Source organism: Rhipicephalus microplus, chromosome 4, assembly GCF_043290135.1.
Source record: "Rhipicephalus microplus isolate Deutch F79 chromosome 4, USDA_Rmic, whole genome shotgun sequence".
Classification (NCBI taxonomy): Eukaryota; Metazoa; Arthropoda; class Arachnida; order Ixodida; family Ixodidae; genus Rhipicephalus; species Rhipicephalus microplus.
In genome coordinates this window covers 117,651,409-117,795,587 of record NC_134703.1, presented here as the reverse complement: position 1 = coordinate 117,795,587, position 144,179 = coordinate 117,651,409, and positions in this window count along the sequence as shown.

Sequence of the window (144,179 nt, the reverse complement as noted above, 5' to 3'; positions counted from 1 at the left end):
GACTCTAAGCTGCTTCGCGTCTAAAGCAACACCATTTCCCATTGAATGGAATCACGAGTAGCGTGCGAAGCAACGCATGGGTTGACGTCTGCTCATCACGCACACCTTGCCCGATGTTAACGTGTCCTTGCAAGTGGAGCACACCATGAATTCAGAGTTGTTTGTGTTGCTCTTACTCGTCCCGAACTCTTTCTGGAGCAAGGCACGCGGGTTCATCGACAAGCCACGCGGCAACATATGCGCTGATCGTGCGTCTGCAGGATCTCATTTCGCAACGTCATCACGTGATGGCTGAGAGAGTGTAAGGGGAAAGGCTATGGCGTTTTACCGGATACCTTACACAAGCACGAACGCGCTAGTGCGTCGGCGCGTTCTGGCAGCGCCTGAGCCAGTTGTTAGGCATGTGCTGTGAGGGTGGCTATGCAAGTCAGATTGAGCTCGACAATAAAGTCTTCACATCTGAAAACTTAAAAACACAATGAAGTGTACCAGTCGAGAAGTCGTGGGATACCACACGCGATGAGTAAACCATGCAAACCATCCGTCGACAGCGACCGGAAACTATCTACGCAACTTGTTTCATTAAGAAAAGTGTCTTCGTTGTTTGACGAACTTTTTGGTTAAAGATACCAATATAAAAAAGTAGAGGCACTGCAAAGTCAAGCGATAAAAGAAGTTTTGTACCTGTATTACACGAGAACCATTCATTGCTTGAATGTAATAATAGTTTACAGCGCGTATAAAATATCTGGTGCTATATGCTGGATATTTATACGAAAACTACAATTTTGATTCCATTTAGTGCAAGCTTCCTGAAATTAAACCTCCTTTTTATGCTGGTCACAAAAAAGCATTTTCTGCAATTTATATAATTACGCTTTACTAAATTTTCTGTGCAACGTACGTTCTAGAAAATGGTGTGATTTTTTGAAAATTTGTAGTAATACGCTGCATGAAACTTTATGCTATAAAACAACCATTTTTGGAGAGGTAACGGACGCGTCATAGTGGCATTTTTCTATTCGTCTTACTGTCATGGCCATCTCGAACGGCTTCACTGCCTACATAGTTTTACTTCCAGATGAGAACACTGAATGATCGGTAGAAAAAATCTTTCAAAGTTGGAGTGGCGTGATGTAAAACTTTTACAAAAAATCAAAAGAGAGAACGAGAGTCATGAACATTTGCAAACCATTTTTTCCGCACGCCCCTGCCTGCCCTTTATCATAATAGAAAACAAAATTAAGTGTGCGGGTCAAGACGTATGGCCCTCCTCCCACCTTTTAAATTCAGCAGTGATAGCAGAAGAATGCTTGAAAATGGGCATTGTGATGCAATAAACGTGCACAGCATTCTATGAAACGTTCCCTTATTAAACTGGCCAATTAAAAACTACAAAGAACTTGCTTCAGCACAATAGTTTGGTTAATTGAGAATTGACGACGCACACTGTCCTACAAGTACTTGTTATCGCAATGTAATAAACAAAGTATTGCTGTAAACAGCAGTGCAGGAATGCACGAGTAATCGCAGTACAGCTCTAAAGCTTGTGCGGAAAGCCACTTTGCCCATGCTTTAAAGCATATGATGCGAAAACTTTCTGCTTCGGGCATGACGCGACATACTAGTGTGTGATGAGTGGCGGTACTGTCACATGCTGTATACATTAGGAACTGCGAACGTAAGCACAGTGATAGTCGCATGCAGCAATCAGAACATCCGAATGACGTGTTGGTGCTCGTCAGCCGCTATATAAGTACTATAATCGATGTTGGTGTACTGCTAATCTTCTTCAAGCACCTCAATTTCCTCAGTGTGGGCAACATGGTGCACAAAAATGTGTCGGCACCACCGTTCCTATGATCGTCGACATGCCACCCACGTACGCTCCGTTATCCACACTAGAAGTGCGCTTAACCTCCCAATGGTGGGAGTGTGAGAAGTTGGCCGCTAGATGGCACCGGAGTTTGCATAAAATCTTTATAGTGCGCGTGTGTTCAAAGATTGATACGCACCTGCAAGCAATACACTTCGAAGTCAGTGAGTGAATGATTGGTGCGGTTGTAGTGTGCTGGAGAATACAAATCAGTCGGAAGTCTGCTGCCCTGCCTCTATTCTGCCATGCCATTTAACCTTGTTACGTTACCCAAAGCTCGGCTTCTCAACCAACTTCGATACCATGACCACTCTTAAGAAACTCTCATGAAATTATGGAAACCACACGCCTAAGTCACCCCTAAGTCTTAGAAGTACATCATACCTTAACCATCACTTCCTACAGAATGCCCAGGAAGCTGAAGCCTTTCATGGCTATTTGTGAAGCTAGGTGCCCTTGCAGTGTCAAGTTGTAGTTCGATTTAAAACATTGAGAGCCGGAAAGCGTCAAAATGGCTTACAATAGTTGTCTGGTTAGACTGAGGTAGGTAAGTTACATCTCATAATGAAGACGGCATGAGTTGCTTTTTCGGTTCGTCAGCGGTAGTCAATATTATTACAATCCTCAGCACACCGACTCTGTAGGAAAAAGTAGCGCGCTCACATAAAATCAACTGGTGCTACATTGATCTTTGACGCTCCAATTCACATGAACTAATGCTTATAAAGTTATTTTTCCAAACCACGTAATGACTGAATTTGCAGCCTGGAGAGATTTCCTCTTCGGACATTTTTGTCTAATTGGCGGAGAATTATCAATGTGGTGTTTAGTTTTTAAATGCGTTATAATTTTTGGGCTGGTGTACATGCATTTGTGGTCTCCCTAAGCGTATAGATACCTGTTTTTTCGACACAAATTGATGCGTCATTTTTTTCTGTTAAAAATCAGTTGTTTCTTTTGCCCCTCCTGCTTCGACCAAAATATTCGTCCACAGTATGTCTAAATGAATAAAATCAATAATTTAATGTGACAACAATGTTATATTCATGCTGAAGAGCGTTTGCCTTATATTTGAAAAAAAAATCTCCCTTAAACATGCGAAATACTTCAGTTAGTTCTTCCGCCCTACACAATCTCTTCATACTGCTTCAACTGTTGATATCGCTGCATGAGGAAATGTACACCTCACCGGGCCAACCTCCCCATTTGTTCGCCCTCACTTTCGTCTCTGGAGACTGCTCCGACCAGCTCAATGTTGCAGGAGCAGCATCGACTGATAGAGCGGGCACTACGTGTACTGGAGCATGCCATTAGAAGCCTGCATTATTTTTCAAAGGCTGCCTTTGAGCAAATCGAAGGTTTTTCTCCCTTTCTACCACTCTTTAACGCAAAGCAGGCGTGATGAAGATAGGTCCCCACGAGTTTTGTAATTCATGAACGTCAAAACTGTTATCTTTTATACTTTTTGAAAGTGGCTTGAATAAATATTGTTGCGCGTGACCATACACAATAAAAATACTTTATAATGTGCTGAAGAGAGTCATATGTACATGCGAAGAAGCGGGAGCTAACGCTTATAATGGCAGTGACATTGACGATTACACTCATTGCCGCGTTGCGCTGGAGAGAAACCTGGGGAGGCCAAAGCAGGCAGTGATGAACCGTTGTTTCCTTCTTGAACACGCGAATCGCTACTAATGGTCAGTCAGAAACAGAACGGTTAGATTAAACAAAAAGACTCGCATGCCACTTTTAGTCAACGTGCACGCTGCGAATTTTATTTTTGAACAACGCACCGGGAGAATCGCCCACCAGCACCGTCTTGGAGGTCAAGATCCAGTGCCTACATATAAGGGTTGGCCATTGAACGATTGTGCAGCGCGAAAAGTTGGTTTTTTCAGTCAAAAACATCGCCACCAGACACTGGATGGCCATGCCGGTTGCATGGTCAGCAGGGTTGCCATGCCGCCCACCAGATTGAGCTCAAGCTTAACCTGCTTCGCACCTAAAGAACACGAGTTCCCGTGCACTGCATACGCGGGAAACAGAAATTATAGCCTAATAAAATTAACAACGTGCTAAAATTAACAACAGAAGCAGCAGCTACGCCCTAAAAGTGTGGAGATTGAGTAAGTAGAGAAGTTGGTTGTGCTCTTTCCCTGATATTCTTCATTCTCAATGTCAGTTCTCTTTTCCTCCGTTTACTCTACTATACATCATAGGAATATGCCAAACTACAGCAGACAAAATTATTACGCCACAAAAACACATGAAGAACAAGGATAGGCTATGTTCACCTCATGGTTCAAATTCTTTCCCACCTCTTTACCTTCCCTTTTTAACCCCTTGCTATAATATGATACACATGGCTATGCTTTCTCTTCGTTATTTGTTTTTACCTGCTTGGCACTCACTATTTCATCAAGTTTCTTTTTTCTATCTTTACTCTATCTTTCTCTTTGTCTATTTATCTTTCTTGCTCTCCGTGCACTCGTTTTCTAGCTCAGAATAGCTATTGGATTCCACCCCGAACAGATTGGCGCACTTGTTCTGGGAGTGAAAGAGGCAACAAAGAAGTGGAGGTGACGAAGACAAAGAGACAATTTTCGGAATAACGAAAATACGAAAAGCTCATTACAGGACGTGCACCCAAAGACAGTGAAATGAAGTCAGGACACCACAAATGCATAGTAACAACTGAATAAAAGCCCAAGAGGTCCACTGTAAAATGTTCAGTGCCTTTCAGCTGCAATGTAAACTCGTATATTGGCTATACCAAATCTCATGCAGCCTGAATACAAACAAAAACAGGAACATTGGTACGGGAAGCAAGCGCAATAAATATGATTTCTTATATACAAGAGTAGCCAGGACTAACTTTCAGGAGCGATGTCCTCAAAGCTTGAGACAAAACGTTGGGCGTCCGCAAAAACCCTGCCGCGTCATTGCTTAGAAGACAGAGAAGAGGCTTGGCACACTCGAGCACTGCCAAATCAACAAGCCCAAACAGCTACCCTACAAAATCAAGCATCAACCACGAAAGTTTGTCCATAAGTCAACTTACTTTTCTCTCTCTGTAAAACTACACGGATAGTGTAAATGTTCTTTTTTTTCGGTTTATCAACTTTATTTACTTATTCATCTTCCAGTAAAATCTACTCTGATAAACACAAAGTGTAGATATTTCAGAAACAAAAGAATTGCGTAATAATCTCTTCCATCTAATAAGATGTCTCAGATATGAAAAGTCTAAAAATAACAGTGCGCTAAATACACCTACTGCAAACAAGCCTGCGCTTCACCGCTTTCCAGTAGCAAAAAACAGCACTCCACACCTTGGCAAGAGTACACGTAGGGCGCCACCAAGCGTCGCAACATTGCGAAGGTTCCTCCCGCTCGACTGCGATAACATTTTCACGCTCGGAAGTCGCTTTGTGCTTAAGGTTTAACAAACGTGAGCAAAATTAAAAACGAAAGCAGATCTTCTTCTGCGATTTTTGTACTCTTATTCTAATTATTACTGAGGGCCGCATGCTCCCAACACACTCAGGCTTAACTAGCAAATACTAAAGGGTGAAAACGATTAATGCTTTCTGGACGTTTACCATCTACTCGTCTCGTAAAAGAGCCCTGCAACAGTTTTTGAACACAGTCATAAAATGCTGCCGATCGCTAGTCGAGCCTCCCTTGAACACCAACATAGTGCAGTACGCAGCACGGTATTTACAATAATTTCTTGAAGTCAGATAAAAATCGATTCTCTTCTGGCGGCTGACGACGTTACAAGTTCCAAATCACAACATTTTAGGCCTGGTATCAGTCATTCGGTGATTTAAGCATGGCGCGTTTGGCCGTTACGGGAGCTGCGGAGCCACATTGGAAGGCCGCAACTTGTTCTAGTGTGCCCACGCGATCACTCTGAAAAGTCGTGCAATATAAGCAATGCACAGCTACTTCATTCAAGTCACGTCATGTTGTGCTTTGTAGCGAACAGGAAATTTATGAAACGATGCTTACACAGTCAAAATAATTTGTATCATGAAATTATTATGCGCATAACGTGCACTTTATGTTCCCTCGGTCATGAACAAATATACAGTCAAAATATCTTAATGCCTCCGATGCCAAGCTATTTTCAGTGAGAGGAGAAATGACATGGACATGTCATATCTTGGCTTCAGAGGCCAGCCATAATTAGAGAGATGGCTGCAAAGCTACACGTCAAACATTTTTGTATGAGTAAAACAGCCATGAAAACACCTATTGGGTGGAAGCAATCAGCTAGGCTTAATGAAGAGACGTTGTAACTTGCAAAAGTCAATAGCAATATTATGTTCATCTATGAAAGACTGTAATATCACAAACATCTGCATGGCAAAGCGCAGTTTAATTTATACCGGTGATACGATTAGTATTGCAAGTGGGGAATCCGAGAGTACTTTTGCACTCCTATGATGTTCCTAATATGAAATTGAAATCACGGTAATTTTAGCTTTACTAGAAACATTAGATGCAAATACACGTATTCTTCTCATGCAATTTCAATGCGAAGCCGTATATTACAAAGAACTTCTTCATTATGTCGCGCGTGAACATCAATCCAGAGGGAATGCAAAAAATGCATCGATAAAACAAAATAACTTTTCGTAGGACTGCGTGACAACCAGTTCATCTCTGCTCCAAAGGCAAGTGCGTTAGTCGATGCGCTGCATACCTACATTTACAAAATCTAAATTTGCCTAAACCATGACAACACATTGCTGCTGCGACGAAAAAGAGGCGTCAAAAAGAGTACAATAAATGGAGATTTCACGGACTTTCGTGGCGATGCAATATAAAGCCATGAAGTAAAAGACTTACAGTCAACATACAGAATAATAGGAGCGACAAAATTCTATGCTTTTTCAAAACCATGGGCTCTTTTTGGTGGCCCACTATGAGCCTTTCAAGGGGGGACCCTCCAGAAGCTTATCGACGCTACTTCTAAGACGTCATTCTGATGATGCCCAAAAATAGTCTTCTATGAAATGCTGCAACCTAAAAAAAATATTTTGAGTGTCAACAGCTTATAGTGAAGGAATGATGACAACAAGAGGGAACAGTAAGCATCATCGCAGAGTATGGCACCACGAGATCGGCGCTCGAGCTCCTCCATCTTCCTCGTCCTGTCGCTATCTCCAATCTCCCACCTGCCCGTTTGGTTCGCCCAATAAACCTCGTTACATTTGGTGGATCGTGCTGGGTAACCACATCGCCTACAAGCTGGAACTCCGATCTCGCACCCTGCCATCGACCATGCAAGTTGACGCTGCCCAACAGACAACCCCTCTCGCGGCTCCTACTTGCCCCGGCCCGGTTCACCAGCGAGACCCCCCGATCTTTGCCGGCACCGAAGACCAGGACGTCGAGGACTGGCTGTCTTCATACGAGAAAGTCAGTGGACCCAACAGGTGGGATGACGCTGCTAAGTTAGGCACTGTCAATTTTTATCTCACCGACGTGGCCAAGCTGTGGTATACGAACCACGAAACCGAGTTCGCGAATTGGTCCGCCTTCAAGGAGGCAATACGTGCCGTTTTTGGTCGTCCTGCCTTACGGAAGCTACGCGCCGAACAACGTCTGCGCACACGGGCACAGGAGCCAGGTGAAACTTTCACATCATATATAGAAGATGTGATCGATCTCTGCCGGCGCGTCGATGCTTCCATGAGCGAGAGTGCGAAGGTACAGCACATTATGAAGGGCGTCGACGATGACGTTTTCCAGATGCTTCTCGCGAAGTCTCCAAGCACTGTGGCAGAAGTAGTGACTTTGTGTCAAAACTATGATGAATTGCGGAGGCAACGAGCTCAGACGCGACGCTCATTCCAGACAGTCCAACCAGTGACCGCACTGGACGCTATGTCTGACCAGACAAACCTTCTCGCACAAATAAAAGACTTCGTGCGAGAGGAAGTGGCTCGGCAGCTTTCTCTGCTACCTTTTGCTCAACGCCAGGAGCTCTCGCACCAACAGCCACTGCGACACCCACCACCATTGGCTCCCATGCTCCGACATGTGGTCCAGGAGCAGATTTCCGAGGCTATGCCGGTGCCCTTGCAGCAACCCCCCGTCACCGCGCCTCTTACTTACGCTGAGGCACTAAAGCGGCAGCAGCGACACCACCCCCCGTCGTTCCAGGGACTGCCGTATACCTCAGCCCCGACTCAGCCGTCCACCGCCTGGGTTCCTCCCATTGCCACCACAGCCTCGACTCACCCGTCTGCCGCATGGACTGGTCCCCTCGTCGCCAATACTTGGAGAACGCGCGATAACCGGCCCATCTGTTTTGCGTGCGGCGGCCCTGGCCATATCGCCCGTTACTGCCGTCGTCGCGTGCCGGGATACACAGACGGCCGTACACAGAACAGCTTCATGGACCTTTCCCCATCCCGTCTGGAAAATTCTGACCCTCAGTCAAGCTCGTCTTCACGGGAATGTCCGCGTACTATGTCTGGTCGCTCACCTTCACCCCGTCGTCGCTCCCTGTCACCCATGCGTCGTCGGCCAGCTCCTGAACACGAGGGAAACTAACCGCCGCAGTTCAGGAGGCAAGAACTGCGCTGTCGAAATGCTCAAGTCCTCGGACATTGCCGTCGAATATTGTCGAAGTTTTTGTAGAAGGTACTCGAGCATATGCTCTAGTGGATACTGGTGCTGCCGTTTCCGTGATAGACGCTAAACTTTGCCGCAAGCTCCGAAAAGTGACGACGCCTCTTAATATGATGTCCTTGCAAACAGCGAATGGGGACCCGGTTCAGCCTGTAGCCGCCTGTACTGTCCGACTGATGATCGCGAAGGACCACTACACTGTTGAGTTTATTGTCCTGTCGTCGTGCTCACACGACATCATACTTGGATGGGATTTTTTATCGCGTAACCATGCCGTTATAGATTGTGCAAGGTCGGAGCTTGAACTTTTCCCGTTTTACGACCAACCAACCAGCCGCATTCAGCCCGCCGTACACAAGCTCGTCGTCAAAGAAGGCACTGAAATTCCTCCGACAGCAGCTGTGTTGCTCCCCGTGTTCTGTGACGGCATTAGGAACGAAGCTGCATTCTTTGAGCCATCAAGCCTCTTCCTTAGTCGAAGATCACTTCTTCTGCCTTATTCAACCCTCTCTATTTCTGAAGGAAACAGTGCTCTTTGCCTCATCAATCCCCTTCCGTATCCCGTTGAACTGTTTCAAGGTGAATCTCTTGGACACGTGCATGCCATTGATAAAGAACAAATTTTTATTATGCCGCCAGATTGTTCCGGTGACTACGACGCCATCAGTGCCCTCAACCCTTCCAATATACCACCTTGCGATCTTTTCGATTCATCGATTGCCGACGGACTATCGCCATCTGAACGCTCTGAGCTCCTTCAGCTGCTCTACCAGTTCCGTGAATCCTTTGACGTTGCTCAACCTACCCTTGGCCGAACTCCCAGTTTTTCCCACCGCATCGACACAGGTTCCAACGCGCCAGTACGACAGCGACCATACCGTGTGTCCGCCACGGAACGTCAGGTTATCACCGAACACGTTGACGATATGCTCAAGCGCGACGTTATCCGACCTTCCCAAAGTCCATGGGCATCACCTGTCGTTCTTGTTAAGAAGAAGGATGGTACAATTCGCTTCTGCGTTGATTACAGGCGCTTAAATAAGATCACTCGCAAAGACGTATACCCTTTGCCCAGGATTGATGACGCCCTTGATTGCTTACAAGGTGCCGAGTTTTTTTCGTCGTTAGATTTGCGTTCGGGGTATTGGCAGGTGCCCTTGGCAGATGGTGACCGTCCAAAAACAGCATTCGTGACACCGGACGGGCTATATGAGTTCAATGTCATGCCCTTCGGCCTCTGCAATGCGCCGGCCACATTCGAGCGCATGATGGACTCGGTTCTGCGGGGTTTGAAATGGAACATATGCCTCTGCTACCTCGACGATATCGTCGTCTTTGCACCCGATTTCGCAACACACCTTGTACGCCTCAAACATGTCCTCACGTGTCTGAAGAATGCGCATCTCCAACTGAACCTCAAGAAATGCCACTTCGCTGCTCGGACGCTCACCATTCTCGGTCATGTCGTATCAAAGGATGGTGTTCTTCCCGACCCGGCTAAACTACGCGCTGTTGCTGAATTCCCCAAACCAACGACTGTAAAACAGTTACGCAGCTTCGTAGGATTGTGCTCCTACTTTCGTCGGTTTTTGCGCAACTTTGCCTCCATAATTGCCCCTTTGACCCAACTTTTAAGCAGTGCCAAGGACATCTCATCATGGTCTTCCGAATGTGATCACGCATTTAACACTCTTCGCCGTCTCCTGACATCTCCGCCTATATTGCGCCACTATGATCCCACGGCAGCAACTGAAATCCATACAGACGCCAGCGGTGTCGGTCTCGGTGCAGTTCTCGCTCAACGCAAGGCTGGATCCCCTGAGTATGTCGTCGCCTACGCCAGCAGAACGCTCAACAAGGCTGAGGTAAACTACAGTGTTACCGAAAAAGAGTGCTTAGCCATACTTTGGGCAATTGTGAAATTTCGCCCATACTTATATGGCCGCACCTTTGCTGTAGTTACAGACCATCATGCCTTATGTTGGTTGTCGTCGCTGAAGGATCCATCAGGTCGCCTTGCTCGTTGGGCTCTGCGACTTCAAGAGTATGACATCCGCGTCGTGTACCGTTCCGGCCGCCAACATGCCGATGCTGATGCGCTCTCGCGATCACCACTGTCGACTGAGGCTGCCTCTATATCTTCTATGGAACACGCGCTGTCCGCTCTTGACATCGACACAATGACCTCTGCACAGCGCGACGATCCATGGATAACTTCGCTTCTGGACGTCTTATCTGGGGTACCGACACTTCCCATCACTCGAGCATTGCGACGCCAGGCTTCGCACTTCACCATTCGAGGTGGCCTTTTGTACCGGCGCAATTACTCACCAGACGGCAGGAAGTGGCTACTCGTTATTCCCCGAAAGCTGCGCTCTACAATCTGTGCATCATTTCACTCCGACCCGCAATGCGCTCACGCCGGTGTCTTCAAGACCTACGAGCGTTTAAGGAAGCGGTACTACTGGCGTGGGATGTTTACTTTTGTTCGACAGTTTATTCGCGGCTGCCACGAGTGTCAGCGACGAAAACAGCCACCGAATGCAGGGGCAGCTCCACTACAGCCGCTTGCGTGCCCTGACCGCCCATTCGATCGCGTCGGAATCGACCTTTATGGACCACTGCCATTGACCACAGCAGGTAACCGGTGGGCCATCGTTGCTGTAGATCACCTGACACGGTACGCCGAAACCGCTGCTCTTCCTACGGCGACCGCTCAGGACGTCGCATCGTTCATCCTCCATCGGTTTGTGTTGCGTCACGGCCCTCCTCGCGAGCTCCTCAGTGATCGGGGCCGTGTATTTCTATCCGACGTAATCCAAGCACTTCTCCGTCAGTGCCATATTGTACACCGGATGAGTACTGCTTACCACCCCCAGACGAATGGCCTGACTGAGCGGTTTAATCGGACCCTGGGTGACATGCTCGCGACGCATGTGGCATCTGACCAAACGAACTGGGACCTGGTTCTTCCGTTTGCGACCTACGCGTACAACACCGCTACCCAAGTCACCACCGGCTTTTCTCCATTCTACCTTCTATACGGACGTCAACCATCGCACACAATTGACACTTTGCTGCCATACGCACCAGATGTATCTGAGTGCACGACCGTGTCTGAAGCCGCCCGTCACGCCGAAGAATGCCGCCAACTAGCGAAGCAGTTTACTACGGCTGACCAGCAACGCCAGAAAAAGGCCCGCGATGACGACCACCCTCCTGCCGCCAAGTTCGCCCCTGGAACCCTTGTATGGCTGCATGTACCACCCTGTGCGCCTGGTTTGTCTACCAAGCTACTTTCAAATTACCATGGCCCATACCGCGTGGTAGAGCGCACATCGCCCGTCAATTACGCCATTGAACCGCTTACGCCACCCGGTGACCACCGTCGGCGTGGACACGATATTGTTCACGTGGACCGCTTGAAGCCGTACTTCGACCCGCTCGTTCCTACTTGTTAGATCGCCAGGATGGCTCGATCTTTCTCGACGGGGGCAGTTATAGTGAAGGAATGATGACAACAAGAGGGAACAGTAAGCATCATCGCAGAGTATGGCACCACGAGATCGGCGCTCGAGCTCCTCCATCTTCCTCGTCCTGTCGCTATCTCCAATCTCCCACCTGCCCGTTTGGTTCGCCCAATAAACCTCGTTACACAGCAAATATATTTATATATATTTATAGACTACCAAAAGCTTTCGACTGCGTAAAGATAAAAACTGCTCCAGATGGTTACAGCCTTCACGAAGTGTTTGAAGAATGTAAAAAGGTAGAGTTAACACCTAGAAAATCCCCAAAACTAGTCTGCTTCCCCAAAGAAAAAAGGCATCAGAGAAGGATATATGCCATACGTGTCCAACACTGTTCAGCGCAGTTCTTGAAGAAGCATTTAAACGATTAGATAAAGAAGGAAAATCAATGAAGCTAATCGTAGGTTTCTAATTAGCATAATATTTTCGGATGCTTTAGCACACATCAGCAGTGGCGTTCACAATAGTAAAACATACTAATGATCTAAATCTTGAAAATGTAAAATTAAGAGTCATAAAATTGCGTTGAATACAAAAAATATTACGCAATATCTTCGCAAAAAAAAAAGAATCTGCTTTTCGCAACCAACCATTGAAGTGGCATACCTGCGTCAACTACAAACGGGGAGCTCTCTCATGACGGCTTTGCTGCCCGGGCGGACGATCAGACCACGAGCTTCGCGACGCTCAAGAACACCGGTAGACCAGCTCAGCACCTATCTGTTTCCCGGGCTCAGTGTACCACGTCACCGCAGGGCTGCCTTCAGGCCCCGAGAAAGACCACAAGCACGGCCGTGTGCCCACGCAGGTGGTTATCCACGCATAACGGCAGGTCCACTTAGGATGGGGACGAGTGCCGCAATAGACCGCTGGCCGCCACGATTGCACATCAGTCAGCTGTTCTTGGCGTGCTGCTTCGACGCGACTAGCTGCTGGAACCGTCGAAATCTTCCTCGCGCTTGGTCCACGAGCGGCGTTGCCACGCACCAAATGATGATGAAGATGATGCCTCAACCACGGCTCATACCTACTCAAGGATGTTTAGCAGCACTTGCTTCTTTCTGCCACAAAATGCAGCGTGAGTCAAAAAAGGTCCCCCACCCATCACAGAGAGGAACAACTGCATCACTTGGTGATGACATCTCACCTAACTCGTGTTGGTGCTGGTGACGCTGGACCCCAAAAACAACTATCCATTCTCGCATTTATGAGGCGCCTTCGTCTTATTTCTTAACTGAAGCGAGATTGATGGTAATAATTGTTGCGTTGAATGTGGGAAGTAGCTGTAGAAAATGTACGAACCATTTACATCGAAACCCTGCGTCTCCATAGCTATAGCGGACGCCTAACTAAAGTCCTTATTGGTGACGTGTCATCTCAAGTCGGAGTCGGAACTTGCTGTTGCCACATCGCTGGAGTTTGGTGATTGCCCCTTAACACTGTCAGTAATTCTCAACGCAAACCGCGCTTCCGGTGTTCGAGAGGCTCAAGGTTTATATATAAAGACTTGAAAAACTGCTATGATATGACATGAATGCATGGCGAGCATACGTGACAGATTGTAACGTAGAAATAATGACATGCATGTCATGTAAGTCATGACTACACGCCATGCTCATAGTGTGCTCACGGTCGTTTTGCAAGCTTTACAGATACAAAAGTTTGTGTTGCTTTACGTGAATAGATGACGAAGGCGTATGGCTGGTGCAAGCATGATAATCATGATATGCGTGTCATGTAAGAACACGACAACATACCACACTCATGATGCCCTCGCGGCTTTTGTGCTAGCTTCATGTATGCCAAATTTGCTACTACGTGGCGTGAATAGACCAACGTAAATGACACGTTCAAATACGACAATCATCAATTGCGTGTCATGTCAAACATGACTACATGCTACGCTCATAGCACACTCGCGGCCGTTTCGGTAGCTGCACATACACCAAATTTTGTATTACGTAACGTGAATAGACGACAAACCTAAATTACACGTCCAAACGTGATAATCATGATACGCATATCATGTAAACATTACAGCATGCTATGCTGATTGCACGCTCGCGTCCGTTTCGCTAGCTCCACATATACCAAATTTTGGTACAGCGCGACGTTAATAGACAATGGAGGTGAATTACTTGTCGGAATATCATATTCATGGTAGCCGTGTCATGTAAAACTTGACTAAATGTACCACCGCTCCTGGGTTGAAGGCCAGCAGAGCGCGCGCAAGGCATAGTCCGCGCCACTCGTTTCCTTTTTTCCTTATTTGTTTAGGCACTAAGCCGTTTCGGTTGATGGCTGACAGAAATAGGTGTCTTTTAGGGGCGAAGCTCCTTAGGGCGTGGGCTGTGCGTCCCCTGTATGTAGCCACCTCTAGTTTAGTTCTTGCAGTGTTCACTAGAAGGCGGTACCGTCCTCTGTATGTAGCCACCTCTAGTTTAGTTCTTGCAGTGTTCACTAGATGGCGGTACCGTCTCCTGTATGTAGCCACCTCTCGTTTAGTTCTTGTAGTGTTTACTAGATGGTGGTACTTGTAGCTGATGATGAAAAGATGCAAGATGTTATAAACTAGAAAGCGGTACTTGTAGTTGATGAAAGACGCGAGATCTTATAAAATAGGAATGATGTCACATATGGCGCGGGTCATTGGTTGAAGGCAATCGTTCGATTTAGTGCGGCGGCGTACGCTAGGGGGAGCGATGTAATAAAATCGAGTGGGCAAAATGTACAGAGGATTCATGGTTTACCAGGTTTACCTCCGGAGCTTCGCCCACTCATCATCATTCACTTCGTGGATATGGCGGCACTTTTTTTAGAATAAAAAGGCACCTTATACCATTGTAAGGCAGCTACTACCATTGTTTTTCACTGTAAGCTGCAGGGCAAGATCTCCCACACGTCACATCGCGGCTGCGCCACAGAGGAGAAGGCCCTGGTACTTCAGAGCGGTGGCGGCATCTAGTTTTGTATAGACAAACTAGCTGTGGAAAACAATATGTATGCTAACGACATATGAAACTGTGCCCTCGTCGTCACTACCTCGTAGAAGAAAGTGCGTGCTGCGTCCATTTCTCATATGCAATGCCGGGTTTTGAAAAAGAAGAGGCAATTACGCAACATTCACTGAGTGACCCACGATTAAAAGTGATTCTAAAACTGGTACCACTGTTTAAAGCTTTTCTTTAATAGTAAGTAATTTACGGTTGCATAAAGTAGCCCCTATTGCCGTGGTAAGAAGGAGAGCACACAACCATAGTTTTAATGAAATCGTTAAGTATTGAAAAAGCGCTGGAGTTCGCCGAAAGAACAGTGCATATCAAAAAATCACTGAAAATTCACCGGAGACGACCATGAGAGCCTTCAGATGTGGTTGGCCTTATGCATAGATAGATAGATAGATAGATAGATAGATAGATAGATAGATAGATAGATAGATAGATAGATAGATAGATAGATAGATAGATAGATAGATAGATAGATATCCCCTAGCCTTTGGTAGCGTATAATTAATGTAAAATTAGCATTGCTTGCACTGAACATCATCAAGCTATTGTGAAGCCCTGGTATTTGCTTGTCGCTACGTTTTGCATTTTTTTTACTAACAGCATTTCTGTTATTTTTTTCTTTTTTATCCTTTCATTTCTATAGATGTCGGCTTCTTTCGATCTCATTTCTGCCTTTCTATCTTTCTTCGTTTTTAATCCTTGCTCAGCTTCGCTCTTACCAGCTTCCTCTTTCTTTTAACACCTTCTCTTTATAGAGCACTTCTTTCATACTACGTATCTCATTATCAATCTATGCTATGCTTTTATGTCTTGCCTTCTAGTTTCCAGCCTCCTGACCATTTAAATATCTTTTTCTTCATCTCACTGTTTCCCCCGAGTTTGCTACATTGTTCTATATAGGAATATGCTGTGCTCCACCAGTGTGCTTACAAACCCCAGTAGTTATGACGCTCGCGTATACAGAAGAGTTTCCAGGCTTCACTTGTTCATCGTGAAGAATACTTTTTGACAAAAATTGTTTTTGGAGCGAAGCTCCTTCGGCTCGTGTGATTTCCATGGCCTCCGTCGTCGTTGGTTTCCGCCAAACCGATACACAGATGTTGCAGTTACATTCACTGTACATAGAGAGTTAACACTTTAACATAAGGTTCAAAAATAGCCCATTTTCTGCCCTTCCATCTGAACGTTCCAGAATCTCTTCGTTCATTCGTCCATGCGGGTGTCAGCCCGTCCTTTAAATTAGACAGCGATTTCAAAGTTTAACATTGTGAACTTTAAAAGCATTCTTCTTTCTACAATCATCATTCATTTCGTGGATCGGCAGACTTTCTCTGAATTCTTATGTGTTGTGTTTTTTTTTTTCTCTTTAGTTCTCTCAATGTTCTGCTTCACTCAACTATCCCAGTTATTCAGGGCTACGCCACAGAAATCTGCGCACGTGTCCATGAAGCAAAGACTAAGGCTAAAATGAAGAAGTGGACGTAAAGGGTGCGTGATGGTACGTGATTATGGCCACTTTGGTTTCCGGAAGAGCTAGAACGGCATTCCTGGTAAAAAATGCCGAGCATGAACACAATCTAACCACGTTTCCAGTGAATGCTGCTTAGACGACCTATGCTCAGCTTACGGGTACGTTATGTGAAGAAACACTACCAACTCAAACGACAATGTCTTTCCGCATTGTGCACCATAACGGAGACATGATGTTGATTCATCCTGCGTTTATCGGTGGCATGTGCATGTCCTTAGCCGCGCCGGGCCATGTTGTTTCTGCTGGCAAACATAAATATGAGCGGAGTGTGAACAGCTTGGCGGTTTATGCTATCCGTCTCTGCCATCTCCTCACTGGTGCCTATGCTTAACAGGGCATGCTACGCACTATTTTTGTTCACTTCAACTCTCGCTTAGGTCAATGAATTCATGCGTTCCTTTGTCTGCCACTCCATAGGGCGAGAACATACAGACGAGAAGCAAGAAACAGAAAGATTTTCTTAGTGAAACATTCCGTTCACATTGAATTGGAACCCACGGATCCACCATCTGAACGCGAAAACCGTAACCAATCGGCTTTCGAGGCAGGAATTGAATGACTAATGTTCGGCAAGTGTTTCGATGATGCTTTTTGGCCGTTGTTGCGACGACACACAATGCCCGCAAAACAACAACCCTGATTATTATTATCATGGGCTACAAAAATGCGATGCAAACTCATCGGGGGAAAAACTTATCACCATCTCGGGGGCAAGGTGCAAACTGTTTTTTTATGACACAGCAGTACGATTAGGGCCCTCAAAATTTGAAGGACTATTAGTTAGTTGAAGGTGTTTTTAAACGTACAGTTGCCAAGTCAAAAGAAGATTACGACAGGCGGAAGTTGGATCATCTTTCTAAATCAAAAAATAAAAAGGCGTTATTTAGATTCATACGTAAAAAAATGTTTCCGCAGTCAATAAATGCAGACGCTATCATTTTGTCGCCTGAACAAATGAAAGCTTCATTAAAAGTAATTGTAAGGGATTGGAGCAACTTTTTTCCAGCCAACTATCGCTACCTCCTTCACATGCGCTTAGGGACGAGGACTTCACCGAAGTTTCCCGCTATGAATTGTCGCAGGTGTTTGCTTACTTGCCACCAATGGCTCCGGGCCCTGACGGAGTTACGTCGTTCATGTTGAAAATGATGCATAAAGAATGTCAAGAGTCCCTATTGGATATGATATAATTAACTATTCTTTAAGAATGGCATGGCTCCCATTGGAGTGGAAAATAGGAAAGGTAATATTAATACTGAAAGTTCCAGGTAAAGGATACGTTTTGGATAACATTAGGCCCATTGCGGTAACTTCAAACTTTGTAAAAGTAGTTGAGAGAATCCTAAGCGTTCGAATAACAGATTTCATCAATGACAGAGAAATTCTGAATCTATCCCGAATCGGCTTCAGATCCGGATGCTCCATACGGCAAGCCCATATAGACCTTGAAAGTCGCATAAAATTAGCTAAGCGTGAAGGAAAATTTGCTGCGCTCGTCACTCTCGATATAGCAAAAGCGTACGACAGCGTTGAGCATAGAGTTTTAGTCAACGAGCGGCACAACCTTAACTTCCCAAACTATATGCAGTCATGAATAGCAGAATTTTAACGCAATAGAACGTTTTACTGTTACAAAAGCGGCATCTCGTCTTCTAAATATGAGCAAACAAGAAGTGTCCCGCAAGGGGCCGTCCTCTCCCTGGTGTTGTTCAATATCTTGATGAGCTCTGTAGCACGGCACCAGGATGTCTACACTTGAGTGTATATGGACGACATCGCAATTTTTTTAGCAGCAGAGGACATTCATAAGCTATTTAAAATGTTACAGTTATAGCTATCTGTCATAGAAATATGTGTTGATAGCTTACGTCTGTGTTCTAATGTCAAGATGTGTTGTTTAACATTTCCACTCAAAGACCCTTTTCACATTTCGCTCTCCTATCATCTGGATCCCATCCCTTAAGTAGTGAATGTGGAATATCCGGCGGTGATCTATGACCAATCAATCTCTTGGAACAGACACATTCAGTACATTGCAGCAAAGGGAGGTCGTGTGGCGGGAATATTAAGCAAAATCAGTAATAGTCGGTTGGGTATGCGGAGAAATACTCTTATCTCAGTGTATTGTATGTATATTCGCCCGGTGCTTGAGTTTGGATGCGTGTTATACGCGCGGTCACCTGCCTACAAGATACATCTTCTGGTAGTGATAGAGAGACAAGCCTTGAGACTATGCTTAGGTCTCCCTAAGTTTGTTGCAATCCACATCTTGCATCTGGAAGCCAGGCTTCCCTCACTTGCTACTCATTTTAAATTGCTAGCTGCACAGACATCTCTCAGGCTGTGTGAATCGCCGGTAAGGCGCTTAGAAACAGTTTTTATTGACCGTCCTGACTTGTTTTTTGGACAATGCTGGTAGAGATATTGTATACCCTAAATTCTGGTTATACAGCGCTTTCTAGATGATTTAGACGTTCAAATTGTTGCTGCTATTTTAATAAGTACCATTAACAATGCTATTAAATTACAGTTTGTTGATATATTTACTAAAATTTCAAAATTGATGCCGCTCAGTACTTTAGAAGCTATAATAAGAGGTTACCTGGCACATATGTCCATACAAACAGTCATAGCAACCGATGCGTCACAAAGGGAAGAAAAATCTGGAATTGGTATTTTTTATCCTGCTCTAGACTGGTCATTTTCACTTCGCCTTCCAGATTTTGTGCCCATATTTGAAGCAGAATACTTTGTGATAATTCTAGCTCTTCATCAAATAACGGCTTCATTAAGGTCCGCAGTAATTTTAACGGATTCATTATCAGCATGTGCCTCCCTTAATGCAGATGAGAAGGCGCATGCTAAGAGTGCTTTCAAACCATTAGTTCCCTCGCATCTCAATCTGATCAAATTGGTCTGGGTTCCAGGACTTAAGGTCATTTATATGAATGAAGTGGCAGATGCGCTGGCAAAGTCATGTTTAAACGGGCCTGTTATTGAGGCATTACCAGCATCGAAATTCTTGAAAGGCGCTAGATTAAGAAGAAATCTGCTGTTAGAGGAATTTTCTACATCTTCACTAACAGCCACACCAGAATTCAAGCACTTGTTATACCAGTGGAATAGTAAAATATGTCAAACGCGAGGAATGGAAGTTGCGATCACTAGAGTACGCTGTCAAATTCTAGAGCTCAATTAATATGGTCTCCCCTTATTGTCTTGTTTGTGAGGTAGATGAGCAAAATAACATTACCTTATTTATTGTAATGGTTTCCCTGCCTTATGTAAAAAGGCTTTAGATGCCGTTTGCCGCCTTATCGGAATAGAATTAAATGCTCAAAACGTGCTTTCTTTCGGGGCTTTGTCTTTTTGCCACAGCGACGGTAAGATTGTTGACGCATTGCAGGTGTTCGTCAAAAGTTCAAAGAGGATTAGGTGTTGAAATCATTCTTCACTAGATTTTGAATTTTCCAAATTGGCAATAAATCAAATACGCCGATTCATTGCATTACAATACAGATCATATACAATTCAACCATCAAATTCGTCTTGTTGCATCTTTCCTTTATTTCTCGTAAATAGATTAATTTTAAACTGTTACAAAAGAAGAAATTCTTGAAAACTATCCGGTTCTTGACCAATCTCCCAGCGTGGGTATGCGCCACATCATCAAGGATCTTGACTTGACTTGCCAGATTCCTGGACTCTCACATTCATTATCTCTTGTAAGTAAAGGCAGCTCACCGTAACAAGATTATTGGAAGGTGCGCGCTACAGCGGAGCGATCCCAGACAAACGATCACGGAAGCGCTACCTTAAAAGCTACGCGAAACCGCCGACTGGCCCGTCTACCACCACACTCTATGAATCCGATTGCTGACGGCAACACCATGCACTCTTCGTTTGGCACTATGTGGCTCCGACACATGGTACGACGAAGCTTTTCGGGGGGGGGGGGGGGGGGGTTGGAGAACATGTCGCGACGTATGGCTGAAACACTTCAACCGCTTGAGCAAATACAATCGTTGGGATGCAGACTCCCGGTTTCCCAACTTCGGATTGTTTTTTTTTCAAGGGACGGCGTTAGTGTAATTTGAAAACCATGAAAAAACAATAAGGACCTTGGAAGCCTTTGAGGAAGAAATAGCGAGCTGCTTCGGGGCCCATTGATGAAGAGCAAAGCACGCTGAATAAACTTAGATGCAGCGTGCTCAATTCCCCAATGAAACATGCAGAACTTATATTGAAGAGATTCTGAAATCGTGCAAGTCTGTAGACCCACGCATGAAAGAAGATGACAAGGTTGGGCATCTCCTCAAAGGGGTCGCTGAGGATTGGCAAGGACACCTTGGCGTCTGCAGCGGACGTAATCCGACACTGCCGCGCGTTTGACACACTGAAGGCTAGGCGCATCACTCCCAAATTTGGTGTACTTGCCAACTTCACCACCGTTGCAATTGTCCACGTCCCTCCAACGTCATCCTGTGATCTTGCCTAATGATCAGGCGAATTGTACGCGAAGAACTTGGACGACATGATGCTGTCAACCCGCCGAGGGCACAAGCTAGTGGCGCCTCCCCGCCATGCGACGCAATGTGTGCTGCCATAGATGTCATGCTGTATTACGTGCACAATCAAGAATACGAGAGCCTCCAATCGACAAACTACATCATTGCCGCGGTTCCCAAAACGCCTCCCGCCGACCACCTACAATGGTGTCTTCGTGGGACGATCATGGGTACATGGCGCCTCGTGGAAGGTTTGGCGACGTGCGTGAGGCCCATGTGTGCTATAACTGCGGTTTCCGTGCACATGTGGCTCGATTCTGTGGTCACAGCCGTCGCCCCCTGAAGTACTACTACGAGGGACCATGAGCTGCTTCTCGACAAAAGTGCTGGCGCGGTGGTATGCGCTCGTTGCGGGACGCGTACGTTTGGAAAGGCTTCCTGCAAACCACCTACAGTGACACACGTGGGACGCAGTTTCCACCTGAATTTCCGCAATGACTCGCCTTCCTCCGTGTGAAGCTTGACGCCCCCTGCAGCATGCCACTTCCGTTCACCATCTCCTGGTCGACGCGTCCCCTCCTAACCTCCGGAAAACTACGTGGTGCGGCCAATAGAAGTGAGGTCGCTGAGCATTTCAGGAGCGAAGCTCCTAAAACGGCACCCGTTTGTCCCTCGTAGTAGTCGTAGTAGTGTGTAACTAGTCTTACGTTTTGACCTGCAAGGTGGTGCCGGTGGGAAATTTCTCCTGTGCGTTGTTGAACAATGAAAAATTTGCAGCATGCGCGTCAACTAAAAGCCGAATTATCCTGTCTCTCATTCCCTATTCGCAGCCAATGGCTTGTACATTGAGCACTATCTGACAAGAAAGGGTTGCTACGTTATACACGCTGGGCGTAACCTCTTGGTATTAGAAAGGTTTAGCGAGTGTTGGGCTGCAGTGCCACAAGTACAGTGAACTAGTATTTACCATGAACTGGAGGTTAGGTTATTAAAGTTGGGAAGTAGACACGAAGCGCAAGCCATAAGAAAGTGTGCGTGTGCTACCTCTCGCGTAGTCCTTGGAACGGCCGCTGTAAGGCGGTGCTTCTATATGGGGAATATTGCCGCGAACGTAATAACAGACAGCGACGAAACGACGTCTTGCTTGCCCTCAGACCAGGACGCAAAAGCCCTCTTCTCTCTTCACTTCCAAGGGATTCCACCTACTGTTGATGGCTCATACCCATTACCTTTGACATTACTCCCTCTCCTCGAAAAGCATCGGCTCGATGCTGGTAATAAGCGTTGAGAAAAAAAAATTAGAAAGAAAAGATGCTACCATGGACCCCAACAACTCCGTCGTGAGGGAAAAAATGGGCTGGCGTCATAGAAGTACTGAATAAAGAAAGGAGTAAGTACACAAGACAATAAAAAAAACCAAAGTGACAAAAAAATAGTTATTGCATGTTAAGTTAGTTCACGTTCGATGAATGACGCGAGAAATATGGCTTGAGTCTTGACACGTGCACCACATCACTTTGTGGAAACCGACGGGAACGTCTTGAGGCGCCCTCACGGACAACTTCATACGTAATGTCACTGAGTCGGCGCAGAACTTTGTAAGGGCAGAAGTAGCGCCGAAGCAACTTCTCAGAGTGACCACGCTGTCGGATGGGAGTCCACACCCAAACTTCATCGCCTGATTGGAAGGTAACCTCTCGGTGTGTAAGGTTGTAGCGGTGTGCGCCGGCAGTTCGGCGAGCCTGAATACGGCATCGGCGAGTTGACGGGCCTCCTCGGCGCGTTGAGCGAACAATTCAGCGTCCGTGTTGAACATGCTCAAGTTGTTGGAAAGGAGCATTGCGTCGAGCATTGTAGTGACCTCTCGACCATGAACTAAGTGAAATGGGGTGAAACCTGTACTCTCTTGGACTGCTGTATTGTAAGCAAAAGTTGCGTAAGGGAGTATATCATCCCAGTTCTTGTGATCCACGGCCACATACATTGACAGCATATCTGCAATGGTCTTGTTCAACCGTTCAGTGAGTCCATTTGTTTGGGGGTGATAACCCGTGGTTTTTCGATGTCCTGTACCACTTAGTCTCAGCACTTCTGGAAGCATCTCTGCGGTGAAAGCTGTACCACGATCAGCAATTATCACAGCTAAGCGCTCCGTGACGAAGTACGATGCTGGTGACAAAAACTGTGCGATTTCGGCTGCGGTAGCTTTGGGCAGGGCCTTTGTTTCGCTGTAACGCGTTACATAATCGGTGGCAACTGCAATCCACCGGTTTCCAAACGAAGAGGTGGGAAATGAGCCGAGCAAGTCAATGCCAATTCGATGGAATGGTGTCTTCGGCCTGGCGATAGGCTGTAATAGTCCTGCTGGTCGGACAGGTGGAGTCTTACGGCGTTGGCAGTCGCGGCATGTGCGGACGTACTGCTTGACATTCTTCGCGAGGCGGGGCCAGTAGTATGAGCGGCGAATTCTTTCCAATGTGCGCGTGTAGCCAAGATGTCCGGATGATGGTTCGTCGTGACAAGCATGTAAAATATCGTCCCGAAGCGAGGTCGGCGCAACCAGTAGGTAAGTAGCCTGGGTATGGTCGAAATTTTTCTTATAGAGGACTTCATCCCTGATGCAGAACGAGGCCAGCGAACGTGCGAAGTTTCGAGGAAGCCTGCGTTTTCGGCCTTTGAGGTAGTCAATTAGCGGGCTTAGCTCTATGTCGTCGCGTTGTTGTTGACCCAAGTCGGTTGCTGACACAGAGGAAAGGAATGTATCGTCCTCTTCAACGTCCGTGTTCGTACTTCCAATTGGTGCATGTGAAAGACAGTCAGCATCAGTGTGTTTGCGTCCTGACTTGTGAATGACTGTAACGTCAAATTCTTGCAGCCGAAGGCTCCAGCGTGCTAGACGACCGGAAGAGTCTTTCAGGTTGGCGAGCCAGCATAAAGAATGGTGGTCGCAAACTACCCTGAATGGTTGACCGTATAAATAAGGGCGAAACATTGTTATAGCCCAAACAACGGCTAAGCATTCGTTTTCTGTTGCAGAGTAGTTTTTCCCTGCAGATGATAGTGTTCGACTTGCATAGGCACTCACGCGCTCTACGCTATTTTGCCATTGAACCAGTACAGCTCCAAGTCCGACGTTGCTGGCATCCGTGTGTAGCTCTGTGGCAGCGTTATCGCCAAAGTGACCGAGTACAGGTGGGGTTTGGAGATGGTTTCGTAGCGTGTCAAAGGCGTGATGCTGATCATGACCCTAAATAAACGGTACGCCGTCTTTCGTAAGTTCATTTAGCGGTTCAGTGATTTTAGCAAAGCCTTTGACGAAGCGTCTGTAATATGCGCAGAGTCCCAGAAATCGGCGGAGGTCGCGCTTGTTCGTTGTGACAGGAAATGCGGCAACAGCTTTCGTTTTCTCAGGGTCTGGGTGTATATCGGCGTGGCTGACGACGTGACCAAGAAATTTCAGTTCCTCGAATGCAAAGTGGCATTTCTCAGGTTTGAGAGAAAGTCCAGCTGTTCGAGTCGCCTGAAGAACTGCCTGAAAGCGCTGAATGTGCTGCTCAAACGTGTCCGAGAAGACGACCACATCATCAAGGTAGACAAGACACGACTGCCATTTTAGTCCAGAAAGAACCGTGTCCCTCATTCTTTGAAAAGTAGCTGGTGCCGAGCATAAGCCGAAGGGAAGGACCTTGAACTCGCAGAGTCCGTCAGGAGTAATGAAGGCGGTCTTCTCGCAGTCATGCTCCTCAACAGATATTTGCCAATAGCCGCTGCGTAGATCCGTGGAAGAAAAGTAACGAGCATTGCGAATGCGGTCCAGTGAGTCGTCTATTCGTGGTAAAGGATACACGTCGTTCTTCTTGAATTTATTCAACTTTCGGTAGTCGACGCAAAATCGCAGAGTACCATCTTTTTTCTTTACTAACACAACAGGGGACATCCAGGGACTGGTCGATGGCTGGATGACATCGTCCTTGAGCATCTGCTGGACCTGTTGGCGTATAACGTCTTGTTCTTTTTGCGAGACTCTGTAGGCATGCTGTCGAATGGGTCTCTCGGTAGGCTCGGTGATAATACGATGCTTGGCAAGCAATGTTTAGTTAACTTTCCAAGCCGTAGCGAAGCAGTCCCGAAATGAGCCGAGTAGCTTCAAAAGATGTCCCCGTTGTGCAGATGGTAGACCCTGGTTTACGTCGAGACTGCTTGCAAATGTCATGGCGGAATCGTCGCACGACGAAATAGGAGATAATGTTGAGGGACCAGGGACGTCAGCAATATCCTCAAGGTAAGCGATCGCAGTGTGTTTGGTAAGATGGCGATACTCCTCGCTGAAATTCGTGACTAATAGGCAAGCCTGCTTTATTCTGGGCTGAACAATACCTCGGGCAACGCAGATTTGTTGTGCAAAAAGTAGGGACAAATTTCCTTCTGCAATTACAGCATCGGGGACGTCTTGGTCACATTCAACGTTGATAAAAAGGCTGCTGCGGGGAGGCAGAGTAACAGATTCGGAGGATACACATAGGGCAGCCTTCGATGAGCGCGCGTTTTCCGGTTCAGGATGAAGTGGGTCCTCGAATGACACCTGCAAGTCTCGTAGGTCAATAATTGCACCGTATTCGCGAAGAAAGTCCAACCCCAGAATGAGTGGACGGGAGCACACAGGTAATACGAGGAAAGACCCTGTGAACGTCGAAGCACGGACTCGAACACGGGCTGTGCACATTCCAGTTGGCGTGACGAGGTGGCCCCCTGCCGTGCGCAACGGCGGTCCTTGCGAAGGCGTAGTTACCTTCCTCAATTGGGATGCTAGGGTGCTGCTCATAACCGAATAATCGGCGCCGGTGTCGACAAGGGCAGTGACGACTTGATTATCGACGTGTACGGTTATGTCGGCAGAAACAGTCTTATGACTTTTGGGAACGACTGGAAAGTCAGAACGGTCTTCGTCGGGTCTTTGCGTCGAAGGAGGCTCTTTGACAGTTCGTTGGGACGTGGCTTCACGCCCAGGAGCCGCGGCTCTAGTTTCCCCTGTGGGGACTCGGTGACCGGCCTCTGAAAGGAGCATAAGATGACGAGGGAATGCTAGGTGACGCGGGGTGGCGAGGTGATCGTGATCATGATTGGGGGCATTGACCAAGGCGAGGAGCTTGCTGGCCCGTAAGGTACGCTTCGATGTCGCGGGGACGCTCACCGTAACGCGGGCACCGAACGTCAGGGTGAAAGCCACGGAGACCAAGTTGGCGGTACTGGCAGTTACGGTAGACGTGACCCGCTTCGCCACAGTTGTTGCAGAGTGGACGAATATCGGACGTACGTCACACGCTGGCCGTTGTGGCGTTCTGCTGCGATCCAGACGGATGATAAGTTGCTGCACTTGGAAACCTTGAGGCGGGTGGCGGAGTCGAAGAGGTGCCCTGGAATCCATGGCTAGCCTGATCCATTCTCCCTATGGTGGGATCAGGGCCATGTGGTGCAGGAGATCGCAGAGCCACTGCATAAGTCAGCAGGCCTTGTTGGCGCGAGTGGGGTGACCACCTGTCGGATCTCATTTTGGATTAAGTCCGCGAGAGCACTTACGGGTGGTTGGGGTCCCGCTACTCGGAGTTGGTGCAGCTCGTCCAGCACGACGCTTCTTATGAACTCAGCGAGGGCGTGCCTCTCGCTGTCAGCCCCGATAAAGCATGCAGCAGGGGTCACGTCGTGGCGTTCATACTGTGGCGACCTATACTGGAGAGTACGCTCCATTGTGGTTGCCTCATTTATGAACTCTGCCACAGTCGTCGGTGGATTGCGCACGAGTCCGGCGAAGAGCTGCTCTTTTACCCCACGCAATAAATGCCGCACCTTCTTTTCCTCGGACATTGCAGGGTCAGCACGCTTGAAGAGTGTAGCATGTCCTCGACAAACATCGAAAATCTCTCGTCGGGTCGTTGGTTCCGAGACGAGATAGCCTGCTCCGCTCTCATTTTCCTTTCAGTGCTGCGGTACGCATCACGAAACTGTCGGCTGAACTCATGCCACGTCGCAAAGGAACCCTCGTGATTCCCATACCACGTTTTGGCAGAGTCTTCTAACGCAAAGTAAACTCTCCGCAGCTTGCGAGCTTCATCCCATTCGTTGATGTTGGCAACTCGATTGAAGTGGTCAAGTCAGTCGTCAACATCTTCATAAATGTCTCCATGAAATAAGCGTGGTGTTTGCGGCGCATGAAAAACATGCGGGAGAAAAGAATACCCGTCGTTGGTTTGACTCGCCTGGTTGTTAGTTGAAGTTGCCATCTCGTCTTGAAAGAGGGGACCGTACTCGGGAGATAGTCCTCGCAGGCGGCGACTGCTTCTTGCCGTGGGAGCTGTAGCTGCCTCCAAGTAGCTCGGTGTGTCGGCTGAAAATCTGCAGCCGAGGCGCATTTACCCAGCACCTCCACCAGTGCCGCGAACGTAATAACAGACAGCGACAAAACGACATCTTGCTTGCCCTCAGACCAGGACGCAAAAGCCCTCTTCTTTCTTCACTTCCAAGGTATTCCACCTACAGTTGATGGCTCATGCCCATTACCTGTGACAATATACTATGAGAAGATGTGAGATGGTGGTACTTAGAGTGTTGAATAGATGGACGAACAGACACACAGACAGATGCATGGACGCATGCACGGATGGCTGCATGGATGAATGGATGCATGGATGAATGGATGCATGGATGGACGCAGGGGCAGATGCATGGACGAAAGCAGGGACGGACGCACAGATGGACGTGCGGACACCCGAACAGACGCACGCACAGACGGACGGGTGGACGCACGGACGGTCACACAGACAGACGCATGGATGGACGGAAGCTAGGACGAATGGACGGACGGATGCTTCGCCCCACTCTCCATCATTCACCCCGTGGATATGCTGCAATTTTTTTCACTACATCCACCTTTGCCTTCCACCCGTTTTTGTGACGCAAAATAAGGTCCCTGTGCTTATTGATGGGGTTCCTACGATGGTTTTGATAGATATTGGAGCAGCTGTTTCAGTAATGAGTCTTAACTTATAATTGCAGCTAGGACATAAAGTGATGTTTCGCTGCGACAGTTGTGCATCATTTCGTGCAGTGAGCGGGGAGACGATGTGCCCGATCGGTGTGTGTGTTGTTAGTGTCACTTTGGGCGACAAGGTGTTCGCGCCTGAATTCACTGTCCTGACCAGCTTCACCCACGACATCATCTTGGGAATCAATTTTCTACGCAAGTGCGGTGCCACTGTAGATTGCGGTGCTGGCGAAATTATGCTATCAGCACTAATTGACAATCCCAAGCGTTGTCAAGGATTTATCACCATCATTGAGGATGTTGTCTTGCCGCCCAACTCCACGAAGAACGTTCGCGTTGACGCCTCTTCCTCGGACGCCGGCAAGTTTGATGTTCTTATGGAGCCCATTTCTCTCCATTGCGCCAAAAAAGTGTCCTTGTTTTACATTGTATTCTGTCCATCAGTGATAGGCGATCGGGCTTATGGATGTTGAACTATTCAAATGAACCTGTCATGCTACCCTGTGGATTGCGACTCGCCCTCTTCGAAACAATGCGAACAGTTTTATTGCATATTTAAACAACGAGCGAGTAGACCCTATTGGTGCAATGCACTATACAGAAGCCACCTTTCTCAGTACAGTAAACAAGTCGCTATCATGAGAACAACCTCAAGCTTTGGTCAAAGTCCTTGCGAAGCATGCTACTACATTTCCCTTTGCGCAGTATGAAGAGCAAATAAGTGTACCCGAGTCACGTACTCGCCACAGGATTGACAAAGGATCCGCTCACCCTATCCGGCAGAAACCATACCGTGTATCATGTGTGGAGCGCAAGTTCATTGCTGAATAGGCGAAGAGATGTTACAGAAAAGGGTCGTCCAAGAGTCGTGTAGCCCTTGGGCTGCCCCTGTGATTCTTGTCCGAAAGATGGATAGTACATGGCGATTCTGCGTGGACTACAGTCGGCTACACTCTGTTACTGAAAAAAGATGTCTACCCGCTTCCTAGGATTGATGTCGTCATCGATTGTTTATATTCGGGATCGTAATTTTCCTCCGTAGATTTGAGATCTGGTTATTGACAAATCTCCATGCACCCAAATCACAAAGCGAAAACGGCCTTCATAACCCCAGATGGTCGATTTGGATTCAATGTAATGCCTTTTGGCCCTGCGACGCTCCAGCAACGTTTGAGTGCTTCATAGACTCTATATTACGTGGGCTAAAGTGGCAAGTTTGTCCTTGCTACCTGGATGGCATTTTAATGTTTGGCCGTACATTCGATGAGCACAACCATCGTCTAGACATTGTTTTCGCCTGCCTTGAGAGAGCTAAGCTCACCCTAAACACTAAGAAGGGTCACTTTGGCACATGTGAGACTCTCAATCTTGGTCGCCTGGTGGACAAACATGGCGTTCGACCCGACCCCCAGAAAGTCGCTGCCGTCAGCAGCTTCAAGCAACCTCAGTCTGTACGAGAGTTGCGAAGCTTTTTGGGCCTATGCTCTGCGGCCGCCGCTTCAGGCCCAAGTTCGCCGACCTCGCGTGCCCTTTGACGTCCCTACTCAACAAAAACGCACCTTTTCCGTGGTCAGAAGTATGCGAGTCGTCTTTTTCACAAATCAAGTTTGTTCTTACGTCAAGGCCCGTGCTTCACCACTATGAACGATCTGCTCTCACAGAAGTTCATACCGATGCCGGTGGTGTAGGTATCGACGCCGTCTTGGTCCAACTCCATGAAGCGGATGAACACGTCATTGCCTATGCCAGTCGCTGTTTGGGCAAACCGGAGCGAAAGTATACTGTCAAAGAGCAGGAATGTCTCGCGGTCATATTCGCCGTACACAAGTTTTGCCCTTATATCTATGGACGCCGATTCTCGATTATCACGCACCACCATTCTTCATGGTCGCTCACTGGACTACGGAACCCATCTCGTCGTCTTGCTCGTTGGGCGTTACGATTGCAAGAACACGACTATGAAGTCTGTTACAAGAGCGGTCATCGTCATTCCAACGCCGATTGCCTTTCAGGGCTTCCCCTTCCGAGAACCAAGTGTGATGCTGGCAACTTTGATGAATATTTGGCAGAAGTGGATGCTCCGTTTCCTGAACTAACAACTTTTCGAGCAGAGCAACGCAGTGACAACAATCTCGCTGTTTTCTTTATTTCCGGAACGAACGGTCAGCGTGGTTTTGTCGTAAAGGATGATTTTCTTTATAAAAGAATTATTCCGGCGTACGCCCTCGTGTACTTCTAGTTTTGCCTACAAGTTTGCGACAACACGTACTTAGAGCGACCCAACATCTGGCCCAACATCTGGCGACCCAACATCTGGCCATAAGGGTTTTTCTAGGACATTTTATCGCACGCAAAAACGCTTCTTCTGACTGAAGATGCGTAAAAGTGTGACTGCTTACGTTGCGAGCTGTGAGCAATGTCAACGTTACAAGCGTCCTACAACTGCGCCAGCCGGACTACTTCATCCCATAGCAACCCGGGTTCACCATTTGACGTCGTCGGAGTTGACCTGCTCGACCGTTTTCCGCAATCAATGAACGGCAACCGATGAATTATTATGGGTGTTGACCACATCACACGCTAGGCCAAAACTGCGGCGATTCCTGCGGCAACCACCACTCAAGTTTCACAGTTCATGCTTTGGCACGTTATAATAAGCCATGAATATTCCCGAGTCATCATCAGTGATTGTGGGCGGCAATTTGTTGCCGAAGTAGTTGAAGACCTCCTTCGTCTTGCTTCATGCCATTTTCGTCACACTACTCCGTATCACGCGGAGGCTAATAATGATTTGACGTAACGCTCTCGTCAACATGACTCCCATGTGTGTTGGCTCCGGACACAGAACATAAGACGCTGTCTTGCATTTATAACTTTCGCCTACAACACTGCACAGAACAAATTAAGGAGAAACAGTCCATTTTATCTGCTCCACGTACACTAACGCCACACAGCTCTTGACACAGTTCTTCCTTTTTGCGAGACTGATGAACCTACCCTCGCCGAAACCATTTGCGCGCAGAAGAGGCCCGGCGCATCGCCTGTCTTCAAACTTTCATATCCCAGAAACGCTCTAAGAACCGTTACGACAAAAGGCACGGGCACGTATTGTTTGAGAATGGGGATTTGGTGTGGCTTTGGACGCCGCTTCGCAATCGCGGCCTCTGCCAAAAGTTTCTGGCCAACTACACTGGTACGTTTGTTGTCCTGGAACGTCTCAGCGATGCCACGTACGTGATATCTCGGATGTTGTCCACAGGCCGCTGCTTAAGCAAGGCCAACATTGTTCATATTGCCCGTTTGAAACGCTATCATCATCGCAACGAAGCCGGTGGGCATCGTCTGCAAGGGGGGAATTGCTACAATACTAGGGTACGTGTGGTAAAAGAGGAGAATGAGGTTGGCACGAGTGGTGGTCTGCCAGATCCCTGGACTCTCGCAGTCATCATCTCTTGTAAATAAAGGCATCTCACCATAACGATATCACTGAATTTTTATCCATATCCCCAAATACATTAAAAATCAGTTATTTGACCTATCACAGGTCATGATCATGATGTGTGATATAAGGAGTCGTGAGGCATCCACCGGATCTCTTAGGATGGCATCTAATCAGGATGCCATCGAATCAAGTGTTTTAGATTTAACGATACCAAACGTTCCCTTGTATACGATACATAAACGTGCACGCAGCACTGGTAAAACCAGTGTGCTTTAGTATGCACCAGCGATCTCCAGTGAGAATTCCAGCGTTTCCAGCGCATCCCAGTGACCACCAGCATTACAGTGGTCAAGCCAGCGCCATTACCAGTATGACCCAGCTATTTCACAGTTCGTCGAATGAAGGTCCAGTGAATACCAGCCTGTACCAGTCATTTCAGCGTGTACCATGACGAAAAAACGTACTGGCATCACGCTGGGAACGCCGTTTTTTTAGGGGCGAAGCTCCTTATAGCAGCACCCGTTCATCCCTCGTAGTCGTTGTAGTATGTAACAAGTATAACATTTTGACCTCCAAGGTGGTGCCAGTGAGAGATTTTTCAGTGCATTGCTGAACAATAAAAATAGTGCTCAAAGTACATGCCAATGGCTGCTAATGGGGAATGAGAGAAAGGAGCATTCGGCTTTTAGTTAACGTGCACTCTGCGATCCCCATTAGAAGCCATTGGCGTGTACATTGAGCCCTATCTGACAAGAAAAAGTTGCTACGTCATACTCGCTGGCTGTAACGTTCTTAGTTTTAGAAAAGTTTAGCGAGCGTTGAGCCGCAGTGCCATGAATACAATGAACCAGTATATACCTTGAATGAACACGAGGTGGTTAAAGGTGGGAAGTAGATGCGAAGCACAAGCCGTAAGAAAGTAAAAGCCGAATTCTCCTGTCTCTCATTTCCCATTAGCAGCCATTGGCATGTACATTGATCCCTATCTGACAGGAAAAGGTTTCTACGTTATACTCGCTGGGCGTAACCTTCTTGGTTTTTGAAAGGTTTAGCGAGCGTTGAGCCACAGTGCCATGAATACAATGAAATAGTATATACCATGAACTCGAGGTGTTTAAAGGTGGGAAGTAGAGCCGAAGCGCAAGCCATAAGAAAGTGTGCGTGTGCCACCTCTCGTTCAGACCTTGGAATGTCCGCTGCATGGCGGTATTTCTCTATGGGGAATATATGATGAAAAGATGCGAGAAGGTGATACTTGGAGTGTTGAATAGAAGGACGAACGGACACACAGACAGCTACATGGATGGACGCATGAACGGACGCAGGGGCGGATGCATAGATGAACGCAGGGACGAACGCACGAACAGACGCACGCACGGACGGGTGAATGGATGCATAGATGGTCACACAGACGGAAGGAAGCAAGAACGAATGGACGGACGAATGCTTCTCCGCACGCTCCATCATTCTCTCCGTAGATATGCTGCCAATTTTTTGCAATAGAGATACGCCTTCTTCAAAGGCGAAAACACAGATGCTGTTATCCTCAGTAACCGAGGCTGCACACAGTTCATTCAAAGAAAGTGTTGGTTACTGGCCACAAAATAGGATGTATCCAAACGCAAATTCAGGGCGTAAAAGTTACTATATATATGTTTAGAGAGGCCCTCAATGAACTAGCTTTGCCACTTTTTCTGTAAGTACATTTGGCGCAAGTTTCCATACAGATGACCTCAGCTACGAGTTTGACGAGATCCTCAGCAGCAGCTCCGAATCTTATCAGTAACTAAAATTATATTGATAATAAGTTCGTCGTACCGAATGTGCAAGTGGCAATATGGACGTGGCGTTGCCATGTTGACCCATGATGCTCCCGTAAGTTGGGGTATAATGACGCTTGATTTCAGTGACTACACACCAGTAGTAATGTTCTATTTCAGTACAAGACCACAAACAAGTCACAATCTATCCTCATCGACTGTTACTTTTTTGTTTTGGTGTGTTAGACGCTGAAACGCCCCATAGTTTACCACATTTCGCATTAACACTTTTGATTTTAAATTTCTTCGATGGAACTTTATTCTACGCACAGCGTGCCCTGCTGTGGAATCGGTATTTAAATTCCACACGCTGAAAGCTTAGTGTTCAAGTACGCGGCAAGCGCCGCTGTAATACGTGAACTGTCAAAGTGCAATCATGTGTCATAAAAAACTGATTTGACATAGGTACTGCTTCGATTCCTTGTTTTCTATTGATTGATTTGTGGGGTTTAACGTCCCAAAACCACCATATGATTATGAGAGACGCCGTAGTGAAGGGCTCCGGAAATTTCGACCACCTGGGGTTCTTTAACGTGCGCCCAAATCTGAGCACACGGGCCTACGACATTTCTGCCTCCATCGAAAATACAGCCGCCGCAGCCGGGGTTTGAACCCGTGACCTGCGGGTCAGCAGCCGAGTACCTTAGCCACTAGACCACCACGGTGGGGCTTCCTTGTGTTCTAGATATATTTTTTGTGTTCAATTATTTCGACAAATGTCCGGTGCTCTACACCGTGTCTCCAATGTAATGTCCATGCTCTACCCTGCGGGAGGGTCAAGGGTATCTGTTATCGTCGATTACTTTACGAATCTCTCTGATTCGGTTGTGATGACCGAGGCACTCTCGTGGGGCCATACCGCTCGTCACGTTGTACACCGTCCATCCGACAACATACTTAGACGTTCTTGGGTATTTTATGAACCGGTAGGTCTCAATCATCTGCGCAGACGGGAAAGTAAAACTTTTATGTACAAAACCTTTGCGGAATCGCACCATGTCAGTAGAGCGCCCTTCAATCATTACCAAAAGAGACCTTGTAAGGCGTTAGCGGGAATATCCTTATTCTTTCAGTATGACAGGCTATTCTCTCATGAAACGAAAGCCACGAACAAGACCAGTGCACTTACAAGCAATTATCGTATGCTTCAGCTCATTTAGACACCATAGACAACGGCCTGCAAATGCAACAAATGTGCAGATTATTTTAAGGCACTCTATACTTTATTACAAGAAAAACAATGCCAAATTACGTTGATTCCTGGGTTTTAGAGTAACTACACCGAATTGGAGCTATTTATTTAGGTATCTGTAAAGGAATGAGAATTAAAACACATTCAATTCAATGAAGGTGTCGAAGATGTAATTTATAGCACCTTTTAAAAATTGTGACACTATTCAAGGTGACCTTCTAACTTGCTGCAGGCAGGGAGTATCTCTGCAACCTCCTAGAAATGCGCATGCCTTATTCGAAGGTTGGTACGCTATTGAATATGTCGTAATAACTTGCTACTCACTGGCGGAGAGAATCTCTGCAGGCTTCGAATAATGCGCATGCGTTATTCGAAGGTTCTGCGTATGGCCAGCAGCGCACATATTTCAGAATACTAAAGGTGAGGTATTTATGTGCGCCATTTATTACCGGTGATACGCCGTTCACGAGGGAATACCAGTGTGTTCTCTGCCTTACCATTGAAACAGCGTGGTGGCGGAAATGCGCGCACGTCAACCTGCTCGACGAAATGCGCTGACTCGTAGCCAACTCTTCGTCTACGGGGCGCTTGTAAAATCCGAAAACTTCATTTGTAGGTGAACCGGGTTTTAGGCCTGTGGCACACGGGTGCGCAAAAAGTCTATTGCGTAAGCGGTTTTTCATAAGTTGAAAGCCTTTTAACGAAGATGCGTTAAAGCTTTTGTCGAACGCTCTTTAAAAAAAACACTTACAAAAAACAGAGCACTCTCGCTCGTCTTTCGGCCCGTGGAATTCTTTCTCGGAAAAAGTCTCCTTGCTTAAAAGACTTTTAATGCCCATCTGACACGAGTATTACCCAAAAATACGCCAAGAGATATTGAACAGTGCGTCTCAGTGCTGCAGCTTATTCCAACAACAAAACGCCCAGCTTATCATGCCACGCACCATGGTTCATATTCCAAGGTTCTTCTAGCACGCGCTATGTCCACTGCTTTAAATGTGAAGCATCTCTAAACAAACTTCGGCGACTTGGAGCGTATCTATCTATCTAGCCGCTTACGTTTGGGTGCTCTCGTGGTCACCCCCTTAACTTAGCGTGGACCAAAATTAGCATGGGAGGCTAAGACGGTTTTACGAATGTGACGCGCTTGTCAAGACATGAATAATGTATCAATCACGTTGCGTATGTCGCCACACATATCCCGCCAGACATTGGCACATGTCCGGATCCCTTTATACAGCCGTCACATCGGGTTAACGTCAACGGTGGTTAGTTGCCATGCGCTGATGTTGATTTATGTGGTAGTGTCCAGGGTCATCGCGAGCATCAGCGCTTCATATCAGGTTCTGGTGTTGCTAATACGAATGTTCCAGCTGGCATCGTTGCTCAAGGGCAAACAACAGGTTTTATAAACAACTGCAACTCTTCAGCATATGTCTCTGCGTGCAACATTTGTACATATATTTAGAGTCATTTCGTGGCGCGTCGCTCAATAAAAAATTGCAACACGGTCACACTCTCTCCCTATGCTTCGCATTACATCGATTCCAAGGTACTTGGGATCTGCTGTATTTTTTAACAGTGTAGTTCCACGTGCCCAGCACAGTTTTCCAACACGAAGAAATAAGCACTGTGACATTTGTTAATTCGTGCTCGTCCTATGTATACCTGTGCCTATGTTTGGTGCGTACTTTTCGTTTGTGAAGCACGTGAAAGATTGATCTGCGAACTTGAGTACGCACACGTCTTGTGTGTGTTTCTTTCATGCGTTATGTTCGGACAACGCGCTTGCAGTTTCGATCTGCTTGCCGTAGTTTGCCTGAACGGCAAGCAGAACGAGAATTTGTTGCGATCCCATACATTGCTGCGTTTTTGCGGTAAAACTAACTTATTAGGGACACAGGTCCTTACGTCGTGGGTCCTAATTTTCGTGTCGTCGTAGTAGCCACCTCTCGTTTAGTCCATAGAAGGTTCACTGGATGGCGGTAATTTTAAGGATTATATCATGAAAAGCTGCTAAATGGCGGTACTTGGAGAGTTCACTAGATGAACGGACTGATGGACGGGCGGACGGACAGACAGACAGACAGACATACTGCGTTTTTGCGGTAAAACTAACTTATTAGGGACACAGGTCCTTACGTCGTGGGTCCTAATTTTCGTGTCGTCGTAGTAGCCACCTCTCGTTTAGTCCTTAGAAGGTTCACTGGATGGCGGTAATATCATGAAAAGCTGCTAGATGGCGGTACTTGGAGAGTTCACTAGATGAACGGACTGATGGACGGACGGACGGACGGACGGATGGACAGACAGACAGACAGACAGACAGACAGACAGACAGACAGACACAGACCAACAGGCAGGCATAGATATGGAGGGACGCATAGACGAATGGACCGACGGACGCACGAATGGAAGCACGGACGGACGCACAGAAGGACACATGGACAGACGCACGAACAGAAGGACGCTTCGCCCCACTGATCATCATTCACTTCTTGAGAATGCAGTGATTTTTTTGTTATTTGTGGCATTCAGATGCCATTCATAAAATATAGATCCTGCTACGCAAGCTTTTGTACTTTAAGAAGCATTATGCACGGCAAACAAACTACGGCTCCTACTTAAAAAAAGTGCCCGTTTTGTATTTTTATTGAAACTTCTCTAAAAAATTTCAATAATTTTGAAATTTTCCTAAAAAGTAGCGCTGCAACTGTGTTTTCGAAGCGTCTTTCATACATTCATGTTTAAATATAGTTTTCATCCATTTATTTTGTTCACAAACAAATGCAGCTACTTACTAATTTGTGCCAGAAATTCATTATCTGTTGTCTTCAGTTTATGAAGCTCTTCTTTTTGGCAGTGTAATGTTACCACCACAGATGATTCTTTCATTATGTAATGCGCACTGTGCTGTAATTTAGGGCCGCTACAAGTTGACTATTGATTAGATCAGTTAATAATAATGTATGATCCTAATTGAGTAATAAAACGTGGAAGATCTTCAGAGTTTAATTTTTTCTTCAATTTATTGCTGCTGGTATGGTGTTTATGCGTCATTGTAATTTTTTGTAATGTAAATGTAGATTTGTATTACCATAGGCTGGCCTAAATGGGCAATTTTGTTTTAAATATCAGCTGCTGAACCAGAATAAAGACTCCTATCGTTTTTATGCAAACCCATGGCTCAGTTCATTGTCAATTGCTACGTTGGGGTAACTATACTCGTATTGCTTTCAGTTTCTTTTTATTTGTGTCTTTCTGTGTGTCACTACAACAGGTCATACTCATGCTCAAGGATAGCGTTTACAGCGCTCTAAATAAGCAATAACAGCCACAATAAGTACAACAGATAACATTCACGTATGCTGTAAATTACATACATTAAAAGCGATCAGCAAGTGAATAATTGATTTTCCAATTCGAGCACGAGATAGAAGATAACACTGTTAGAACATGCTGGCAAACCAAATCATTACGTAAGGCACTTTTCACTACCAGCCTGTTCAAAATATCATGATTTCTTGCAGGGTCATCATCGATATGGTGCATATCGTGACCTCATTGTGGTGTAATCCTATCGGGGTGGCTTTCATGCTGTGAGTCTTTCAGTTAAGTGGAGCCACCCACCTTCTTTCGTACCGTCGCAGGCGTGTCGAAGGATATGACAGTGTTCACAAGTTCACTAGAGGCGAATGCGCAGCCTTTATTGCCTATGTACACTATGTCTGCACCCGTTGGGTCTTGCTGGAAGACCTCTCTGTAGCAAAACTGCAAAGAAAACAAGCAGAAATCAAGACTCACGCGTGCCACACTAGATTCAAAAAATGAGACATTTTGTAAATACCAGAATTTGTTCGGCAAAAACCTGCAGCTATTTGAGTGACTGCGTGAAGTTTTCTTGTTTTGTTTATCTTTTGTTTTCTATTTGCACTCTCCGTAACACTTGATCGATGAGAAAGTGCGAAGGAAATAGACGGCAGATGGCACAATTTGCGAGCATGAACGGGCGGGCGTGAGTATGATACATAAAACCAATCACAAAGGTCACGCCCAAGCCACCGTGATTCCCTGTTATCACGCGCAAAGTTACTGCAGAATTCTGGTTTTACCAATTGGTACTGGTTCATTACTTAGGATTTTTTGTTGCTATTGAACAAAGACACAAAACAACAGGACGAGTGCTGAACTTCCTACTAGCTTGGTTTTACATTTAAAAGAAGACATTTATAGCGGAAGCCAACAACATGACAGCTTTTGGGAATAACTAAGAAACGTCGAAGTGCTTCTAGGAAAACTCTGATCTTTCTTGCAGAGATAACAAAACCGCGCTGACGCGGGCTTTTTCCTTATGTAATAGTCGTGTATTAGTTCTCTCTTCACGTTTTTTTTGCTCTGCCTATAAACTTCGCTTCGCTGAACTTGATTTAGCATCCATACACCTTCCAGGAGGTTGTCGTTGGTCTTCCAAACCAATTTTTTACACTCAGGCCATAGAGCAAGGACCCAACTTAGGAGAAGCCCTGTCGTCACTCGTTGTAAAGCCGTGGTGAAGCCAGAAGTCGACCATGTTCACTGGGCGAATTCTTCTTTCGTGTTCACATTCGATTGAGAAGCAGAAGGCACATCTCTCTCTCCAGCCCGGAAAGCACGTGGGCTACGCAACGCGCGTGTCGTTACGATCCAAAACCAACAGAATGGGGGTCAACAATCTGGGCCAGCGCTATGCCGTTAGTTATGTGAGACCTCACGTAATCTGGCAGCCTTGTGCTTCATGTAGAGCTAGTCGAGACGCGGTTTCATAGTGTTGTTCTTAAGCGCGCGTGCACCACAACATTGATGCCACAGCCTCTGTTTGTTAAAACCATTTTCGCCATATAATCGCATTGTCTACGTCGCCGAGCCCTCACATTTGCGCAGTCGTCGAAGAACCATTCGGCAGAAGCCCGAGCCACTCATTTATGTCGCGTGAGTTGGTGGTTAGTACCAGCAGCCCGCATCTCTGCCTTTGCCTGCGTTAAGCCTTCTTCGAGCTAGCCCGCCCATTCATCGACAGCAATGTTGCTTATTAACTGGAATACCTTCACAGGTTCACAGCGGACTTTATACTTATGAACTTTCGCAGTGTAAGGACTGGCTCGAAGGAAGACAAGCTTGAACGCTTGCTTCATCACATCACCCGGAACAGTCAACCGTCTGATGAGCGACTTGACAGCTGAGCAGTCCGTTTTCAGTACGCAAGTGCTGAGCGACCTACTACAGCCGTTTTTGACGTTGTCACAACGACCGACGTTTCCAGTCCAAGTCACTACGTTGCCCGACCTTTCGGTCTCGCTGCCAACCTTTAGTGGTGACAGCCGCATTTTAGTTCCCCAGTGACTTGAAGAACTCGAGCGTACTCGAGGCTTGGCGTCATGAACACAGTCGTTCCTCCTCGCCGTAGCGCATGGTAAGCTCCGTCGGAAAAAGTCGACACGTGAGAAAATTTCAAGGCTGCGTTTGAGAGCCAGTTTGGGGACAAACCTTCGCTTTTGCAATGACAGCATATATTTACCAGACACGTCCCGCTACCCAGTGAGAGTGTTGTTGACTACTCGTTGGTGAAACTCTTCGTAATTTCAAGATGTCCTGTTTAATTGACAAATCCTCAGCGTATTGAATATGCACTGTAGGGTGTGCGCGACGCCCTTTTAGCAACAACTATGACTGCACTAGAGCCACCAACTGGGAGTGCATTTCTTTCAATCATCACCCAACTCGACCGAACTTAAGAGCATGTGTTTGTTTTCCCAAGCCAGCCACTCATTGCATCCAGAACATCAACGTCACGAGTCCCCACTCCCATGCTTGTGCAGCAGATTAGTAATAAGAACGACACATCTTCGTAACTGTCGTGTGTTAAGTTCATCACATAGCAAGGCGTTTGACGCGAGGAAGATGGAGACAGTGAGGAAAACAAAAGGGAGTTATATTGGACGAAAAAAAACTATTGCACATGCAGTACTAAAGTCGTACACGCACGCAGTTCACACACAAAAGAAAAGAGTATACAGTCTCACAGTCCGTGCGTAGCCTGGTGCCTTGAAGTGGGATCCGTTGTGTGCTCGGATGCTGTCGTCGCTTGGGTGCCAGGTCAGCATACCACTGTAGAGGGCATCTCCAGGTCTAGGCGTAGCCGCACACTGTCAGCGACGTCGGCTCGGTGGACGTGGTCAGCAGCTCCGGTCTTTCGAGGGCGGTCGCCGTACCGGAGTTGTCCTCAGGACCACTCACCCAGAACTCGAGCCTGGCCACGCCGACATGCCGTGCCCCGAGGACGTCGATGGCTCGAGGACTGGAACCCGGCCTTTCGAACATCGCACGTAGTTGCGGGTTCGCCCTAGGCTCCCTTGCGTCGTCTTGCCTTCTTTTGTCTCCTCTTCTTTTTTCAGTGGGCGCACTGCACTGCCCCTTCATTCTTCTCATCTTCCAGGTGGTGCAGCGCTGTCGTCTGCTATGCTCGCATTTTTAAGCTACTACATCACATCACCACCCACCTAAGAAAGTTCTTCCGGTAGAAGAACTTGAGGATACTAGGGACACGTTGGTTCGCAGTCGGAAACAGACAACTAAGCACCACTGCACACTATCGCAGTTCCGAGCCCCGCACACTCGGCACATTCAATCACAAAAGTACACACCAGAAAAAAAAAGAAACAAGTGTCAGAAATAAGCGTCATGATACTTGTATCGTGCTGTAAGGTTTACATCTTAAGCAATTAATACCACTGAGCATTAATTCTTTACGCAGACGTTGCTCACAGAGTTGGCAAACGACCCATGTAATCTACGCACTTCCATAAAGGTGAGGCTCCACCGTAACACGCAGCTGTTCACATGCTTGGCTGACGTGATGTACACAAGCGGTTTGTGGTCACTCTGTAGAATGAATGTGCGTCCGAATGAGACGATATGAAGTTTCCGGACCGACCACGTAAAAGACAGGGCCGCTCGCTCCACTGTAGAGTAAGAAGCTTCGCATGGTTGCAGTATACGGCTTGCGTATGAGACTGGGTGCAGTAGTCCTTTCGTTGGAATGGAACGCATGGTAGCTCGTCGCTTTCGGTGTCATCCGCCCGGCAAACAGCTGATGCTTCATGCGGTGGTGCAGGCAGCGGTTCCTCATACTTTTTCAATAGGTTGATATGGAATATTGTGCTGCTGATACCGAGATCTATTAAATAATCGACATCATTTCTCTTCTCAAGGACATAAAATGGTCTCTTCCACGTCAGAACCAATATGTAGAAGCAGAAGCAAAACCTTGTCTCCAGGGGATAATTGACGTGGTCTGGCTTTTTGGTCATAATGCTTCTTTTGTACTATCTTCGCTTTCTGAAACTCCTCCTTTGCTAAACGGCAGGTGTCTTCAAGACGATTCCGCAGTTCGACTACGTACCCGTAGAATGTTTTTACATCATCATCAAGATGATCGGCGGCCCATATTTCTTTCAATATCGCCAGGGGACCTCTGACGTAACGGCCGTAGAGCAAGTCGAACGGGGAGAAGCCTAAGCTCGACTGGGGAACTTCGCGATAAGCGAAAAGTAAGGGCGCCAGGTACCGGTCCGATTTCTTCGGACACTCCTCACACACTCTTCTTATCATTTGTTTCAGTGTGCCGTTGAACCTCTCTACAAGGCCATTATCCGTGGGATGATATGGTGTTGTTGGCAATTGTTTGAAGGAGAGAAGTCGGCTTAGCTCCTTCATTAGGCGTGACGAGAATGACGTGCCTCTGTCACTGATTATCTCCCGTGGGACACCTACACGAGAAAACATCTCCAGAAGTGCCTCAGCGACTTTATCCGTCTCGATGCTCGGCAGTGCTACAGCATCGGGATAATGCGTTGCCATGTCCACCATTGTCAGTACGTACTTGTTTCTGCCCTCTGACATCGGTCATAGTGGACCCACATTATCAATGGCTACTCTCTTGAAAGGGGTGTCAATTATAGGAGTGTTGCCGAGAGGTACACGACCCACCAAGTGCTTGGGAATAGTTCTTTGACATATATCACACGATTTAACAAATCGTGTGTTGTCTGACTGAACCCCTGGCCAGTAGAACTCTTCGAGTACCCGGTGTGTAGTTCGTTTAATTCCCTGATAGCCTGAAAGGATGCCTTCGTGGGCCATTTTCTTAGCAAAGTGTCGGAGGCAACTTGGTACCACAAGCTGATTCACCTGCCTCTTAGAGTGAGGGGTGTACTTGCGATAGAGGATTTCGTCCTTCGTGAAGAACAATATTTTAGCAAACCTTGCCTTGATCTCTTTGTTAAGGGCTTCGAAGCATTCCCGCAGACTGCTGTCTTCCTCCTGTTTGGTTTTAAAAGTCCTGTGGGCTGATGTCTAAGGGGTTAATAACTGGAGCCGGAAGTAGATGTGGATTTCCTGCCTGTCAGTTTACTGCAGCAACTTTTGTCTTGAAACGTGTTTTCCTTGCAGCCGACATCGAAGTCTTTGCACACAAGGATCCGTGTGCAGAACCGAATTTTTCAGCGCCAGAATACTCTTCTGCAGTGCTCCGGGTGTAAAGACGGCTCTTCAAATCGTTATCAGGATTGTGAGCATCTCGAACGCCTTCCACATTTCCCAAGACAACATCATATAAAGGAGTATCCATACAAAGGGCTCGAGTTTTGCCAGTGAAGAAAGGTGAAAAAATTTCCACGTGTGCTTCAGGCAGCTTCATCAACCGCCCATCCAAGAGGTAAATCGAGGAAAGCTTTTCAGTCAGCTTGCTATCCGCCACAAGAGACCTTTTGACAATGATTGAGTCACATCCTATATCTCGCAGTACTGTTGCGGGATATCCTTCGAGTACACCTTCGCCCGTGGGCATCGATTTTTCCTTCAGCTTGGCTGGGTGAGTTTCTTCGCATTCCGGACTATAAGGAACACAAAGGGAAGCCTGCGACTCTGAATTAATTATCTTGGCTCCATCTCTTTGTTGAAAAGAGCATGAGGCCTTCTCAACGCTGTTGGCCCTTTTGGAGCAGTCACCTGTTTTATGCCCAGTGCGGCGGCATTTTCCACAAAAGGGTGGCTTTAAACCTGGACCCTCTGTGTTGGTCCAGCAATCAGCAGCTCTGTGACCCTTTTTGTTGCAAAGGAAACACTGCGGTCTCTCTTTGTCATCTTGCCGCTCAGACGTTCTAGTTTGACCTGGAGGCTTGCTCAGGATATCGCCTTTACATTTGCCAAGGTTAATCAACCCCTGGGCCTCCAAGTAGTGGTCTGTAGCCTCCGCAAGTTTTTCAAGGCTTTCACAATTTCCTTCTTTAAGAAACACAGTGAGTTTCTTATGGCATGGTGTGAGAAACTGCTCCGAGACAATTTTGTCTCGCAGAGCATCGTAGGTCCGGTCTGTCTTGTCCATTTCTTTCCAATGGTCAAAATAACCTAATAGACGCCCGGCAAACTGCGTGCCCGTTTCAGAATTATCTGGTTTGGCTGATCGAAATTTTGTCCGATAGCCTTCTTCTGTGAACCTAAGGCGTTGTAGTAGCGTTTTCTTCAACGTTACGTAGTCCGTGGCATGTTCTGGTGCCATCCTACCAACTACACTCAAGGCCTCTCCGGTCAAGCAAAGGCTTAGTGATAGGGCCCATTTGTCTTGTGGCCAGTCTTGACTAGTAGCGACGCGCTTAAATCGCTGTATATATGCGTCCACCTCATCGCGTTCCTCGTTAAAGGCTGGGATGAGTTTATGTGGACTTTGGTAGCTCTGCGTGGTGCCTACGGGCGCACCCTCAGTAAGCTGCCCAGTAGTTGTGCTACCTGCTGTCGCACCTAACTGATGCAACTTTAACTTGAGCTCAAGAACTTCCTTCTCTGCTTGCAATCTAGTGACTGCCTCTGCCTCGGCTTCTTTTGCGGCATTTAGTTCAGCCAGACGAGTGTCACGTGCTTCTTTTTCGCGTGCGCGTTCTTGGTCCATCCATTCTTTTAGTGCTGAGCCACTTATCCCCAATTCCTTTCCGATCGCCGTCAGCTTATATGCCTCCATCAACGACCGTCACACACACATATGCGATGTGATACTCTCCTTAGATGTAACAAGAGTAGTCCTGTCTCGTGGACGCCAGATACGTCGTGTGTTAAGTTCGTCACATAGCAAGGCGTGTGACGCGAGAAAGATGGAGACAGTGAGGAAAACAAAAGGGAGTTATATTGGACGAAAAAAAACTATTGCACATGCAGTACTAAAGTCGTACACGCACGCAGTTCACACACAAAAGAAAAGAGTATACAGTCTCACAGTCCGTGCGTAGCCTGGTGCCTTGAAGTGGGATCCGTTGTGTGCTCGGATGCTGTCGTCGCTTGGGTGCCAGGTCAGCATACCACTGTAGAGGGCATCTCCAGGTCTAGGCGTAGCCGCACACTGTCAGCGACGTCGGCTCGGTGGACGTGGTCAGCAGCTCCGGTCTTTCGAGGGCGGTCGCCGTCCCGGAGATGTCCGCAGAACCACTCACCCAGAACTCGAGCCTGGCCACGCCGACACGCCGTGCCCCGAGGACGTCGACGGCTCGAGGACTGGAACCCGGCCTTTCGAACCTCGCACGTAGTTGCGGGTTCACCCTAGGCTCCCTTGCGTCATCTTGCCGGCGTCCGAATGGCTTCGTTCTCCGCGAGCGTCTCCTCTTCTTTTTTCAATGGGCGCACTGCAATGCCCCTTCATTCTTCTCATCTTCCAGGTGATGCGGCGCTGTCGTCTGCTATGCTCGCATTTTTTAAGCTACTACATCACAGTCACCAATTGATCTGGCTCAGGCACCAGTCTTGTGTAACATTTCCTCGTTACCACTGGAAGTGCAAGACTGCCATCAGCTCTAAATTCTGCCATCAGCTCATTATTCTGCCATCAGCTCTAAAAATGGTGCACTTGCTTATTACCCTGGGGACCACATAAGCAGGCCACATGTTCTCTTTCTCAGCAGACCGGCCATCTTAAATCCAAGTGCCCTCGTTCCAGATACAATACTCTTAGCCAGCAAACGATGCTTCCTTCCATGGCCTGCTTTCAAGCTTCAGAGCCACTAGAAGAACCACTTGTGCAGAGTGCCGTGGTTCAAGCCTGCATTCCACATGTAAGCCCTGTTGATGCGCTTCCCGAAAGTGGTTTCAAACACAGAATGCTCTCCCTGAGTGTTGTATCTTTGAACCTGTTACCATGGTCTGAGCCTCCCATATTTGTTGTAGGTGGTGGTGCCGTCATGCCAGTTGGTACAATATGTATTCGCATCATTGTGGGGCCTATATCTGCAGTTCTCGAGGTTCTAGTTCTGGCTAGAAAACCCTTGCCTTTGATCTGGGCGGACGACTGGTTTGAAGCCGTTCATACTGACCTTATTTTCTGGCCACCTCATTCAACAGAAGTTCACCATCCCAGCACGGGTGTTCTTATGCCATGCATAGAGAAGCCACTGCCAAGAATGTCTAATGTTCTTGTGCTGTCCTATAGCTGTACTTTTTTTTACGCAGACGACGTCTTCTACAGCATTTTCGCTGTTTCCTCCGTTGCCACACATACCCCAGCCCACATGGTTATTTCTCAAATCAAATTAAGGGTTACCTTATGTAGGGCCTCATGAACTGAACGTGACGGATATTTACTCGAATAATACCATGTTGAAATTGCCATGGCCGCAGCTACGTGATGCCCACGTCAGTCCCAGTTACAACAAGAAGACACTGCAGTTCAACACGTATTGCACCAGCACGCAGACATCTCTGGCAGCTGATGACAATGATTTGGGGCTTTACTAAGGTACTAACCACTTCACTGCATTTTTGCCAGATATATCATCATACCTATGTCGTCTGCATAGATCTAGCAAGGAGATTGACGAATTTATTAAAAATTAGCATATACCACGTACAGTGCGAATCGATGATATGTACAGCACGAATGAAGAAAAGTGATAGGCCACTTTAAAGTCAACACAACGTTAAGAGGCGGAGGTAAATATGCTGTACATGACTGACATGTGATGATTATCATGTTTGGACGTTTTATTTACCTTTGTCATCTAATAACGTCGCCTGATATAAACTTTGGTATATATAGAGCTAGCGAAACGGCTGCGAGCGTGCTATGAGCATAGAATGTGGTCATGTTACACAGGAAATCCATATCATGATTATTATAATTACACGGGTCATTTACGTTCATCGTCTATTCACGTCACGTAATACCAAAATCGGTATATGTGGAACTAGTAAAACGGCAGCGAAACGCTATGAGCGTAGCATATATACATGCTTTACGCGAACTGCATATTACGATTATTAGGCTTGGACGCATCATTTACCCCCGTCGTCTATTCACTAGCGCAACAACGAGGAGCGCGTCATGAAGGGCCGAATATGCTCCGATGCAACGTTGACGCACGCGCAGGTTGGGCGAATCGACGCCACGCTAGCAAAACACGAGCACTCTGTAGTGTGACGCCAGGCACGACCGGCGCGACCAGCGTTTGTCGACACGGTCCTGTGGCAAGTGGCGCCGAATGCGACATGCTGAATTTTGCACCTACGACGCGTCTGACTTTCTTCGTGTCGGAGGGATGCCGTGTGCGCTCAATTGCGCATTCGTCAAAGCGACGCAGCGTGGCGCGCGCCTGCAAGTATATGGCATGCAGATCCACAATGAATGTCAGTGGGCATATTCACTGATCTCTACTAGGGCCATATTAACGCCAGGCGTGGCATCGCTGGCATGACGCGCACGTGGGCCGGCTCACGTCGAAGTGTATTGGAGCCTTGAGTGTGCCGTGTACTATTGTGTTTTCATCGCGCGCATCTCATGATTATCATGTTTGCACCAGTCACATACCTTCGTCATCCATTCACGTGACGTAATACCGAAATTTGGCGTATGTGAAGGTAGCGAAACAGCTGCCAGCGCATCATGAGTGTCGGATGTAGTCATGTTGTAACATCAGACGCATGTCATGATTATCATGTTTGGACTTGTCATTTACCTATGTAGTCCGTTCACGCCATGTAATACTGAATTTACTACATGTGAAGCCAGCGAAACGGCCGTGAGCACATCGTGAGCATAGCATTTAGTCATTTTACGTGAGATGCATCTCATGATTATGATGTTTCCACCAGTTACAAACTTTCATCATCCATTCACGTCGCGTAATACTGAATTCGGTTCATGAAAAAATAGCGAAACGGCCGTGAGTGCATCATGAGCGTGACATGTAGTCATGTTGTGGCATGACACTGCATTTCATGATTATCATGTTTGCACCAGTCACATACCTTCGTCATCCATTCGCGTCCAGTAATCACAAACTCCGTATATTCAAAACTAGCGAAACGGCCGCGAGCGCATCATGAGTGTGGCGTGTAGTCATGTTGTTACATAACACAATTGTCACAATTTTGATGTTAAGGTCTGTCGCTTGTGTTCGCCATGCAGTCATGTCATTCCATACCAGTTTTGCAATATATTCCGCGAATGAAACCACCGCAAGAGCAGCAAGACCATGACATGTAAATCATAATATTTGTGGCATAAAAATCACGATTTTGATGTTATGACTAGTCAGTTATGTTCGTCATACAGTCATGTTATGTCATACAAAATTTGGTATCGATACCATTATGCAAACGTCCAGGAGACCTAAATGTCGTAGATAGATAGATAGATAGATAGATAGATAGATAGGTAGATAGATAGATAGATAGATAGATAGATAGATAGATAGATAGATAGATAGATAGATAGATACGCTTAAAGTCGCCGAAGTTCACCAAAAAGTGCTTCGCAGTTAAAATGCAATGTCAAGAGCTTCATGCTAATTACTCAAGCATCAAGATCGGACGGCTGGACCCAGAAAATTGGTAGAGAGTTAGCCAGCCACTGCAAGCGAATGAATTTAAAACGGAGAAACAAAAAAAGCCAATGGAAGCATGCACTCAGCCGTACTAAGACGTGTTGGTTTTCAGAGTGAGCCCCGACGGTATCTCAACTGTAAGATTGAGGCTTTCAGAGACAAGGGACTGCGAGGTGGTGAGCGCAAGGCCAAGAAAAAAGCCACCAAGCCAGCTGCGACTCCAACCCAGAATAAGCGACAGAAGCCTAGTCAAGGAAGCCTGGCAGCTGCGAGTTATAGCACATAAAAGCGGAAAAGACGTCACAGGAGGCAGCTGCGCTGAAGGTGTGCCAGCTGTGCTGAAGAAATTTGTGTAGCGCGAGGCGAAAAAACGAACACAGGAAAGAATAGACTGAGAAGACAGAGCGCTATTCTTTCCTGTGTTCGTTTTTTCGCCTCGCGCTACACAAATTTCTTTCAAATGTTTCACCAACAAGCCCACATCGCCACTCTTGTGCTGAAGAGGCTCAGAACAAGCGAAAATATCGCTAGGCTCTCGACAATAAAGAAGAAGTCAAGGTCAGCGGTGCTGATACTTTAGGGGCAAAGCTCCTTAAGCCGTCGATCATGTGTCCGTGGTGTATATAGTGGTAGCAGTACTTTTAATAGACACCATCGTCGTAGGAAGTAGTGTGTCGTAGTAGTACGTAGCCACCTCCACAGCCGGACTAGAGAAGCGGTACGCGCACACTCATTTGAGTTAAGAAGGAATACCACGCACGTTTCTCATAAATAAAAATATCGTTGTTTCTGAGTAAATGACATACACAGAGGAGTATCGGCGCCAATCTGCAATAAAATGCGACCTGAATTTGATGTGTACAAAAAAAACTAGCATCAAAAGGAAGCTCTTTGTGCACTATCTGGCTGCCACGTCGAACTCACTGGGTGTATCCCTCTTGGCTTTAGCAAGGTTTAGGGAGTGTTGAGCCACAGCTAGAGATGACGGAAGGTGGGAGCTGGACACGAAGCGCAGGCCACTCCTCTAATTTGGCCGCGCCACATTTAGTTTAGTCTTTATATGTCTGCTGAATGGTTGTAGTTGTATATGATGAATACATGATGAAAAAATGCGAGATGGCGGTACTTGGACTGTTCACTAGTTGTACAGACCGATGCACAGACGCAAGGAAGGACAGATAAAAACGAATGCACGGACGGATGGATGGATGCACAGATCAACGGAAGCAAGAACGAATGGACAGATGGCAGCACATACGAATTGACGGATGCTTCTCCCCACTCATCATCATGAACTCCGTGGATATGCTGTGATTTTTTTTATGAAGACATCTAGAGGATGCAGCACATTACCACGAAACGTAAGATTCATGCACTTAGCAAATGTAATAACGTCAGATTGATGCCAGAAGAAACTTCGGGACAAGATTAAAGCACGCAAAAAACGAAGACTTAAACAATAATGAAGAGTTACAAGAAGGACCACATTGTTTCAAGGTTCTAGGAAGATACTGGTGTTTTAGTTGCTGCTGGACTGAGACATGAAAAGAAAAACACGGGGTGGGGTGTGATCTCAAAAGCCCACCGATCATTTTAAAAAAAAGAAGGGTTGGATGTGACTCCTAACGTAATCTGACATCCTTGTGCTGCATGTTGAGCTAGTCAATATGCGGTTTAGTAGTGTTGCTCCGAGGCGCGCGTTTACCACGACAACATTGATGCCGTAGCCTCTGTTTCTTAAAGCAGTTTTCACCATATTATTGCTTTGTCTATGTCGCCGAGTCCTCACAGAAATCATTTGGTCCAAGTAATAACAGAGAGAAACAGCTCGTCGACAACGACGCAAGCACGAGAGAACGCGAACCACGTGCGCTAGATGGACTGACGTTGCCCGAAAGCGATTTCGCTGAGCACGTTATTGATTTCATCCGCCGCACGGCACATGGAGATGCACACTCGTTCTATGCACTGTTGAGGCTCCGTGGCAAACAACAAGTTCTGTAAGCTTTGCCACTAGAACAATAACCGGTGGAAGAGCACTGCGTAGCAAACAACGCAGCACAAGTGACGCATATTCTCCGCCACGTGTCAGTACGTGACCTACGGAGGCGCAGAAGACACCGCCATTATGCCGCCACTCCCTGATAGACCGCATACACTGCACAACAAGTAACCATAAAAACGCCACCATTGGGACCAGTAGATATGGCCGCCTTGACGTCATTTCCTCCACGCTTTTCACGTAGCGCGCGGGCTGCATATGCCCTCTCCTCTCATTCCTGCCTCCAATAGGCCTGGTATGGCCTATTGGTCTCCTTCTGCCGCTCAATAAAGAGAAGTACAACACCCAAGATGCAGACTCAGTAACGACGAATGCATGCTATGTAAAACACATCATCTTTTTCTTCTTATTATGATGCACACAGCAAAAAGTTTACACAACACCAAAGTTGCGACATGAACACCTTGCTATTCATTGAATGCTATTTATCAATCGATGCCGTGCATATTGAAAAATGAGCGTCAACTATATTGCACCTAACCTAACTCAAATTCTGAAGAGCTACTACAGTATCGTTCACATCAACGTTCAAGAAGTCCGCTGATGCAGAAGTTGAAGTTTTGAAACCTCCGCTTTTTATTCACAGTTGCCACACCAGTTGTGATCGCACTACAAACAGCCAAAAAACAGACTTGCATGTTGAATGACGAGTGCACAGTGGGGACGCCAATCACCCTCTCCGCCTCATAGAATGCTTGTGACAAATCATGCATTTGCTTCATCCGACGCCCATTCTTTCAGGCCCACCATGTGCCGCTTTTGTATCAAGGCAATGGTCGTATTTTTCGGGCAATTTTATTTATAACGGCTTAGAAAGACTGTGAGAATAATACAATAATCGTTTAGTATGGCACTACACGTTCAAAATTCTCTCCGTTACACTTACCTCAGAAAAGCTTACGGCGTTATGGAATAAAGCAGGAGTGACGTTGAGTGAGCTCGTAGCCAGACTGCCGAGGTATACGCCATAAAACACATCAAGGCGTAGGCTTATTGTCAAAGTAAAGTTGACGTTTGGGCTGGGAATCTGTAGTAGTTCATACACAGTGTCATACTATATAAAGAAAGAACAAAGAGCATCAGGCAGATGTAATGAACGCCGCTCGCGCCGCACCAATGTTCAGCAAAATACGTCCAATCAGGGTGTCTTAGCTACATATAGCTACGGCTGAGAACATGCTGATGCTCTCTATAACAATGCCACCACATGCACACTGCTTATTATCATCTTACTGTCATCTGTAGTAGCCGCCTCTAATTTCTCCTCGCCGAATTGCATATTTGGCATTACTTACTTTTTTCGATCGATCGACATGTGGAGTTCAGTGTCCCCAAACCACCATAAGATTATGAAAGGCACCGTAGTGGAGGACTCTGGAAATTTAGACCACCTGGGGTTCTTTAACGTGCACCCAAATCGGAGCACATGAGAGCATTTTCGCCTCCGTCGAAAATGCTGATTAGATTTCGTGACCTGCGGGTCAGCAGCCGAGTACCTATGCTACTAGACCATCGTGGCGGGGATACTTTCTTTTTTAAAAATATTGAAGCTCACCAAAAGTTTTATTGGCAAAAGTTGTACATCGGTTTATGAAACACCGAATGAGGCAGTTTTCAACTTCATAACTACTAATCATTCGTGTTTTTCTGATTATTTCATAAGTTTGCCAAATACAGAAAAAGATATCGCGTCAGTACGTCTATCTTGCATTTTATTTACTGCGCATGTTCTACGAACATATCTGTCGCTTTTTAAATCTTGTCACAAAATCGGTTTTTATCAATTTCACCTATATAATACAATACTTCCTATTCAGCGTTATTCTTGGAAATCGCTTTAGGTAATCTGCAATACGATGCATGATAACATTTAGAAGAAAATAAATTTCGTTTCTTTTAAGCAACAATAATCTTGAATCCTACAGAGGAAATGTGCTATATTGGCATCTTACAATTCGCATTGGTTTTCCTGAATGACTTCATTGCTTATGATGTTCCGCTTCAAGGTCAGCACGTTCGATCATAAAAATGGGATATTTTTGTTGTTGTTGGTAAACATAATTACCCCAAGTAAGTCCGTACCACCAGGTAATAATCCTACCTAAACATCTAGATGATCTTTGGAAGGCAGAGTGGTGCGATACAACACCCTTGGCGAAAGCCAGAAGACAATACAAATGTGATGTGTACTAACAACTGGTCTTCTTTTCACAGAAACCACCACAAACACGCGACACTAGCGTGCACATTATCTTACATTAGGATACGAAGTATCACTACCAAGACATACAAGGGAAGCGCAGGTAGAGAAGGAAGAAGACGTTGTCTCCACTGCGATCCCCCTGAGTGGGTACAAGCCGTTGCGGTGGAGATCATCATCGTTATACCATGATCGCGGACTCAGGGCCCATTAAAAACCCCCATTAAGTTACCTTAGCTTGAATAACAATTTGGTGGAGGTGCTGGGTATCGATCCCTGTACCCCTCGCTTCCCCTGTATTTCCTTGTAGTGATACTTCGTATCAATATATATCTAAATATTGCCAAACGCAATTTTAACAAGCATGTGCAAAGAGTACTCCTGCAAGTGTCATCGTGCTTTGCATGGTGACACACATGAACCACCTGCCACGCTAATTGTACTCTGTTCCTATATCTATAACCTGCGCACGCCATTGAACAGTGGTGCGCACCAGCAAAAAGCACAGTGAAAGGTCAAGTGCATGTATGGTTCGCGCGCCTTATGTATAGGAGGCGTGCTTGAGATCATCAATCAACCTCTAACCTGGTACCTTATATCTACTATGCCTTATTCGAAGTAATCTTAATGTCAAGGCAATTTACCTTGTTAGATTTTACTTCTGTTATATAAACGTTTCGGGCTGCTAAAATACCAACCATACCGTGACCTATGTCACCGAAATCCGAAAAGTGGAAAACAAGAAGCCATATTTTTATCATAGAAGGCAGCCCATTTTAACCTTATTATTAAAAAACCCTCATGTAGTTGAATCCCTTTGAAGCTGTTTGAGTAGCTATAAGCATTCACACTGTGATGATACAGTTAAATGAACTTGAGCGAGAGTATAAAAGTATAGTGCCTAGATTATATTTCAGACCCTGTACTAAATGCATTAATATGACCCACCATTGTTGTCTGATTAGGTTGAGTTAGACATTTGTAGTCCCACGATGACGATGGCATGACTTCCAGCATCCTCTCATCAGTGATTGTCAGAATTATTACAATGCTAAGACCGTTGATACTGCAAATAAAAAAATCTTGTATTCCTAAATCAAATCTTGTTTTGCTGATTACTTTATGGCACCGATATGATAACGTAAGACGCTGACGTGCGTAGGTTTTTTACATGAAATGTGTTCGCTTTAGCAAACCACACGTCCACTCATCTAACTTTGTATAAAATAGGTGAACTGTTGAACTTCCCTCCTGTTATTTTTGAAATTTGAAGAGGCAGACCTGAAATGAAATATTTTGACGTGTGCGTCCAGAACAAAAATTTGTAACACGCACGCCGTGTATGGGAGAAGCAGGATCAACGGCGTACTAAAATTTGAAAAAACAAGAAACTTTGGGGCAGCAGTACACCAGTATGTGCGAAGACGAAGGAAGATGTAGAGCTGGTAACGCAGCCCTGCTCTTTTCTCTCGTCCTTATTCTGACTTCCACTTTCTGCTATTTGTTATACCAAACAGTGCATGACTCTGTTGTGTGTTATGCTTGACAAGCAACATGCACAGCTCAGCACAAGCGCTGGTCTCGTGCTGTCTTTTCTATTTTCGTCTCTTCTATGATTAGCCATCTGCAGCTTAACATATGCAACAATTAGTTCAGCAGGAAAATTATCTTTGTACTATGCTACGCTTTACCTTTTCGCCTTGTCGTCGCATTTTTCCTCATTCTCACATCGTCCTTCCCCTCCTCCTACCCCTTAGTACACCATACTACGCATAAATACGATTTTTTTTCTACCTTCTCTTTTTCTTTACTCTTTTTCTCGTTCATCAGAGTTATTGCATGTTTTGCCGAAGAAACCGGTGCACGTGTTCTGGGAACAAAAAGATAATAAAAACTACCAGAAAGATTAACAGGGCTATCGTATCCACAACGACAGGATTAACGGCTCTGCTGTAAAACACCCAGTTGCGTTCGTGAGCAAGCCCATCTAATATCTTATTTTTATGGATGGCATATCTCTAGGCATACATTGACAACAATATACACGCATTTAGGGTCGATTTTCTCACTTCTAACTTGTGAAGATGCGTTACCCTAATCACTAAATAAGTTTTTAAGTTAGACTAACAAAATAGGGTAGTATATCACGCACGATGTGATATATGCGAAGCAGTAAAGAAAGCTGTCCATGCCAAATGGCACTGTATGCTGATGTGTTGGAACCATCATATGTATGACCATATGTGCGAATATAATTTAACATGCTGACGTCATAGAGTTGAAAGCTTATCTCAAGGCGAAATTTTTCGCAACACGAAAACATCATATCCACGGGGTGAATGATGGCGAGTCGAGCAAAGCTGGGTCCGCACGCCGTTGCCGCGCCGCATCGGCCTCCCGTTCTTGTACAGTGGTGTCTTGTTGGCGCCGCCACGCTGCTTCACGGCATGCTTCTGCCTCGCGCACTCGCCCATCGGGCATCCGTCTTCAAGCGAGAGTCGCCGCCGCCTTTCGCGCATGCCGCTCTGCAGCCTTCTCTATCCGCCGACCCTAACGCGCGCGCGTGCCAGAATGGCTTTTATTTTACTACACCACGCCCCCTAGCGTATGGCGCCGCCTACGAACGCGCAATCATCAACGTCATCGTGTGACGACATTCCTATTTTCTGGTGCCCTCACACATAGCGGTTCCGTCTTCGAGCGCGTGCCACCGCCGCCTTGCGCGTCATACTTTATATCGGCAAACCATGACTCATCCACTGGCCGCGGCCATCCATGTTGTGTTGGTTTGTTTGACGCTCGGATGGATGGACGAACACAGGGACGGACGCACGAACGGATGGATGCACAAATGGACGGACGCACGGAAGAACGCATGGATGCATGAACGAACGCACGGACGGACGAATGAACGCACAGATAGACGCACAGATGGACCCTCGGATGAACGCATGGACGGATGCACGAATGGGTGGACGCACGCATATACAGACGGATGGACAGATAGCATGGATGGACGGAAGGAAGAACGAACGGACGGTCGGAAGCAAGGACGTAATGATGGACACCTCACTCCACTCATCATCGTTCACTCCATGAATATGCTGTGATTATTATTATTTATAATACTACAATTACCATCCTCTAGTATAATACTATTTCAATTTTAGCGTATATGCATTTCGTTATATGTACATGTACTACCTTCTACAGCCCGTTCAAGAACTAATGAGAGGTGGCTACATGCGATTGCGAAGTGACGCTCAGCCCACGTCTTAAGAAGCTTCGCTCCTAATATGGGAGTGCAAACAAATTGATTGATTGATTGATTGATTTGTGGGGTTTAACGTCCCAAAACCACCATTCGATTATGAGAGACGCCGTAGTGGAGGGCTCCGGAAATTTTGACCACCTGGGGTACTTTAACGTGCACCCAAATCTGAGTACACGGGCCTACGACATTTCCGCCTCCATCGGAAAGGAGTGCAAACAAACACAAAGTATAGGACACATGCTGGTAATACGTGAGAGATATCAACCTATACAATTTATTTATTTTTTGTAACTTATTCGACATTTGGCTCACACGTGCACTTCCCCTATCGTCAATCACGGCCGGACTGTAAAAGGCACGCGAGCGTAACAAGCACTTCTAGCCAGGTTATGCATCAATGTGTAGCACCCCGTACTTTAAAAATATTTTTTGTCGATATGTCTGTATTAACTGTCGAATTTATTGAATTCAGGCCCACACTTGCGAATATCGACAGTGGGAAAAGATTACATAGTGATCTTAGGTCTATATGTTTGGCGCTCCAGCAATCTCTGATTAAGCCTACGGCCAGTATGCCACACATAAAAAAGGCTATAAATAAAGTGCACTTTTAATTGTGAAGCATTTCTAAGCGAGCTTCAGCGACTTTGAGCATATCTATCCATCTATCTATCCATCTATCTATCCATCTATCTATCCATCCATCTATCCATCCATCTATCCATCCACCTATCCATCCATCTATCTATCTATTCATCTATCTATCCATCCATCTATCTATCTATCTATCTATCTATCTATCTATCTATCTATCTATCTATCTATCCATCTATCTATCTATCTATCTATCTATCTATCTATCTATCTATCTATCTATCTATCTATCTATCTATCTATCTATCTATCTATCTATCTATCTATCTATCTATCTATATAGCCGCCTACGACTTTTAGCTCTCCACACCGTTTCGATAATGGCATATATACCAAATTTGGTGTGGCATAAGAAGACTGTATGATAAGCATAATTGACTAGTCATAACGTGACGATCATGATATATGTCTATAAAGTCATGATTTATATTTCAAGGTGTTGCTGCTTTTGCGGTGGTTTCGTTCACATGACATGTTGCGAAATTGGCATAATATGACGTCACTGCATGGCAAACAGAAGTGACAGACCCTAACGTGGAAATCACATGACATGCATGTCATGTGAGTCATCATTGATGACTACGCACCACGCTCACGGCACGCTCGCAGGCGTTTCGCTAGCTTCACATACACCAAATTTAGTGTTGCGTGACGCGAATGGATGACGAAGGTATGAGACTGCTGTAAACGTGATAGTCGTGAAACGCGTGTCATGTAACAACTTGACTACCTGCCAAACTCATGATGCACTCGCGGTCGTTTCGCTAGCTTCACATGTACCAAAGTTGGTATTACGTGAGGCGAACGGATGACATAAAAATAGCACGTCCAAACATGGTAATCATAGAAGTCATGCCGTACATGACATTCATCTTATGATTATCATGTTTAGAGGAGTCATTTACGTTTGTCGTCTATTCGAGTCACGTATTACCAACTTTGATATATGTTCAGCTAGCAAAATGGCCGTGAGCGCACTATGATCGTAGTATGTTGTCATGATTTACATGATACGCATGTCATGATTATCATGTTTGGACGTGTCATTTACCTTCGTCGTCTATTCACGTCCCGTCATACATGTCGAGCTAGTCAAACGGCCGCGAGCGCATCATGAGTGTTGTATGTGGGCATGTTACATGGCACGCGTGTCGTGATAATCATGCTTGCACCAGTCATACACCTGCATGATTGATTGACGTCACGTAACACCCAATTTGGTATTTGTGGCGCTAGCATCATGAAGGGCCCAATATACTCCGATGTAACGTTGACGAACGCTTTTTTTCGGGGGGGGGGGGGGTTAATGTCTCAAAACTACCATATGATTATGAAAGACACCGTGGTGGAGGGCTCCGGAAATTTCGACCACCTGGGGTTTCTTAATGTGCACCCAAGTCTGAGCGCACGGGCCTACAACATTTCCGCTTCCATCGAAAATGCAGCTGCCGCAGCGGAGATACGATCCCGCGAACTGCGAGTCAGCAGCCGAGTACCTTAGCCACTAGACCAACGTGACAGGGCGTTGACGAGCGCGCACGCTGGGCGTAGTGACGCTGCGCTATCAAAACGTACACCAGGCGTGACCAGCGCGACCAGCGTCCGTCGGCGTGAACCGATGGCAACCGGCGCGAAACATGCTCTAGCACTACAGCGTCTGCCTTCCTTCATGATGTAGGGACGCCGGGCGCACTGAAACACGCATGCGTCAAAGCAAAGCGCGCGGCGTGCCTGCAAGTATATGGCAAGCAGATTGACGCCTGGCAAAGCATCGCCGGCGTGACGCACAAAACGAACGCCGGCACCCACGCGCGCCGGGTCACGTCAAAGTGTATTGGCGACTTTAGTGCGGCATGTAATCATGTTGTGACAGGTCACACATCTCCTATCATGTTTGCACCAGTCACATACCATCGTCATCTATTTACGTGACGTAATACCTCATTAGGCCTATGTGAAGCTAGTGAAACGGCCGCGAGCACATCATGAGTACATGACAAGCATGTCATGATTATCATGTTTGCATTAGTCACATACATTCGTCATCCATTCATGTTCTATAATACCAAACTTGGTATATGTGAAGCTGGCGAAACAGCCGCGGGCCTATCATGAGCGGGGCGTGTAGTCAGGACTAATCATAAGATGAAAATTATGACATGCATGTCATAATTTCCACGTTAGAGTCTCTCAGTTATGTTCGCCATGCCGTCATGTCATACCATGTAAGTTTTGCAACATGTCATGTGAACGAAACCACCAAGAGCAGCAAGTCCATGAAATGTAAACTATGACATTCATGACATATATGTCATAATTTTGATGTTATGACTCGTCACTTATGCTCGTCATACAGTGATGTTATGGCGTACCAAGTTTGATATTGATACCATTATTGAAACGACCAGGAGAGCTAAAAGTCGTGAGCGGCTAAATAGATAGATAGATAGATAGATAGATAGACAGATAGATAGATAGATAGATAGATAGATAGATAGATAGATAGATAGATAGATAGATAGATACGCTCAATGTCGCCGACGTTCGCTATGAAATGCTTTGCATTCAATAGAACAAACGCACTTTGCCGACGCAGTTGCAGCCAAGCGTTACCCGAGAAAAAGCCCTGAGGAGGCGGGCGTTTTTCTCAAAGCGATTGTTTTGCAAGAGATACGACAACGAAAATGTGGTCCTAGATAGACAGCTGGAGCTCTCGAGAACAAGAGGCCTCAAATGGGTGATGATTCCAAGGAAGCAGTCATCTGTGAAGCCAAGTATACTAAAGACGCCAGGCCCATGGCTGCGGTGTTATAACCTTGACGCGCACAAGTTGAACCATGATTTATTATAGAAAATCATGGATATTGTAGAAAGTCATGATATCAAAACGCATCGCTGAACTTTGGCCTTGCAAGACGCAGCGGAAACGGCGTATACATATAGTATTTGTTGCAGAATATTTCTTTCTTTACCCAACGTTGCACATCTTACCAAGTTTGTTGAAAGCCATAAAAAAAAGATTAAAATAGCACCTACCTCTCCTCTTCTTTTGCATGTGTAATGAAGAAAGAAATCTAATTGCTACACCTCTCGTATGTCTCGTGTGCCTATCCTCTTCCGTGACAAATACTTCCTAAAAACCTCAAAATTCTCTCGTTTTCAATATATCACTTGTAACATTATCTACATAAGTTGTAGTAAGCCATGTCCGGGACATATAAATGCTCTACGTATTCTGCTTAACGTTGCGGCAGTCCATTGCGTTGCTACATGGCTGAACATGATTCGAGCGTGGTATTCTCAGTATTGACTTCTGATATTGGTGGGTTTGTTGGTCTGCGGCAACAATATTCAGCTGGAGTTAGAGAAGTGGCAAGTTAAAACAGCTTTATTTATTCTACAAAAGAAAAGCAAAAATAAGTAGCAGCATCAGAAAGCCCATGTGGTAGACGAAAAGGTTTATGGCTTCTTACGTGCAAAAAAGTGTTTAACAATTCAAAATTTACACGCACTAAACAGAGACGTTTTGCATAAGCCTAACATACGAAAGTAAAAGAAGGAGATGTGAAAGGTATAATCTTTTCAGATGTGCTTGGTAGGCAGAATATTGCACTCGGAAAGAAGGCAAAATAAAATGCGGCAATAACGGATTGTCTGGCACACAGATAGTTTCATTTTGATATAGCCTAGCCTCCTCCTGGCTGCGCGCAATGCATGAGATCACCAGCCTTCGAGTTGGACAGGCCCTTCAAGGAAGCAAAGGTGTGAACTGTCCTAACTGATCTCACTGGGAACTCCGCCCCTGGTCCGGATGGCATCACAAACAAGACACTTCGCAACCACTACGACACTTTGTCACCATTCTCACCGCAATACTCAAGGAGTCGAGGCCTTTCCCTGAGCATTGCGAAATGGCGTCGGTCATGATCATCTCAAAATCTGACTCAAGTCCTACTCTTGGGGAGGGGGAAGTGATTTTAAATGAAAAGAAAAGAAAAGTGAGCCCCGTAACTGTCTCTCGGGAGGAAGAATATTCAACAGTAGCTCACGAGGGATAGGGGTTGAGAAGGAAATAAAAGGATATGAATAAAAGTCCAAGAGATAGAAAGAGAGGAAGGAGAGAGTGAGGCGCAGAGACAGCGAACGACGAAAGTCAGGAGAAGACAGGAAAGATGGACGCGTTTGCAGCAGTCCGAGGACGGGGCACCACTGGCGAGAGCTCTTGTCGGCGTCAGGAGATGGTATAGGGCAAGTCCAGTCGGCCAAAGCTACGCTGTCGTCGAAGATCGGCGTCAGGAGATGGCGTAGAGCCAGCCCAGTCGGCCAGAGCTATGCTGACGTTGGAGATCGCGTGGGCACATCCGGTCGGCACAAAATCTAGCGAAAATGCTTTAAGTCCCACTCTAACCACCTCTAACCACCTTGCGACCCATTTCACTGATATCTTGTATAGGCAAAACCACCGAGCATGTCAACAACAATCGGATACCAAAGCACTTAGAGAAGACTAACTTGTTCTCGTACATGATAGATTTCAGACCAGACCTATGCACTCAGAGCTTTATGAAATTGCTTAAACATCACATTATAGATCAGGAGACAAAAAATGTTAGAGCTACTCTTGGACATCGTTTTGAAAAGGCCTGTGACGATGTCCTCCACTCTCGTATACTTCACTCAATCTCTTGCTTCAGTTTGGAGTCAACATTCACAAGTTCATCTGCTTTTTCCTGTTGGATAGAAAAGCCACTATCTAGCTAAGAGATCTAGGTTCCTTCGGCACGCCGCAGGGCTCAGTCAGCTCCCCACTACTGTTGAACATTGCAGTGTGTGGCCTTGCTGCCAAGCTCTCTAACCAAGAATGCATCAAGTTCACTTTCTACGCGTATAAAATCACCAGATGGTGTGTCGGTTGCTCGGAGGGCTGTGTGGGAGCTCTGTTAAAGAAGCTTTTTCTTGTGTAGAAGTTTACTCAAAGGAAATAGGCCTCAAAATCTCACCGTCACAGCCTTAACTTTTTTGATATTAACCGATGAGATGAGGACCCAAATACTAAAGCTGACATCGACCAGAGGCTACGCACAGCTTATGGGCACCAGATTCTGAGGTTGCACTTCATACTCATTCTGAGCATGATCATCGAATCTAATAAACACAACGGCCGCGTGATCGACCATTTGACTGGTAAGGCAGGAAAGGTCATCCGACTGATATCACGAATTGCAAACAATCAGAGTGGTCTTTGAGAGGACAACCTCCTCAGACTGTTCCATGCATTTTTCATTAATCACATGAGCTATTTCGCATCTGCATAAGTGGCCACTCCATGAGATGACTACATTGGACATACTCACACGAAAAACCGTCAAGAGAATCATTGGCGTTCCTATATCCACAAGCAACGAAAACCTTATGAAACACGTTCGAAGATGTTAAAACCGTCAAGAGAATCATTGGCGTTCCTATATCCACAAGCAACGAAAACCTTATGAAACACGTTCGAAGAAGTTATCGGGGTGCAGCAAACGAAATAGGTTCCCAGGCTTTCCGTCCAACAGTGGACTCAGCACCCTGACGCTCGAAGTGACAAATATGCCACTTGACTGCATGCGCTCATGCATCAAAGTGCGTCCGCTTCCACGAAATATGCATCCCCAGTAAAAGGTTGGCAGGCATGTAGCTCGAACCTTCTCTATTTTTGCTCGCGCTCACGCCCCCTTGTCTCTTTCTTGCACCGACGATGATGGCCTTTATGGCGCTTCTGTTCGCATTGCTGTAGTATCCCTAGATAATAAGTGTCAGACTTTATCCTCAGCATCAGTTCAAGCTGCTTTGCAGAGCACATAGTCATTGCACTATCTTTCTCAGATCTGCAGAAAACTCATATTTACACGTACTCTACCACCGTTGTCAGGGCCTTCGCTTCTGTTACCGTATATAAATAGGCATTTAGAACTCTCGCTCCTATTACTACACTATTACTAATTTTCTCCTCACCTTGGCTCGAAGCTCGGGGGCCATCTCGACCCCAACCATCAAGCCCACACCAAGGCACAAGGTTTAACTTACCGCGCCAGGACCTGGGTGGCTCATAAGAATCATCCCCCATCATATCCTTCATTTTAGAAGCATTTCAGCTACACTTACTGAGGTCACAAAACATTACCAAGTGGGATGTTTGTACCTTCCACTGTGACACTAAATGTTGTCTAGGCCACAGAAAATCTCCTTCCGCATGCTTCAGACGGGAACATGCCCCACCTTTGTCTTTACTCATACATTTCAAAACTTTATCTCAACTGCCACGATCACAGCGAATTTAAACACATGCTATTAATTGGCCCCTTTTCATAAGGATGAAAAATCTTAAGCATCAAGCATGAAAAATTTATAAATTTATAAGCAAAAACGTTTTCTTGAAACAACTTTTCTCTCGTGCTTAAAAGTTTGTTTTTTCAAAAAAAAACTCAAGGCTGTCCAGAAGGCCCAGGACATCGTGGAGAGGCTAGGCCTCCCTGTCGCTAAGGAGGAGCAGCCCATGATCTTTCTCCTATAAAGCCGGGGGGGTATCCTTCAGGACCACAATAAAGGTTTTCGTTCATTTCTACGCTCAACCTATATATTACGGTTTTGCTCAAATACTATGTTTCAAAAGCGTGTCTTTAGAATCTGTAATATATTTTGTCTAATAACTTGCCTTACAGTTTTCAAAAGGGCTGAAAATCAGTCGTTTTCTATATTGTACGAAGAATAAATGTCTTGAACAGCCACTATTCCGTTTCATTTAGAAAGCTTTTACCTCTGTTTTCTAAAGGACGACGGATTTTGGGAAGAAAAAAACCCGGAAACCATGATGACTATTGGAATTTAAATGCAGTGTACGGTGTTTCATGTTGGTGTATACGAGTATTTTTCTCCAGAGCTGGCCACAGTCACGTTTTGGAGTACAAGTATCGGGATATGTACTCCACGTGTTTAAATATTCCCTTCTATGAAACAGCATATTATATTCCTAAAAAAGAATGAAATAATGTATTGCTTTATACGAGTTGCAGTAATTCGTTTCCTTTAGCATATTATCAAATACTTCATTTTTTTGCCGTCAATAATGTTTATTCTTGACGTGAAAAAATGAAATATTGGCCTTCAAATATGCACTCAGTCCATAATCTGCTGCATTCATTTCGAGAAAAAATAATGTTTTTTGCGTTGTCCCTGGAACGCTGCATGTGAAATGCTGGAGTGGAAGCTCCCGCAATGCCTTGCCAACTGAAGTGAAGCCCGATTTCGTCACTGCCAAAATAGCGGAAACATGCCCTTTTCTGGTAGTGCCCACCCAAAGGTCCAGTTTTTTTATATAATAATGCAGATGGTCCATTAGTTCTATGGTAAAATATAGTCGTTCCCGACAAAATAACGCACAGGAACGAGTATGGGTGACTAAATCTCAAGAAAACTTTGCTTCATATTAACGAACTACTAAAAAATGCTGTAAAAAGGTTTATTGGGGGAATCTTACGGGCAAGTGGAAGATACGAGATAGCGACAGGACGAGGTGGAGCTCGAGCGACGATCTTGTGGTGCCATACTCTGCGATGATGCTTGTTGTTCCCTGGTGTTGTCATCATTCCTTCAATGTAATTGCCCCCGTCGAGATAGATAAAGCCATCCTGGCGATCTAATAGGTGAGAACGAGCGGGTCGTATGGCTTCAAGTGGTCTGCGTGAAAAATATTGTGTCCACGCCTATAATGGTCACCGAGCAGCATAAGCTGTTCATTGGTGTAATTGACGGCCGATGTGCGCTCTACCACGCGGTATGGGCCATAGTAAATTGAAAGTAGCTTGGTAGACAAACCAGGTACACAGGGTGGTATATACAACCATACAAGGGTTCCCGGGGTGAACTTTGTGGCAGGAGGGTGGTCGTCATCGCAACCTTTTTCTGGCGTTGCTGGTCAGCCATGGTAAACTGCTTGACTAGTTGGCTGCATTCTTCGGCGTGACGGGTGGCTTCGAACGCGGTCGTTCACTCAGATGCATGTTATGCGTATGGCAGCAAAGTGTCCATTGTGTACGATGGTTGACATCCGTATAGAAGAAAGAATGGGGAAAAGCCGGTGGTGACTTGGGTAGCGGTGTTGTACACGTAGGATGCAAACGAAAGAACCAGGTCCCAGTTCGTTTGGTCAGATACCACATGCGTCGGAAGCATGTGACCCGGGGTCTAATTAAACCGCTCAGTCAGGCCATTTTTCTGATGGTGGTAAGCAGTACTCATCCAGTGTACAATATAGCACTAGAGAAGAAGTGCTTGGATTACGTCGGATAGAAATACACGGCCCAGGTCACTGAGAAGCTCGCGAGGAGGGCCGTGACTAAACACAAACCGAAGGAAGATGAAAGCTGCGACGTCCTGAGCGGTCGCCGTAGGAAGAGCAGTGGTTTCGGTGTACCGTGTCAGTTGATAAACAGCAAGAATAGCTCACCGGTTCCCTGATGTGGGTAATGGCAGTGGTCCATAAAGGTCCATTCCGACGCGATGGAGTGGGTGGTCGGGGCACGCAAGCGGCTGTAGTGGAGCTGCTCCTGGATTCGGTGGCTGTTTCCGCCGCTGACACTCGTGCAGCCGCGAATAAACCGTCGAGCAAAAGTAAACTTCCCATGCCAGTAGTACCGCTTTCTTAAACGTTCATAGATCTTGAAGACACCGGCGTGAGCGCATTGCGGGTAGGAGTGAAATGATGCACAGATTGTAGAGCGCAGTTTTCAGGGAATAACGAGCAGCCGCTTCTTGCCGTCTGTTGCGTAATAGCACCAGTACAAGAGGCTGCCTCCAATGGTGAAGTGAGAAGCCTGGCTTCGCATTGCTCGAGTGGTTGGAAGCGTAGGCACCCCAGATAAAACGTTCAGAAGCGAAGTTATTTATAGATTATCGTGTTCTGCAGAAGCCATTGTTTAGATGTTAAGAGCTGACAGCGCGTGTTCTATAGAAAAGAAGGAGGCAGCCTCAGTGATCGCGAGAGCGAATCAGCATCGGCGTGTTGGTGGCCAGAATGGTACAAGACGCGGATGTCCTACCCTTGAAGTCGCAGAGCCCAACAAGCAAGGCGACCTGATGGATCCTTCAGCCACGACAACCAACACAAGGCATGATGGTCTGTAACTACAGCAAACGTGTGGCCATATAACTGTGGGTGAAACTTGACAATCGCATAAAGTATGGCTAAGCACTCTTTTTCGGTGACACTGTAGTTTACTTTAGCCTTATTGAGCACTCTGCTAGCATAGGCGACGACATACTGAGGGGATCCAGGCTTGCGTTGACCGAGAACTGCACCGAGACCGACACCGCTGGCGCCTGTGTGGACCTCAGTTGCAGCCGTGGGATCATAGTGGCGCAATATAGGCTGTGATGTCAGGAGACGGTGAAGAGTGGTAAATGCGTGATCACACTCGGAAGACCATGACAAGATGTCGTTGGCACTGCTTAAAACTTGGGTCAAAGGAGCAAATACGGAGGCAAAGTTGCGCGCAAACCAACTAAAGTAGGAGCACAATCCTACGAAGGTGCGTAACTGTTTTACAGTCGTCGGTTTGGGAAATTCAGCGACATCGCGTAGTTTAGCCGGGTCGGGAAGAACACCATCCTTTGATACGACGTGACTGAGAATGGTGAGTTTCCGAGAAGTGAAGTGGCATTTCTTGAGATTCAGTTGGAGCTGCGCATTCTTCAGACACGTGAGAACATGTTTCAGGCGCACAAGATGTGTTGCGAAATCGAGTGCAAAGACGATGAAATCGTCGAGGTGGCAGAGGCATATGTTCCCAGGCAGCACAGAAGGTTGGCCCAATATTGGGGATAGATCGGCATTGCCTGGCCCATGAACGGCCCAGTTTTCACAACGTACCGCCAAGATTGGCTGTGCCAGCCAAATAGAACGGCGATGTTGGACCAGCGTTTACAACGTACCCCCAATATTGGTTCTGCCAGCCGAATAGAACGGCTATGTTGGACCAGCATTAACAACATTCCGCCAATGATGGCTGTGCCAGTCTATTAGATTGGTTATATTGGGCCAGCTTTCAGAACTTTCCGCCCATATAGGTTGTGCCGGCCTATTAGAACGGACACATCGGGCCAGGTTGTACAAGTAGCAGCCAATATGGGCGGAGCCATCCAATAAGACCGGCATTATTGGCCCGCCGTTTGAACGTTATTGCCGGCGTCAGCTGAAAAGTCAACATCACGATGTCATGATATTAGAATATGAGCCAATTTCTGCGTGTGCTGCTTTTTGGCGCTGTTCTGGCCCCGCGCCGATTTTTCACGCGTCGATTTTTCAAGTTAGAGAGAGAGTAATATATGTGCCGGGCACAATATTAGAACTATCTTTTCGTCATTAAACTATGCCCCGCCGCGGCGGTCTAGTGGCTAAGGTACACGGCTGCTGACCCGCAGGTCGCGGGTTCGAATCCCGTCTGCGGCGGCTGCATTTCCGATGGAGGCGTAAATGTTGTAGGCCCGTGTGCTCAGATTTGGGTGCACGTTAAAGAACCCCAGGTGGTCGAAATTTCCGGAGCCCTCCACTACGGCGTCTCTCATAATCATATGGTGGTTTTGGGACGTTAAACCCCACATATCAATCAATCAATCATTAAACCATGCACAGCTCGTTGAAATGCATAATCGTTGGTTGAAGTTGTGCAAGGTAGACTTTTTAAGTGAGAAAAAGTTACCGATCAAGTTTCTCTGTCAGACGTGACGTCCGATGCGGTGCTATCCATACGTATGACGAAGCTGCTGCGGATACCGCTGTCTTACGCGTGCATGTAGACGTCGAATATCTGACGCAAATCTTATCGTATCATGTGTCGGGCTAGCTATCTACGCGACCTATTCGAATCTGTTTTGCGTTCACAGCACAGTACAGTTAACGGCACTTGCTGCTGCTTGACGTGTGGGAAGAGCGGGGGTCGTCAGTTGCGTTATGGTGACTGAATCATACAACATATGCAGTTGCCGTGATCTAACACACAGACGCGCGTGCGCACGCACGCACGCGCTATGTTCATGCAACGACCACACGAATTCCCAACAACATCGCAGCGAACGGTTGGTAAGGTGTTGCGGAGTGTGTGGGCGTCGTAGGGCACCTTGTCGGTGCCCAGCTCGTTGCGAACGCGAATTTCGGCGTGGAATGCATCTTCTTTATGTACTTTTTTTACGTGTGCCCAAAACGGTAGGCTGCGCGATACGAGAAGTACGACACACAAAAAAAGAAGAAACGTGAATGCATAGGGCAAATCGTTAATAACAAAAAAAAACACGCACGCTCACGCCACTGCAGTGGCGTGAGCGTGCGTGTTTTTTTGTTATTAACAAAGCACATGTGCTTCCATAAAACATGACAGCCAAGAATGATGAAGTATTCATTTACATACAAATTACTATGAGTTGCTGAAACTCACGCAAAAGAACATAATTTTTTTCCTTGGATATTGATCGAGTGCCTTGGAATTATGCTATGTGAATTTGACACATCAACAGTGCATTATGATTCCCACCATAAGGGGCCACAATCTTGGCAAGTAATAGAAGTACTCTTCCCACCTGATGTGCACCTACCGTAAAGAGGCCTTGTTTCTCAAGTTAGCAATATATATATATATATATATATATATATATATATATATATATATATATATATAGATATATATATATATAACCACTAGAAAAATATACCAGGTGTAACCAGAAAAAGGTGCACCTGCAGTTTTAAAGTTCAAAAGAAGCAATGACATGCCAACCATCCAAAATAGAACGCCTGAGAAAGTAGCATCAATCGGTATTACAGCCGCTAAAAGCCTGCTAACAGCTGAAGGTATTCATGCTGCTCTTCCATTCAAGTATAGTGTACACTGAGAAAAGATACTGAAGATACACCATCAGCAAATGACAAAAGCAATACAGACAGAGCTTTCTCTTATAAAACAAAAAGTCTTTAGCTGAGGAGGCAAATAAGTCATTGGCACACAATAAGTGCACAAAAAAAAAGCTGTCGCACGAGGCTGTCAGCGCTTAGACAACACAGGCAAAAATGCAGTAGACTGAAGAAGGGAAAACCCATAGCAAAAGTTACCATACTCCTGAGTTCTTGCTTTGCGTGCAAATGAAGCTAGCGTGAAGTTGAACACTAGATTAAAGCACCACAATCAAAATCTGGAAGTCAATGCTTTAGGAATAATACAAAGTACTGAAGAAGCATGCAAAGAGCATTCCTATGAAGGCAAATATAAAAAAAAGACTGAAAGCTCTGTGGCCCTGAACAAGACAACACCACAACCAATCGAAGAGCCGTTCGGACACACCAGCAGTTCTGGCCAACACTAAAAAGTCACAAAAACATACCTTTAATGCCTTTTTTACAAGAGAACTTCAAAAGAAATGTGCATACACCAATGCCAGAAGTATCGATGGAAGCTATTACTCATATTCAGCTCTTCATTGAAACACTGACAGAAGATACTTGTACCTAGATGCTTAATTACTTTGGTACAACTCAAGAGCGTCGACACCAAGTGGCAAAAAAATTATGATGGAAGACTACAATGTGATCAAATGCACACGTCAACCACCAACCAAGGTCCTATGCTAGAGTGAATATCGCAAAAAGTCTTGAATGCCTAATGTCACTGGCTCATACTCAGCGTTCTCAATCAAAATCTTGACCTCCCACACAGCATATTATTTCAACAACCTGCCACCTCTCATCATGTCATGAAACAAGCTCGAGTATACACAAACCCTCCTCACCGTTAGGTAGTTAGATAGCTCCACTAGTGCTTCACTCTCGGAACACATAGACCAGGGCCGTAACTAGACGGGTAGTGAGGAGGTTCTGAGCCCCTGAAGTATTCTCATGCTCTGACTTTTCGTCAACAATAGCTTAATCTGGGCAAGTTGGTTCATCGTGGTTGTGTTCTAGTAACAGTGAGAGAAGCTGAGGAAGAGACAAAAAGGACAGGAAAGAGCACTGACTGCCAACTAAATTTTATTGAAGGTACTACGCCCACTTTTTTACAGAGTACAAGAACAGTACTCATGCAAAACGACACATGTGAGACCATGATAATATAATCTTAACTGAGAAAAGAATACTCTCTCTCCGAATGGATGAGTGAAGGTATACTGATGCACTGATCCATGGCCTTCCTGACAAGAAAATGCTTTCACAGTCTCTCTTTCATTTCTTGTTCTTGCTTTTTTCAAAAACAGTGTTTTATGAAACATAGAACTGCACTTACATTCTTTACAGTGTATGGCCATGCGACTACCATAGCCATTCTTAACATTTTATGCATGCTGTCTTGCTCAAACATTGGGGCATTGCCCAGTTTGTCTTATGTTTACGTTTCCACGTGTCAATAGTATCTCATACACAACATTATATTGGCATTCAGTATACCTATTCTCGTGACGAATGGTGAAATAATAGCTATTCCTGTTGCTTTTTAGTACACACACTTTTGAAAACTTGCAAGGGATGGCAAATAACAAGATAAAATCATATCGGCTCGCTATTTTCTTTATATTGTGAAACACTTTATGTACGTATGATATAGCATGGAAAGATCTTTGGTCATTCTGTTTTTATTTTGGTCCTGTTTTGTTTAACTTGACTTTCTGCAGGAAGGTTTAGCACACGGGTGTGATGGTGCTATTGGGATATCCAGCATCCTTTAGTCTTTTAATCTGGTTTTTAAGGCTTACCTCATCCTTGTGCTCACATGACTTCTGAAGGGTGGCCTCAATGCACGTGGTGGCAATTCCTCTGAGTAAATTGTGTAAATGTGTAATTATGTGTTATGATGTACTAAAAAAGATGTCCCAAGAATCAGAATAAGTGACAGTAGTCAAAGTTTTTGTCACTGCCTTTATACAAATACCAGTTTATTTGTTGCCTCCTGCAGTATTTTAGGGCCTCTTATATAGATAGGATGTTTTCTCACTTTTAATACATTTTTGTATTGATGATGCCATATGCTCAGGAGGTAGAATGTCGTTATGTTCTTTCTGATAACTTCTAGCTTCTGAGCAAAGATAATGTTTCAGAAAAATGAAAAAAGGCTAGCATAATATTAAGACATGGTAAGAAAGCAGAGTTTATCAAAAATGAATGCATTAGTTGGGAGTGAGAAAAAAAGATGGATGACAGGTCAGTAATGTCAATTAATTTATATTAGGACACATGAAATGTAGCAGAGGGTGGCAGGTGATTAGTTCCAATGAGATCGAGAAATTATCAGCCATAATATGAAATTGGCTCATACAGGACAGGGAACATTGATTGGGCTTCCACCCTGCAGTGGACATAATATAGGCTTAATGCTAACAATGAGCAAAGCCTGTGAAATTAATGCTCCATGAAATGAGCAGTACTGCACAGATTCATGTGCTAGACTTCCCATTTTGCATGTTTTTACCAGCTTATCCTGCTCGCTGTTCAGACGCAAAGCTTCACCAGAAAAACAATGTTATACTTGGTGAGGATAATTCCAGTGAATCCAGTGTTTTATCTACACCTTTCCTTGCTTAAGTCCTCCTCCAAACTATACGATTTTTCTTGGAAATGTTCTGCTTACAGCACACCAACCGATCAAGTGAAACAACTTTATTGGGGTCCTGCAGGACGCGCCCTAGTATGCAATCACCATTTCACTTCACGTTACAACATACTGGTGGTAAAAATATTCTCTGGCAGGGTACAGAAGTGCATGCACTGAGCTAGCTTGTGCAGCGCGGTCTATTCCAGAAAGCTGGACCTATGTTTGGTACAGAATTTTGTAACCACACGATGCTTGCACAGATTAAATGTGGCCACACATAGCATCTTCTGAGCTTTTTTATGAAATGATCTCCCAGTATCTGAAAACATTTGTTTTTTTGTTTACTTCATAGTTCCCAGTGAAATATTTCTCTTGTTCCTCTCATTGAATAATGGCATTTGGTGTGACTAAGGTGTTCCTAATGCCTCACTATGAGATCAGAAAAACGATTCTCCTTGAAATTGCTTCACAAGCATTTCCTAAGATATTGAATGACAATGCTTGCACATGTACAAACATTTGCTAGTTTTATTGAGGGTTGATGATAAAGGGAATCAGTTGGTGCATCCAAGCCGGACAGAGATTAACTGGCCCTGGGGCCGTTTAGTTATATATCTTGCAGCTTGTTCCAGGTAGACAGGGCTTCATTCTGTAGAAATGGTAACTCATCACACTGGTTCCCCAGCATGAAGAACATAACTTGATGCTAACACTGACTCAGATGTTCTGAAATGTCATAGAGGGTACATGAAGGCTGGGTACATGAAGGTTGCAGTTATACTAACTGTACAGTCAGCATGCTTGTGTGATATGTGCATAGCTGCATCAAAGCCACGTGTGAGAATTGCGTGAACAGCTGAAAATCTCAATGGCAGCATAGCTTAAGAAGGCTGTCATCCCTTTTCTGCCAGTTTCCAATATCATCCTTCCCTTTTCATGCATCTTCTTTCAATATATCTGGGGTTTTAATTCCCAAAACCACGATATATTAATGAGAAGCAAATTTTGAACATCTGGTGTTCTTTAACATCTTCACTTGTTTGCAGCGCAACACCAGAAATACAGGACAGGGAAGGAGCAAAAGAGAAAGAAAAGACGGCGCCGACTCTAAAAAATACGGCACTGACATCATGACACGCACATGTCGTGATGTAAGCTGCCCAAAGAGTGGCCTCCCGTGAGAATAGTGAAGAATTGGGAATAGGATCTACCAGTAAGGGCTTTGTGTGCAATTCAGAAACAGTGAAAAAGATCCACCAGGGGTGAACCACAGGTACATGGTGCACTCTGGTGGAGAGAGAGCAGAGTAAAACAGATGTGCCAGACAGGAGATTATAAATGGTTTTGTCTGGAGCTGGTGCCAGACCGAGCTCTGATTAAGCGTAAGGGAGTATTGAGCGCCAGGCCAATCTGATCCCATTCCTGTGATGGGGTGCAATGTGATGACAGGTGCAAATTCCATTTTCTTTTTTTTCCATGGGTTTAGGGAAATAACTTTTCAGGGATCAGATGAAAATACCTCCGACATACATAATAACGTGCTTATTCTTGGGCGTAGTTATGCCTAGCCACCAGATTGGGAGAAAAAGGAATGTTTCCCGAAATGTGCGATAAAGTGTTTGGTGCTACGCCTTGACGGAAGTATTGATAGGTGCTTTGGAAATCGGTACGCCATTTCTGTAATCGTTAAATATGCAACTGCATGTGCCACTGCTAGGGATAGCGTGACACTCCCAGCCATTTCGGGGTTAGCCGTTTTAATCTACATGAAGATGTTAATGAGCCCGTTCTCCATCACAGCAGTAGCTGTGGCCATTCCTTCAACTAGGCCTACTGCAGCGCCAACTAAACGTCTGCATAAATTTAGCGCTAGTACCGTACATAATAATCAGCATGTGCCTTGGGTTCACTTCGATGGTGTTGTGAATTCATCTTGCGTGACAATGGTTTAAGTTGCATGCGTGCCTTAATCATTATTGCAATAGGAGACCATGATTTATCGTCACGCATGGTGTTGCTTAGCTCGGTCCTCAGTGTTCGAAGCAGGTTCCGCCTTGTGAGTGCATGAGAGAGGCACAAGAGTTGATTTCTGCTCTGTGTTTCTATAATTCCCTAGCCTGTCTTATACAGGAAGCGGATAGTGCTGGTGTGCGTCAGCTGTCTCAGTGCGCTCTCAACCACCTGCCTGGTAAGACTGATAGCTCATTCTATCAGCGCCTTGTCGTACTCCCTCCTCACACTGCGACATGTCCTCCAAGTGGAGGACATGATGAAGGAACAAGATGATACGAAGCCCAAAACCGCAATGTTTGCAAGCCACAACCCGAGCAAACAATTCAACAGTGAGGCCAGAAAATCTACCTGACTAGGCCTGGAGCAAGAAGCCAGAGAGCATATTATTGGCTGGATAGATGGATGGATGTGGCCGTACCCTTTAGATCGGGCGGCGGCTAACGTCACCTAGCCGTAATGCTTAGTGAACTAACCACTAGATTTTTTTTCCCTTTAAATAGTAAAGTTGGACGGGTACTTTGAAGTGAAGGGTTTAATTTTCAATCGTGCCTTGACTTTAGCCACCAATCAGATAACCTCCTTCTAGTTAAGTCTACCCGCTTAAAGTCTATTTTGCCCTCCCTGTCCCTAAACACCAGTGCTTTGAAAAACTCTGCGCCATCATCTTGAACTATAAGGTGAAGCCTTTTACAGAGCATTGTCAAGTGTTCGGCAGTTTTTTCTTTCTCTTCGCACGCACTGCATATTGTGTCTACCTCTTCATATTTGGCCCGATATGTCTTGGTTTGCAATACTCCCGTCCTGGCCTCAAACAGTAGAGAACTACCCTGAGTATTATCATAGATTCTTTCTTTGGCAATTTCCTGCTTAAAAGTTCGATAGATCTCTAGTGCGGACTTCTTAATCATGCCAATTCTCCACATGTCAGTCTCCGCTTCCTGCAGTTCCTTTTTAACCGATAGTTCTTTCTGGTTTGGCCACCTGCTGTTTTCTGAGTATTTACCAGTCAATTTCCTGGTTCGCTTCCTCCATTTTGTATTGACATTCTTCATGTACAAGTAGCTGAAAACCTTCATAGCCCAACGCTCCTCCCCCATTTCTCTCAATCGCTTCTCAAATTTTATATTGCTGCCAGCTTCCCTGCCATCAAATGATGTCCATCCCATATCACCTTGTACTCCCTGATTTGGTGTATTCCCGTGAGCTCCTAAAGCAAGCCTACATATTTCACGTTGCCTAATTTCTAATCTTGCTTGAACTTCTGACCTCATGCACAAAACCGCGTTGCCGAACATCAGCCCAGGAACCATGACCCCTTTCCATATTCCTCTCACAACAATATACCTATTGTAATTCCACAGTGCCCTATTTTTCATCACTGCTGCATTCTTGTTATCTTTAGTCGTCACGCATATTTCGTGTTCCCTCAGGTACTCGGTCCCATTGCTTATCCATACGCCCAGTTATTTGTATTTATCTGTTATCTCTAGCGTGACTTCCTGTATTCTAAGCTCACTACCTTTGTTATCATTAAAAATCATGACTACTGATTTTTCCTAACTGAATCTAAAATCTAACCTATCTCCCTCATTACCGCAGATGTCCATCAACCTCTGCAAATCTTCCTTGTTGTCGGTTATTAGCACTATATCATCTGCGTAGATTAATGCTGGTAGTGCCTGATCAATGAGTTTTCCTTGTTTGACTAAAGAGAGGTTGAAGCCAAGTCCCCTTGCCTCTAATTTGGCCTCTAATCCTTGTAGGTACATCATGAATAAGAAGGGTGACAGTGGGCACACCTGCCTAAGTCCACCTTTCACCACTGTGGGCTTGGATACCTGTTTTTCCCACTTTTTAACTACCTTGTTAGTTTTATAGATTACCTTTAAACGATTAGTGACTCCATCTTTTACACCCAGTGTGTCTAGTATTCCCCACAAGTCCTCTTGAACCACGCTATTGTACGCTCCCTTGAATTTCTGCAGGCCGGTAGGAAGCTTCACAGCGCAGCGCCTGATCTTGTGAAATGGCACAGCCATGCAGGCACGGCATTCAATTCCCTCCCTATTTTTTGTATACTACTGTCCTTGTGTACATCGTAGAACACATAACAGTAATGATAGCAAACAGATCATTGATTCGGGTAGGCTTGGTGTTTTTATTTAAAATGGAACAACGAGGAAGCTGCTGAAGCTCGTGCCTGTATACAGCTGCTTTATATGGAGATGAAACTTTAACGAAAAAAAAACGTAATGATAAACAGTAGGCTCATAACAAACAACATTTCTCTGAGGGTGCATGAAATATATGTCCCATGCAAGGCTATGCATTGCAGTCCTTACTGCATTAATTATGTACACGTACTGCAGGGCATGCAAGTGTATGCAGACACACGCTGTCGAAATGACATTTTTGCTACATACAAACGTGCACCGCACCAAATAAGACGCACGCGTTTGTATAGTCAGGGAACACTCGTGAATATTGATGAAATCACGCAGCTCGCTTACAGTATAAAACAAACACAATTGCGAACAATAAAATGCGACGCTCTTTAAAGAGGCGCACCCAGGTTACGAGGAGAATTATTAGTATGGCATACACACCATGTGTCAAGCTTTTGCAACATATAAAGAGACTAAATATGGAAAGTTGCCTTTGTAAGTTAACATGACAGTACCAAATGGAGAAGCCACATGAGAGAACAATTCATCGTGGGCTAAAAAATGTGATTTAAATATTATACACAGCTTTGCAAGATAATATCGACGAGTTTTACTCGTCTAGGTGTGGGAGGTGTAGGCCTGATAAAATGCGATGTTGCTTCAGAGCCTTTCTTTCGTAATATTGCAATTTTATTCAACTCTTTCAAACGCGGCACCGTAAATTTCTACTGGGTGCTCGAACACGGCAAGCAGGTCGCGGGGCAAAATCTTTGTAGCATTTTATTACCGAAACAGCGATACTAGCAATGCTTGAGCTGCACTTGCTGTTTTCTAAATTGTAACCTCCTCAATCTCATCACTGTGATCAGGAAACAGAGAGGAAAAGTACAGCAGTAGTACGTAGAGAAATATTCAATTTCAAGCCCTTTAGCAATATCATCTATACAAATTGCCAGTTCACTGTTGAATTCTCGATGGAAACAAACAGCTGATCAGGGACGCAAGCTTGGCTTGGCACTGGCTTGGCCGTTCATTCAGAGCCAAAAGCCGCTGCAGGAAACTGGATTGCGGATCGTATTGAGACAAAATATTTTATACATTTTTGTTTCCTTTGTTTCATTTCTCTAATAGCTCTTGTGATGGCGTGGACCGCGCTTCGTGATCTCATGTACCGGCGCACTGTTTTTAAGTTTAGTATGGCGCACGATAATACATGATTGCGTGCTTTAATTTAAAAAGGTTCGCGAGTATGGCAGCAACACTGCAATGTCAGGAAGAGGCACGGAGAAGAGGATAGTAGTAGTATGGTGGCTAGCCACCATAGTAGTAGAACCAGTAGCAGCTGCATGCCCGGGTGGAGCGACTGATGCCCAGATGGAGGAATGTCAACCCGATGCCTTTTGTGTTGGCCGTTCTGGCAGTTCCGCCGACTTTATAGAAAGAGACGACCTTTTCTTCTCTTTTCTTCGGGCATCTTCTCTTTTCCTTCGGGCATCAGCGACAACATTGACGGACGACGTGTTCGACTTCACCGTGCACGTGAGTATAGGTTGGTTTTTCATTCGTGTGAATTCTTGTTCAGATTTGCAAATTGTCGACTTCATCCTGATCACCTGTCACCGGTAATGAGTCACATACGTGTGATATTTAGGTGAAATAAAGGATAATGCACATTTTCTGCTCCATTTGCGTGACTTAGCTACACCAGGACATGAGGTAAAGCCTTTGTCGCCTAGCCACTAGCAGGCAAGATCGATCACTCGCATCCTTCAGTCAATCACTCGCATCCTTCAGTTCACGAATCAACGCGCCTGCCTTAAAATTAGTAAGCTGCTCGCAAAAAAATCTTACCGAGGCAATTTTGTTTTCTGTGAACAATGCACCGTAGATTTGTCTTGAATAACAAAAAAAACTTGAAAAATAAATGTGGCGACCTTTTAGAAAACGCCGTGTCTAAGAGCTAGACGCGGCATTTTGTAGAAGGCTCATTAAATTCAGTATGTTTTCGTAGTTTCTGCTTGAAATTATTATTGTCTATGAATTTCATGGCCCAATCTTTTGCTTTGGCTGAAAATCTCGGCGGCAAAAACTTTGTTCAGTGTCCCTTTAAGGGCAGGTGTAGATGCCATCATTTCAGTCGAAAATCTTTTTGCTGGTTAACAATAAGGGTACTAACTAGAGTTCCAGATTTCATCAGCAACACATCGTCATGGCTTCATCAGATGCTGCATTATATACATTCTATCCTCGTTTTTAAATAGGTGTACAGTATAGTCCACTGTTACAGGAAACAAGCGAGCTCATGGACAGTGAGCCATGTGGTGCTAACTGGCAGCGAGGCTTGTGAATGGGACGCATGCGCATAGAATCGGGGTGCGCCCAGTTTTGTCTGCCATTTCTCCGCCTGTACGCATGACAGCATTGGAAAGCGCATCCGTATTTTAGCTGCGCAATTTATCTAGCCCAGTGCCTCCTGCTTCAGGGATTTCCTGTGAGCACAAAAAATGCATGATTTTAATCGTTGCTGAAGTGTTTTGCAAGTTGTCACCGTTAAAGCACATCATATTTTTCGCATAATGCTCGCTGCAACTAGCAAGTTTCGATGACTCAAAATGCTGTTCAGGTCTGATGTAGCAAACATTTTAAGCTCGTCCTCGTGACCATGAAATATTGGTTTATTAAATAATGGAAGGCAGAGTTGGTATCAGTTGATTTACAGTGTGAAAATGAAAAGTGCGAAGGACCGTGCCTCGCAAGTAAGCCCCGAGAGCATGAGCAGAGAAGTAGCAGATGAGGATGCTCATGCGCTGCATTTCCAAATCTCACCAGCACTAATGCTTGACGGACTGCTGGCCACGCACTAGCGTGTTCTTTCTGAAACGGGACTTTGGCTCTGTAAGCAAGTTCTTGAAGGGCATAAGTAAAACGTAGAATGGGCCCCCTAAATGCACCCATCCTCGAACCATTGGGCTTATGAATTAGTGCCCTTTTCAAAATACAACTATTCTGAGCTATAAATTGTGACAGAACAGTGCACGAAGTTTAAAAATGGGAAAAAAGTCTTTAAATGTCCCCTTTATACATAGTGTTCTTGTGATGTCACTTCTGCCGTTGTCGCCCTCTCCCGCCATGCCCGGGTAACTCCCTGGGTACCTACGGCAGTTCACGAGCTGCAGTGCGGTTTGTTGGGGGCTCGTCATCTGTTGCTGTGAACGATGTGGAAGCATTGTGGTTTTTTGTTGTCTTATTTTAACGAGCTCATTGGATTAGGAAGGCCTCGCTCGTTCACTCGATACAAGACCAGATAATCAAGATGTGTGACACATATAACAGCCACGGCGTACACCGGCTGCCCGCCACAACCTATGAGAGCCTATTATCTTGCTTTCACTACAAATTGCCTGGCCCAAAAACAAGTGGAAGCTCAAAATCTCTCGAGCCGCAATTTTAAGAGTGGATGTGCGAAGCGCAGCTGCTCCCATCGAAAACTAGTCGTGCAGAGCTAGGCAAGTTTACAAGAGATATAATATTATGAATATATTGTCACGGCCTACGCCACCAAAGTAGCAATGCCCCCCCCCCCCCAAGTGTTTTAAACAGTGCTGATGTTGAGCTTGAGCCTCTTTGATTGCAATTTGTGGAAATAGTCGAGGAAAATATTATACAAGGCAGATAGCGACTTTGCATGGTGTGTGCCGCGGTAATGCCAGTCATCACTTTATTTTTCGCGTATGCTTTAACACACTTTTCACTTTGTATTTTGCTTTTGTTGTACGCTAATGTACAGTGGAGTCACTGAACATGATAGAGACCGTGTATAGAATTAATTGACTAATTAAAAAAAATCCTGACGCCCAACTTAAACCGATCGGCTATACTTCAAAGTGAACTAATATTGTTTCCCATTCTTTATAGTTTGTTTCAATGCAATACCAAATCTCCGCGATCGCCATCACGATTTTAACCGCCTTCCTCGCCATCATGATTTTAACTGCGGACAAGTTTGTATGTACAGTATCTTGGTAAGCTATATCTGTTTGCAGGTAAATACTTGGCTATGGCACTTACCCGTAATGAAGTTGCACCTGAACATGCAAATATTGCAAAGTTTCTTCAAGTAGCTTTTGTTAATCTGCACCAGCCAAATACGCTGGTACTTTTAGGAAAATCGGAATGTGCGTTCTCAATTTCAGGTTATAACTTTCAGCGAAGAAACACCCTAAGCTCTGCTCCCTCTGCGTGGACTACTAAATCAACTTGCCTCACTAGCAGCTCATAATTTCTCAAACTTGCATCGTGAGGCAAAACTAAACGGGGGCAAGCACGAGGAGACAACATGGCAGTTGTAGGCGATAGATTCGGTTGGTGCCCGGGCATGTTGGTGGCGCATTTCGGAAGTGACGAAAAGGCGCTGCGAGATGCACGTGCACACTTTGTATAGTTGCTGTATTGGACAGCAAACTTTTCTTCTTATCTGAGCAGTTTTACCAAAGGAAGCTTCATCATATGGCGTGATAAATGAAGCGAATCCACAGGTTGAACCACATCATAGCCTCGCTGTGCTTTTGTACTTTTTTTAGCTCGCAAAATTTATTTGTACATATAAGTGACAACTTGCCAAATTTATTTGTACATATAAGTGACAACTTGCCAGTAATAAGGCAGCACTTGTTTCTTTACCATATGATCATCTCCGGTGTGCTGCTGCCTCAATACTTCAAATTCTAAGCATTTACACCATTGTATGCTAACTTTTCCTTCAAAGTGAGACAAGCCACATGTGTATCGTAGATCAAGAAGCATGCCAGTTTTACGTACTTGCAAGGTAAACATTATAAATGCACAGTTGATCAAAAATACTAGTTTAATGGTGCATCTACATAGCAGAGCACCTGGGGCACCTCGGAAACAAGATAATGCCACATATGTTACAAGAGATTATTAAAAAAGACAGGGGACGTTCCGTGAACAAATAGAAACAAAAATAAAATGGCACGTGGCAGCGATCGAAGGCGGCAAGGGGGGGGGGGGGAGCCCGTGGGACTTCGGCGGATGAACGTAAGGTGTGTGTTTAATATGTGGAAGAAAAAAAAACAAAATTTTGACTACTGAAATGAGGGTGACTTAGTGAGTGCGCTCATGACGAGAGTAAACACGGTTATTATTATTTTTTTCAAATCTCTTTTGAAAGCCACAAAAAATCTGTATGTGGTGCAGCCTAACAGAAGGTTCGTGAAGGCAAATTATGAATTCGTCGTTGTACAAAGGCCTATTTTTTTTTTCATGCGCACCATCCCCGCCGCGGTGGTCTAGTGGCTAAGGTACTCGGCTGCTGACCCGCAGGGCGCAGGTTCGAATCCCGGCTGCGGCGGCTGCATTTCCGATGGAGGCGGGAATGTTGTAGGCTTGTGTGCTCAGATTTAGGTCCACGTTAAAGAACCCCAGGTGGTCTAGATTTCCGGAGCCCTCCACTACGGCGTCTATCATAATCATATAGTGGTTTTGGGACGTTAAACCCCACATATCAATCAATCAATCATGCGCACCATAAATAGTGCTCAAAATTTAATTGCATATGTTGTTTTCATCCTCGCTGTATTCCGTGCTGTTTATGATGTAAAAAAAAAAGTAGCTTGCTGAAGTGGTGCTGCTTTTGGGTAACAGTTGAAAATTGCGGGGTGCATGAATGCGGAATACTGCCGCTTACACTCAAATCACTCTTGTGGTCACCTCCCACTGTTTGCAGCATGTGTTGTGTATACACAGCTGCATATTTCCTAGCTAGAAAAATTTGGTTTTAGGTGTTTCACACCATTTTCCATGTAACTATTCCACAATTGCACACACTGATCAGCAGGCTTTCAATTGCGCTGAAGGACACAGGTGCCATAAAATTCATAGTCGATTCTTTCAAGAAACCGTATGTAAAGGCTGAAGCTTCATGGGTACATACACACATACATACCATATTGTTTTTTGTACTTTATGAAAGCTGCGAAGGTCTCATGTGCCTCCAAGCGTAACCTGTCTTATTTATTCTCCATCACCGCAAAAGTTTTGGTAGTTTCAAATAAAAGTACTTTGCGCATGGCCACTTTTGGGTAATTTTTTTGTGTAGGTGTTATTTGAGCAGCCTACAGTGTTTACTTTATAAGCCTGTATGTATATGTTGCATTATAAGGATGCAGAATGTGTGTAGCTGTACAATATAGATGAAGTGTAAAAATTAAGTGTGTCTATTGTAGTGTTCTTGCAACCAATCTTACCCCCGTATTCTAGAACGTCCCTCCACTCAACGCTTCACCTTCACTTGAGATGGCTGATGGGAGCGTCGTCTCTAAGCAGAGAAAATAGCTGCATGTCAGCAATAATCTGCTGTGATTCTCGAGTAGCGCAGTGTCGCTTTCAAACGAGCAGCGGCACAGTGCTCAACTCTGTCAAGTGAAGGGTGAAAGTCGAGTCGGGGAGCGTTTATGAATATGGGGGTTAGTTTTGTTGTCTTGTTAACCTGCCATTAACACTGGATTGATGCTACTTTGCTCTAGCTGTACAGTGCTCTCCAAGGCTCAAGGAGGCACCGCACGGGGAAGGCTCGGAGCAAACCATGCGTGAGTTTCCTTTCATTGTTACACTATGCACGTATTAAGTGATAGACTTTACTGTATGCTATTTGTATTGTGCAAGTTTTTGGGGACATACAACTTCCAACACTTATATGTTCTGACGAAAATCACGCAAGAATAAGAGAAGCTTGTGAAAAAATTATGCAAGAGTGTAAGAAGCTTTTGCAGAAGTCTGTGAAATGAAGTTTTGAAATTTCGTGGCAATGTGTCATTGTACAGTAGTCAACAGTCTTGCTCAGCATGCTTGACTGCAGGGCTCCCGGCTGCACAGGCGCATCTACGGAGTGCCTGATGCATGATGGGCCAAATGTCAGCCTGCACACTGGTGCCTCTTATCCCCGTTTGTCTTTTACATCAGTGTCTCTTGTAAAGGGGATCAACTGTGCTACCTTTTTTTTTCGAATGTAATGAGTTCTTTTTCCAGATTATTGTTGTTTTAAGGTAGAGCCTCACATTTCTATCAAATACTGAAGATTCTATTTTTCCTTCTAGATGCTATGAAGTCACTCCTTGTGTTACAATAGAGTGAACACTGTTTTGAGAAAAGCTACTTTATGGAGTTAACTCACTCCATATTGACTTAACACTCAGAATTGGTGAAAACTACACTCCATTCCAGCTGCATTAGCAATAATATTCATTTGCATACTTCTGTTTCTTTTGTTTGTTTGTTGGCTGGAGGTTTGGAGTATAGGGTGGCCAGAGGGCACTGTGTAGTCTTTCTTCATCTTCCCAATTTTGTGAACATCAATTGATAGCCATATGGGAAGCAGCCAGCATGCTGAAACAGCGGTGCAAGCATGCAAGATGTTCACCATTGCATGCAGTCAGTTGCTGTGAGCAACCTACTGCATACAATTAGGTGCGAGTGGTGAACTAACGCTGCACTATGTGTGCCTCCTGGAAAGCTGCAATGGTAAAGTGCCACAATTGTATAGTAACATGGATAACATCGCAATTTGTTTGTTGAATAATTTTGCAACAGAATCAATGGAGTTTTGGATAAATTTGTGTATCTGCCTGGTTCATCAAAGCTACAGAGTCAAATGCGGTATATACTCGCGTATTATGTGTACTTTTTTTGTCAATCCGGTCATGTGCGAAGCTAGTAGGAATCGCTGGCCTAAAAGCTCAACTGGGAATATATGTTGCAGTCGCTGTCACAGCTGTCTCAAAGCGGATTGTCATTTGTTTGCTAAGCCTGTTCAAATGCCCCCATTTTCTTGAAGTTCTTCCGAACAGTGCTCACAAAAACCAGTTCCCACGACAGGGTTATGCCAGAGAACATAAGTACTCTCCAATAATTGTCGGGAACCCAACGTAAAGTAAGATGCAGACAAGGAAGCGGGATGCCAACACAGTGCTGTGTGTGTCGCCCTTCATGTGTGTGTGTGTCCATTCCTTGTCCCAGTCTTCTATTGCGTTGTGTTCCCTCCGATATCTAACCAACACACCCAAACTTCTATGCTAAGTGTTATTCAACGCACTCTTCTGCTGGCTCCCATACTGAATATTGCATGTCGAAGAATTCCACGCTGATGTGCTTAGCGGTAGCACTGTTTCAGTTTTCTTCGGTAAGCTTTATAACAGCAATCTGCCTCGTATATAATTATTGTAGCCTATCACAAGGAACGGTAAAAGCGCAATGGCCAGATGGCGAAACCGAAAAAAAAATGAGTGCGAAAACCTGCCTCATCTAGTTGATGTGACAGGTCCTTGCACGCGTTCAACATCTGTGCTGTGTCTCGGGAATACATTCTTGCCGTGGAAGAGGTGGGACGATAGGAGGCAAACCTTTAGGCATTTCGAACTACACATAAACAGGTTTCAGTTTTCAAGTTCGATATTCTAGGGAAAGCATAAAAGTTCATGGAAGAAGGGACCTTGCACTCAGTCCATTTTGTGTAAGACTGCACTCGCCTGCTCGACTAGAGATGTGCCTGACCAGAGCATCATAAAGTCAAATGTGTCTGTGTGTGTGCTGGCAAGGTGGCTCGGGCTGGTCGGGGAGGGCAAAGTATGCGAGCAAAAAGTTTCTTGTAGTAAAGCAGGCTGGCTAATTATACTGGTGAGCAAATTATGTGAGGATGCAAATTGTGCGAGTAAATATGGTATGTACTCTTGTATGTTTCAGCTCTATTGCTACGGATCCTGCGGATCCAACTTGGCATCCGGCAGCAACAAAGAGAGGTTCTGCAGGAGGTGCGACTGCTGAAGCACAAGGTACGGGTCTTGTCCGTGCCTCAGCACGCCCAGCCAGCACAGCGCCCCTCTGACCTTCCCCGGCTGCCTGCTGGTACAATTGGAGAAGTGGAGGCAGCAGAGGCAGCTGTGCAGAGTAAAGCTGTGGCTGCGGCTTTGGTGTATATTTCTTGATTTTTAATATGCCTATGTAACATGCAGAAATTTAGTACTGCTTTAAGATACTGTGTTTCGGGAAACAAACTAGTCAGGTTATCTCATGAGCCACTGTACTACAGTCGAATATGAATAATTCGTACTCAAAGAGGCCAGAAAATTTGTTCAAATTAAAAGAAGTTCAAAATAATGAAAGTTACCATAATTACTTGAATCTAATACGCACCTTTTTTCCGGTTAAGAGAGTTCATAAATCGCATGTGCGTTGGAATCGAGTACGAAAAAAAAATGAATATGGTCATTCTATTGCCATCGTCACTTACAAAAGGGCCGCCCCCTACGTGCGTCGGCATGGCGCGTCGGTCATTTCTGCCTATGTGTTTCCCATGCGCGGCACTTCATACGTGTGCTGAGGAGTTCGTCATCTTGTAGTACATTAGCATCGACGGCATGGTAGGGCCGACTCCAAAAACTCGACGAGTGCACCACAATGCTGCTTCTAAAAGAAAAGTCGTCGCGTGTGCCGGAACGGACAGAAATCGGGCCGCATCGTGGTCATTCGGAGTTCCCGAAATGTGCGTGCGGGACTGGCGGAAACAAAAGCAGAATATTGTCGACAGCAAAGATTCACGCAAAGGCTTCAGTGGACCACAGCAGGGTCGGTTTCCACAAATTGAAGAGCTGCTCGGCGAGTATGTGATTAAGCAGTGAGCGGCACAGCGGCCCGTGACGACAGAACTGCTCCAAGTGCAGGCTATGCAGTTAGCCTTAGAAAAAGGGCTAATGCAGAGCCATTTTAAAGCGAGCAGGTGCTGGCTAACGAACTTTATGAAGAGAAAAGGCTTTTCCCTCCGAAGGCGAACGGGCATATGCCGGAAGTTGCCGCAGGAGTACGAAGAAAAGCTTCAGAGTCTCCAGAGGTTCCTCCTAAACTTGCGGCACAACAACGGCTACCTGCTTGGGCAAATCGGGAATGCCGATCACACGCCTCTTTACTTCGACATGCCTCGCACCACAACCGTCTAGGAGAAGGGGGCGAAGCAAGTTTGTGTACTGACATCGGGCCACGGTAAAACTAGAGTGACAGCAATGCTCTGTTGCACGTCAGATAGGCATAAGCTTCCCCCGTACTTCATATTTAAACGGAAGACGCTCTCAAAAAGAGTCGTTTTCGCGAGTGGTGTGATCAAGCGGGCCAACGAGAAAAAAGGGTGCGCGTTGCAACCGATGTCTTAGTTTTTTTTTTTTTTTGTCGTGGAAACCGGGCGCGCGTTACAATCGAGGGCGCGGTAGAATAGAGTAAATACGGTAAACGAGCGGAGGGCTCACCATGCAGTGATGCATGTGCATGGAGAAGTTTTATTCACAAATTACAGGACATCCGTCATTAATTAAAGTAGTCAATACATGTCTGTACACGTTGGCCTTGCAACGAGTCAAGTTTTGCGTGCAGTTTGCAAAGCATTTGTACCGATCTGTCAACCCCTTGAGGGCAGCCTGACGACACCGGAAGGAGCTTCCTGCGGCCCTACTGTGTGACGCTCCTGCTCTGAATTGCCACTTATAAAGCTACCGTCCCCACCAAGGCTCCATTGCAGCAGCGACAGCGGGATGGCCACGTACTGAATTGAATTCTGTCTTTCGCGCAGGTTAGTAGTTATTAAGTATTCTAAGGTAACCCTTCTGTTCAAATCGCTGTTGCTGCTGCTACCGAAGTACAATAGTTTTTTGTTGTTCTTTTGCAATTTATGGTGTGACTGAAACTTGTTAAGCGATGCCGACGTGTGCCGAACTTGCGAAGCGCATTGATGCAATTGAAGTGAACTTCAACAATGAGTCTGACCGTCTGGCTCATGATGTCTTCGGTAAAGTCTTGTTGAGAATGCAATCTTCAGGAATTGATGTTAAGGAGCTCAAAAGCGAAATTGCCGATTTTAAACAGAGCATGGAAATCCTAAATGGCATTGTTGAGACACTGCGCTCAGAAAAAGAGGTACTCGCTGCCGATAACAAAAGACTGTTGAACGAAAACAACTTGCTCTCAAAAAAGGTTCAAGAACTTGAACAGTACTCCAGAATTAACAATGTAGAAATCAAAGGCATTCCCTGCACGCAAGGGGAAGACTGTGTAGCGATTTTGCAAAAAGTTGGCGATACTGTAGGTTGCCCCCTTGTGCCCTCTGACCTTGACATTGTGCACCGTGTCCCGACGAAGGTCAAGGAAAAAAAGAATGTTGTTGCCAGGTTTTGCTCGCGTTCGAAGAAGAATGAATTCATTTCTAAGGCACGTAAAGCTAAGTTGTGTCTTGGGGATCTTGGTATCTCTTCTGCAATCAACAGCCCTGTGTACGTAAATGATCACCTAACGCCAACAAATAAATCATTATTCACCAAGGCTTTAACTCTAAAGAAAGCCAATAACTGGAAATTCTTATGGACAGAGAATTGTGCAATTAAGGCAAGGAAAACTACCGACAGTCAGGTTTACCGCATTGCTAAGGAATCTGATCTCTCTTTTATAATCTAGATATCCCTGTTTTTTTTACACCTACGCTGTTGTTTTTTTCACCATGGCTGTATCTGATTCACCATGTCAGTTTACCTAAACACTTCAGAGTTGGATAATTTTCTTTTTAACAGCTCATGTTCGCTTATTCATTTCAATGCTCGTAGTATGCGGAAACATTACGACGACATTCAAAATCTTCTCTCTACAATCACAAAGCCCTTTCCTATCATTTGTATCACCGAAACTTGGCTTTCAGACGCTGATAAAAATCTTTTCGGCTTCCCCAACTACTCATCTGAATACGCACACAGACCATCAAGCAATCATGGTGGAGCAGCCATCTATGTATTATCAAACCTGGCATTCAAACGACGGCATGACCTTGCAATAAATTTACCAAACTGTGAAGCTGTATGGGTAGAATTTGATCATTTGTTGCTTAACATCGACAACAAAAATTTTATTTTGGGTTGTATTTATCGTTCGCCCTCTACCTCCATTACCGATTTTTGCAACGCTTTAGACAATGTGCTTGAATCAATATCATCAGAAAATAAAAATGTAGTTATTGTTGGTGACATGAATATCAACCTGCTTGATACCGCGTCCGCTAACTTCACGACATATTCTAGCTGCTATCACAGTTATGGTTTTGAATGCCTAATTACTCAAGCTACACGTCTTTCTCGTGACGGCGGATGCTCACTGATTGATCATGCGCTATCAAACCTTCTGGTCGCTCCTGAAGCAGGCATTCTTACCAGTGATATCACCGACCATTATCCCATTATTCTTAAAACTATTTCAACTCCTATTTGTCGTTCCGCATGCTTTCATAAACTTGTTTTGGATAAGGAAGCACTTATCGAGAACATTACGAAATCAGACTGGCTTGCTGTAAGGGAAACCAACGACCCTCAAGAAGCATTCTCGCGCTTTTTTTCTTTACTTTTACATTACTTCCATTCCCATTCGCATAGGAAAAAATGCAAGAAGATCATTGCGTCACCTCAAAACCCATGGCTAACTGATAAATTACTTAAAGCAACGCGCAGACGCGAGAATCTTTACAAAAAAACCAAGAAACAGCCTTTCAATGTTAAGCTAAGAGCAAGGTACAAGAAATACTGTAACAATCTCTGTGCGCACTTAAAAAGAGCAAAAAGAAAATACCTCGAACAGAAAATATTAGAATGTGGAAGTAACTCCGATAAAAAATGGAAATTAGTAAATTCTTTTCTAAATAGAAACGGCGACCGAGGAAGCATTACTTCAATAATTCATAACGGCATTGTGCACTCAAATCCACGTGACATTGCTGATACATTCAGTGACTTCTTTTTTTCGAACAATCTGCCATCGGACCAAGTTTTAGATTACGAAATCACTCGCTTACCCCAGTCCTTCTATTTGTTCCCCACTTCTGCCGATGAAGTAACCGCGGTAATTCGGAATCTAAAAACCACTAGCGCTGGTCTAGACGACATCAGTCCATCACACATAAAGCTGATTGCTCTATCTATATCTGACATTCTTGCAGATGTCATTAATCTAATATTTAAAAAGGGGACTTTTCCTCGCGAGCTTAAGCGTGCTAGAGTTACCCCAGTATTTAAAAAAGGAGACCGATCATTGGTAACGAACTACCGGCCTATATGTGTGCTCCCGTTCCTCAGCAAAGTAATTGAGAAATTATTTGAAAAGCGCCTAACTAATTACCTTCAAAAGTTTAGCATTCTTACTGATTTTCAGTTTGGTTTTCGAACAGGATATTCTACTGATCTCGCTTTATTATATCTTACTGAATTTCTAAAGCAGGCGATTGACGATGGCAGTTTAGCTGGATCTGTTTTTGTTGACCTAACAAAAGCCTTTGATACTATTAACCATCAGATACTCTTCATAAAACTGGAAGCAATGGGAATATGTGGTCCTGCTCTGTTATTTATTCGCAGTTATCTCCTTAATCGAAACCAAACGGTCAGTATTTCCGGTACCTACTCCAAACAAACAACAACGAACATAGGAGTACCACAAGGGTCCATTCTGGGCCCACTTTTGTTTTTAATCTATATCAACGATCTACCTAATTTTATCATACACTGTAAATATTTGCTCTACGCTGATGATACGACGATTTTTAGTTCCGATAATAGCATAGACTGTTTAATAAATAAGCTGAGCACAGATCTTCGCAATATACTACACTGGTGTAAGCTAAACAAATTACAGTTCAATCCTCAAAAAACCCAATTTATTCTCTTTTCATCACATCAGCGATCGCTAGTAACAGATCCCACAATTAGTATCCCAAATCATTCAATCCACGCTAGTAATGATTGTGTTTACTTGGGCGTCAAACTAGATAGAAACTTAAAATTCCACTCTCATATTTTAGATGTCAAGAAAAAGCTGTCTTATGGTATACGCATCCTCATTCGTTCTCGCCCTTTTTTTTCACGTTCCATTCTCTTGTCACTATACTACGCATTTATTCATTCTCACATCAACTACTGTATAACTACCTGGGGCACTACCTACAACACTCACCTCGCACCGTTACAGACTATTCAAAACAAAGCAATTAAAATGGTCACTTCTAGTTCACATTACACCAATTCAAAACAACTATTCTACAGCTACAACATCCTTACAGTGCGCGATATGGTTAAGTATAATCTAGTCATATGTTTATCCAAGCATATCAATGAGCTATTTCCCATTTCCATCATCCCGTCCTCCTCACTTCTCAATACCAACAACACTAGATTTGCTTACCACAAAAACTTCATCTTACCGAAAGCCCGGACTAACTATGGCAAACAAACCGCTCATTTTAGCTCACTTTCCATATGGAATTCACTTCCATCCATCTTAAAAGTAATGAATCCACACTCGTTTGTAAAAGAATTAAAAAAGCTCTTTGTCAACCAATACAACACGTAGCACTTCATTCTCATAGCCCCTAAAGCATGCTCTCACACATGTATGTATGTGTGTATATATATGTGTGTATATATATGTGTGTATATATGTGTGTGTATATATGTATGTGTGTATATATGTGTATATATATTTATATATTTTCTTTTTTCTTTTTACATCTCGTGTTTACATGGTTCCGTTATATTACGAAATGTGCTTGATCCCCTATATCATTATGATTATTGGAATTTTTCCCTTCCTGTCGAAGCTATGTTTTATTTGTTTTTATGTTCATCATGCACAGGAGGTCCCAATTCAGTCTCCGACTATGGGACCTCCTTCTGTATACTGTCTGTAATGACTTTACTTCATAGTAACAATAAAATTTGATTCTGATTCTGATTCTGACTTCGGCTTCAGTATTCTCCTGGCAAAAGAAGTTGCGCGCGGCAATGTCCAGTGCTGACACTCTTCGAAGACAACTGTGTTTCCACTGTTACCATCTGCGCTGCAGCCGGAGCGTGGCCAGCACATGATGAGAATGAAGGAGCGTCTCCACCTGAAGAGAAGCAGATCGGCATTCGAGAGAGAAACACTCCGCGGCAGCTTTTTTTTTTTCTCTCTTCATGCGCGATGTTGAAAGGAGAAGAGTCTCTACATAGCAGGAACGAAAAACAGGGAAGCGTGACACCGGCGCGTTGCAGATCGGCATGAGGGAGCCAACTCTCTGCGACAGCTTTTTTCCCCCTCTTTCTCTTCATGCGCAGTGTTAAGAGGACAAGGGTCTCTACGTACGTGGCAGGGACGGAAAAAGCCGAAGCGGGGCACAGGAATGTCGCAGATTGGCATTTGGCAAACATTCCACCGCAGTCTTTTCTTTCCTTTTCTTCATTTTCTTCTTCAAGCACAGCGATGAGGTGTCTGAAGTGCCACCGCAGGATTGGGCGGGATGCTGAGAGCATTTTCGGAGCGCGGTATAGCTTTGATACGACCACAGCGTCAGTTCAAATTGAGTGTGTTGGAATTAATGAGATTCGACTGTATTTACTATAGTCTGTGAAGTCCGAGTGAACGGTCCTAACCTAGCAGACGATGTAGGCGGCATCGTGTGTTTGATGGGCAGTGACTAGCAATAGCCTGCTTAAAACAGACATTCAGTAATTTTGTTCATTTATCACCCTATTTCGTGTCCGCTGCGGCTCTCTCTACTTTGAGCTACAGTTCACCCTGCCTTGTGTTAGCCGATTTCTTACTTTTTTAAAAATCTAACACGCACTCAATTTCGCAGTGTGAAGAAAAATGCACCTTTGTTTATTGTGACGATATTTCTATAGCGACATGCCTCTTTGTTGGCTATCACAGAAAAATATAAACAGCAAATGGTGCGACCATCTAGTGCAACCTTTATTTTTCTATCAGTTTCATCTATGACCAAGATTTGGTCGCTCTAAGGTTGCCTCTTAGTACGCCTTGATCATGTTCATTTATCTTGTTGTGCTCTGCTTACAATGCATTGATTAAAAACATGTCCAAGCTTCTTTTTGAATTCCACATATTTTATCGTTTTTCACCTGTAGAAGCTACTCCTGGTCAACATTCAGGCAAAGACATTGTAACCTCGAAGAAACGTGTATTGGAATTTGAGCACTGTACAAAGTAATTATACTATTTCATAGCTAGAATCAATATTTATTAAGTGTTATAACAGTGTTGTATTTGATTTCATAACAGCGAAACTGCATTCAGAGAAGGACTCTGAAAGGTTCTCACACTGAGTGTGAGAGGGCTGATGTGGAAACCATTTTAGGTCAAGTGAGTTGAAGTTAGCGTAAAAAAACAATGAAATGTTGTGATGCCCAAAAATTCAAGTTGTTGTTTTCAGTGTCCTCTTCTTGCAGATTTTTATCATGAAAACATTTCGATGTGCTGCTGCGTTTACCCCATCTATGCTTCTTGCATTTTTTTACAGCGCAAGCACCTCCTGCAGATTGGGGGACGTGGCCTCCGAGAAATTGGTGTGAATGCCATGAAGGCTGTATTGGCACATGACGTGCAAGTGCTGTACAGCCTTCATGGCAGAAAAGGGAAGAGGGCCTTTGTGAACCTGAGGCTCTGTAGATTAGTGACAGGTTAGACTTGTTCATTGTTTTATGTGTGTGTACCCTTGTGTATTCTCTGTACTGCAGTGCTTCATGTGTACTATGGTATTTCTGTTCTTGTATGCAGATGTCATCTGCCAAAAAGCAGGGTGCGACCAGGCGGAGGCCCTCAACTTTATTAAGAGGTGGCTGCCAGGGTCTGGTGATCGCTGTGGGGGCAGGAAGCGGCGCTTCAGAGAAGCATTTGTTGTGGAGCAGCCCAATGATCCCCACTCTCAGAGTGCAGATGATCGGCTGCTCGCGACAGCTGGCTTCCTGCCCAGCCACAGCAGCCAGGTCCTTGACAGCACCACTGTCACTGTGCCCCCAACGCAACCTGACCTGCAGTAGAGCGGGCCTTTTTTAGTTGTGTATATATATTTTTCAATGTATACATTTTTTGTTGTACCAAATAAATAAAAAAACAAAGAATAAATAGTCTGCAGACTGTCGGTGGTGCACTGTTCGGCTAGCTTATGCTGATCCGGAAGCACCATCACCATGTTTTAGTTACAAAAAAATGCTCTAAACTATGAATATTCTCGATTACCATGTGGGGGACATATGTGGGGATTGCAAGTGGGGGACATACGCTTTCAACATTTACTTCCTAATGACTTTTTTCGATCTGCTGTACCAATTACCAGTACCAAATAAAGCACTCGCTATTGCAAAAGATAAATTGGTAAAAAAATAAACTACACTTCTAGTGTTAGCAAAGGGAATGAGGTATAAAAGATGAAATAGATCGAGTAACTGCTTTCAGTTCTCAGCATTCAATTTTCTGTTGCCCCAAGTATACAGGGCTGCAAAGCTACAAGAGCGGGTCATCGAGGCATATTGTTTAAATCTTCCGGTAAGAAAAATTCCCTACTAATAATGGTTACATAATGGCAAGCCAATCGGTAGCCAATATTCGTCGTGCAGGAAACATCGGTGTAATAACGGCATTTGATTGGCTGCAATGTGGCCCTGGATTGGTCCAATGTCGGTCGTACATCCGTAGCCAATATTCGTTGTGCAGCAAACATCGGCGTAAAAATGGCATGTGATTGGCTGAAATATGGCCCAATGTTGGCCGAACATTGGCAGCTTTGTCGGCAATACGATGGGCCTTCGTCGGCCCAATGTTGGTTGCATACTGGCTAAAACATCGGCAAAACGTCGGCCCATCATTGGCTTGAACGTCGGCCCGACATTGGAAGAAGTTGCACTTCCGACGTCGGCCCGACGTCGGTGCCGATGTTAGCCGATGTTGGTCCAAGATTGGTCCAACGGCGGCGTGCTGCCTGGGTTCCTTTTCTAAACCCGCAGAACCCAGTTCATCATGCGCTCGAATGTGGCCGGCGCAATGCAGAGGCCGAAGGGCATAACATTGAACTCATATAGCCTGTCCGGTGTCACGAAGGCTGTTTTTGGACGATCAGCATCTGCTAAGGGCACCTTCCAATACCCCGAACGCAAATATAACGACGAAAAAAACTCGGCACCTTTTAAGCAATCAAGGGCGCCATCAATCCAAGGCAAAGGCTATATGTCTTTGCGACTGATCTTATTTAAGCGCCTGTAATGAATGCAGAAGCGAATTGTGCCATCCTTCTTAACAATAATGACAGGTGATGCCGATGGACTTTGGGAAGGTCAGATAACATCGCGCTTGAGCATATCGTCAACTTGTTCGGTGACAACCTGACTTTCAGTGGCGGAAACACGGTATGGTCGTTGTCGTACTGGCGTGGTGGAGCCTGTTTCGATGCAGCGAAGAAAACTGGGCGTTCGGCTAAGGGTAGGTTGAGCAATGTCAAAAGATTCACGGAACTGGTAGAGCAGCTGAAGGAGCTCAAAGCGTTCAGATGGCGATAGTCCTTCGGCAATCAATGAATTGAAAAGCTCGGAAGGTGGTACATTGAAAGAGTTGAGGGCACTGATGGCATCGTAGTCACCAGAACAATCTGGCAGCATGCTAAAGATTTGTTCTTTATCGATGGCATGCAAGTGTCCAAGAGATTTACCTTGAAACAGTTCGACGGAATACGGAAGGGGATTGATGAGGCAAAGAGCATTGTTTCCTTCAAAAAGAGAGAGGGTTGAATAAGGCAGAACAAGTGATCTTCGACTAAGGAAGAGGCTTGATGGTTCAAAGAATGCAGCTTCGTTCCTAATGCCATCACAGGACACGGGGAGCAACACAGCTGCTGTCGGAGGAATTTCAGTGCCTTCTTTGACGACGAGTTTGTGTACGGCGGGCTGAGTGCGGTCGGTCGGTTGGTTGTAAAACGGGAAGGGTTCAAGTTCCGATCTTGCAGAATCAATAACGGCTTGGTTACACGATAAAAAATTCTATCCAAGTATGATGTTGTATGAGCATGACGAAAGGAAAATAAACTCAACAGTGTAGTGGTCCTTCGCGATGAACAGTCGGACAGTACAGGCGGCAACAGGCTGAACCAGGTTCCCAATTCGCTGTTTGCAAGGAATCACATATCAAGAGGCGTAGTCACTTTTCGGAGCTTCCGCCAAAATCTGGCATCTATGACGGAAACGGCGACACCGGTATCAACTAGAGCATATTCTTGAGTACCTTCTACAAAAACTTAGACGATATTCGATGGCAATGTCTGAGGACTTGAGCATTTTGACAGCGCAATTCTTGCCTCCTGAACTACGGCGGTTAGTTTCCCTCGTGTTCAGGAGCTGGCCGACAACGCATGGGCGACAGGGAGCGACGACCGGGTGAAGATGAGTGACCAAACATATTACGCAGACATTCCTGTGAAGACGAGCTTGACTGATGATCTGAAATTTCCAGACGAGATGGAGGAAGATCCATAAAGCTGTTCTATGTCCGGGTGTCTGTGTATCCCGGCACGCGACGATGGCAGTATCGGGCGATATGGCCAGGACCGCCGCACGCAAAACAGATGGGCCGGTTATCGCGCGTTCTCTAAGTATTGGCGACGAGGGAAGCAGCCCATGTGGCGGACTGGTGAGTTGAGGCTGTGATAGCAATGAGACGGCCCAGGCGGTGGACGGCCGAGTCGGAGCTGAAATATGCAGCAGTCACTGGAACGGTGGAGCTGATGTAGCTGCTGCCGCTTTAGCGTCTCAGCGTAAGTAAGAGGCGCGGTGACGGGTGGCTGCTGCAAGGGCACCGGAATAGTCTCGAAAATCTGCTCCTGGACCACATGTCAGAGCATGGTAGCCAATGGTGGCGGGTGTCACAGTGGCTGTTGCTGCGAGTGCTCCTGGCGTTGAGCAAAACGCAGTAAAGAAAGCTGCCGAGCCACTTCCTCTCGCACGAAGTCTTTCGTTTGTGCGAGAAAGTTTGTATGGTCAGTCGTGACGTCCAGTGCAGTCACTGGTAGGGTTGTCTGGAATGAGCGTCGCGTCTGAGCTCGTTGCCTCCGCAATTCATCATAGCTTCGAGAAAAAGTCATCCCTTCTGCCGCAATGCTAGGAGACTTCGCGAGAAGCATCTGGAAAACGTCCTCTTCGACGCCCTTTATATTGTGCTGTATCTTTGCACTATCTCTCATGGATGCATCGACGTATCGGCAGGGATCAATCACAATTTCTATATATGAGGTGAAAGTTTCACCTGGCTCCTGTGCCCGTGTTCGCAGACGTTGTTCGGCGCGTAGCCTCCGTACAGCAGGGCGACCAAAAACGGCACATTTAGCCTTCTTGAAGGTGGACCAGTTTGCGAACTTGGTTTCGTGGTTTGTATACCACAGCTTTGCCACGTTGGGGAGATAAAAACTGACAGTGCCCAACTTAGCAGTGTCGTCCCACCTGTTGGGTCCACTGACTTTCTCGTATGACGACAGCCAGTCCTCGACATGCTGGCCTTCGGTGCCCACAAAGATGGGGGGGTCTTGTTGGTGAAACGGGCCGGGGCAAACAGCGGCCACGACAGAAGCTATTTCATGGGCAGCGTCATTTTGCATGGTCGGCGGCAGTGTGCGGAATCGGAGTTCCAGGGTGTAGGCGAGGTGGTTACCCAGCACGATCACCAAAGGTAAAGAGGCTTATTCGGCGAACCTAACAGGCGGGTGGAAGATTCGAGTTAGTGACAAGACGAGGAAGATGGTGGAGCTCGAGCGCCAATCTCATGGTGCTTTACTCTGCGATGGTGCTTGTTGTTCGCTGGTGTTGCCAGCATTCCTTCACTATATTGGTAGCACTAAGACGCACTTAGAAAACTATGTGACCCGAAAATGTTTCCGCAATAAACTTGTTGGGCATACGAGAAAACGCACGGTTCTTAATCACTGAACGGTGATACTTTGTCATGCCCCTGGTAAGAAGGCCACCGCCACAGCCGCCATTTTCTATATCTATCTATCTATCTATCTATCTATCTATCTATCTATCTATCTATCTATCTATCTATCTATCTATCTATCTATCTATCTATCTATCTATCTATCTATCTGTCTATCTATAGTTGCCTATGACTTTTAGTTCTCCAGGCCGTTTCGATAATGGTATGGACACCAAACTTGGTAGGCCATAACATGACTGCATGAAAAACGCATTTGACTAGTCATACCACAAAAATCATGACATGGATGTCATGATTGCCATGATTTACATATCATGGTCCTGCAGCTCTTGTGGTGGTTTCATTCACATGGCATCTTGCAAAACTGGTATGGTATCACGTCATTGCATGGCGAACACAAGCGACAGACCCTAACATAAATTCATGACGTGCGTGTCATGTAACAACATGAATTCATGCCAAGCTCATGATGCGCTTGCGGGCAATTCGCTAGCGTCACATATACCAAATTCGGTATTATGGTACCTGAATGAATGACGAAAGTATGTGACTGATGAAAACATGATAATCTTGAGATGCGTGTCATGTAACAAGATGACTACATGTAGCGCTCATAATGCGCTGGCGGCCGTTTCGCTAGGTTCACTTATACCAAATTTAGTATTACGAGACGTGAATGAATGACGAAGGTCTGATACTGGTGCAAACATGATAAACATCAGATGTGTGTTATGTAACAACATGACAACATGCTATACTAATGATGCGCTCATGGCCGTTTCGATAGCTTCATGTGTACCAAACTCGGTAATACGCAGTGCGAACGGACGACATAGGTAAATGACACATACAAACATGATAATCACCACATGCGCGTCATGCAACAACATGTCTAAATGCCACATTCATAATGTGCCCACGGCCGTTCCGTAGCTTTACATATGCCAAATTTGGTATTACGTGACGTGAATGGATGACGAAGGTATGTGACATTCAGGTATGTGATGACGAAGGTATGTGACATTCGTCGGGTCAGGCCAGCGTTGCCACGCCAAGTACCAGTCCTGCCATATACTCGCAGCCGCGCTGAGCTGCCTTACTTTAAAACTTGCGCGTTTCAGCGCGTCCAGCATCCCTCCGTCAAGAAACGTGGGAGACGCAGTGTTGTCGGGGTAACGCATCGGCACAAATTCAGCATGTTGCAGGTGGTTGCCCTCGGGCCGCACCGACGGACGCTAGTCATGCCAGTCGTGTATTGCGTCAGACTATAGAGTGCTCGCGTTTAGCTAACGAAGCGTCGCTGTTCCCAGCGTGCGTGTGCGTCACCGCTACATTGGAGTATATTGGGCCCTCCATGATGTGCTCGCGGTCATTTTTCTAGCTCCACATTTACCAAACTTGGTGTTACGTGACGTCAATGAATGACGAAAATATGACTGGTGCAAATATAATAATCCTGTCACGCGTGTCATCTAAAAACATGACAACATAATACGCTCATACGTGCTCGCTGCCGTTCCGCTATCTCTACATATACTAAATTTGGTATCACGTGACGTGAATAGATGAAGGTAAACGACACATCCAAACATGATAATCAAGACACGGAAGTCATATACTGCATCGTTTACCTCCACCTTGAAACATTGTGCTCATTTTGAAGTGACATATGTACACTTATTATTCTTGCTTTGCTTATAATTGATTGCCAGTGCACGTGGGATCTGCCGATATTTTTTTATCAGTCTGCTCTTCCTGTCCTCTCAACGCAAGTTAGGTAGAGCATGAAGGACGCTTTGTTTACAGAAGAAGGTGTGCGCCATCCGTACATAAATAAAATTGAGCTCATCCTGGATATATTTGTGCGTCCTTTTTGAGTGCCTCGCTTTGCGTCTGAGAAGTGAACTCTTGCTTAATAATTCGAGCTGGTACTGTGTGTGTCATCTCCATGTGTCCTTCCTGATTGAGCAGAGGGTTGCATGTTGAAAGATGCTCGTTCACGTGACAGTCAGAACATTTATTTATTTGCCCTCGCACGCATGATCCAGCTACTTCTGTGAAGGCATGGTTCACATTCATGTTATCCCTTTCCCTGTGATAAAGGTATCGGCCCCGTCGTTTATAATAATTGATTAACCATAAAAAGACTACTTGCATACCTGTTCAGCAGCGAGAGGTAGTCCAAGTACATATACCGTATAACATCCCTGTCAGGTTTGAAGACAAAAAAATGTCTGACATCGTCCTGGCTCACATGAGTGCTCATAAGTACTTGGCTGAAGGACTGCAGGAAACAAAAAAAGTAATAAGGCCAACTCATGTGACTCGAAGAAAAGACGTTGTTTTTTGTAGCACATTCAGATTGTTGAAGATTGCTATTATGAACAATTTTTGAAGTACTCATCCATATCACACACGCCTTCAGGCATGGGTGATATAGACTGTAAAATCCTGTCGGTTCTATAGCACAGCTGGCAATCTTTACACAGATAACACGGGGTTTCACAAGAAAAACGTCGTATATAGGAAACGTTCTGTTGGTAAACTCGCGAACTCATTGATGCCATTCCTATTTTCTCGGGGCAATCACAGAGAATAATCTTTGTAGTGAAAAGGGGTTTATTGGCTTGTGTTGCTACGGTGGCTCTACGATGAAAACACGATCGGGACAGAGCAAAAGTCAAGCAGATGCCAGCGACGATCAGCACGGGGTAAGCGACAGAAGCCCAGAACCCAGTACCCAAACGGTGGCCATGTTCCTTGCCAACGATGCGTTTTCTTCTTCACAATTTTCCCCCGCCGAAAAAGAGCCATCGTGGCGACCCAAGAGTCTGGAGGCAGAGGGCTATGATATGGCTTAAAGCGGGTGACATGGACGATGTCCCGTCCACGTCGGTGAAAGTCGGGTAAAGTGACTCAATAAGAAAATTCACCGGCGAGGTTTGCCCCAAAACGCGGTAAGGGCCCTCGTACTTCGGGGAAGAGACCAGGGTTGGGTAAGAAACAGCCAGCCATACAAATGATCCCGGGGAATAGGTGGGGCTTCGTGAAGAGTCGGCGTTGTTTTCTATCTGGCACTGCTGTTATTGTGACGTGAAGATGCGTGCGAGTTCACGGCACTCTTCCGCTTTTCGGGCAGCTTCGCACACAGATGGGCATTCGGATGCGTCAGGACGGTATGGAAAGAGAGTGCCGATGGTGCGGGATGGTTCGTGTTCATAAGACCGAAAAAAGGTGAAATTCCAGTGGTAGACTGTGCCGCAGTGTTGCATGCGAACGTGATGAATGGAAGAATGCGATCCCAGTTAGTATAATCAGATGTCGCATATATCGCGAGAATATCGCCGAGGGTGCGGTTAAATCTCTCTGTGAGCCCGTTAGTCAGCGGGTGGTATGCCGTGGTCTTGCGATGAAAAACATGGCATGAAAAGCAGAGTCATGACGACTTCTGATAGGAAGGATCGACCTCGGTCACTTAGTAGTTCTCGAGGTGCACCATGTCGTAGTATGAAGCGATGGAGGACGAAGGACGCTACGTCCCGCACAGTGGCACTTGGAATGACGGTGGTCTCAGCGTAGCGTTTTAAATGGTTCACAGCGACTATGATCCAGCAATTTTCGTCTGATGTGTGGGGTAGAGGGCCATAGAGATCAATTCCGATCCGATCGAAAGGTTTGGCAGGGCACGGAAGCGGTTGAAGCGCACCGGAAGAGTGGAAAGACGGTGATTTGCGGCGTTGACAGTCAAGGCAGCGCACAACAAATTTTTGAACAAAATTATACGCTCCGCGCCAGTAGAAGCGATGGCGAATGCGTTCGTAAATTTTGAAAACTCCGGCATGGCCACATTTTGGATCGTCATGAAAGGAGGCGCATATTTGTGATCGCAAGCTGCGGGGGACAACCAAGAGCCACTTGCAACCTTCAGGGGCGTAGTTTCGTTGGTGTAGCAGCCGATCACGAATGGCGAAACGAGCAGCTTGACGTCGGAAAGATCATGATTCCGCAGTGGTTGAGGATCCAGAGAAACAGTCAAAAAGTAAAGTGGCTCACGGGTCCTTGTGTTGTTCACTGGCAAAGGAGTCGAGGTCGAGAGATGCGACAGAGTTGGTACACCAGTGGTTCCGCAGGCCGAGCCGGCAGGTAAAGGTGGACGGGACAGGGCGTCAGCATCAGCATGCTTGCGTCCGCTGCGATAGATGACGTGAATGTCATACTCCTGCATTTGCAGTGCCCACCGAGCTAGGTGGCCAGAAGGATCTTTCAATGTGGCGAGCCAACAATGTGCAAGGTGGTCTGTTACCAGGTCGAATGGGCGACCGTACAAATAAGGACGGTACTTGCGAAGCGCCCACACTAGCGCTAAGCACTCCGTTTCAGTGACGCTGTAATTTGCCTTAGCTTTGTGAGCATGCAACTCGCATACGCGACGACGTATTCGGAGTAGCCCGGCTAGCGTTGGGCGACAACAGCGCCAAGACTAACCCCGCTAGCGACTGTGTGAACTTCCGTAGCAGCTGTTGGGTCGAAAGGGCGAAGAATGGGAGGAGATTTTAGCAGACTACGGAGCGTGGCGAACGTGAGGTCGCATTCAGCAGATCAGGATGAAAGCTCTGCGCCACCGCGTAGGAGGTTGGTCAGTGGTGGCATGATCGACGCAAAATTTCGAACGAAGCGCCGGAAGTACGAGCATACTCTGATGAAACTGCGTAATTCTTTCAGTGTAGTAGGTTTCGGGAACTCAGCGACTGCTCGCAGTTTTGCAGGATTGAGTAGAACACCGTGCTTGGACACGATGTGCCCTTAGATGGACAGATCTCGCGTGGCGAAGCAGCTCTTTTTAAGGTTCAGTTGGAGCCCAGCATTAGTTAAACACGTCAGAACCAGTTGACGCCGAAGCAGATGTGTAGGAAAATTGGGAGAGAAAAGGACAATGTCATCGATGAAGCATAGACACACAGACCTCTTGCTGCATGAATGTAGTCCACGCAGCGTGTTGGCCACGAGTCATTGAAACGTGGCAGGAGCATTACAAAGCCCAAAAGTAATTACGTTAAATTCGTACAGGCCATCTGGTGTAATGAACACAGTTCTCTGGCCATCAGCTTCTGCCATAGGAGCCTTACAGTATCCAGATCGTAAGCCTAAGGAGAAGAAGACTTCGGCTCCTTGGAGGCTGTCAAGGGCAGCGTCGATACGCGGAAATGGATAGACGTCTTTCCGCGACACCTTGTTCAATCGCCGGTAGTTGACGCGAAATCGGATCGATCCATCCTTCTTTCGGACTAGAACGACATGAGATGCCCAAGGACTGTGCGATGGTTGAATAACGTGATGGCGTAGCATCTCTTCGACTTGGTCGTTGATGACGTGACGTTCTGCAGCAGAGACACGGTGCGGTCTTTGACGCAAAGGCTGGTGGGAACCATTGTCAATGTAGTGGTGCACTGAGGAAGTGCGACCCAATTGCGGCTGAGAAACGTCGAATGAATTCGCAAAGTGCTGGATGAGATTAAGGAGCTCGGCGCGTTCTTGAGCACTTAAAGTGGCGGCGATAGAACTCGAGAGGATGTCACTTGACGAGCATTGCAGCGAGGAAAGGGCATGAAGTTCGGTCGGGTCGCTACTGCACAACTCGTCTGGCATGTTAAGGAATAAAGAAAAATCAAGGTACTCCACTCGACCGAAACATTCACCGGCAAGTAGCGTAAGCGGTGCAGAAAGGGGGTTGTTGACGAAAATATTGCTTCGGCCAGGAGTGACGCCAAGTGTTGCGAAAAGCAAAGAAACGGCTCTGTGGCTCATGAAATTGTCGGAAGGTGTAAACATTACCGTAGCATCGTTATGGTAATTGCAGCAAACAGGGACAACGGCAAGAGAGACTGGCGGAATTTCAGTGTCCTCACTTATGACAAGTTTTCGCTACCGCTCAGGCGTTTCGGGCAAAGGTTCGTCACACAGGTGCGAAAATTGAACTTCAGTGCGTGCGCAGTCGATGACGGCATGATGATGTGACAAAAAGTCTCACCCGAGGTTAACGTCATGCAAGCACACCGAAAGGACGATGAACTAGACAACGTACATAAAGCCTTGGGTGAATATGTGGGCCGTACAGGTGCCGAGAGGTCGAACTGGTTGTGCGCTAGTCGTATGAATTGATAGTCCAGGGAGTGGCATGGTCAGTTTGCGTAGGGAGCGACAAAGCTGGGTGGCTATAACAGAAACGGCAGTACCTGTGTCGATGAGGGCTAAGGTAGAAACACCATTGACAGATATGGCGACGACGTTAGCAGGTCAATTGCGAGGACCTGAGTATTTCGACGACGGCGCAGTTCTTGCCTCCGTAATGGCGGTGTTCAGTTTTCCCGGTTGGAGGAAGCGGGTTGGGGACGCATTGGGGACAGTGATTGCCTGCGAGGAGACGGGAAGCGGGGAGAGTGAGTCTGAGATGGGGACTGGGGTGACTGAGACTCGGGAAGGTTAGTGTAGCAATACTGTGGTAAAGGATAGGGAGCAGTTAGGTGTACAGGCTGCGGGTCATGCGGTAACGGCTGAGTAGCGTCGTGGAGTGGTTGGAAGTGACGGCGCCAATATTGTGCCACGTGTCCTGGAATACCGCATGCGTTGAAGATTGGTCGATTGTAAGTAGTGCGCCAGGAATCACTGACTCGCGGTGCGGCTCAAGGTGTCGAAAAGGGGTGGAGTGGGGAGCAACTGAAGACATGGATGGCAAATGCTGCTGGCGGGGTCTGCTACGTCCCATCTGGGCATACGTAAAAAGCGTGGCTACGGGCTGCATAGCCGGTGCATGGGGAACAGGCATGGCCTTAGGCTGCTGGTGGGCAGCAACGGGAACAGCCTGAGCTACCTCTTCGGCAGTAACGTCGCGGAGTGTGGGCAGACGAGAGGATTGAGGCTGCTGCGTGAAGCGAATCAACAACAGTTGCCGAGCTACTTTTTCATGCACAAAGTTTTCTCTCTTGCAGGCTTGGTGAGTGATCGGGAACAGAAGTGAGACTTTAAAGCGAGTCGGCGTGGGAGGAAAATGGCCGAGTCAGGGCGCGCTGCTTCCTCAACTCGTCGAAACTTTGACATAAAGTGACAAGTTCCGCAAGGGTGGCAGGATTTCGGGCCGGAAGCATCTGAAACACGCCGTCATTTATACCTTTGAGGATGTGCTGAATACTCTCCGACTCGGGCATGGTGAATTTCACATGGTTGTAAAGACCAATAATGCCTTCGATGCAACTGGTGAATGATTTCGTTGACTTCTAAGCGCGAGTCCCCAAGCGTTGTTCGGCTCTGGACTTGTGGACAGCGGGTCGGCCAAAAACGTCAGCAAACAACGTTTTGAAGACGGACCACGTCGTAACACGTTTCTGTGGTTGTTATACCACATTTCGGCCACGTCAGCTAGGTAAAAGATGACGTTAGTCATCTTGTCCGCGTCGTCCCACTTGTTGTTTTCGCTCACCAGTTCGTAGTTAGTAAAACAGTCTGCCGCGGTGGTCTCATCAGCTCTGTTGAAGACCTTGGGCTCTCGCAGGCGAAGAACGCCGGGGTTGCTGGAGGATGGAGTGGAAGAGCCCGGTTGCCCGTTGTTGGTCATGATGGGAGGTAGCGTTCGGTTGTGCAGCTCCAGGTTTAGGTGACAGCGAATGGCAGCACCCAGGTTCAGGCGACGGGGAATGTCAGCACCCTCCACCAATAGAAAAGGGGTTTATTGGCGTGTGTTGCGACGGTGGCCCGACGACAAAAACACGATTGGGACAGAGCAACGTTCAAGCATATGCCGGCGATGAACAGCACGAGGCGAGCGAGAGAAGCCCAGAACCCAGTATCGAACCGGTGGCGAGGTTGCTTGTCAGCGATGCGTTTTCTTCTTCACAGTAGGAAGATTGTGCCACTGACGAATCATAGTGTGCGTAGTGCTATCTATATTCTGTATATTCTAACGTATATTTCTTAACATTCACTGCATTGTTCTCTTCATTTTCATTGTAGAGTGAGAGATGACGGTCTTCTCTTTTCGCGACCATGCGAAAGACAGGGTGGTTACTTTTGGAGAAATTCTAATGTATTACTGAAAGGCCCACCCTCAGACTAGTCCTTTAGAAGCAGCGATCCACTACTTTGTGTCAATTACAGACACGTACTTTCCCGTTCTGTCACTTTACAGCCGTATTTACCCCACTGTCCACAGATCACAATACAAGGCCTGCGGTGCACATCACGCCGACCTCAACCATTACATATTGACCTGCCTCAAAGCCACTCAATTCGAAAATTCCGGCATGAGCTCTACATTCACGATCAGCAAGGCCGAGCATCGGGAGGCTATGCTGCCCAGTATGTGTCCGGACGACAAACTCTGAGCTGTGCGGCTGGCCAACGCCACCACCTGTATTCAAGGCTTTGCCGCCGCTTGGGGAAGGGAAGTTGATTGATAGAATGATATGTGGTGTTTAACGTCCCAAAACCAACAGATGAACATGAGAGACGCCGCAGTGAAGGGCTCCGGAAATTTCGACGACCTTGTGTTCTTTAACGTGCGCCCAAATATGAGCACGCGGGTCTACAACATTTCCGCCTCTATCGGAAATGCAGCCGCCGCAACCGGGATTTGATCCCACGACCTGCGGGTCAGCAGCCGAGTAGGTTAGCAACTAGACCACCGCGGCGGGGTGGGGAAGGGAAGTTAAAGAGGCGCCCATCTGCTGCCCCCCCTCCTACACCTTCGATGCCAGCAGAGGCACTTTATTAAACATTTTTGTTTCTCTCTTCCTCTCTCATCAAGCTAGGGCTTCTCACGGAGTTTCGATAGTATGGGTACTACAAGTCGAACTTTGAGACTTGGCAGGTTTGTGCAGCTAGAAATAGTTCAACAATGCAGAAACTAAAACACTTCCTCAAAGTTCTGACTTTTTTTGAAGCAAACATTCACTTCATCAAATTTAATATTATTCTCCAGAGCAGTCACTCGTGTTGTTGCATGCGACAACCTATACTCTGTTTAAGTGTAGCAATAAATATACCAAAATATTGGTATGAGGGGTTTTACGTCCCAAAACCACCATATGATTATAAGAGACGCCATAGTGGAGGGCTTCGGAAATTTTGACCACCTGGGGTTTTATAACGTGCACCCAAATCTGAGCACATGAACCCACAACATTTTTGCCTTCATTGGGGTTCGATCTTTGCCTAACCTTAGACATTGCTTTAAGAGTCAACTGTGCCCTTATGTTTGTTATTGGCACTGTGGTACAGATAAAATTGCTGGAATTATTCCACCACATTACATTTTCCATATATGCATTCGCACGTTCCGAGTTGATTTATTTCTATGTGGAATTTAACGTCATAAAACCACCATATGATTGTGGGTGCCGCCGTAGTTGAGGAATCTGAAAATTTCGACCGACTGGGTTTTTTTAACGTGCATTCGAATCTGAGTACACGGGCCTGCAGAATTTTCGCCTCCATCGCAAATCATTTTAACGCAGTCGGAATTCCATCCCGCGACCTGCGGGTCAAAAGCCGAGTACCTTTAAACCACCGGGGTGGGGCAGAGCTCAAGAGACACTCCGTCGTCGTGGTCTAGTGGCTAAAGTACTCGGTTGCTGACCTGCAAGTCCAGGTACTGAATCCCCGGGGGGACGGCTGTATTTTTAATGGAGGCGAAAATGCTGTAGGCCCATGTGCTCAGATTTGGTTGCAGGTCAAATAGCCCCTGGCAGTTGAAATGTCGAGAACGCTGCACCACGTTGACTCTCATATAGATATGGTAGTTTTAGTACATTCAATCCCACATATCAATCATAGTTCTAAAAACAGCTGACAGAAGCACTTTATAATTGTGTTGAAATTTTATGAAAAATAGTATTAAGACAGAGTTGCTGAAGGTGTTGAAAGTATTGCAGCATGTATTGAGTTTTATATGCGTTTTTGAGATTCACAGTTCTTGGATTGCCTGATACCGTGTTTCTAAACATGCTCTTATGTATGATGACTCGATACTAGCGGTATTTTGTGTTGTGCGGCTTGTAGAACCCTGTTAACATTGTCTGACTGTTTTTATACGCAGTCACACATAGTTATAATATGTGCACAGAAGCCTCACAATTGCTAGAGACTAACAGTTGTTTAAATAAAATGCTATCTCATTTTAAAAGGGACCAGTGCCGCAGTGCAAACTACATTCGGCATTATGTTGATACTGGCCTCAAAAATGAACTCACCTTGTACACGTCGTTCAAATATGCCTTTGTTTCTGGCCCTCCACCCGTGTTTTTCAAATGAGGGAGACCTTTTATAAAGCCCAAGCCGTAAATCTTGTTCGGGTGAAGATCCATCTGTGCCATGTCTATGCTGTTCCTGAATTGGACGGATCGCGCTGTTACCAGGCTCTGATTTGCGTCTGTAGGGTCAAGATCGGCGTTGAACAGCAGGCGATGGTCTCTTACAGAATTCATAAAGTTGTACGAAGCATCTGTAATGTAGTGTAATATACAGCTTTAAGTATGTGGAATCAACGTTATAGTGTTTGGTTCTGAGCGCAACCGGTAAGAAGATCATTCCCTGTAAGCAACGGGGCTTGTTTTGCTTGACACACGTCCTAGACGATTTCCTAGACGCTGGTGTTGTGCTTTTTCATTTCTTGATAAGGAGAATGAAACATGTGAAGTGTAAGTATATATACGCAGGTTTTAAATCTCCAATTTATTTACCAGTTGAATGGCTAGTTTGTTGTACAACAAACATTTTATATTCTATTTGATAGCAAGTGCTTGCCTAAACTAACAGATTTGAAAAGTACCACATTGCTTCTTTAGCGAAGAATGACACCAAATGACACCAGACAAGACAAAGCGATACTCTCAACTGGCATCATTTACTGCTTTCCTACAGTAAATAACAGATACATGGACGCCCTACGTACTGAACATCATGTGCAACAACCGCTACATCTTAATGAATAGAGCGCACTGATGACACCAAATCTATAAAAGGACATCCCGTATTCAACAAAGCTCTTCGAGCAATACTTTTCAATTCCGATGAATACGAAAAAAGCTTCTAACAATTCCCAGTCACTAGAGTCGGGCACCATAAATGAATCAAATAGAGTTGACAGCATGAATAGGCTACAAAAGACTCAAGACAACATGAAAAGTATGTGACGAAATTGCAGCACCACTTTAACATACCGTTAGAAATATATCTAGGAGAACAGTAAGTATTGCTTAGAAAAAAGGGAGGCTCATTCTTCTGTCTTAGAATCCGTATAATACAAATGTGAAGCGGATACTCGCACATGATAATTAGCGTTGATTGCGCAATATTTCGCCACAAAGGTGAAGGAATACATGTTTCAGCAACAAACTCTATAGCCATGCGGAAAATAACAAGCAGCTTGAAACTTGCAGTGCGCACCATAATCAGAAAGCACGCACAAAATGAGCATACACTGGGCTACCATAGACTGTCAACAATTACAACTCGGTACTTAAAGCGCACTGCTCAAACGTAAAAATTCACAACACGAGCGCATAAGTACACACATAGGATGAGAGCGAACAACAGTCACAGTTCTTACTCCTTCATGTTCGAGCACCACACTCCTTTTGAATACGCGGCCGTGGCAGCGAGCGAAGTGACATGCGTGCTCCTTTTAACCCCTCTAATTTCAAAGCAAACTTGCGGTGGAAGCACAAGACTCACAACTTCGCCCGAATCACAAAACAAGCACTTGCGCACGAGAAACGATGCCCCGTGGAGGGACATGCCTATTGAAGCACCAGCAACGACGATTTTTAAAGCGAACCCAGCGTGCTTCTTTTGTGTGATCTTACTACGGATCACGAAAACGCGCAAAAGCAGCTGAGCTCTGAAAACCTCCATTATATATGGTGTATATAAATGACCCGCCGTCAACAACTTAGGAAATCCACGCTCTGTAGCCTAGAGGTTTCGCGCCGTGTCGTGCTGAGCGAGAGGTCCTCAGTCCGATGCTCGGCAACAGAATTTTTTCTTGTTTTTTTGCAATATGTTAGCATATTTATTACATCGTTGTTAACGTGACCAAAAAACGTCAACAAAGCCGGGGTGGACTCTGGTAAGTCACACTGTTTCGCTGAAATGTGCATGAACAACCTGGTGGACAATTTCAAGAAGCTACACAAGAATCAATACAGATTTTGTAGCTTAACGAAAATATGAACAGCACGTTTATTATTGACGACTTACTCTAGTAAACATTTCCTGTTAGCCATCGCAACATATACAAATCATCCTCTATTCGAGATTAGTCGACATTTTTATTGAACGAGCCTGGCGCCAGCAGTGATGAATGCCTGTGGTGGCCGCCTGGGGCGTGGATGTGGGGCTGGGTGCCAACTACCTGTGTCGTCTCTTTCACATAGCAGTCTTTAGGTGGTTGCATTCAATTCTTTGCTTGTGTCTTATTGCGATATTGCGTTAATCGACAGTCTCTACTAGCTTTTGACATCGCTGTTGCCGTCACCCTTTTGCTTTGTATGTAGCGGATATCCTTTATATCACACACGCGTAGTACGCAATAACAGCGAATAATTGCACCCGAGCGGGGGTGACGAACATGGTTGAAGCACGAATCAAACTTCCCGACCAACCCCGTCACTCGTACAGCGCATTGTGTTCATGGAGGGAGGGGAGGGCGGAGGACATCGCTCAAGCAGCAACTACACTTCGACTCAAAGGGCGTGGTTGCCTCCCCTGCGCCTGCGTTATCTCGGCAGGTATGAACGTAATGCTTGTATAACCGTATACATGTTTTGGTCTCTACATGATCTCCCTATAGTGGCCATATTCTTTTACACTAGCGTTTCGTAGTGTACGGGCCCTTGGATGCAAAAAGGCAGTCTTACTTCAATTACAGTATAAATAGTTGCTATATCTATAATTGAATCGCCTTTGTATTTATATGTTAATATTCTGGCTGCACCTGCTTCTGTTGGTATCGTGTAGTAACTGCTTGTTGTGTTTCTGTGTTTGCCACCACGATTACTCTGAAAGGGATTTAAAATAGCGGTAGAGCCAAGGCGACAAAGCGATGAACTTGTTTCACACCTAATCGGTAGGATATGTTCCTACTCAAACAAAGAGTGCGTATTTATATTCGTGGCCTCATTTGATGAAACATGTGTAAAGAGGGTTTATTTAAGGAGCTGAGCAAGGGGGTGGTAACTCGAAAGGAACGCAGACGGACCCAGACGACCGTTCTCGGTCGCCGATCTCGTGCCTTTTTCTTGTGTTGATGATGGTTGAGCCAATGCTATCAACGTCTTTCTTCTTTACAATACATGTCTTACATAATGGGACACAAGTTTAGAGAGGTTGGACCGCAAGCTGAAAGAAAGTGATGTGGTCACGATCGTTTCCAGAAATGTGTCCGATGGAGGGGGGTCACTGATTCGACATGGCAAAGTAAGGGCGCAACGCCACTTTTTCTCAATAAATAAATGTCAAACAGACAGTAAATTCTTATTAACGTTTTGTCTAACAAACAAAAAGATCCCATAAATTTACACAGATTTTCTCTGTGAGGAACATGTGCGACAATAAATATTCGCAGTTTCAGCAGACTCTTCCCATGTGTGAAATCCTGCATCGAAAAAAGGATGGATCCCATCATGAAAACATAACACCTGCTTATTGAAGAAATAGCATGAGCATCAGTTCAGCATTCTGACTGACGCACATCTCGCGTGGTAGAGCAATGGCGGCGCGTGCCTACTACCCCTCCTTTCTTTTGCTGTCTACGCGAAATGGTTTGCGGTGCTTGAAGATGTCGCTTTATAGAAACCGCAGACTGCTGGTTAGTGGTACACCTTATGTTTCTTCGCCACCAACCGCCTCAAATAAAACAAATAGAAAAATTCTTCTTTTTCTTCGTGCCCCAGCTGCTGTCATGATGATAGTGACCAAGGCGAACATATCTGTGAGCCAGTTTTCGATAAAATTGTGGCGCCCTCCTGTGCAGCACATGAGTAGAACGTACACAGAAGAGTGAACTTAAGGTTGGTGCACACCGGCGACTAGCCGTGGTCGCGCGACCATTTGCGACTGGCGACCAAATTGCGAGCGACGTTCACACCGGCAAGGCTGCATGCGAGTGACCAGAAGTCGCAAACCCGGAGAGTCACGTACAGATCTCGTTATCAAAGAGAACTTTGGTGACCGGCGGTGATCGGAGCCCGCTGTGTGCGACGCGCCTGTTTCCGACGGCTGTGTTTGCGTAGCGTTCTCCCGGCAGCATCATGGACTTCGAGTCTAGTGATGAAGAAGAGGTTGTGGCGGTGCTGATGTGCTCTGCCAACGTGTCAGCGATGGCGTACACGATGGCGTACAAAAACAGCAAGGAGCATGCGCTAGGTGAGTTGGCAACTGCGAGCAGTATTTCGAACGTCTGAGCTTTATTATCAGCTTTACAATTTTTTGTCACGTCGATTTCGATGTTAAACTCGGAAAGTCGCGAGAACAAACGTGCACACAACTGCGCTCGCATACATCACAGTCAATACATCTAGTGCAAACTAACCATGTAACCTTGCAGTACAAATACCAATATTTTCATTGTTCATTCATAGGCAACGCCAGCCATGCAGTACACACCTGTTCTTGCTTACATAGCTACTCAAACAAAAACTCTCGGTACTTACTCGACATGCCGAACATTCTTCCAATCTCTGCCCAAGCCCGGTCCTTCTTTGTCCGATCTTTAAAAGAAGGGTGCCGCTTGTCATACAGATATGGGTACATTTTAATCGCGTCGATGAGGAGCTCGGCCGAGTACTCAAAGCTGGCCGTGGTGGCATTCGCCTGATGCGAGGAAAAATTCATGGAGGAACGTACACGTGTCGTTCGTACCTCGCGGCAGTAGGCAAGCGCAATGAGAAAAAAAAATAACGTACGGGGAGGCCAGATGTAAACAAAGGCTGACGTCACTTCTGGTCTTCGCTGATTGGTTAAACTGTTTTGCGACTGCAGTCGCGTGACCAAAAAATTGGTCAGGAAGCGACTGGCCAAAACAGTCGCTTTGCGACCGTTTGCGACCGTTCACGACTGCTTGCGACCAGTCACAAATGGTCACGCGACCACGGCTAGTCGCCGGTGTGCACCAGGCTTTACGCGATTGATTTAATAAAAAAATTTATTGACCACTTTCAGAAGAGAGAAACGATCGGAAGGATAGCTGAGCTGCATCGTGTATTTTGGCAGAGATACCTTGAGGTACTGAGGCTTTCAATTCGCAAGCCTACCTGCTTCACTCACAGACAACATTTTTCGGCAATGAAGGGAAAGGTGCGGTAGTGAAGCTCCCTGCAAATGTGCTCCTACACGAGGCAGTCAGTTCTGGCTCGCGACACCTAACCCTGTGTAATGTTATGGCTAAGCGCAACCAGCATTAATTTGCATACAGACAAGGATGACTCTTTGCGTTTGAGGTACACATAGAAGGCGGGTTTTTTTCACGCGTGGAAAAACGCAGTGACACAAGAACACGCACGAAAAACATGAACGAAAACACGCGCAAGCGAACACACACGCACAAAGACATACGAGCGCGCTCACATACACACATTCGCACACACTCACTCACGAAAAAGCGCACACAGACACACATTCACACGCACGAAGGAACACACACGTGGGGCCACATGCACTTGCCTACACACACAAGCGCGCGCAACAGACTGTAGGAGATAGTGTTTGTGAACAAGGAAAGAAGATTCACCGCAGGTGTAGTGAGGACCCGCCTTGGAGAATTTCCTGCAATTGAGCTCTCTCATGTAAGCTTTGGCGAGGAAATTAGCGGTCATATGTGGAAAGCTGATAAGTGCCCCACGTGAAAGTGTGTCGGGGAGTTATTCAGGCAGCCCGACTGCCGGATACATTTTTTGCGGGAAATGCTGTGGTCATTTTCATCATCACCGAACGCTTGTGAGACTCTTTCGAAGATTGGACATGGAAGCACGTAAAAACATGTTTTCTAGCTTAATCATACGGACGCGCTTCTGGATATGCGACCTCACTGCGTAAGTCGGTCGAGCGTTAGATCACTCACTCACTCTCCGACTCACTCACCGGCCGACCGGTTTTTCAGGTTTGACCCGAGCCGGCATAACCCGATTTGAGCGGTCGATTTACAGATTAACTGATCGACCAACATACGCAATTGACAGTCATTCGTTCATTCGGTCAGTCAGTCATATATATGCTACGTTGGATTTAAAAAAAAGATCAAAAGACGGCAAATGCATTTTCTGAGTAAATAAAGCAAATGCATTTTCTTCAGCCCCATGCATGATAATGAGTCTACAACTGATCGCCTTAACTTGAGAATATGGGTGGAAGACAAAAAAAATGGCAGGATATCCACGGAGTGAATGATGGAGAGTGGGGCGAAGAATTCTTCCGTCCATTCGTTCTTGCTTCCGTCCGCCCATGCGTCCGTCAGTGTGACCGTCCATGCGTCCATCAGCCCGTCCGTGCGTGCGTCTGTTCGTGCGTCCGTCCCTGCGTTCGTCCATGCAGCCGCCCCTGCGTCCGTTCATGCGTCCATCCATGCATCTGTCTATGTGTCCGTTCGTCCACCTATTCAACACTCTAAGTACCACCATCTCGCATCATTTAAACATATATTCCCCATATAGAAGCACCGCCATCCAGCGGACATTCCAAGGACTAAACGAGAGGTGGCACACGCACACTTTCTTACGGCTTGCACTTCGGGTCCACTTCCCACCTTTAACCACCTCGAGTTCATGGTCCCCGCAGGGGCGCCTGCACAAGTAGGCGTTTGGTGTGTAGCGACACCACGGACCCGAGCTAACGGGGGAGTTTCTACTCCCTCCCACGCCTAGCCGTGCGTGGCTTTGCCGTGTCCGGGGAAAAGGGGATCCTGGGGGTTGAGCCGACGCTGGGTGATTGGACCTTTAAGGCCCCCCGGCAGAGGCAACACACCCCTTTGGCCCCGGCTTCACGTAGACGGCACCCCTGGGCTGACCCACCTAGGGAAATCGGCAGTCACCTTTTCCTATCTCTCTCTCCCTACATCTTCGTCTTTATCTCTCACTTTTTATCTGTCCTGTCTTCTCCTCTCTTCTGTTTACTTCCAAACTTCCTGGCGGCTAGGGTTAACCCTGTGCAAATAGCCTACCTTGGTCTAGGCGCATTGGGTTATAGTATCGTTATACGGCTGGCGTCTGCAGGTTTCAGCACGCGCAAACTTGTAGCGTCCCCTCGTTGGGCTCCGTGGTGGGTGGCCGCCAACGCTTCTGAAGAAAATTAAACTGGCATGCATAGAGCATTTCCATTATTAGGTGATCGTACGGCCTTAAAGCGCGTACGCACCGAAGACTTAGGATTTTTCAACCGATCAACTGGAAACTTCCCCCATTTTCATGTTATACATAGTGAGATAAGCAGCAGGCAAGCCAGAACTGTATCCCCCTTTGTAGTAGCCAGATGTCTCACAGAAACTCTAGAAGCCGGGTACAAAGTTACCAAAATGGCCAGCGGAGACCTCCTCCTTGAATTTCGAGAAAAAAAAAACGGTTTGAAAAGCTACAGCATCTTTCAACTTTTGGTGACACTCCCATCACTGTAACGCCACACAGATCCATGAACACAACCCGTGGAGTAGTATCTGATGCTGATTTGCTCGGCTTGACTGAAGAAGAACTTCTGGAGGGGTGGAAGAGTCGGAATGTGACCAATGTAAAAAGGATCACCATTAGAAGAGACAACAAAGTAACACCAAGAAAACACCTAATACTCACGTTCGCTTCCAGTAATCTGCCAGAAAGTATTCAAACAGGGTACACTAAGACGTCGATCAGAACATACATACCTAACCCACGTAGTTGTTTTAAATGCCAGAAGTATGGCCACGGCTCAGAATCCTGTCGTGGTCACCAAACTTGTGCACAATGTGGAGTGTCAGGCCACAATTCTGACAATTGCGAAGAACCGTCACACTGTGTGAACTGTGGCGGAAATCATGCCACATACTCACGGTCTTGCTCATTTTGGAAAAAAGAAAAGGAAATCATCACATTGAAAATTAAAGAAAATATCACATTCAAGGAAGCAAGACGAAGAGTGTCACCATTTTATAGCGCTACATATGCTGATGCGGCGCGTCAGGGGGCCACGACGCACCAGCCCTCGCCACTCCTTCGGCCAGCGCAGAGCGAGCCGACGGCTGTGGCAACTGCCCCCAAGGCGGCAGTAGTTCAGTCTACTCCGCCTCCTAGCGAATTGAGGCCGGAGACTCCAGGGTCCTCTGGTCTCAAGGCCTCCCCTTACCAGGCGAGGCCTAAAATCCGAACCACCAGCTTGCATGTGCGGGCACCCAGTGCCTCTGCGGAGGCAATGGATACAACGGTACCCTTGGTACCAAAAGAGCGGCGCGCCTCCTTGGAGCGCGCCAAGAAAAATAAAAAACCAATAACGGGGCTGGACGACCATCCTGCCACCTGAATTAATGAGCTCACTCCAACACAGGATACTCTTTGTACACACAGCAGCATCTCTCTTGTTGAAATATGCAGACAGAAATATTACAGTGGAACATCCGAGGCCTTCTTCGAAACCTCGATGACTTACAAGAACTCCTCCATGAACACAATCCAAGAGTGCTGTGTGTACAAGAGACACACTTAAAACGAACTAACACAAACTTTTTACGTAACTACATAATCTTCCGAAAGGATAGAGATGATGCCGTGCTACCATCCGGTGGTGTAGCGGTTATAGTAAGTCAAGGTATAGCATGCACACAATTACCCCTTAAAACTTCCCTCGAGGCGGTGGCTGTCCGAGCAGTTATTCTAAACAAACTTGTCACTGTCTGCCCTTTGTACATACCTCCGCACCACCGTCTCGAAAAACTTCAATTCCAGTCTTTAATAGACGAAATACCTGAACCTTATCTGGTCCTTGGGGACCTGAACGCACATAATGGTCTGTGGGGTGACTCTCGCTGTGATGCCCGAGGTCGTCTCATTGAACAATTCCTCATTTCATCGGGTTCTTGTCTGTTGAATAGGAAAGAGGCAACATACTATAACCTTGCCAACAAAACTTACTCTTCCATAGACCTCAGTATCGCATCTCCTTCACTTGTACCATTACTTCAGTGGAAAGTCATAAAGAATCCATACGGAAGTGACCATTTCCCTTTAGTTTTGAGTACACCAATAATAAATGAATGTCCTCCACATGTTCCCAAATGGCTGGTAAACAAAGCCAACTGGGAACAATTTCAAAAGCTTACTCACCTAAATTTGACTGACATATGCGAGTTAGGCATAGATGAAGCTGTGCAGTACTTCACGGCTTTTCTTACTGACGCAGCAACCAAGTGCATTCCACAAACATCTGGACTGCCCGGCAAACGACACGTTCCGTGGTGGAACACTGAGTGTCAAAATGCGCGAAAGCAACAGAACAGGGCATGGAGGTTGCTGCGGAACTCGCCGACAGCGGAAAACCTTGAGAGCTTTAAGAAAATAAAATCTCGAGGCTGGAGAACGCGTCGGCAGGCCAGAAAAGAAAGCTGGCACAAGTTTTTATCAGGGATAAATTCATATACACAAGAGGCTAAAGTCTGAAACATGGTTCATAGGGTAGCAGGAAGACAAGTACACTCACTCGCACTCGTAAACACACAGGGTGATAGCCTGGAAGATCAAGCAAACTTCCTCGGTGCACACTACGAGGAGGTGCCTAGCTCGTCACACTACACTGAAGCTTTCCAAAGACACAAAGCAAAGATAGAAAAGCAGAAACTAGAATCCAAGTGCACAAATTACGAGGAATACAACCAACCTTTCAACTTAGCTGAGCTACAAACATCACTAAACTCTTGCAATAATTCCGCTCCAGGCTACGACCGTGTCACATATGAAATGTTGAAAAACCTGCCGCTCAAAACACGAAAAACTTTACTCTTTCTATACAATGCGATCTGGCTTTCAGGCACCATCCCTGCTTCCTGGAAAGAGGCTATTGTTTTCCCTATTTTGAAACAGGGCAAGGACCCTTCCTCAGTTTCAAGTTATAGGCCCATTGCACTAACCAGCTGCCTTTGTAAACTTTTTGAAAAAAATGATAATTCGCCGACTTTTACATTTCCTTGAAACACACAATCTGCTCGACCAATTTCAGTGTGGGTTTCGGGAGGGTAGATCCACCACCGACCATCTGGTGCGTATCGAGGCACAGATCCGAGACGCTTTCATCCACAAACAATACTTCCTCTCAGTGTTTCTCGATATCGAGAAGGCCTACGACACAACATGGCGTTTTGGCATATTAAGAGACTTGTCTCACCTGGGTGTGCGCGGTAGAATGCTTTCCATAATCGAGAGTTACTTGTCCAATCGGAAATTCCGTGTCCGTGTGGGCAGTATTCTCTCGCAAACATTTGTGCAAGAAACGAGAGTACCGCAAGGTGGTGTACTTAGTTGTACACTTTTTATTATTAAAATGAATTCCTTGCACCTGTCCATCCCCCGCTACATGTTCCATTCCACATATGTCGATGACGTCCAGCTTGGCTTTAAGTCATGCAACCTAGCAATGTGTGAGCGGCAGGTTTAGTTAGGATTAAACAAGGTCTCCAAATGGGCAGAGGAAACCGGATTCCGGCTGAACCCAGGAAAAAGCACGTGTGTCTTGTTCTCCCGAAAGAGAGGCATGCACTCAGAACCCGACATTGAATTGAACGGCCAACGTCTGTCTGTGAATGCGGAGCATAAATTCCTAGGCTTAATCTTGGACAACAAGTTGACCTTCGAACCCCACATAAAGTATTTAAAAACAAAATGTTTAAAAGCCATGAATGTTATAAAAGTGTTGTCACGTACTACGTGGGGTAGTGACAGGAAATGCCTGATGAACCTGTATAGAAGCCTCATTCGCACCCGCTTAGATTATGGGGCCATTGTTTATCAGTCTGTGACTCAAAGCGCTTTGAAGATGCTGGATCCCGTGCACCATTTAGGCATCCGCCTTTCTACGGGTGCCTTTCGCACCAGCCCCGTAGAACGCCTTTACGTTGAGTCCAATGAGTGGTCGCTTCATCTGCAAAGAACTTACATGTCCTTTGTATACTTTCTAAAGGTGAAAGCAGACAACAGGCACCCCTCATAGTCTACTAATAATGATTTGTCGAGCTCCATCCTGTTTCAAAACAGGCCTTCAATGAGGCAGCCTTTCTCAGTTCGCCTGAAGGGTCTAGCTGAGGACACTGGAGTGTCACTCGAACACAGTTTAATGGCTCCTGTAGCATACCTTCCACCGTGGCAGTGGCAGACTATAGATTGCGATGTGTCTTTCCTAGAAATTACTAAACATGCGCCTATTGCCAATATTGGAACATACTTCCTGGAACTTCAACACAAATACACACGTCCTGAGTTCTTTACAGATGCCTCTAAGTCTAACTCCTCTGTGTCCTACGCTGCTGTTGGCCCTCCCTTTTCGGATGCTGGCCCTCTACATCCAGGCACAAGTATCTTCACAGCGGAAGCTTACGCGATACTTGTGGCAGCTAAACACATCAAAAAATTACAAATACAAAAAGCAGTAATTTTTACAGACTCCCTCAGTGTGGTAACGGCTCTGCACAGTCTTAAAAAACAGAAAAACCCTGTCCTCGTTTCACTTTACTCCGTTTTATGCACACTCTACACACTCAACCAACATGTTGTAGTGTGCTGGGTGCCAGGGCACCGTGAGATTCAAGGCAACGTGAGGGCGAATCAGCTCGCTGCATCCGTCCACAAAAGCACTGCCCCTACACCCATACCAATCCCGACCCTTGATCTTAAGCCGTCTCTCAAACGAAACCTCAGGGTATACTGGCAGATAAAGTGGGACACACACACACAAAACAAAGTACACGTTATTAAGCCACACCTTGGTCATTGGCTGCCCGTATTGAAATCGCGTCATACAGAGGTAATACTAACGAGACTCAGGATAGGACACACATACACGACACACACATATCTTTTGTCTGGTGGCGATCCACCATTGTGTGACACATGTGGTGAAGCATTGACAGTCCTTCACATGTTAATCCAGTGCAAACACTTAGAAAGTCTAAGAAAACATTTTCCATTACCCTACCGCCAACATATACCTTTACACCCTGCAATGTTCGTCGGTAGGGAACCGCTTTTTAGTCATAAATCATTGTTCGCGTTTTTAAAAGAAATTCATAATTTTCATATCATAAACCCGGGCATTCTGTAGCACGACCTCTCTAGAGAGGTTTTTGCTGCGGAGGTTACACAAGAAAGCACTTGCCTCACGGCCCTTGGACGCAAGGGTAGGAGCGAGTTAGGCACTTGTGCTAATGCCATACATATCCACGATCGTCTTTATTGTCACCAACTTTTGTCATCTATTCACACCACACACATCTTTCACGGCATGGTCATCATTTTATTACTTGTATGTTCTTACCCGCCTTATCGCGAGGAATTTTATGGCCCTTATACAGCCGCTTATCACAATCATTGTCCATATTTTCAGTAAGATGAACTGGCGCTCTTTGGCCAACAAGTGGCCCTTGCGCCAAAAAACACCATATATCATCATCATCATCATCATCATCGAGTTCATGGTATATACTAGTTCACTATATTCATGGCACTGCGGCCCAACGCTCGCCAAACCTTTCTAAAACCTAGGAGGTTACGCCCAGCGAGTATGACGTAGCAAACTTTTTCAGTCAGATAGTGCTCAATGTACATGCCAATGGCTGCTAATGGGAAATGAGAGGCGGAGAATTCGGCTTTTACTTTTTTACAGCTTGCGCTTTGTATCTACTTCCCATTTTTAACCACCTCGAGTTCATTCATGGTATATACAAGTTCATTGTATTCATGGCCCTGCGGCTCAACGCTCGCTAAACCTTTCTAAAGCTAAGGAGGTTACACTAAGCGAGTATAACGTAGCAACACTTTCTTGTCAGATAGTGCTCAATGTACATGCCAATAGCTGCTAATGGTGATTGCAGCCTGCGCGCTAACTAAAAGCCGAATTCTCCTGTCTCTCATTTCTCATTAGCAGCCATTGACATGTACATTGAGCACTATTTTTTATTGTTCATCAACGCACAGAAGAAGTCTCTCACCGGCACCACCTTGGAGGTCAAAATGTTATACTTGTTACATTCTACGGGGGACGAATGGGTGCCGCTATAAGGAGGTTCACCCCTAAAAATCTATGATAAAGTTGATTTCGTGTGTGTGATTTGTTGGCACTTGCTCAACTCCTCAATCGCTAGAGCTTTCCGTTGTTTGTTCGATTAGAATGTGTCCTCTACACGCACCTTCTTAAGTCCCGTCAGGCAATAATGGTAGGTCCAGTAGGGTGTAGTCGCAGATGGTGGCACTGGGCACTTCTTGATTCAAGAATGGATCCCGGTCCCTTCCTCGGGCAAAGTAGCCTGGTGACACCAAGTGGCATATCAGCAGTGGTTTCTCTCAAGAAAGGAGTGAAATGGCGTGGAGTAAACTCTTCATCTCCTGAGTTCCGAAACACCCTACGATTTCAGAGTACAAAAATAGAAATCTAGCAAAGATGCGATGCGAGAGAGAAGCTGCAGAACCTATGAGAAAATAAACAGCTTCACAATGGGCAAATAAAGTGCTATTGTTCTCTTTGAATACTGTAACAGTATTGAAAGTATGTTTTCAAAATGCGTGATACGCGGTCATTACTGCAGAAGAGGCAAACATATGTGCTTCCAGCGTTGACATCGATGAAGGATTGTCTGGTACCATATATTTAATTTACCAGCCTATTAAAACTGAGAGAAAGAAACTTTCAAAGGGCTTTCATGTAAGGGATTCTGTAAGTATACAAAGTCATGCTTTCTGTCACATGGTCTACCGCTCTCTAATAATGATACAACATATAACACAAGAATTGTTGTAAGCATGCAAGCGGCAAACTGCGTACAGCACCTGCCATAGATAATTACATGACTTCGACTAACGGATGGTGTTACACGACTTCGACTCGCGGAAGTGTAAATATAGTTAAAGTGTAATGTTCTTGCTATAGAGGTTTTTAGACAATAACTATGGCCTTGAACTTTGAGGAAACACATGACACCAGCCACAAATGGCTATGCCGAGAGTAACGCAGGCTCACCAAAACACCAATGTTTGTCATCGTTGACTGTTGTTACATTTGAAAGCCTAATATTCCTTTCACTCAGATAGTTCTCTTGGATTCCTTTCCTAATATAGTAAAAAATACTTCAGTTTTCTAAACCCTTTGAATTCATTATGAATAAATTTGTTTTCCCCTTACCAGCTGTTGCATGTCATTTCACTAAAATTATGGTGTTTACAAAAAGTGCAGTATGTAAATACGGTACAATTTATACTCTCTTTTGATAGTTTGATACTTGAAGCTGTTGCTGCAATAGCATTCCGTTTCGACCGAATGATTGAATTCGCAAGTGTTCAACTTCATGAAGACTTCTAGTTATTAAAAATGCAGACGATTCTCTAGGAGCAGGAAAAGTTGTTTTATTATTAATTGTAGAAACAGTTTTTTCATATATCAGCAGCATTAGCACATAATGAGACTTTGATGCATGTAGTTTAGTTAGCTAAAAAATAATATTGCTGAAAATATAAAAAAGGGAATGAAGTGACCTCAATGTAGTGAAAAAGGTTGAAATTGATATACTTGTAGCCAGAGACGACCACATAGGTATTGACCAAATCATATTCAAATACTACTGGGAATTGCAAACGTTAGAATGGTTTACCCTGATTTTCGACTTTTTCTGTTGGAATTTCTCGAACATTTAGAGTAGCCAAAACAGACCACTCTACCAATCATAAAATTTATGAAATTCTATTATTTGCAATCCCAAATTTGTTTTTACAGATAATAAGCACATTACGCTAAGCTACACTTTAAATAAGCATTAAAAATATTTAGAATGATGGCATGCAAATGCTTATATTCAATATATTCCTTGATACTAACAAGATCCTATTGTGTAAGCAATCTCAGGTGAACTATACTCGGCGACAACTTTCCTTGGCACTGAAAGGAAAGCTACGGCGGTGGAGCTTGTGCATATGTAGCACTATGCGAAGTAGTCCGTTTTGGCGCACGTCATGTAACGCAGTGAAAAGTGACGGGGGCGCACCACCAGAGTTTTATGTAGACGCCGACGCCACTTAGGATTCGAGATGCACGTAAAAAGGCGGCACTTTTTCACGCCTTCAAAAACGTGAAGTCACAACAGGTAATAAAAAATATGAAAGTCTTACAGGTGTCAGCTGCATTCTGTCTCAAATAGCTCCACGTAGGAAATAAATGGAGAACATTTATATTTCAGAGTGCTACTTTGAAACTACCTTCAGTGGTGGTGGGATGCACGTGAATGGGCTCCGTAGATTTTCTTTTAGTGCCGAGAAATGTCGTCACCTAGTATGAGTAAGCACGTTCACTCCAGGTTTGTTCTTTTTTAGACTAATGCGCCTAAACTTGCAACTAGTACTTTACTTGAAAAGGAGCACAGATCTATTTCATTCATACTTACGATAGGAGAAGCAAAATGTAAGGTTTCATGTTCTACAATCTGATACTGGATATGAAATGTCTTAAATAACAGAATGAAGCAACTGAAAAATCGGTATATGCTTTTATATTCGCAAGTTTTGTACATGGTCACACCACCCCACGGCCGCCAGCGTAATTTTTTCAAAAAGTATCCGAGTAGCGGCGGGGAAGCGGCGCTCATAGCATGTGCATGTATGTACGTCTTGCTTGGCGTTAGGCTTTCACTAGAACGTTTTTGTTATAGTTACAGGACGCACAAAGGTCACTGCAATCGCTGCGCAGTCGCCGTTTGCGGAAAGGGGGCGCTTTTAAGACACAGCGAAGTAACAACTGAGACGCTTATTCGCGTTCATCTGCACCTATGAGTACGTTTCATGCGTCATTTGTGCATGAGAAATGCGAGCACGTTTCAATCTGCTTGCTATTCGGCGCGTAACCTTCCGATTTGTTGCAATCACGTACATTGCTTCGCCTCGGCGGCAAAGCTGTTACTTTTTTCAAAAACTCGTCATTAATATCGGAATTGTGGTGACTTAGTGAAATCTTACATCGGTTAGTATCTTCTCGCAACTGAGAACGCGAAAAGAAATACAGAATGGTATAACACTATTAGGGGTTTTGCGTGACCAACCACGTAATGATCGTGAGGCACGCCCATAGTGTAGGCAATGTGCATGAACATTGCACGCTACAACAAGTGATGTGTTTGGCATTCAGGACCTCTTCGCCTTCAACGAGGCATCGTATCCGAGTTTCTGAAGCGTCTAGGTGGCACACAATATGCGACTTCAAAAAAGGTAAAAAAAGGTAGAGCCTATGCGAAGCGAAACAAAAAAAAAATGCCCGCAGCTTCCCTCGGGGGAACACTGAGGAGGATGCAGAAGCATGTAATTGGTTAACGGGTGTTAAATTGCGACTTAATTGGGTCGATGGCTAAATTGGTTAACGTGGTTGTGAAATGGGGTGTTAAATGAGTGAACACGTACGGCACGTATGCGAAAGGACGGTGTTTTATTTATTGCGACGAACCAACGGACGAGCGGCAACTGAGCGAGCGAGCGCCGACCTTGAGTATATATACAGCGCGACGGTGCATGCGCTGTCAGCTGTCGAATGTTCTCGAAGGAGAAGCGCGCGCGCGGCACAGATGACGACGGCGCGACGGCGCATGCGCTGTCAGCTGTCGAATGTTCTCGAAGGAGAAGCGCGCGCGGCACAGATGGTGGGCGACGGCGCGACGGCGCATGCGCGCGCGTCAGCTGTCGAATGTTCGAGAAGCGGTGCGGACGGCGCGGACGGCGCACTACAAGGCGCGAGTATAAGATGCTTCCGCATCTAATATGTTGAACAATTTTGAGTACTTCGTACTCAACTATGGGAGAGCACTGAGCCGTCCCGCTAAAACAGTTTAGTGGCTGGTAACAGAGTTAGACACATGCCTGAATACACAGGCATGGTTCAGTGTGCACCGACGCTCGCGTAGGTTTTAAATAGCTAACTTTACCGTACAAGCTCATGTTTGTGTTACTGGTTTCCGTACCAATACTTTACCTTCCTGGTGCATTTAATGTGAAACTTTGACCGTTTTAACTCGGACACATGTATGCTTTTGAAGTGCAACAAATAACCTTATACTTGATGAACGCGTGAATATTGCAGTAGCAGAGAACGAGTGATTATTGTATCAGACGTAATGAATTAGCTCAACTAAGGCGGTGCGGACGGCGCACTACAAGGCGCGAGTATAAGATGCTTCCGCATCTAAAACTCACTGCAGTGCAGGCTGCACATATGCTCTGCGACTCCCATACTCTCTGTGGACGCCGTATTGAACCACCTTGTGCACCTCTATAGGTGACTAAACTTGCGAATAGTGAAAACATGGCTGTTGCAATTGTGATGCACGTCTGAAAGGTCCTAAAGTGTAATAAAGATATCAAGTGCCCTTCTGGGGTCTGCGTTTTATTGTCGGATAGTGTCTCAGGTATTAGAGTATTACAGCGTGTTAGATCCAACAATGTCGTGTCAAAATTACTAGTGTCCATGTCTGCCTCCTGCTTGCTTTGCTCACTCATGAAATAAACGTATTTTGGAACATATTCACGTCCGTGAAAAACGCTGTGAAGGTGTGGTTCTTTCCCAACTATTAAGCAAAGTGATTGAGGTGGATGTCTTCCTTAGCAATGTACTCTAAACGGAAAACGAGTATGTGTTACTATTTCAAAAAGCCCGGACTAGCCACGTATATAAACCTATATAAAATGGCGTGTTAACTTTTCCGGGAGTCACACAACTCTTCGAAGAAAATACAAATTTCTTCAAAGAAAATTGACTCCTAAAAGAGAGGTATACACGCGGCAATTCGGTACTCTCTTAAATGAGTCAAGTGGCTTTCCTACTGTGTATAATGGCTTGAAACAAGAGGCTGACGAAAGGGGAAAGCCCATTGAAGAGCACACCCTCGATTTATAACTCTGACAACCGCAGGGCTATCCCTTCCCACATTCAGGAAAATAAAATTTTGACTGCTGTTGGTACTACACGAAGAACATCAAAACATATTCTCGTAACAAAGCTCTTCATCACTTTAGAAACCTGAATAAAGCTATGAGAGCTTTCGGAATAGCAAGTAATGAGTAAAATTTCATCAAAAAGCAGTCTCTGGAGGCCGCTACTGCCCGCTTTCATTTCGCACTGTGGATTTGTCAATTACTGCCTTAAGAGGAGGATAAATACTACGCCACTGCTTTATATGTTCATAAGCTAGCATTGATCATAATTTAAAAATAATTCTGGCAATTGCGCGTACCCAATATACGAGCTGGAAAAAATTTTTTTTGTGTCCAACTTCGAACAAAACAGAAGTTCATAACTATGACGACATTAGGTGTATTTAGACATGCCATAAGTAGCGAGCGGCGAACGGAAAGAAAACTTCGTATGAAATTGCTGACGTGTTTTTATACTCGCCACCTAGCGTCAGCTGGCATTAATAGACCATGATGTCTGTCTTCGCTTGTTGTCTAACAAATGACTCACATGCACTACGATAAGTCCAAGTGACACGTATTTTGCCGTTACCGTTCCATCCACTGTAATACATTGTTTGGCTAGCTATAGGTGTAATTACTAGTACGTATACCTAGCTCCCCACTGAGGACCGCTGTGTACTAATATATGTGTGTACCAGAGTTTTATTACTACTCCAAAACACCAACAAAATAAGATGCAGCCTTAAAGGCAGCGCCAGTACATTCTTTGTGAGAAAGTTTTCGCGTTTACTTTTCATGCGCTCAAAACTTCCGCGACGTATACAGCCAACGTGAATCACATAGTTACCTGAACACTTCTAAGGGATTCAGGTTGGCTGTATACGTCGATAAGTTTCCAAAACAGGAGCGTGCAACTCGTCAATTGACAGGAAACGCCAAAGTAGCAGTACTATTCCTCGAACTCAGCAAAACTTCTACATTGAGGGCCTTTCGAGGCCAACAATGCGAAGATCGAGTGAGACCACTAGTATAGTTACGACAGAATAAACAAGTGAGAAGAAGGGTCATTCAGAGCACTGAGCTCACCTAAGCTCGCAAGGGCAGAAATCCAAAACCGCTCTTATTTTCAACAAACATTGGAGCTTGAAACAGATAAGAGAAGGCCAGGCAAGCTACAGAGAATGTGAAGTTAAGAACTGATAGGCGGTAAGGTGGTATTTGACATTGGTAAAAAAGTTCACAAGAACACCTTACTTAGAGATAGATAGCGAAGTTGCCTAGCATGCAATGGCAAAACTCGGTTCGAATGTCGTAGCTGGACCATTCTCAATTGTATGTTAACTCAGGACGCGTGATGAGGAATTGTTTAAAAAAGGAAAAAAAAACAAATACATTAATACGTATGCATATACGTATCCAAACAATTACCCTGTGCTAAAAAGTGCCTAGCCCTCAACATGTATTCCCCTCGTGTATGTATGTGTTATAACTTGAAAGCCCAAATAATTTTGTTTTTTTCCTTTTTATTGTTCACATGTTCTATGATATGCCCTTCCTGCTAAAATCCCAAATGGGATTAGCAGTATCTCTAAATAAATAAAATAAATAAATATACGGTGAGTGACGGCAACGCTGACTCTGGTGGCAGAATAGAGCCTAGTGTGTCCATATAATTGCTATCGCAATAAGAAATAAAAGCATCGGGAACGTATTCAGCCTCATTGGTGACCACCTGCCGTAGATACACACCCTCACCAGAGCAGAATTGGCCACCCTAAAAAAGTACTTCGCCACTACCTCCCATGAATACAGCAATTAAAACTTGATCCACAGTTCCCAACGGCTGCGAAGAAACTGTCTAAGGTGGCGGTCACACCTGCGACGCAGTGGAGGGTGCTAGGAATTTTCGAGTCGGGACAGGCTACCATTACACACTGAACTTGGCTACGTTATACGCTAGAACGCTATCCAGTGGTGGGAGCCTAGCAGTGCCATTGGAGTAATAAGAGGGTGCGAAATAGGAGATATTAGGGTTCATCGAAGTTAGGAGGAGACGTGAGGCTTATACACAGCTGAAGAACGGACATGTTCTATGCTAACTCACATTAACGGACAGAAACGAAGCAGTGGTGGGGTTTTTTATACACAAGAATATTCCTGGAAACAAGAGGAATACATAGCATCAGTGAAATGGTTGCAAGTATTGTAAATAAGTTAAACAAAAGAAAAAAATGCACACAGCTTCCCTCGGGGGAACACTCAGGAGGATGCGGAAGCGGTTCCGCCAACAGTTTGGCCGGCGCTGGTCGAAGGGACGTCGATTATTCTGTTTGTGGATTCGTTGGCATTCATTTCACGGTGACTTCGGACGTCGACGCGCCGTACAAACCAACGGACGAGCGGCAACTGAGCGAGCGAGCCCCGACCTTGAGTATATATACAGCGCGACGGCGCATGCGCTGTCAGCTGTCGAATGTTCTCGAAGGAGAAGCGCGCGTGGCACAGATGGTGGGCGACGGCGCGACGGCGCATGCGCGCGCGTCAGCTGTCGAATGTTCGAGAAGCGGTGCGGACGGCGCACTACAAGGCGCGAGTATAAGATGCTTCCGCATCTAAAAAAATTAGGGTCTTACATGCCTACACGGCTACTTCGAGTCATGCTCATTCGATGGAACGCTTGTACGAAGAAAGAAAATAGGCTAATAATAAAGTAAGGACACAGTGGTTTATACTAACAGACAACGTTAGTGCCAAAGTATGCAAGAAACAGGCCGGAGACAATGCAGTAGGGGAATATGGCGTTGGCTCTAAAAATGGCAGAGGCCACTTAGTTGTCGAGTTCGCCGAACCTTGCTATTTACAAATCTTGAATGGCTTCTTCAGAAAAGAGTCTAACTGTAAGTGGGTGTGATTAAATCATATTGGTGAAACTAGACATGAAATAGACTTCATTCTGTATACACACACAGATATTGTATAGAATGTAGAAGTAGTTTGCACAATCCGATGCAGTCAGCATCGAATAGTAAGAACTTCTACTTACCTAGTTTAAAAACAGCAAAGTCCTAAACTGATAGCTAGAAACAAATTAATGAGCAAGCCCTTAGAGGGAAAGTAGAAGAGTTCGGGGTTTCGGTTCAGAATGGATTCAAGCCTCTGAATAAGGTAACCGGCGTCAGTGTTCACGCTATGAACGATAACCTTATTACTATCGTTAAAGAGGGAGCGATGGAAGTAAAAGGAACAGCCACTTGGTGGGGCCCTGGCAAATTGTCCCAGGAAATGAAAAATCTCATTGAGAGACAACAAACCATGAAAGCCTCAAATGCAACTGGACCGATTTAGCTCGTAGAGTTTTCGAAGTTAATCAATAGGCGAAAGGTAACCAACATCAGAAGGTATCAGATAAAGAGAATCGAGCAGGCTCTAAAAGCAGCAGAAGCCTCAAAGTTGTGAAGGCCAACATGTGCATAGGCAAAAATCGGTAGTATGCAATAAAATAAAGGGAAGGCAAAATAATAACCGAAAAGAATATGATAGTTGAGCTGGTGAAGAGTTTTACAGAGAGCTTTATGAAAGCCCATACAGCGGCAAGGATACCGTATGAAGCAGTAATAGTCTTGATGAATACGACATCCTACCAGTAAGGGCAGGGGAATCAACCAAAGCGCTAGAAGGAATACTAACAGGCAAATACGCCGGTGAAAATAAGCTAACAACAAACCTGCTGAAAGATGGCGAAGAAACTGTGTTACAAAAATAATTCTCTTATTTACAAAGTGCCTTTTGACGGGAAGGGTACCAGAATCTTGGAAGAACGCAAACATCATCCTAATTCTTAAGAAAGGAGAGTTCACGGACTTGAAAAAAAATTACAGGCCGATCAGCTTACTGTCCATTCTCAACAAACAGTTTACTAAAACAATATCTATTAGCATTAAGGCGACTTTAGAGCACAATCAACCAGAGGACCAAGCAGGATTTAATAGAGGGCACTCCACCATACACCATATTCATACTACCAATATTGTGATAGACAAATACGCTGAATACAATCAACCTCTAGGCTTAGCGTTCATAAATTACTAGAAGGCGTTTGATTCAGCCGAGACATAGGCAGCGAAGCAGGCGCTATGAAATGACGGCATCAACGAACCTAGCATGATCATACTGGAAGAAATCTACAGCGGATCTATAGCCACCTTAGTCCTACATAAATAAAGCGACATAATACCTATAAAAAAGATATAAGGAAGGGACACAACGTCTAATGTTTTACACCGCGTGTTTACAGAAGGTTTTCATGACCCTAGGATGAGAAGAGACAGGAAAAAGAGTTAATGGAGAGTATCTTAGTACCCTGTGGTTCGCTGATGACATTTACTTTATGAGTAACTCAGGGGACGAATTACAGCTCATCATTACTGAACTGGATACGGAAAGCAATATAGTAGGTCTGAAAATAATATGCACAATACTAAACTAGCTTAGTTTAGTATTGTGCCGAGACTGTTGCTCAGTGAGCAACAGTCTCGACAGAAAACAGCGCTATGTGGTAAGTAGGGAGACGCTGGCAGTTGTAAAGGAATATGCCTACGTAGGACTGGTAGTAACCGTGGAGGCGAAGTGTGAGAGGGCAATAACTAAAAGGATAAGGACGGTGCACGTTACATTCGGGAAGCATTCTCAAATTATTTTACGTAATCTACCACTACCCTCAAGAGGAAGGCATATAACAGCTCTATCTTGCCGGTACTTAATGGAGCAGAAACTGCGAGGCAACGAGAGAGGGTCCAGCTTAAGTGGAGGACAACGCAGGGAGCGATGGAAAAATATTATTAGGTGTGTCCTCAAGCCACAAACAGGGAATGGAGTGGGTCAGGGAACAAACCAGGGTTCAGGATTTCTTAGTTGAAGTCAAGGAGTGGACAAGGGCAGAATAGCTGCTGGTCATTAAGGATAACTGACTAGATTTCCAGAGAATGCAAGCGCACAAAAAGGAGACAAAGAGCTGAATGGGATGATGAGATTAGATGTTCACGGGTGTAACGTGGCAGCACAAAGCACAACGCCGGGTTGATCGGCGGGTCATTGGAAAGGCTTTTACTCTGCTGTGAGCGTAGTCAGGTTGATGATGATGGTGATGTTGGTAACTGCTGCCCCTCCTCTGAAATGTGGAGGTGTTCTAGCTCTGGCAGGTTTCGTAAAGTAATCCAACATTGAAATGGATAATGGTATGCCTATTCACCATATATATCACTGACGTTTCTCCTCTGTTTTGTTAGACACAGAGCTCTGATATAAGGAAAAGCAAATAACAAAGTGAAACATGGGGACGGGTGAAGGATGCATTCCAGTTTTAATCAACGCGCATGCTACGAATATTTAATGTACAACTACGCGAAAGAGAATTCTCCCACCATACACCACTACATTGCAGGTCAAGATCCAGTGCCTGTATATACAGGACGGCCAGTGAGTGGTTGTGCAGCGCAAGCAGTCGGCTTTTTCAATCAAAGAGCTTGCTAGGAGATGCTGCCTGCGTCGGTGTTGTCTCTTTCTAGTCAAGGCACGTTCTCGTTGCTTGCAAGCTGGTCATTTAGCACTCATCACAGAAAGAGTGTTTCTGTAGGAAGCGCACATGGTTTGATCTTTCTCGCCATAGGACAAGTGCTGATGCAGTAATGCCCTCTTTTACAACAACCAAATGTGGTGTCACAATAGCAGACGATGCATGCCAACACGCCGATACCCTAAGGTACTTGGCGCCTAATATGAAAGCAGAATGACACTCATAATGCATTCACTGATCGGATTGAGCACAACGTTTGATTGTTGAATTACTAAGGTCATTCTATATTAGGCGCATCATATATTTACGGCATGCAAGAATGAAGTGAAAGAAAGAATATTGAAAGTTGGAACCTACGCTGAAAGAGTGGAATCACGGTGGTAGTAGAGATCGATTTGGTCACGGTTTGTGACGTGACTATTGGTACTGGTGGAGATGAGGCTCGTGGCGACGCTGGTGGCACCTTCGATGTAGTAGTACGCCGGGACCTATTTCGGTATGCTGTGATATCGAAAGACAAAAGCAGTTGAACGATTGCAATAGTGATGTCCAACCTGAGAATAAAGGTCAGCTCCAGCTACAACCGTACCTCTACAACCCCGAGAAAATTCGCATCGAACCACATCTGTTAATTCATTTGATACAAAATACCGCTTGCGTATTTCAGATCAACAGTTTCCTCTTGAAGAAACATGTTGGTGCCGCTGGTTATTAGTCAAAAATGCTAACTTAATGCGCAATTTCCGCACTGATCCCGATATCACTCTTCATCAAACTGAACATTTCAAATAAGGACATCCAACTTTAAATTGTCAGTGCGCGTAGTATTTGCGTTGACAGCGAAAATGTACTTATTGTTGCAGCGGAATTAACATCACCTTCTCGCCGAGAAGAATAGCTGGTGAGCCTCAGTTTTGGAGCCAGCGCTTGAACTTTTCTTTGTATTTTAATTTTAATCTTCCGGCTTCTCAGCGTTCACTAGTAACAGTGCTCTTGAAATCACTATATTTTGTTGCCGCCTCATTGTGCAGCGCTGTAAACTTCTTCATGCTCTTCTAAGTTAAGCTAGAAGCCTAATTTACCCTAACAACAACAGTAAAAAACAAATGCCAGTAAGCCCAACAAATATATATTCTCGCAACTAACTTTTTCTAGGAATATACAGTTTCAGCGTCCTGTCCAGTATATTTAAATTGCTCACACAGTATATTTACCTGCAAAAGAGCTATAGGATAAACTTTTAATGTAACCAGGATTAACCTTCAGACGAATAATAACATTTAAAGAAGCAGTGACGTGAACTTGGCGCATGGCACGTGTTTTACGTCAACGCGTAGTTATTGATCCCCTGGCAACATATTTGTATTAATTAGGCAACGCACGAATAAATACTATGTGTAATACTGATCAGTATGACCAGTACAGAACCCAATACAAAACGGGTGCAAAGCCCGCCAAGTATCAGTGCTACCAACACTGCCAAGCCGTCACCTCTCATGGTGCCGCACCATCGGATCACGTGGCCACACGAAAAGGCGACGCGAACTTCTGTTCACATTTCGCCTGCTCAGCCCGCACTTGTATAGCCATTTTTTCACTACCGCCATTATCGTCGCTTCCGTCATTAATGTCCACAAGCGACGATTATAACCCCAATAAATATGGTATCATGGAAATTTGCGGCGGGGCAAATTGTTTTCGGTTCGATAGTTTTCTGAGCAGTGATTCCGAAATTGACGCCGGACCGAGCAGTGATGAGGCAGTTGGAGACGCATGCCTGGGCCACGCTGGCTGGTAAGTTATACGAACGTTGCGTGCGTGTAACTTCTTTGCGACAAGCGTTGCTTCAAATCATCACATTTGCAATCACAGCTCCTAGAAAAATCTGCCGAAGTGGCATAACGAAAAAGCTCGATTCCCACGAAAGTGCTGCTCGAAGGAAGTGAAACAGCGCAAGTAAAACGTTTCTAGGCCTTTAGGCGTTTCCGCCTGTTAGCACAACATGTAACGAAAGTTTCTCTAAGTGGCATTGCATGCAGGCATGCCAATGACAACACTAAAATTGGCTACGTCAATGGTGCTTGCTCATCGTCAAAGGGTTCCTGAGACGTAGCGTAGAAGTTGGCTGAACACGTCAAAATACTGTCAATGTCTCATGTCCGGAAACGCATTGATGACCTTCGGACACTCTTCGCGCTCGAAATTGAATAACGGCTACGTTACGCACGCAAATCATACATTGCTAAAAAGCTCGTGCGCACCAAGCAATTGAATGAACGCTACATCTCGAGCTCGATATTTTTTGATGTCACTGCCCCTTTGAGTGTGATGAATATATTACTGTCTAATTTTTGTGCATTCATATTCGTTGCTTTACTTTAACACTGATACTGCACAGTACATGTGCAGCAAAAAGAAGCGCATTCACTAATTGAGCATGGTGAAACACCTGAAGCTGCATTATGTGCAACGTGCTCCTGTGTTACGTCCCAGAACATATTTAGTAAAAAATGCTGAAAGGATGCTCTGTTATGTGACGATAAATGTTTTGGTTTAAAAAGTGGCAGATCCCTCGTACAGTGGCCATTGGTGACATGCAAAACACGAATAAGGAAGGTTGATATGTCACTTTAAAATCTTCTCAGCAATACATGGTGTTCCTAACTTAGGCCGTACATGACTTCTATGTCATGATTATAATGTTTCCACGTGGAATTTGTGCTCGTCGCCCATTCACGTTATGTATTACCATATTTCGTATCTGTCAAGCTAGAGAAATGGGCGCGAGCACGCTATGAGCGTAACATGTAGTCACGTTTCTTTATGACACGCGCGTCATTATTATCATGTTTGGACGTGTCACTGTCTTTTGTGGTCTATTCACGTGACTTGATACCAAATTTTGTATATCTGGAGCAAGCGAAACGGCCACGGGCTTGCCTGAGCGCAGCAAGTATTCATGCTTTAGATACGCATATCACGAATATCTTGTTTGGACGAGTAATGCCATATTTGGTGTATGTTAAGCTAGCTAAAAGGCTGAGAGCGCGTGTAGTCATGTTCTTAGATGACTCGCATCTGATGATGATCATGTTTTCACTAGTCATTTATTTCTCCATCATCCATTCACGTCCTGTGATAGCAAATTCGGTATATGAGAATGTAGCGAAACGTCCGTGAGTGCACCATAAGTGTGGCGTGTAGTAATGACACACATAGAATGCGTGTCATAATTTCCACGTTATGGTCGGTCACTTATGTTCGCTATGCAGATACCATACAAGTTTTGCAATATGTCATGTGAACGAAACTACCGCAAGAGCAACAAGATCATGAAATCTAAAGCTACTATTATCGAAACCGTTAGGAGGGGTAGATGTCATAGGCGGCTGTATAGAGATAGATGGATAGATAGATAGATAGATAGATAGATAGATAGATAGATAGATAGATAGATAGATAGATAGATAGATAGATAGATAGATAGATAGATAGATAGATAGACGGATGGACAGACGGACCGACGTACGGACGGATGGGCGGATGAACGGATGAATGGATGGATGGATGGATGGATAGATGAATCAGGCCCAGAACGATTTATTTGTGTGAGTAATCATGTCTTATCATTGAAATATTTGTTTACCTGGTTGGTGGTAAAGGAGGAGTAAGAAAAATATGGAGAAGGCTGGGAAAATGTGGAGCCATCCAGAGCCTTATCTGCTCTAGTGGTCTAGAGAATTGGAATGCTATCAAAACGCTACTACTGTGGAAGCTTCACTGAAGTATTTGGTGCTAGTTACTTGCAGTTTTTTCACAAGAGGTTTGTTTTAAGAATAAGTACTACTTGAAATACTCACGTTGACGGTTTTTGTTCCGAGTATTTTGGTATTGATAATTACTACTTGAAATACTCACGTTGACGGTTTTTGTTCCGAGTATTTTGGTATTGATCACTTTTCGGGCATTATCAACAATTGATTCAATTGTGTCCAGGCGCCGTGCATTTTCAAGCTTGTGCAAGTATTTTACTATCGTCTTTTGGATGTAGCAAAAACGTTTTCTTTTTGCCGCGAAGTAACCGGGGATCTGATTGTAAGGAGTTTGTTTTGTCCTTACAAGGGAATGAATGAGTGTTTGTCGCCAAGCTGGTAGCCCACCATTTGCGCATACGAAGAACCACCTCCAGTGCCTCAACTTTCATCTTTTTTTATCAGGCGTAAGCAGTACACTACAAGTTAAATACGTGCCGAAGTTTATTTAGAGATTGAAACCACGTACACCCATGGATATCCACATTGTCTGGACTCGCTATTTTTCAAACAAAAGATTGTAGAACTTCAAAATCACAAAGTGAATCTATAATTTTCTTATCATGGTAAGCGCGACGATTGCTTGCAATATAAAATATTTTTAAGAAAGCTGTTACGATGGTCTGATTTTTACACTGTGTTTTTTTTAGTGCATTATTAAAATTTGCCTGTGCATTGCGTAGGCCAACGACACCAATCTGACATTGCAGCTACCAGTGCGGTAATAAGATTCGCGCCTTCATAATGACTGCTATTTTATTCGAAACGGCTATAGGGTACGTAAGCTAAAACTTAGACTAAGAGAATCTTAGATTCAAGCTGAATCCCATACTCAAGCTCTAGCGTTCATTCAATTTCAGGGGTTTCATTTACGTTAGCCAGATACACCTTTCCTACAGACATGCTGGGAGGGGAAGAGCTCATTAAGGTTTTTTTTTAGGCGTAAGTCATAGAACGTAAATTAAAGGGGCAAGAAACATGATTCATAGCACAGGTATCAAGTAGAATTTTCGCAATTTTTTGTGCATTTCAGGCGTTTAGTAGGAATGATAAATTTTAAAATGCCAAAATGTATTATCCAAAATAAATTATGAGACGGTTCAATAGAGTCGCATTGTAGCTTAGCGCTCTTATTAAAGAGGCTTTGGAGCATGCTAGACAATATGCAAGCAAGGCTCAAACAATCAGTCTAAAGAAACATGTGTTTAGAAAAAGTAGGTAACGATTTAGAGCACTAGGTGCTCTACTATGGGACAGCTGTGTGCCGTCCCTAAATCCAAGACCTTTAATAAGGTCAACAACGAGGATGCGCTCGATGTGTCATTTTTTTCATGTTTGTATAGGTAACAATCTTTGAAAGTTTATTCATTGGCATCAATTTGTTTTCGGATATAGAAAAGACCGCATCACTAAAGGAGACACCGAATAATCGAACAGCTACAACTTTCAACAACGCCAAAATTTTTCTAAGTATTTATATGCAAGACAAAAATCACTCTTAAGCCCGCCTATGGATATGAACAAAAACATAGTTTGGTAACAACGAGATTGTGTTTGAGATTTAGGTCAATTCGGCTCGCCTACTTACGCCATGTTCTGCTTCGATCTGAAGAAGATAGGCAGGTTGAAAAAAAAAACATAGTTTCCTTAAAGACAACATGTCAACTGCTTGCCTGAAGCACACATAAAACGTTGGTAAAATAAAGAAGGCAGCGCTTTCTGCACACGTTATTTCACACCAATGATGAATGCAACTACGGGAAAAGACGCGCCGTTTTTCGCATCTCAATTGGATTGACAGGCTGGTGGCTTAGCTTAGAACGCGATTTTGAGATAAAAACAATGCCCGGAAAGCCTTCTTCGGAGACGTTCTGCACTCGGCGTAGTTTATGTTCTTGTATTTATGTTCTTGTTCTTGTAAGTTTGTGTAGCTGCAATTTCGGGTACTTCGCATAAGAAAACTTGCTCATTTCGTGTATATATTTGTGTACCCAAAGAAGTGGCGGCGAAAGAATTCACCTATGTGTAAACTGTTTACTCGGCAATTGTTTCAATAGCCTAGTGTAAATGGAATGGTGAAATACACTTGCAACCCTTGTGAATATTTGCAAGTGCCTAAGATTAACGTCTGCCAAACTTTTAACTATTAGTTGCATGTTTCTTTTGGTGGCTTCCTCAAATGTATCTAGTGTACTTGTACATGGTTTATGCAGCTTTGCACAGAATAGCACTTGCCGCAAAAATGAGATCTTGGATCATAAAGAAGGTGTCGAGACATTGTCATGGTGCCTGTAGCATCATTCTCTTTGGTTATGTCATCGCAGTGTTAATCGGTTAACGTGAATGCATTTCTTGTCTTTTGCGCACTGTTGAAGTTACTAACCAGTGGTCTTGTGCAAGCGATAACTAAGGGCTACTTCCCACGTCTCCAGTTTCCTAGGTTGCAATTTATTGATAATATATGGCGCAGGAAGAGGAGATGTAAAAAAATATTTAGAATTATTTTCTGAGCACTCAGAAACGCCTTTCGGTTGTGCATAAGAACTGCGACAAGTGAACTGAGTTCTGAACGTGCAAATGTTCAATTACAAACCGCTAAAAACGACTGTAGGGTAAAAGAGCAAGCTATTATGTCTAGGCCGAACATCACAGCAAATTCATCTCGCAAGAAGATTTCTTCAAATCCCAAGGCTTTACACGCTGTCACCTGCAAAAGGAAGTACACAATGATCGTACACATAAACAGGATGCATCAAAAGAGCGAAGCATGCAATATAAACAAGGCGAAATCAGGCAAAGGCAAACAAACATGAAAGAAAGCGTGGATCATTTAATGGCTATATCATGCATGTTATCATATATATGCTAGTAAGCTTATCTTCTGTTGAGTAACTTAGTGTGCGTTATACGTGGATATTCTCATCTAATATTCGATGTTTTGAATTCAATTCATTTCATAGCATTAAATGCATGTACAATGCAGAATAAGAATTTCTAGAACTCTCCCACAATGGTGCACTGCAAGATAAGCCTATTGAAAATAAATGGTTTGTCATTACGATTTCAGTCATGGAGTATTTGTGTGTGTATTTTAGCGACACTAAAACCCCGCTAGTATGAAAATTAGAATGCAGTCTCTGGTCATGAAGAGCGCATGAGCTTCCAGTGCACTTAGGAAACTTCCGAGGCCAAAATTACCTTGCGCGGTAATCGTGTACTTCAATTCTGCAAAAGAATGGTTGTTTCTTCATATGGCAGGACTAAAAAAAAGTGAATATTGCTTACCACGTCAAAAACTACCTTTAAAAAATGATACCGATCAAGATTTGCTTCTTCACATATTAGGCCTCGCCAACTCAATCGAAGGCGTCAAAGTTACAAAAGAGGGAATGACGGGTGGGAACTACGTTCAGATATGTTTACGTACATAAACTTTGGTAATAGTTATCAAAACCTGACACCTCCGGTTGTTTTTATTTTCATTAACGCGAAATAAAAAGAAGCAGTGAAAATCACTTTGCGCTCTAAATAATCTTTAATTTCTGAACAAGCACCAAACTTAGTCAATCATTCAGCTGCAATAAAAAAAGAGGGCCAGTGAACTTTCTTAACCAATGCCAGAATTGTAGATCAAATGAGAGTTCAAAACACTTAGAACTTCGTTGTCACTGACAGGTAAAAATTTACCGAAGTCATCAATGCACGACAAGATGTACCAGCACATCTTGCGATGTCAAAATGGAGCTTGAAAGCATGTAAGCATTGCTCGAGTATCATATCTAGCACACCACGAAACAGGGAAAGCTTGTTTATGGTTGGAAGCAGATGTCTGCAACAATACACAAACATTCTTGCATCAGTAAACTTTGGGGGAAGCTTGAGCTTCCCCTTTAACAGGAGATCGCCACAGCGTATATGCGCCACATTCTCATTGCCTTATGAATATCAAGCCTGCTTCGGTTGTCGATGCATACCTAAAGAAAGATGTCGAGCATCCCGTAAAGAAAGAAATCTCACAAAACAAAAGCAGTGAAGTCAGACACCAGTTGGGAAGAATAATCTAAGACTAGCGAGACAAAGCGTGCACACGGAGTTCTGTGCTTACATTCGAAAGAAAAAGAAAGATTCAAGTCACCCAGTTAGCCCTTGCTTGTGTGAATGAAGGCATGTGAATGATACGAGCATGCGTTTCACTGGCCTCAGCGTGCATGAGCTCAGACATCCGGCCGCGTGGGCACCATAGCGACTATCGGTAGGCACTCGTTCGAGAACCGCGGTTTTCAGCCAAGAAGTGAAGGCCGCTCTTCTCCGTTCATGATGAAGGCGTCCCCCATTGGAGTGGTCGCGGAACAGGACTAGCAACCGGAACAGCAGGGCGCCTGGGTGTCCCAGACCCTTGATTGCTCATTCACTTAGACATGGTGTGATCTTTGCACTCGAGTTGTTGTTGTTGTTGTTCTCCTATTGATAGTGGCGCATACCCACTGTGGGGGATTGGCCAAGAATCGAGTGGCTTTAAAATTTACTGTTCAGATTTAGAATGATGGAGGTATAACAGAAAGATTACCGATAGCATATAGGCAAGTGTGGTGCCTAATGTAATGCATACAAATATATACATAAACAAATTTATTCTTAGAGTAGACCAATAATCTGATTTTATACGTATATAATTATGTGGACATGTTAAGATAATGAAACTGGTTAATTCGTCAACCTATTAGTTTCATCAATATAGTCCCGGACGGCCGCGCATACTGTGCCATTAGAGAAACCAGAAATGGAAGCTCCAAAAGACAAAATGACAGGCACAGATAAGTCCATACCAATGCCACGCAAAGGTATTTCTAATAGGGTTTTTCGTAATGTGTTAAACTGCCTGCAGGTCAAAAAGAAATGGTCTATTGTTTCCAGTTCATCACAGAATGCGCACAGTGGCGAAGGTTCCTGAGCAGACCTGTGTTTATAGAAATTTAGATTTGGTACCCGGCAACGCAGCCTTGTGATAGCTACTTCTTGTTTTCGAGTGCGGCAAAAGTCTCTTCGCCAGGGATATAATAAATGGCGATATTCTGTAGAGTTTGTTAGTGCTGAACCTTTAAAGACTTGCATAAGCGTACGTCTGCGGAATCGAGCAGCGGTCACATAAGCGGATGATGGACAGAGCGGTAGAATTGGTTCGCTGATTGACGACTTAGCTAAGTAATCGGCTATTTCATTCAGAAACAAACCTTTATGTCCAGGCACCCAAACTAATCGCACTTTTCTCAAATGCACAGGTACTAGTACACGGAACGCCCTTGTTACGTGATTATCAGCACCAACAGAAAGTGCTGCACAGATAGATAGGGAATCTGTTATTATGACAGCTGATGTAATTGCTGTATCTAGCTTGCGTAAGGCGAGCACTACTGCCAGAAACTCAGCCACAAAAACGGGTATGAAATCGGGTAGTCGAAGGGAATAAATCCAATTTAAAATCGGGCTGAAAATACCAACCCCTGATTTTTCGTCGTATTGCGATGCGTCTGTAGCAATAATAACGTTCGTTGTAATACGGCGCAGGCGATCTTGTAGTAAACCATCCAAAATATTATGGGGAAGTAATTTGGCATTATTAGGAAAAATGTCGTCGAATTGAATTTCCACCGGGGCTGAATTATAACGACTCGGCATGATGTCGCATATACGTAAGTTTAGAGGCTCCAGTAAATTTTGCACAAATATAATTTGTGGCGTGTGAAATCGCGGCCATCTAGCAGCAAAAAATGATCCCGGGGTGGAAATGAATGCTGTTTCTGAATGTCGTAATGGTGATTCATAAATTCTTAAGAAAGTCTGAACAGTCAGAAGGCGAATTCTACAAGAAAGCGGAGGGACCCTCGATTCGAGATATAACACATTGTTGGCGACTGTTTTGGGAAGGCCAAGGCATAAGCGCAAAGCTTCTCTTTCCAGAAGAATCAGAGGCCGCAACTTGTAAGCTGGAACTCCAGAGAAAAGCACACAACCAAATTCCAAAATGGGACGAACATACATGCGATATATCATTATTAATGTGTCTCTTCTCATACCTGTGCGGTAGTTGCTTAGCCTACGTAATATGCCAATGGCCCGCACACCTTTTCCGGCGATATATTCGATATGAGATTGCCAGTTAAGCGATGTGTGATAAATTACTCCAAGGTATTTAACAGATTCCACCTGTGGTATATCCTCATGATGGTAAGACAGAGAGATGTTCACAGGGTATTGCAGCGGCAAAACAAGGAGGGCACATTTACTCGCATTAAGTAAAAAGCTGTTGCCATCGATCCAGCTCTCCAATATATTAAGGTAAGTCTGCAGCCGTTCATATAAGGTCTGAATGTTATCTGCCATTGCAAAAAATGCGATATCGTCTGCATAAACATAAGTTGTTATATCCTGTTTACGTGGGATGGTGCTCATTAGTAAATTAAATAGCACCGGGGAAAGCACCGAGCCTTGCGGTACTCCCCTCGTTTGGGTATGAGTAGATGATGAAAACCCATCTTTAAAACAGTAAAATTTCCTGTCTGCGAGAAAATTGTGAACCCACGCTACTATGTATGATGGAAAATCAAGGTATTTTAATCGATCTATCAAAATACAGTGCTCCACGGTATCATATGCTTTAGCGATGTCTAAGGTAACTAAAGCAGCATATTGTTTATGTAGCCGAGCTAATTGAAGCCTACTTTCTAAGTCAACGTGGGCATCTCAAATTGAACAACCAGCCCTGAACCCAATTTGACAGGGACTTAGAATAGACCTCATGTTAATAAGTTCATTAATTCGTATATTGATGATTCTCTCAACCAATTTCACTAAGTTTGATGTCAGTGCGATCGGCCTCATGTTATCCAACGTGTATGCATCATTTTCATTTTTTAGCAACAATACAATTTTGGCAAGTTTCCATTCTGGAGGTATCCATGCATTCCCTAAAGAATAATTCACTAGTTCTAGCAAAAGATTAGGTGATTCCTGGAGTAAACATTTCAACATAGAGTTCGTAATCCCATCTGGTCCGGGAGCCGTCCTCGGTAAGCATAATACTGTCTGATTCAATTCAGCTAAATAAACTTCTGGAAATTCATGCACGTTTACCAGAACGGACTGAATAGCCGAAAAATTCGCAGTGAAGCGGCGTTCTAAACCTTGCGCTATGTCTTCTAGAGAGGTGTTCATTTCTACCGGCGTCAAGACACATGACTGCAACGTTAAAGGTTCTGGTATTACTTTTCTTGTCCGAAGATAAGCGAACAAAGCACGCTTATTTTTTGATTTAGAAAGATAATCAAAATGTCTACTCTCGTATTCTTCTTTCGCGCGGTTCACATTACGCTTAAATACGCCAGCAAGGAATTGATAGTCTTTCCAGTTTGTTGGGCTCTGATTAAGAAGAAGTTTTTTCCAAGCGGCTTTTCGTCTTCTATAATCGCGCGTACACTCATCGTTCCACCAACGAGAGGAGGATCGTTTATTGGATGGAATAGAAAATTCAAAATTTTTTCTAGATCCCTCCAGCATTGAACCAATCGTAGATGCAATCTCCTTAGTACTGGCATTTCCAAGCTTGGAAATGGCAGAACGGAGGCAGGCTTGAAATTTGCTATGGTTGATGTATGTGCGTTTTGCCTGATCTAAAGTTATTGTTGGACAAGTAATGTCAAAAACTACAGGAAGATGGTCACTGTTAGTTGCCGAATCCAGAACAGCCCATGACAAAATCTTGATTGCGTTGGAGCAAAACGTTAAATCCAATACTGAGCTAGTTTGACCTCGGACAAATGTTACATGACCTTTATTCAGACAGGAAAGGTTGTGATCAATAGTCTATTCCCACAGTCGCCTACCACAAGAATCTGTCCTTATACCCCAAGACAAATGGTGTGAATTAAAGTCTCCTGTGAGTACAATTTCCTTTCTACATGCTACCAAAACGCTGTCAAGATAACGCGTGCTTTGCACACCGGAGGGGAAGTAACAATTTACGATTGAAAAAGGGTGGTATCCGGGGAGACACAAGTCTAATGCTAATAATTCACAATCCAAGTCTAACATTCTGAAAGAACTTTTCGCCCTATGGCATAATTTACTTGATACAAGGATCATTAAACCACCACCACGTGATGGGCGATCTAATCGAAAAGAACGAAAACCTGCAAGATGGAAATTTTTATCTGGTGTAAGCCAAGTTTCTTGGAGAATTATAATATCAAGATTAAAATTATTGCAAAAGTAATGTAAGTCGGTTGAGGCTGAGAATATAGAACGGCAGTTCCACTGTAGTACCCGCAACTGACCTATGGTGTTGAGCGCACCGCAGAGGCGTCTGTCGCGCCCTTGTTAGCATCTGCACGCGAAATAGCTGATTCATTCCGTTTAGATTTGGACTTGAGATCGGTGAAGATAGGGGATCTGGTACATTTATTAGATCGTATATCGAGTTCCATATCTGTATCAGTACTTGTACTCGGCCGAGGCGAATGTCGGTCCAAGTGCACCTGTGTTTCTGGCTGCTTAGCCTTGCCTGCAGATGCAGAAAGCTCGTCCATCACTACATTGCGTAGCTGTGTGGCGTCACTGGTGATGTGTAATACTGCAGGTTCTGTACTGGTCTGTACTGTTTGTCCAATCTGGCTTGAAAAAATTTGCACTAAACAGTCGGAAAGGTTAGATATTAGTTTATCCATTGCCTTACTCACTGCCTTTTCCACAACAGTTTCAATAGCCTGCGATAGGGTTGAGTCCATACTGGAAGTGCAGCGCGCTGTAATACCAGAGTATCCAAAAGCCCTGTCTCTAACTATGTCAATGGCTTCCCTTCGAGAACAGCGGCGGCGGTCAATAACTTCTAGGATTTGAACCTCCCGGGAACGAGCGGAACAGTCAGAGTTGTCGGCGCAGTGACTGCCCCCACAGAGACAACACTTTTCCACTGTTGCAGTACAATTGCTTGAAGGATGACTCTCTCCGCAGGTGCTACAACGAACGTTAGATTTACATCCTCCCGCACTGTGGCCGAATCTCCAGCAGTTCTTGCACTGAATCGGACGAGAAGCGAGGGGTTCTACTCGGAAGATCAGTGGCAATAATTTTATTTCTGACGGGCATTTTGTGCCCACAAATGTCGCGATAACAGATTCGGTTGGTACTCTCTGGTTGTCGACTAGGCGATTACACCGGTAAATTGAAATTACGCCTGCTCCAGAGAGCCTGTCTAGGGTCTCAGCTGGACTCAGCTTGGAGTCGACTCCCCGTACAAGGCCTTTGGTACATGCAAGGTGTGGCGAAATAAAAGCACTCACCGGGGTAGCAGCAAAGGAGGTGCATTTGAGAAGATCCTGCACGCAGGTCTGATCCGGCGACCTACACACGATACCTCCTCGCCCAAATGGGCGCACATCTGTGATGGTCTGGAAATGATTTGAAGTTGTCTTAAGTTCCTTTTGAACCACCTGAGGGTTTGAAAGTCTGATGAAGCCTCCATTCGTAGGTACCAGTGCTACAGGAATGCTGTCGATACCACTGCGGAAAAAGGAGTCTAGCGGTAATTCATTAGACGGCAGGGACGCTGACCAGGCGGATCGCGCCTGGCCAGGAGAAGTAGTCGACATGGGCACTAGAGATACGGTTAGACTCAGAAACAGATAAACTATAGAATCGGACTCTAAGACAGAAAGTTAAAACCACTCAATCCTCAGCCAAGAACACCCCAGCAGGTTGAGCACGGCACTGCAGCGTTCTCTCGGTGTTGTCGTCCACCGACTGAACGTGGCTCAGACACTAGCTGCGTAGCATTGATCCAGCTACTGCAGGAACGTTCTACTGCCCACAGCTTGCGTTCTACAGCTTGCTCTACTCGAGCTCTGCACCCGACAACGCTTGCTTGCTTGAGCCTATGCTTGCCTTTTGCCCACTACGGGGGATCGGCCATTAAACCGGTGGTTATTATAATGAGAATAAAAGAATTTGAAAGTTTATAAAAGAAAATGAATGAAACAGATATATAAGGACTATGAAATTTAAAAATCCTAAGGTCATGCACGAATAAATTAGATACAGAACTGTAATTGAAACTATTTGCTAAAAGTTAAAAAAATACTAGATTTTCATTAAAGATAACCTAACAAAAAACACTCTCGTGTCTCTAAAGAATTCACAGACTGCTGTGCAGCCGTTCCTGTTGCTGTGGCCCTGAGAAGAAGTCCCAAGAAAGAGAATGTTTTCTGAATTAAAAGTAATGCTTATTTTTCTAAATAATATTTCTGAATGTATTTTTATACTGCTGGTGAAACGTCGGCATACAA